This window comes from Notamacropus eugenii, chromosome 5, assembly GCF_028372415.1.
Source record: "Notamacropus eugenii isolate mMacEug1 chromosome 5, mMacEug1.pri_v2, whole genome shotgun sequence".
In the NCBI taxonomy this organism is placed as follows: domain Eukaryota; kingdom Metazoa; phylum Chordata; class Mammalia; order Diprotodontia; family Macropodidae; genus Notamacropus; species Notamacropus eugenii.
In genome coordinates, this window is record NC_092876.1 from 80955037 (window position 1) to 81089038 (window position 134002).

Below are 134002 nucleotides of genomic sequence, written 5' to 3' on the forward strand. Positions count from 1 at the left end.
TTTCAGAATGACTGGACCAATTCACAGCTCCATCAACAATTTCTATTAGAGTGCCTGTCTTTCTGCAACCCTCCAGATTTGACTATGCTCATCATTTGTGGTCTTTCTCAATTTGCTGGGTGGAAAATGAAAGTTTAGAGTTAATTCAGATTTGCATTTATCTTATGATTACTCCCCAGGTCCTCAGTTAGTTGACACTAAGCTGGAGTCAGGGAGACCTGAGTTCAAATCATGCCTCAGACACTGAAACCCTGGGTCATTTATTTAACCTCCCTCTGCTTCAGTTTCTTCATTTGTATAACAGGGAGAATAATAGCACCTATCTCCCAGGGCTGTTGTGAGGATGGAATGAGATAATATTGGTAGAGAATTTAGCATAATCCCTAGCACATGGGAGGCACTTCGTAAATGTGTGTTTCCTTCTTTTCTTTTTAAATTCAGTTCTCTTCTCATTACCCCATGCTGTTCAAGTATGTGTTAAACTTCTGTTCTGTATTTTGGTTCAGTATTTTCAGTTATTTATGACCCCATTTGGGGTTTTCCTGTCAAAGATACCAGAGTGATTTGTCATTTCCCTCTTCAGATCATTTTACAGATGAGGAAACTAAGGCAAACAGGGTTAAGTGACCTAGGGTCACACAGCTAATAAATGTACAAGGTCAGATTAGAAGTTAGGTCTTCCCAATTCCAGACCCTTTACTCTATCTACTGAGTCACACAGGTGCCCATATGTGTTAAACTAGATGACTTCCAAGATCACTTCCAGTTCCCAGACTCTATGAGGCCTTAACCCTACTATATCTGGGTACTACATTCACATGCTACCATGAGGACACCCTACTGAAATTATATACCCCCAATGGAAAATATACTGTCTTGTCACTAATATCACCAAGATACCCCATTTGATGACAACTTCCTAAGATTCTCTCCCCTTTAGGCCAGGGAAAGGTTCAGGGATCTCCTATGGCTCCTCACCTATCTCGTTCCATTACTAAGAGCTTCCAGGAAAAGCCACCCCAGCTGGATATGGTGGCACATGCCCATCATCCCTGATATTGAAGGAGGTTGAGGCTGGTGGATCTCTTGAGCTCCAGCAATCTGAGATATATTAACACTAAGCCAAATGGGTGTCTGCACAAAGGACAACACCATTATGAGAAGCCTCTGGAAGCTGGGGGTAGGAGACCAGACTGCCTAACGAGGGTCTGCCAGCTCAGAAACTGAAGCAGGTCAAAACTTCTGGGCTAATCAGCAGTGGAATCAGGCCATGAGTGACCACCACACTTTTGATGTGAACAAGATAGGGAGGCCCTGTCTCAAAACCAAAAGGAAGGCTACTCTATTTTCTCAACAAGGTTTCCTAACCAGGAGGCTAGAGCTATCCACATAGCTGTCATTACTGTGAACTCTTCCCTATAGTGAATCTGTAGCAGAAATCTATGAGAAGGGCATTGTATAGGCACAAAGGAGATGCTATCAGAAAGAGAGTGTCCAGGCTGAGGGAGGGGAGTGGGTGTGTGAGGCCTGGGGCTGGGGGTTAAAGGGGAAAACAGGGATAGAGAGAACAGAAAGCAAGAGGGGAGAGAACAGAAAACAAGGGCGTAAAGAAAGTCAAGTCAATGAAAATCCAATTCAGTCAAACAATGGCACAAAGTGGACCAGATACTGCTAGATAACACTGGAAATACACAAACAAAAAGGGAACAGGTCCTGTCCTCAGGGAGCTGTCATTGCCCTCATCTAAATATATACAAAATATTTATGGGGTAAATACAAAGTAATGAGGAGAGGGGCAGCAACTAGGTGGTGCCGTGGATAGAGTGCTGGGTCTGAAAACAGGAAGACTCATCTTCCTGAATTCAAATCTGGTTTCAGACACTTACTAGCTGTGTAACCCTGGATAAGTCACTTCACCCTGTTTGCCTCAGTTTTCTCATCTGTAAAATGAGTTGGAGAAGGAAATGGAAAGCCACTCCAGTATCTTTTACCAAGTAAGCCCCAAATGAAGTTATGAAGAGTCTGACACCACTGAACAACAAAATGATCTTTCCAGGTGGAAATCTACAATCCTGAATCACCCTCTCTGAACTCCCCTTTCCTCATCAGCAAAATGAGGTAAGCAACGTTCATTAAGCAACATCGAGGTGAAAGGCATTAGTGCTAGACCTATGATTCCCAAAGTCTGGTCCAGGGATCCCTGGGGGTCTCTTTTAGGGGATCCATGAAGTCTATACTAGTTTAATAATAATACTAAAACATTTTAAATTTCTAATGTAGTTGGTATCATTAGCTATAACCCACATAAGCAAAGCTCTTTGGTCAGGGGTGGGGGGCAGCCCTTAATAATTTTTAAAAGTGTTAAGGAGTCTTGAGATGAAAAAGTTTGAGAAGCAGAGAGTCATAAAGAAAAGCCCCATAGTCTTGCCCTCAAGTAGCTTATATTCTACTATAATAATACCTGGTGTACTGTGAAGAACAAAAGATCATAGAACCAGAGAGTTAGAAAAGACCTGAGGGGTCAGCATGTTCAACCTCTCTCCACCCCATTTTACACTGGAAGAAACTGAGAAGCAGAGAGGTTGTCCAAGATGACAAGAGAGAACTGGCAGAGGCAGAATTCGAACTCAGGTTCTTTGATTCTCATTCATGTGCTTATTCCCACACACCATACCCCTCTCCCCCACTGAATCATATTTATGATGCAAGAAGTCAAACCTGGGCTGCCTGAGAGAAAACCAGAAATCCTGAGCACTGGACCTACATAAATGTGAGTTATTGTTATTATCCCAGAAAGAATATCGAGAATTCTATGAGGAGCAATACTCAACCATGCTTAGAAGGTACATTTACCAAACAAACATTTGGTCTATGTAAACCTGAGTTATTTCCTGCATTTGTCATGGAGATACAGTGCTGAAAGAACATGGTAAATTTGCACAGATTACGTTTCTCAAACACATAAAGTTGGCACCTGGAAGTTCCTTCCTATTGAGGAAAGGAAAGCTATACATCAAAGCTTCCTGTGCCTTAACAGGTCTTCCTGCCTCCACTTTATCCCACTTTATCCCTCCTCCCATTTGCCAACCATCTCTCTTTTATAGTGTGGCCAGAATAATCTTTCTTAGACATTTAGTCATATCATTCTTCTGCTCTAAAACCTCCTGTGGCTCCCTACTCCCTACTGAAGAAAGATCCAGTTCCTCCTCCCATTATTGGAGGCTCCACAACTTCTGGTATCACCCTACCAGAACCTACCCTTTACATCTATTCCTTTCCTTCTAGCACCTTAGCCTAAAAAAGCCAGGGTCTCCCATTGCATCCTGGGCCATCTTCAGTGACCCTGATAAATATCTGACCACTCAGACTCAGATGGCTCTGGAGGAGAAAGTAAGACTAGTTATCTTGCACAGCCCTCCCTCACTCAAATCCAAGTGAATTGCAAGTCATGTCATCATTTTCCTGATGTCATGGTCCTCTTTGAGAAAGAAGGAGAAATACAATAATTTCTGTTGCCACCGCTCAAGATTAACCCCTTACTATCACCATCTTGGGTTATTGCAACAGTGTCCTAACTCTTCTACCTTTCAGCCTATCTCTTGTTACTTTCCTCCATTTCTTATACTGCAGCCAGTGCAAGACTGATTTCATGCCGTACTACCCTCACTTGTATATTCTCTGTTCCTGCAGTGTCCTTTCTTCCTTCTTTGCCTAGTCAATTTCTAATCACCCTTTAAAGCCCAACTAAAATGCTCTCTTCCAGGGAGATTTCCTCCATTCTCCCTGTCAGTAAAGACTTTCCCCTTCAGACTTCACAAAGTCCTTTATACCTCCTTAATGCACTTAGCATATAAGGCTGTGTAGTGTAGTGGTTTAGGATCCCCACCAGATTAAGAAGGCACTCCCTTGCTGGTTCCCAGTGTTTAGCATTGCTAGATCTTGAGGACTGTTTGGCTCTTCATTTTGCTACCACTGCCAACTGTGGATTGATTTCCTTCCATGATGACCCTTTTGGTCCTTCCCACCTAGATCTTGATTGGATTTTGTACTCTTCCCTTTGCTAAGGTTCACCTGAAGCCAAGGACATATGAACCAGTCATTTAAAATACCACATGTCCTATGAGTCCTGCACTTTGTCAGTGGTCACTCTGCCCATACTAGCAGCTTCAATCTCTTCACCTTTAAAATGAGAATGATATTTACACTGTTCACTTCATCTGTGAGTCATGAAACAGGCAAGGTAGGGAGGACAAGTACTATTATCTTCATTTGATGTTAGAGTTGGATCTGGCATCTAGGTGTTCTGACTCCAAATCAATGTTCTTTTCATTCATCCATCCTTCCCAGTGTACTGGACTTGAGTCTGGACTAGGCTCACCAAGGCTGGAAGAGGCATGCCTCTGCAGCTCTGAGAAGTCAATCTCGCTTCCATCCCTTGGGTATATTTCAAGTGCCCTACTCAAGTTCAATCAGGGGATCCAGGTACTAGGCTGAGAAAGGGGTGTACTGTCTGCATTCCAGAAGCAGCAGGATTTCCTCATGAATCCCTGATGATCTGTCTGTGTAGCTAAGGATGGAAAGTCTTAAGGTCTCACATCCAATACAGATGTAAATTATTTGTAATGGTACAGTGCTTATACAGATCAGCTCCTATGGGAGGTCATTGAGACCTGAACATGCAAGCCACCTGAGCTGGGGAGGAGAGAAAAAGAGAGAGGGAGAGGGAGACACAGAGACAGAGACAAAGAGAGATGGAGGGGAGGGAGAGAAAGGAGGAGGGAAGGAAGAAGGGGTGAATAGAGAAAGATGGATAGATAGATAAATGATTGAGTATAATTTAAAAGATCATAGATTTAGAGCTGGAAGGGACCTTAGAATTCATATAGTCTAACCCCCTCATTCTAGAAGTGAGGAAACTGAGGCTCAGAGAATTTCAGTGATTTGTCCAAAGTCACACCGGTAATGAGTCACAGAGCCAGAATTTGACCCAAGCTCTCTAATTCCAAATCCAGCACATTTCCCACCATACCACACTTGTTCTGACACTGCTTCCAATTTCCTGGCAGCACTTCCTGGACTTTCCTTATCAAAAACTCTGCATCTAGAGCTTCTGCCTTCCCTAGAATGTGTGTCCTTGATATGACCATGACTCCTTCCATCTGGTAAGCAACAAGGATCTAGTCTGGGGACCAGGGGAACATCTCGTTAATGTCCAGCTGACACTGTACCAGGATAGAGGTAAGGTGAGACCTCTCCCTACCTTTCCCTTCCATTCCTTTCTTTCTGTTCTTATTGCTAGTACTCAAGTCTGACTCCTCATTACTACCATCTTAGTATAGCATTAGCCTCTCAACACTTCTACATTCTCTCCCTTGTAATCTTTCTTTCACAAGTTTTAGAATTAGTCTTCCTTATTCAGAAATATGGTCAAGTCTTTCCTCTGCTCAGAAATCATCCTCGGTAGGAGGGAAGGGGAGTCTTTATTGGCTATGGAATAAAATTCTTACTCATTCTGACAGTTGAGGACAGTGGTATGGTACTACCCTATTTTTCTAACTCTATTTTCTTTCTGTATTCTATGTTCTAGCCAAATTGGAACACTCTCTGCCCACCCCTACACACACAACATGCTGTAAATTCACCTATATATGTACCTTTGCTCACACTACCCCTATGCCTAGAATGCCCTCCTCCATTCTCCCACTTGTTAGATTCCTATTCCTCCTCAAAAGCTTAATTTGGTTGATCTCTCTCACTTTGGTCTCTTCTAGTACCTATTAGGACATGGTTAGAGTGTAAAGACGGCTCAGTCTAGGAACATGCCACCCACAACCAATCATGAAAATAGCACAGAAATGGCATCAAGAAACCTAGGTCACAGAGATATGAATCTATGAAAGGGGTTGACTCCAACTTTGAGAAACATGAGCTTTGCCAAGAAACACAAGAAGCAGCTGAAGATGCAGACCAACAATGCCAAAACCATCAAGGCACGAGCAGAGGCCATCAAGGCCCTGAGCACCAAGGCCTACTAGGCCAAGCTCCTCAGTCCCAAGATCCCCAAGGCCAGTGTCCGGCATGGCCACCAAACACCCAGGCCCCAGGATCATGAAGCCTGACTCTTAAGGTTGCCAGAACCACTGACCCCAAGGCTGTAGAGCCCACTGGCTCTGAGGCCACCAAATCTGATGCCAAGGCTACCAAATCTGACTCCAAGGCCACCAAATCTGACACCAAAGTCACCAAGTCCAGTCCCAAAGCAGCTAAGTCTTATTCTGAGGCCACAAAGTCCAGTGATTCCAAGGCTGCTAAAGCTACTGATCCAAAGCCTGAGAAGTTCAAACCCAAAGATGCTAGGGCTAAAACTTCTAGTCTCAAGCCTTCAAAATAAATGCTTCAGGACAGAAGCACTTGTTTAAACACGAAATCACCACTTTTTTCCCAGCCAGGGTATGTTTATTCACTATTTTGTACAAATAAAGTAAATGACAAGTCATAAGAAAAAAAAAACATAATTTAAAGGTGACTTTTCAAAAAAGCCTCCTCTGATCTCTGCCCCCACTCCCAAAGACTGGCTATCTGCACTATAGAATGTTCTAGAAAACAATTTGGACCTATACTAGAAAAATCACAAAGCATCCTTTGATCCAGAGAACCTAGCACTGTGCTTTTGCCTCCAAGAGGGAAATAGAAGGAAAGGTACCACAAATACCAAAATATTCATAGTGGTCCTTTTTGTGATTAAAAAAAACTAATAAAAAAATGAGTGCCCATAGAATGCAATGGAATAGTCTTAATTTTGCCAACCAATTTCATTAATAATAGAATATTTCTACGCTACTAGAAATGGTGAACATGAAGAATTCGGAGAAGCATGGGAAAAGTTATATCAATTGATTCAAAGTAAGCAGAACAAGAAAAGTTACTTACACTCTGGCCACAAAAACGTAAAGGAAAACTATAATAAAAGACAACAGAACCCTGTCTGGTTCAATCATAACTTCAAAGGAGGGCTTTGAAATATACCTCCACCCTTTTGGCAGAGAGGTAGATGACCAAGGTAAGGCTGAGGCACACTGTGCTAGACATGGTCAATATAGTCACTTTCTTTACTTAACTATATATTTTTTTCTTACAAAGGAGGGCTTTATTGAGTAGGGAGGGGGAATATTTGGATCTGACACTTGTTGATGTTTATGAAAGGATCAATGGAACATTTATTTTTAAAAGGTATCCACACTGAAGAAATCTTAAATCTTCAAAGTTCTTCTCCTTCTTGCTTTAGTCATTTTTCAGTCATTTCTGAGTCTTCATGACCTCATTTGGGGTTTTCTTTGAAGAAATACTGGAGTGGTTTGTCATTCCCTTCAATAGAAAAGGAAACTAAGGCAAGCAGGATAAAGTGACTTGCCCAGGGTCACACAGCTAGGAAGTATCTGAGGTCAGATTTGAACTCACAAAGATATATCTTTCTGACTCCAAGCCCAGTGCTCTATCCATTACACCACCTCAAAATAGCTGCCTTCAAAATAGTTAAGGATAAACATAATTTGGAAGAAAGAAAGAATAGTGGAGGAGGTTCCCCCAAGAAATTGTGCTAAGGACCTGAGTTTAATTCCAGCCTTAGACATTTGACTTTTATTAGTTGTATGACCCTGGTCAAGTCACTTAACGAAAAAAAGAAAGAAGGAAGGAAGGAAGGAAGGAAGGAAGGAAGGAAGGAAGGAAGGAAGGAAGGAAGGAAGGAAGGAAGGAAGGAAGGAGGGAGGGAGGGAAGGAAGGAAGGAAGGAAGGAAGGAAGGAAGGAAGGAAGGAAGGAAGGAAGGAAGGAAGGAAGGAAGGAAGGAAGAAATTCTGCTAGGCGATAGTGAGATATATGTACCAGGCATCAGGCTATATGACAAGGCCCAGGATTCCCCTGGACAGGTGGTTTCCAGTGATGTATTTCTTGCATGGAAGTGGCTTCTCACAGTTACCTGGGTCCTTCCCTTTCCCTTCACCCCTAGGTTCCCTCACTCTCTTTAGACCCTCTTGTGATCAAAGGTTCCCTTCAGAATGACAAGACAACCCACTAGGCCTGAGAGTGACAGTGGGCCCCATGAATCCCTCTGTCCGTCTCTCAGTGGGGCCCAGAGCCCAGGACCTTGGCTTCAGCTCCACTAACACCTTTCTTGGCCTTCCCTTTCTACTACCCCTCAGAAATACTTTTAAGGTTATCCATCCCTTACTAATGAATAAGGAGGCTAATATCATCTCCAGAGAGGTTCCAGCATCACTTAGAGTATCATTTAAGCCCTATCCGTTTTGTGTCTGAATATTTACCCAGACAGATGCTGCCTAAGCCTACTGATTTCTTCCTATGATGTCCCACCATGGTGTGCTAGTAACTCGGGCCATGCCATTGGAAGTGAAGCTTCAACAGGTTCAACAGAGATAGAAAGGTTTTGAGTTTAACCAGAGCCATTGGGGAGGGGCAGCCAAGGCTTTACCTGGGTGTCTGCGAACATACTATAATGGATAAAATATTGAATCTGGATCCAATTTGAGTTTTAATCCTGGCTCCTTCAATATGGCTCTGAGCAAGGCCCTTCATATCACTTGGTCTTGGTACCTGTTATGTAAAATGGATTAGATGGGCCATAAAGGACCTTGCAGCTCTCAATCCATGATCCTGTATCATTGGGGGAGGGGAGTGCTCCTGTCTGCAGGAGTCCACAGACTGCTACACTGTGTTCCTTCAGGATTAGAGGGAAAATGACCCCAGAAAAGTGCAAGAGAACAAAGCCTAGGGCTGGTAGAGGACAGAGGAGTATAATATGGGCAGAAGGGAGGGAGTCAGGTACCCCAGAGTTCTCTGTATATGTCTTCATCCCCTACCCCACAGCTGTCAGGTGAAAATAAACCTAGTTACATGGGCTACATGTCTGTTTTCTCTAGAAAGCAACTGTGACATAGAGAAGCTCATCAAATAATTTAGAAAAAGAAGAGCACTTAGAAATGACCCATCCTCTCATTTGACAGAAAAAAGATACCTACCTGGAGCAGTTAGGTTGCTTTCTTCTGATTATATAACTGCTAAGCATCACAGCTGAGATTCGAACTCCAAACCCTCTGACTTGAAAACCAGCACTATCTCCATTACACAACACTGCCTACCACCAAAAAAGCATGGCCACTAGATTTTTGTAGCCACAATTTTTGTAGCCACAGGGACTCATCAAGACTCTCTCCTAAGTCATGGAAGGACTGGGATATGGACCAGTCACGGGAACGTCCCCATAGATCAAATCATAGCCGTCAGGTCCTGGAGAAGATGTTGCCTAATGGCATCCAAGGTCGGCCTTAGGCTGGAGGACTTATTTATCTGTCCTTCATTCTCAAAGAGGACCATGACATCAGGGAAGGGATGCCATGACATGGAAGTGAATTGTATTTAAGTGAGGCAGAGCTATACAAAGTCACTATCCTCACTTTCTTCTCCAGAGTCATCTGGGTCCAGCGGCCAGGTATGGATCAGGACGACTGGAGATGTCCATGAGAAAAAACAGGGAGCAGAGCAATCCCTCACACTTGACTTCACTTTCTTTCTCTGTCTTGCTCTCCTCCCACCCCCTTTCCGTGCATGCCCACCAAGAGGAGAGGGCTAGAGCTGGATTCGGGAAGACATCCCCCTAACTCAATGACTAGTCTGAGGCCAGTTGGTTACCATCAACCAGGTTTAACCCATCTGCTGAGACAATTTTACAGACCTGTGGTCACTTTGTATGCTACAGCTTCTTAGAGTCACAGGTGAAAGCTGGGTGACAGATGGTCACCAGAGGTGGATGAGCAACCCTGAAAAGGGCTCAGCAAGTCTTCATATCAGAGGTGCCAGTCCTCCTAAATACCTATACACCCTCATCTCTATGCACATATCTCCAGATCTATACACTCAGTGCTGGTGTCTTTCCCAACTCCAGTTCCATATTGCAAACTGCCTATTAGATATTTTGAGCTATATGTCTCATAAATATCTCCAACTCTATATGTCCAAAACATAATTCATTATCTTCTTCCCCCAACAAAAAAACCTTACCTCAATTATTGTCAAGACCACCACCATCTTTCTAGTCCCCCAGAATGACACGTTAATATCCTCCTCATCCTCTCACTCTCATACACTCCAAATATCCAATCTGTTGCCACATCTTACTGTTTCAATCTCTATCCAATCTTCTCTCTCCTTGCCCAGCCACCACCTTAGTGCAGGTCCGTTAGGTCCTTTTTACTTCTCAGACTATTGCATGGCATCACCTCCCTGATCTTCTTGGAGAACAAAGGGCAAATGATAATTTCAATAGCCTCCTACCCAGTCTCTCTACCCTGCCTCTCCCCATTCCAGTCCACCTTGCATGCAGCTGCCAAAGTCCTCAGTGCAAGGCAGACCACGTCATCCCTTTGTTCAACAAACATCAGTGGTTGCCAATTACCTCCAAAGATCAAATATTGGGCCCCTTGTGTGGCACATAAAGCTCTTTGCAACCTGGCCCCATCTTATGTTTCTAGCCTGGTTAGATAAGACACCTCTCCATGCACAAACAGCCTGTTAATACACTTCTTCTCATATAACACTGTCTCCTACCTTCCATCTTTATACTCATCCATTCTTGGCCTCCTCCTCTCCCTCTTGGAATTCCTAATTTTGAAGTCTAGCCCCAGTGTCATGATTGGCATGAGGCATTCTTTAGTTTTCTTAGCTGTAAGTGGCTCTCCTGTCTCCACCCCCTCCCAGCCAGAGTCATCTGGGATATATGTGTGCTTTATATATGTACCCATTAGAATGGAGTCTTCTCAAGGGTAGGGATTGCTTTGCTTCTGTCTTTGTATTCCCAACACCTGACACTCAGAAGTTACTCTGTCTATTCTGTATATATCTTTCATGTACTTCATTGTTTGCTTAGTGTCTATCTTATTAGAATGTAAGTTCCTTGTGAGCAGAGAACATTTCTTGGTAACCATAGGGCTCAGCATGGTACCTAGCGTTACAAGCACATACAAGCTTGAGACTTGAGAAATATTTGTTGATTGATTAATTGATTGGCACATAGAAGATAGTAAATGCTTGTTGATTGATTGGCACATAGTTAATAAATGCTTGTTGACTGATGGATTGGCACATAGTAAATAATAAATGCATGTTGATTGATTGATTGCTAAGTGGATGGGGGGATGAGATACTATGGCTCAAAAGCTTTATGGCTGGTGGATAATCCTCTGATGATAATCCTCCCTAACTTAGTGATGCTAGTGCTTGGGCTTCTAAATTTTAAAAAACACACCTTCTTCAGGGTTCAGGACTCCAATGGTCAAGAGACTCTGCTTTCTCACCCATCTAGAAGTTCCTTCTAGTGTTGTGATAGCGATCCCTCTGTGCTTGCTCATTTTGTGTGGTTCTTGTCTGTGTCTTTCCAAATCACCCCAGGGGATATCCTCAACCTAGTGGGGGCCTTTCTCTACTCTTTACATCCACATGTAAACAGATCGTGCTGTCTGTCAGTTCTCTCTGCTCTCATGGCATGTCCAGCCAATATGGAATCTAATAAACTTTTCGACTTTCTGGTTCAAGATCATTAGAACCTCATGGAAGGATCAGGCTAAATGGTCTCAGAAGTTCTTTCCAGCCCCATATCTACAATTCTATGAGGACTTTCCCAGAGTCCCTGTTGCTAGAGTCTGAGGTTACCTTCCATCTACCACATATATATACAGATAGATAGATAGATAGATAGATAGATAGATAGATAGATAGATAGATAGATAGATATAGATATCTTGTATGTACATAGATTTTTGCATCCTGTTGCACCCACAAGAATGTGAGAGCACAGACTCTGTTTTCACCTTTCTTTGTATCCTTGGGGCCTACCATAATTCCTAGAACACAGTAAATACTTAATAAGTGCTTGTTGATTGACTATGAAAGAGATTCCCAAGACACAGCAGGAGAAATAAGTGGAAGCCAAGTCTCTCCCTTGCAAGGAGATGAGTTCACATCCAGTCTTACAAAAACTAGGGGAGAGGACTGGAGGACTTAGAGTAATGGCGCCATCCCAGTAGGGTGGGGTTAATCAAGGGAGAAAGCCTTGGTGATTGATGGCCTTGTGGGGAAGAGGGGCCAGCAAAGAGCAGCAGTGAGGAGTCTGACAGTGATGGGTGGGATGAGAGGGACCCAGATGGGGAGGAGGGGGACCCAGCTACCTCCAGCCACTTGAGGCTGATGCTGCCAGGGAAGCTCAGCCATCCCATCTTCCTCCTCCGTCACTTAGTTCCTTAACACAATTTAACCAGGCCTTTGAGCGGCAAGCTCCCGCCTTCACGGCAGGAGTGGTTCTCTGTGGACAGCTGTTTTAGGGCCAAATTAATTCTGATAATTGGGATTTATGGCCTCCTCCTCTGCAGCAAGGAAGTTGGTGGGGGGGAGACCTGTTTCTGGCTCCCCATCACAGGCCTGGGGGCCAAGTGTAGGAATGGGGTTGAGCCGCTAATTTACACTTGTTTAACTACAGCTGCATGGCGGCCCCTATTTGTTTATTCCCCATTTATTATACTCCTCCAAACTCCAGTTAAGCACTCAGGGGCTTTTTCCCGTCCCACTAATGGAGGAGAATAGATGCATTATATGTGAATAATGCATTACAATGATACAGTTTGGGTCTCTTAGCGCTAACCGAGACCAGGCCCGACTTACATTATTTATAATTTACACACACCTTCCCCAACATTTTTATGTAAATATTTAATACAGAAAGCAAGTTAACCCTTTGGTTTTAAGAGATTTCCAAAGCATCTGAAACAAAAGGAAGCAAGGACAGTAGATCAGTAGATGGGGGCTGGGCCAAGGAGTACAGAAGGACTAGAAAAACCAGGACTGGTTCACTTCTTAGCTCTATGCAACACAGAGTATTCATCACTAGGCTTTGTCTGCTCCAAAGGAAAGGTTGGTGGATTTGCAGAATGGACTCTGTCACTAACTGAATTGGAAATCCACAACCCTAGAAAACATGATTTCTGGTCTTCATGAGGGGTGGTTTATAGTTCACTGTGCATAATAGAGGCAGTCTTCTGGACAGGCTCAAGTTTATCAATGTACTTATGAGAATGTGATACTCAGAACTGAACAATATGGTCCAGATGTGCTCTGATCAGGTCAGAGAACAGCAGGGCACTCACTTCCCTTACTATAGATAAACAGTCTTCAATTGATACAGCCAAAGTTCAAACTGGCTTTTTTAGCAACTGTGTCACAGTGTTAACTTGTACTAATCTTACAATCCACTAAGACCCCCTAGGTCTTTTTCACATAAACTTCAGGCTAACCATGGTTACCTCCAAACTCCTCAATAGTTATTGGGCAAGACCGTCTCTTCACGGATTTCAGTTGTGATCTGGAGAGACAAAGATTTAGCCTAGCAGGGACATCAAGGTAGGACTTTGGACATCCTGGACATGGGTGCATCCTATGGGATTGGAGAGACTAAGTTCATTCATGAGTTCAACCAGAAGTCTTCAGAAAAGAGTCACATCTGGAGATGGAAGGAACCTCAAAGAATTGATCCAGTTCTCCCTTGCCTGAGGCAGGCAAGACTGATGGAATGGGATGACTTTGCAACTTTGGGGTTTGAGTTGTAGAAAATCATCTATATCTATACTGTTCCCCCTGAAACAGGTGTCAATCTGATAAGGGATGAAGCTAATAGAAGGGAGAATGATTGATGATGATGATTGATGAAGATGAAAAAGTCATTCTCATCTTGTTCATTGGAGTTCAGATTGAAATAGTCTGGTACAAACTGTTTCCCCACAATTGTTCTCTCCATTTGATATTCTGCATACTACTGCACCAGGGGGGGGAATGCTTTTTGTATTCAAATAAGAGTATTAGGGTGTAAGTTCATCTTCTGTAGACTCTCTAAAAGTATCCTCGGTACCACACCAGTAGCAGGAAGATAACGCATCCCTCATCCTATTCTCATATAATTTTTATTGTTATTTCTGACTTTACGCTTTGAAAGTTTTTCATTCCAAGCAACTTGGAGATGAAAGGAAGGAAAGCAGGAAGGCAGACTCCATGCTAGGGGATTTACGAACATTGTTTTATCTGATCTTCATAACAACTCTTGGAGGTAGGTGCTATTATTAACTGCATTTTATGGCTGAGGAATCTGAGGCAGACAGAGATTGTAACTTACTCAGGGTCATAGAGTTTGTAAGTAAGTGAGGCTGGATTTGAACTCAGATCTCCCTGACTCCAGTGCTCTATCTACTATGCCACCCAGCTGCCTTGGTGAGGACTGAATTGAATTTTCTCAGCATAATCAGGAAGCAGGACTAAGTAGCAAGGGACATGGTTGGTAATATGGTGATATAGGCATCCACAGGGCAAAAAAGGAAGACATAATCTTGGGCCAGATAACAGTCCAAGAAATTGAAGTTCAGCTAAGTGATACAGTGAATAAAATGGCAAATCTGGAATCAGGAAGATCTAAATTCAAATTTAGCCTCACTAACAAGTTGTGTCACCCTGGGCAAGTCACATAACCTATGTTTGCCTCAGTTTCTCATCTGTAAAATGAGGATAATAATGCCCCTTATCTCCCAGGGTTTTTGTGAGGATTAAATAAGATAGTAATTGTAAAGCACTTAGCCATGTCACATAGCAAACACTATGCAAATGATAGCTATTACTGCTGTTTTTATTACTATTATTATCAAAATAGATTTAAGGTTATACGAAGAGTTTCCTATGCTTTCTATTTGGAAAGTCCAGGCAATAGCCAGGTCAGCATCTTTGTGAACCTTATTATTAGAAGCTAATCCCTTTGAATGTCTTTAGAATGAGTTTCAAGTTGGACAGCTTCTGACTCCGATAGAATCCCAGAATCATATACTTAGAGCTTTAAGGAACTTTAAACATCATCTAATCCAACCCCTTCATTTTAACAGATGAGGAAAATGAGAACCAGGTAGGTTACATCACATATGTGATATCATATCCATAGTAAGTGATAGAGACAGGATTCAAACTCAGATTGTCTGCCTCCAAACTTGGCATTCTTTCAATAGAACCACATAATAATATGCAATATATTTATTCAGCAAGAAACAATGTTAACATTTGCCAGAGTCAAACGTGGGAGAGGATATGAACAAGGTTCCAGGGAGCCAGTGCTCACATTGGAATGTGTGGATTAGGACCTAAGGTCCAAGAGAGGAGAGGGCCTTCCCCTGGCTGACTGGCTGACAATATGTAACAGGTTGGTTTTATTTTTTAAGCCCACAGACCAGAGCACAAGACAGTCAGATCAGCTAAGAGGATGCTAGGAGAAAGAATGATCATGAGAGCCAGGATGCTGCAGGGTTGTAACTACTATGGGGTGACCAGGGTTTTGTCCCAGGGTGCCAACATCTGGGGGGGCACTTCCAATGACCACCACCTTCATGCTTTGCCTTCCTCTACCAGTCCATGACATTACACAGCATAACTGACCCATTACTATCACAACCAGGATTCTGTTGCAGTTGGACCCCACTTCCAAAATTCCCCTGCCCTCCAAACCTCCCTGGAAGCATGAGCCAAATTCTCTATGCAAAAGGCCACCTCTTCTACCCATGGTTGTACCCATGCTTGTCATCCTTTGTTCTGCCCTAACTCTATCCTGTCAGTTTCCCCTAGGGACAAATTTCCTAGTTGTTGCTCTAATGTGCCACACTGACATGGAGTCCTAAGCCTTGCATTGGAGTCTTGGTTCTACCACTCATAGTTTACCTTTCTATGCCTCACTTTCCTCATCTGTCAATGATATATCATGTAAATGACATTAGTATATCTACCTCATAGGGCTGTAGTTAAGAAAGGTTTTTGTGAACTTAAAAGTGACATAGAAAAATATTATCATTTTCATCACATCGTCATCATCATCATCTTTACTGGGATAGTAGTGAAGAGACTTGTAACTGGACTGCCAGATCCCAGTGGGGAGAAAATGGCAAAGATAGGAGAAGATAATTGAAATTAGGTCAAGGGACCAACTAGACTAGGACAGATTTTAGAAGCATCTAAGACATCTGGTCAACCATGCATCGAACTGATTAATATTGGTAATCCTTAGACTCACCAATATTCCCCAGGAAATTGGTCATCCATGGTGAATGGAGCATAGAGAAGCAGTGTGTTGTCAAAAAAATCCCTGGATTTGGAGTCCAAGGACCCATGCTCAAACCCCAGCTCAGCCACTGTGGGATCTGAAGCAAGAGCCTCCCCTCTCTGATGAAACCTCTATTTCCCCAACTGTAAAATGAGATGGTTGGACCATATAGCTTCTAAGATCTCTCTCAGTTCTAAATCCTAGGAATCATCAGCAGAGGCAGTGGAAGAGAAGGTTGGCAAAGGTGGGTGAGCAGCAGCAGTCAGAGTTCTTGGAACTGAAAAGAGGGTGAGAGGTCAAAATGGCCTCCATCTGTAGCTTCCAAGTTCTGTGACCTTCTCCAAGTATCTGGTACAAAGGTTCCCTCTTAGTTCTAGGGGTTGGTCTGATCCAACCACTGTGGCTTCATCCGTAGCCTCAGGGACCTAGACAGGGATGTCTAAACTCCCACAAGATGGGGTCATACACTCCTGTAAAGTTTCCCAAGCCCACTACCTGCCAGAGAGCCTACAGTTGGCACTTGGCACTTAACTTGGCTCTTGGCTCTTGGCTCTTAACTGACTGCCAGCTGGGTGATCTTGGGATGCAAGCAGCCCATCTTTCCTGTTACCACAGATGCCTAATAAGAAAGTCTTCTCAGTGTGTCTCTGGGTAGATCTCAGCATATTTTTCAGACTTTGTTTAATAATTGATAATCTTGTAATCATAAAAATAATTAACACAAGAGCAATGATTTGTACTCTGTAGAGCTTCCAGATGAAACCCAAACAGCAGCAGACAGGGGATAGCCAAGCCAGGGATCAATAAAGGGTAGGAGGAGAGCTCTCCGAGAGGTGGGGAGATGAGCCTGGAGAAACAGGGTCCAGGTCTCATTGTTCAGGAATCTGCTCTAAAATAGGAATAAGGAACACCCCCAACTCCCCCCAACCCCACACCACCGCACCCTACATACACACATACACACACACACACACACACACACACACACACACACACACATACCATCTCAGCCTCTGGTCTAAAGTCTCTAAAAGACTCCTTCTATTTTACAACTACATGCTAGGGAGGGCCAGCACAGCAAGGCATGAGTGTCCCAGCTTTGCTACTTGCTACCTCTGTGACTCCAGGCAAGTCACTTAAACCATCCCAGTCTCAGTTTCCCCACTTATAAAAAATTAGGAGTCAAACTCAATGGTCTCCTAATGTCCTTCCCGGCACTGTCTATGATCACTCAACAAAAAACAGGGCCATGTGCTAATGAGCCAAGTGACATTAAATTTGGGTTAGTTTAGCTTAGGGGAGGAGATAATGAGAGGGGAGGGGCAGAAGGGTAAGAAGGTCAGGAGCCTGAAGCCCTGAGGTATAAGCAAAGCAAGGGAGGGAACATGCTAAGAAGCAGAAATTATAAGAGCCCTCAAACACCAGAAGAGGCAAAAGAAAAGAAAGGACAGGCTTTTGCCTACTTTGTTTTTTACAATAAGGTTATTAGTAATAATAACTAGCATTTATTTTTAAAAATTGTACTTTATACATATCGTTAGATCTTTACAACATCTCTAGAAGGTAGGTGCTATTATTATCCTCATTTTACAGAGGAGGAAACTGAGGCAGAGAGGGGTTAAATGATTTGCCCAGGGTCACACAGTTAGAAAGTAATTGAGACTAGATTTGAACTCAGGTCTTCTTACCTCCACTTCTAGCACCCTATCCATTGCACCATCTAACTGCCTCAAAAAAAAAAAGCTTGTCTCTCCACCACCTTGGGAGGTAATGTAAGCATGATCATTCTCATTTTACAGTTAAGGAAATAGGGCTCCAAGAAAAGAAATTATTTGCTCAAAGTTACACAGCTAATAAGGGGCAGAGCCTCCAATGGAAATCATTTCCTCTAGACTCCGAGTCCAGTGGTCCTTTCTGTAACACAGTGATGCTACTAATGCTACCCAGAGCCTGCCTGGCCTGTCCATTCAATTCTATGAGATTCCGAAACAAAAGCAAGTTCAGGGGCTCCCGATGACCTCTTAAAATGAAGTGTAAACTCTTGCTTGGAATTTAAAGCCCTTCAAAATCTCTCTGGTCAATCTTTCTAATTTTCTCCCCACCCACCTCTCCAGTCTAGACAAAAGGACTTCCTTAATGTACCTCATACATATCATTCCATTTCCCCCTGCCCTGCCTTTGCATGAACTGTGTCCTGCGTGAAATGCCCTCCCTCCTCACTTCCACCTCTTAGAATGCCAGGCTCCCTTCAGCTCAAGCATCACCTCACATGTGAAGTCTTTCTTGATCCCTTCCCAGCTGCTAGTCTCCTTCCCTTGACCCTTCCCCCCATTCCTTTGTCTATTTTGTATCTATTTCCTATTGATTTGCCTTTATAAAGAGTGTTTCCCCTAGTAGAGGGGAAGCCATGAGAATGCATACTTTGCTTGGTTTTGTCTTTATATTATCAGCCTAGCTCAATGACTGACCCTGAGTAAATGATGTTCACAAAATTCAATTAAATTGAATTGAGCAAGGTTCTGCCATCTGAGCATGGTTACTGTCCAGAAGATGGCTTGATACCTTGGGCTCAGAAATGTGCAATTTTTTTCCATCAGAGACAAGGTCTTTATGAAGCAAACCATGAGAAAATAGGACTCTCACAGGCTTCTGCCCTGGACCCAATCCTGCCAAACCTAGCCCAGAGAGAGCTCCACCCTCTCTGCACCAACCCCAACTGCGAATGACACAAAGCAGGTACCTTTGGGTTTCTGAAACTGAAGCCCAGGGATCAGAAGCTCCTGTTCCCCATTCTGCTCTTGAAGCATCTAGGTGCTATAATGGACAGAGTGCCAGGTCTGGAGTCAGGAAGTCCTCAGTTCAAATCTGGCCTCAGACACTAACTAGCTGGGAGACCCTGGGCAAGGCACTGATTTTCTATTTTTCTCTGTTTCCTCATCTATAAAATGGGGACAATAATATCACCTACCTTGCAGGGTTATTGTGAGGATCAAATGAGATAATTCTAAAGTGCTTGGCCCATAGTGTTATATAAATGTTAACTATTATTATGAAAATGGTTCTTAGAAGATTGTTCCTATTTGTGGTGGTACATGGAAAGCACCTTCTTCATCTTTCCCTCTTGGTTTCCCTAAAATGCCACCTTCTACAGTAGCCATGTCAAACTCACATGGAAACTAGAGAGCCATGAAATGGTCCATAAGGATCCCTGCCAGTCACATACTGACTTAGAAACCAAACATTATCAGTATCTATTTCCTATTCTATTTTTATTTATTTGGTCAAATATTTCCCAATTACATTTTAATCTGGCTCAGGTTGGCCTGAGGGTATCTCAGACAGCCAGGAAGCCTTTCCCAATTCCTGTTAATGCTAGAGCTTTCCCTCTATTCATTATCTCCAGTTTCTCCTGCCTGTGTATTATTTGTCCACAGCTGTTGGCATGTTGCGTCCCCCATCTGAGAGTGAGCTTCATGAAAGCAGGGATCTGTCCTTTGCCTTTCTTCGTGTCCCCAGAGCTTAGCACAGGGCCTGGCACACAGGAGGCACTGAATAAAGGTTTATTGACTGACTGAATATAGAAATAATCTAATTCAACTTCCTTTGGGGAAGAAATAGAAGCAGCCCAGAGGAGGTTACACAGCTAAGGGACAGCAGAACCCTCCTCATCTCTTCTCACCTAGACTATTATAACAGCTAGGCATCTTGTCTTCCTGCCTCTGGTCCAGCCCCTCAGCAGTGGCAATCCATCCTCCACCACACCGCCTGAGTAATTTTCTAATGCATTGCTATAATCACGTCAATCCTCTAACTCGGAAACTTTTAGCAGCTGCCCATTGACTACCAAATAACCTATAAACTCCTGACCCTAACATTCAAGGCCCTTTACAATCTGGCTTCAACCTGCTGAGATAGCTTTAACCCATACCAGTCCCTTCCACAGGCTGCTACATTCCAGACCAATGGGACCACTGTCTGTCTCTCCTCCTCAACCTCCCCTGTCTCTGTGTTTGTGTTCACAAGGTACTCCAGTACCTGGAATGGTGTTACTCCCCACACCTCCTTCAAAGCCCTTTCCTCCTGACCTAGCCCCTCCTCTGACCCCTTCTCATCCACAGATGAAAGTGGTTCCCTTAGATTTCCCTCCTCTTCTTGGTCTTTATCACTGTCATATCATAGTTTTTTGACTATGTAGTACCAATCTATAACCTTATGGAGAACAGGGACTGAGTTGTGGGATTTGGGGGGGGGGGGGGCGGGACTAACATGGTAAAGTAGAAAGAGTGCTAGATTGGGAGTCAAAGGACCTGTGTTCAAATTCTGTCTCTGCTATTTACTACCTGTATGACCTTGGGTAAGTCATTTTATCTCTCTGGCCCTCAATTTCCTTATCTGTAAAATAAGGGAATGGACTAGATGACCTCAAAGTTCCTTTTTAACTCAATATAGCCCTATGATTTTTCATTTGTATCTCTCCAGTCCCACCCCAGTGCTTGGGCATAGGCAGCATCTAGCAGATATTTTGAACTGAATTGAATTGAGGTGGGACTAGAACCCCATCTCCTAAATCCAAGTTCTCCAGCACTAGATTGCTTCCTTGTATCACCTCATCTCACAAATGCATGCTCTCTCACCTCCTTAGAGTGAGTGGTATGACTGTGGAATCCAAGATGTGCCCAGTATCACATAATGGATGGAGTAGCCTGGACTTAGACAGCTGCCTGTGTTTTAAAAACCTCTTTGGACTTGCTCCAGCCTCTCTGGCAGCCCTTGCCTCCCTTGGGTCCTGTTCCTAAACACTCCATTTATCTTTAAGCCTCCCTCCCCCATCTCTTCCTTCCAAAGTCTTTTCATTATGTCAATGAGTCTTCTCATGGCCCTACCACATCATGACTTCCACATTCCAAATCATCGTACCCAGCACCCTTCTTTCTGGCCTAAGGACCTTCCTGTCAGGGCCCCACAGTCCCTACTTGTCTGATTCCATATGGGAATCTCTAAGTTCTGTGACACAGTATTGTCCTTTTAACTTCCAAGGGAAACCTTGTTCAGCTGGAAATGTACTCAGTTTAAGATTAGCCAGGAACACAAGAGGTTTCTCTCTATTCCATCACCTGTTCACCTCACCCCTAAGCCTCTTGGACCTTACCAGGATTCCCACAATTCCCATATCCTGGCCACAGATGGAAGTATGCTGGCAAACAAAGAAAGCTGGACAATTTTATTCCAAGTGAAGAGTTCTGTGCCTCTTGTTCATTTCTCCAGGGTATCCAAGCATCTAGCTGAAAATTCTTCTCATTGACTGTCTACTGAGTATCTAGACACCAAGCATCTAGATATTTGGACACACAGCTGGAGAATGAGATAGATTTTTTTCAGTCTTCAATTTCCAAAGCTCTAAAACTCTTCGAAGGTAGCTTTTTCTTCTGTCCTCCAACCAAAATATACTGTATAAGAGACTGGAGATACTAATTGCATTTATAAGCACCTCACTTTTCTATAGCCCTTTATAATTTACCAAACACTCTCACACCTCATGTCCCATTTGACCCTCATTGTAACCTGGAGAGGGAGGCAGAATTCATCATCTCTATTTTACAGAGGGAGAAAATAACATGCAGAAAAAGGGAACTGACCAAGGTCACACAGACATTAGGTGGAAAAACCATGACTCCAAATTCAATGCTTTTCCTACTATGCCTTGCTCCCCTACCGGAGCAGAACGAGGATCTGAGCACAGGTTCTAACTGATTCCATTTCTCTATCCACCACATCTCAGTGTCTATGGTAGATGGGGATCCATACCTTAGTAAGACAAAGACCCACTTCATCTAGCTCAAGGAAGGCAGGCTTTGAAGGACATAAGGGAGACACTAGGGTGTTCTTGGATGGGGATTCAGAACTAAGTTTTCAGTGTCCTGAAAATCATCTGGTCCTTGCACATGAAGAGAAAGGAGAAGCTGAAATAGGCAGAAGGCTGTAGATGAAAACACTCTGGCCCATTAGTCGGGAGACCTGGGCTCAAGTTCCAACCTGATCATTGATTCACTAGGAGATCCAGGACTCCTTCTCTCTGGGCCTCAGTTTTCCATCTATAAAATGATGGAGCTAAACTTGCATACTTTTGAGGTGGCATCCAGCCCTATAACTCTCTTAAGAAGAGAGAAACAGATACAGAAGACTAATGAGAAGGAGGAGTAAAAGAGAAAGCACAGAGAAAAAGAAAGGAGAGGGAGAGGAAGAGGGGGAGAGAGAGAGAGAGAGAGAGAAAGAGAGAGAGCGAGCATTTATAAATATTGGAGCAAATCTTGCAAAAAGGCCGTGGCATCTTGAGCCAATCTATCAGAATAAAAGGGACCTCAAATTCTAGGCCTGCCTGCCTGCCCGCCTGCCCGAAGCCCCCCAGACCTAAAAGGTGGATGAGGCAAATGCTGTCCATCATAAAAAAATCAATGGTCCTTTTGCTAAGTGGTCAATATTTATTTGGCATCAGCATTGTTTAATTCAATGCATCAATTAAAGATAGTGTAATGCCTGATTTGGTCCCTAGCCGCTGTTTCTATTTGTCGTTACCTCATCTGTTTGATATCACTCATGCCTTTAAGCCCCTGCTCCCTCGTCCCCTTGCATAACTCAAGGACAGGAGTAATTGACGTGGAACTTTAAAAAATTAATTTCACCGCATACGCCACTGAGGGAGAGTGCAAGTCTTTAGAATCATTTATAACTTCACGGTGATTGGCCCTGACAAAACAATACCTTAAAAACTCACGAAAGTAAATTATGGTCCAAGGAAATGGCTGCTTGGCGGCGGCGCACCCCTCCCCTCCAGCTTGGAGCTCGGCCAGGCACAAACACAGTAATGTGCTTTTGATATTAATAACAGAGATGATATTGATCTGCAAGCCAGTGTCACTTCTACACTCGGGTCCAGGAGATTGCTTGAGGCATTCAGGCCACTGAAAACCACTTTCCAGGCAGGCCATTTAATTTCGGGAGTCTTTAATTATGTGAAATGGAGCCTAGTTAAAGGGCCAGGCCCCGATTCTGCCCAGCTGAGACGCGGGCTGTGATTCAGGAAGCTGTCAAAAGCGAATATAACTCAATTCCTAGATCTCCAAATGCAGTTGTCTTTTTAAATGTTTATTTCATCTCCGATCTTGCCTGGCCGGGTGCCATCACACATCGGACAGACACGAACTCAAATTACAGGATCGTATTTTTCAGGGGACCTGAAGCTAATGCTCCGATTTTTTATATAATAAAAGTCATAACTTAAAGTGGACAGCCGGCCACCTTCTCTTCTCTCCCGGAAAGAGTGGAGACAGGTTGTGGAAAATTGGGTTCCTTTAAATCGTCTTCTCTTCTGAAATGAAAGCCTTGTCAAATTGGATCAAAGGCCCCAGATAAGTAGATTATTTTGTCTCAGGCACTGGAAATGCCAGGCCCTGATCCCCCCCTACCATCGCTACCACCCACAGTCACAGAGCGCAATATGTCTGAGCCAGGAGGGACACAGAGTGTTAGAGCTAGAAAGAACCTCACTCAACAGAGGCAGATCTAGAAGGGGCTTTAGAACATAGAATATCAGATCTGAAAGAGCCCTAAGAACAGGGAACGTAGAATGTTGGAACTGGGTTTGACCACAGAACTTGGAATTTCAGAGAGGAAAGGGACTTTAGAACTTAGAATTTCAGAGCTAGAAGAGACTTTGGAAGTTGAAGGGACCTTGGAACTTAGAACACCAAAGCTAGAAAAGACTTTAGAATATGGAACATAGGCATGTCAGAGCTGGAAGTAACTTAGAGACCATCTACTCCAGTACCCTCCTTTTACCTTGACTTAGCCTATGATTATTAATGCCCACCTATGACTGCTAACCCATCTGGGACAACCTTCTCCTTACTTTTCTTAGAACTCTTAAAAGTGAAATACAGGAGCTTCCCACTAAGGACACTTTCTGTGGATATTAGGTCTGTCCTGGATCCTGTCTTGGGGGGATTAACTATTGGGACCCTTAAGGTCCCAATAAAATACTGTCTGACCAATAGTGCCATTTTGGAGCCTGGAGCCCCCAGGTAGTGCCATAATGAAGGGCTGATGTGCCACACTGCACCTTACCCATCCCAAATATGACTGATAGCCAGAAATGAAGCAAACAAGGCCATTGAAGAGCCGAAATAAGCATCCTAAACTCCTGGCCCTGATGCTTATATACTCCAATTGGAAGGAATCCCCTCAGGCCTTCACAGGAGCCTGGTTACTCTTACTCTACACACAATTCTAATGATTGAGATAGATTAGATGTTGGGAGGGGCTACTAGAGGCTGACAAATTGACAGCAATAAAAAGAGGAAAAAACGAGACAGAAAGACTATAAAAAGCAGTCATTAGAACTGAGGAAACCCAGGAAACTGGGACCTTTCAACAAAGGCCTTTCTGAGCTCTTTGGATGCCCAGAGGCCCTGACACCTCAGTAGTTTCTGCAAGCTTCCATTGTATGACTCAGGGAAAATCACTGATGTTCAGATGACCCTGAGTCAGTAAGTAAACGTTAAATGTTGTTCAGTGGCCTCAATTTAAGAAAGCAGTGAAAGTGAAGTAAGCCGTAGGAACATTTCTAACCCATACCAAAATGGCAGAATTTCCTTGGTATGAATCCTCTCTAATGCATTTCATTCTTCACAACCTAAATGTACCCATCAATCAATCAACAAGCATTTATTAAAGCTGTTATGGGTCAGGCATCAGAGAAACAAAAACAAAAATGAAATAGTCTCCTCTTTCAAAGAGTTTTATATTGGGGGAAGAGTATATGGAAAATAAATATAAAGCCATTTTGGGAGGGAGTTCACTAGAATCTAAGGAAAACAACTGTTAAGGGTCACTGAGTAAACTCTTCTCCTGCTTCTTCCTTTGTCCCCCTGTAGCCATTCAAATCAAGACTTCTTAGGGTCTCTGTATTCCTCATGTTCACCATATTGTTTCTATCAGAGCAATAACATCCTACTGCATGATCTGTATAATGACACTCTTTTCCCTTCTCTCTGCCTTTGCACTAGCTGCCCTTCATACCTCAAGGCACTCTCTCTCTACTTTCATCTTTCAGAATCTTTTTTTGTCTTCAAGATTCATCTCAAGGGCCTACTACATGATCCCCCCAATCTATATGATTTTTTTTTGCCAGGGTCTAGTGCCTTCCCTCCCAAAATTACTTTGTATCTACTTTACCTCTATTTTATGTATATTTATATAAGTACATGTTGTCTCCAATGACTTGATTATAAGTCCCTTACAGGCAGGACAGCTTCCACTTTTCTTTGTATCCCCAGTATATGGTAGATACTTAACCAACGCTTATTGATTGAGTTACTGATTGATTTGTCACCCTAGCAGCCTACTGACACCAGCTAAACATTCTCCCCCTCACCCAGCACTTTGATTCTTCTAAAATGGTGGGGCTCTGTGATTCACAGTCCAACAGTGTGCACAGGAGAATGCTGGTATTGGAAGGGATGGGCTTTTGCAACTGCAGGCAGCTCTAACCACTGAAAGCAAGGCACAATTTCTCAGATGTCACCCAGCCCAATACCTCCCCTCTACTCAATCCTGGGCCCAGGTTGCTCATTCACTCTCTGCCGAGCTTGTCCAAGTTCTATGTACCAATGGATCAAGTCAATGAGCTGCCCACTGAAAGGCACATTGGTGTCTGGGCAACATGCCTTCATCATAGAATGCAATACTTTGGGGTTATCTGAGTTAATGTCTGATCCTCCTAGTACTGAGTCCTGGGACAGCAAGGAATACATCTAAACTACACTTTGTCTCCCCAGTTTCACTCTCCTGTCAGCAGCCAGCACAGTGCCCTGCAAACAGTAGGGGTTTAACAAATGTTTGAATGTTAAATGAATGAGTACTCTCTCCTTCCTTATTAACTGTAGCCCCTGCACGCTTCAGGGAACAGCTTTATGAATTGTTTATAGCCAATGTGCCTGGAATGTGCCCCCTCTTTAGCTCTGTTTCGGAACATCTCTATCCTCTTTTGAGGTACAGTTCATTCACTACCCTTCCTGATGCTCCACAATTGCTTATGTCCTCCTTCCCAAGCCACCTTGGATTTAACTATTTTGTGTACATGTGTATATGTATTTATTCACTTTATATTTGTACTATAAATATTTTTATAGGTACTTATTGGCTCCCTGGTCAGAAGGCAAGTTCCTTGGGAATAGGAATTGTTTCATTCTTAGTCATTCTTAGTACTTATATCTTGCAGTGTCAAGTACAGTGTCTGACACACAGTAGGTACTTACTACTGATTGATTGTGGGTGAGCTCTCCTATACTTAGCTAGGCTGGCCTTCAGAGGAGAGGCATACAGTCTATCACCATACTTAAAACCTTTATAGCTCAGTAGAACATGCCAAAACTTGAGGTCCATTGGCATGGTTTTCTAGAACCAGGAAGCCTCTTCCACAGCACTGCCAGAAGATACTAGTGAAGAATTACCATCCAAACAGCTAAAAAAATTATGAATAAATACAAAAATGAATAAACAAATAAGCAAACAAATGAACAGATAAGCAAGCAAATAGTTGAATAAAGAAATAAGCAGATAGACAGACAGATAGATAGATAGATAGACAGATAGATAGACCGATAGAATGACCGGATGGATGGATGGATGGATGGATGGATGGATGGATGGATGGATGGTTGGATGGTTGGATAGATAAAGATCTTGGTACCGAATGGGATAAGCCCTAGTTATTCATAAGCACTTGGGGAGTATAGTGTGTAGAGTACTAGACTTGGCAGAGAGCACTGGACCTAGAGTCAGACAGACCTAAGTTCAAATCTAGCTCAGACAAACTATATAACCCTAGGCAAGCCATTTTTCATTTCCTTTGGCCTCAGTTTCCTCATCTGAGTGGGAAATAATAGTACCCACCTCCCAGGCTTGTTGTGAGAATCAAAAAAGATAACATGTAAAAAGCATGCAAACCTCAAAGTGCTTTATAGATGCTAGCTATTATTATCCCCAACATAGACCCAATCTGGAAAGATTGGAGAATAATAGGGGAAAGAGTTGTGGAGCTCTTATTTGTGAGAAAATTACCTGGATGCCCTGAGAGATTATCTGAGATTCCATAAGGAAACACTCAAAGCCCAGTAGGGCAAGAGCTAAACTTCTCTTTCAACTGCAATAATTCTCAGGGTATGTTGGCCCTTGGCCCAACCTCACCCCCTTCAGTCCTGAATGAAGCTTTGGACCATGACCTAGTGCCCTCCTACCACCTGCTTCACTTGACCAAATTCTTAGGACATATATCTTGGAGTCTCATAGCTAGAAGGGATGTTAGGACATCATATGTAACAATGACACTGTAAATGTAAAGTAAAGCAACCTTGAAAGACAGTAGAATTTTCACACAACAACCTATTTTGACTCCAGAGGGCTGATGGTGAAACATATCACTCTCCTTTTGGCAAAGGGAGTAGCCTAGAGGTGTGGTATCTTGTCAAAAGGTGGAAGGTTTGTTTCATCGTTAGACTTTTGACATCACAATTTGCATGTTGAAATTTTTGCATTTATTGGTGATTAAGTTCACCATTTAAAAAAAGCTTAAAAAAAAGAGAGACACAGGGTCAAACATTTTCATTGGGTTACCCAGGCTTTTTTGGCCATATTTTCTCCATACAAGGAAGAATTTTTAAATGTTATGGGAGAGGGTGTCCCTGAGTAGTCATCATACTACAATTTTTTAAGAAAATGTTAATGACATTACTTTTAAAAGAAAAAGTATAGAGTATAAAAGTTTGAAAGACCTAAAGAATTATTAGATCCACCACCACCACCCATTTTACAGAGGCAAAAAAAATGAGGCCCAAAATAAGAAGGTGACTTTCCCTAGGTCATACAGTGACCAGTATCAGAGCCAGGTCTTGACCCCACATCTTTCATCTCCAAGTCCAGCGTAGCTAGAGATGATCTGCTCGAGAAATCACTAAGAAAGAATGCATAATTTCCCTGACAGGAGACACATAAAAGAGTACAGAGGGTTAGGAGTTGGAAAATCTATATTGAGAGACGGTGTGGTATAGTGGATAGCACACTGAGGTTGGAGTCAGAAAAATTTGGGTTCTAAACCCTCCTCAGACACGTGAGCTCCTGGTGGGCAAGGCAATGTCCTTATCTTAAAACGGGGATAATAATAGCACCTACTAAAGATCAAATGAGATAAAATGTAAAGTATTTTGTAAACCTTAAAGTACTGTATAAATGTTATTATAATTATTATCTGTAAAATGAAGGAATTATACTCAATGATCTCTAAAGTCCCTTTTAGCTCTAAATATGATTTTATAGTTATTAATTATTAATAATTATTAGTATTATAACAGTATATTAATATATAATATAATAATGTTATTAATCATGTAATCACATAATCCTGTGATAAATCCTAGCTCTGCCAAATACTACCCTTGTGGTGTGAGACAAGCCATTTTGTCTTTTATGCGCCTCGGTTTCCTCATCTGTAAAGAGAAGAGATTAATTGATCTGAATGATCTCTAAGATCCCTTCTGGCTCTAATCAAATGAAATTAGGAAACTGTATGATATAGATAGCAATGACTCACTCAGTGCCATTGAAGTACCTTTGTCTAGTTTTGCTGCCAAAGGGGATTATTCATGAGCTGGCGAGACATGCCTCTCCAGATATCACCTCCTTCTGGCCAGGTCCTGCTCAGTCTGCTGCTGGTGGTGGGCCCTGGCTGCTGCCAGAGGCTCCTACCGGTCCCCAAAGCCCCCAGGCTGGGCAGTGAGACCCTCTAGCAGGAAGAGGAGCAGTCAGCTCTGCAGACATTCACTCGATGGTCCCCATCTGGGGAATGTGCCTTCTGCCTGGCAGGAAGTGAGCAGTGGCCGGCGTCTGAGCTCAGCTCAGCTCAGCTCCACTCCATCAGCCACCCTAGCACAGGAAGGCTGTGAGGGAGAGATGCGAGTGACAACATTCTGGAGAAAGGCTCCGGAGGGAGGGAGCAAAGACAGACTAGAGCCCATTTGGTTTGCACAGCTCCCATAGCCATCGGGCGCTGTGCTTTCTCTCCCCCTCATCAGACAGATGGACCCTGGGAAAATCCTCTCTGCCTGGGCAGGAGGTTGCAAAAATGTGAAATGACAACTCTCTAGTAGGAAGAAAAGAGCCAGAAAGCTATTTGAGGCTCCAGGGATAGGTTAACTCAATGGTAAGTGCACAGTACTAAGGAGTTAGACCTGGTGGGTAGGAGCTAGTTAGGTCCATTTGCCTCATGGCCAACGGTTGACCCATTAGGCCCAGCTATGGCCCAGATATATACCCTTGGGTCCAAAGGGAGACATGTGAATAGTCTTCTAGCTTAATATAGTCCATACTCAAGGCCATGAACACAGTTCAGAGAGCAAAGGCCTTGAAAGTAGGGATTATTTTTGTTTCCGTACTTGTAATCAAAGGCTTAGCACAGTGCTTGGTGTACGGTACATGCTTTAAAAATATTTATTGATTAGTCGGTTGATTGTGGATGCTGGATCTTTTTAAATGGAGACATGTTTATTTGTCATGTATTCCAAGAGCAGGGAGATAAAAGAAGATGCCCATGACCCAGCTACAGCTGATGGGATTATTTCCATTAGGAAAAGAATTGCTGAAAGAGCCTCAGATGGGGAGGACCAGTGTGTGAATCCTAGAAGTCATTTGCTACCTATGTGATATAATGCAAGTCACTTAAGCCTCTCAGTTTCCTCCTCTAGAAAATGAATAGTTTGAACTAGAGCATTTCCAAGCTTCTTTCTAAATGTAAATCTACCATCCTGTGATCCTACCAAAGGAGAGAAGGACCCAGATCCTATAAAGCTACCAGGGGTGATTGGGCTAGGATTTTGTCAATCGGTTTAAGCTGTAGAAGAAAATGTTCGTTCCTGCTTCTGGCCCAGAGCTGGGAGCACAGCTTCCCAGCAGACTGAGCTTGGCCTTCAGATTTCAGTCAAACTGAATAATTTGGACTAATTATGGAGAGACCAATATGCATTCACTGCCAGGCTGATTCTTTTGAAATTCAGTTTTATTAGTTCAGAGAGGCAACATGGTGTAGTGGAGAGAAAGTTGGCATCAAAATCAGTAAGACTTGGGTCCAAGTCCCACAGCTGACATATACTGTTTATTTGACCCTGGGCAAGTCATTTAACCCTTCAATGCTCTATATAACCCCAAATGTTCACATGGACTATTTGTGCCCAAAGTGTGGTAGATCATTCCAAGCTCGTATTGGTCTGATCAGCCACAATGGGACACATTGAAACTTGACTGTAGAATAGTGATGTCATTTTGGTCCTCTTCGAGAAGGAACGACAGCCACCATAGCATACGCTAACTCTAAAACTATAAATTGCAGATAATTTGCTCACCTGAATTGATGGAGGGAGTTTCCTCATCTGGGAGTTCATAAGCCCAGTCTATATTATTCTTGAGGGAAGAAACAGGATTTAAACTCAGGTTTTCTGATCTCCTATAACAAAACTACATAAATGAAAATGAGGCTACCTGTATGGACAAAGGGAACTCAGATTGCCTACCTTAGCCAGCTACTTCCTAGTTTGTTATGGAGACACAAGAGGAAGGAGGAGTCCTTTGAGGTCCTCCTTTGAGGTCAAGGTCCTTTGAGTACTTGCCTGAGCACTTTCACCTTACATGTGTCAACTCATTTGGGCCCTACAACAACTCTATGTAGGTAGGTAATACAGGGACTCTTCCCCTCTAGAAAGATGAGAAAACAAGTTCAGGGAAGAAAAGGGATTTACCATAGTAACACAGCTGGTAAATGACAGAGCTGGAAGTGACACCAGAGGAAAGAGATGAGAATAAAAAGAAGTCTGGAAACCCAGGTAATGGAAAGGATAGGAGTGTCTATGATCATTGTCATATTCATGTCCAACGACTGTCCTTTGTCTTACCTGGTCCTATATAAGACATGCGCACACATGTATTTAAGTATATATACATATATATGTATTTAAGTGTATATACATATATATTAATTTAAGTATATATATATGTACTTAAATATATATATCTCCCTACATAGTATCGCACCAAAAACAAAAACTAAAAATTATCCTTTGTCATCCTTACCAACCTCAGCTCATTTTAAGCATTAAGAGGGAAACAAACATTTATTAAGTGCCTACTAAGTGCTGGGTGCTTTACTAAATTCTTTATCATTTTATTTTATTTGATCCTCATAACAGCATTGGGAGATAGATGTTACCATTAATAGTATTATTATATGTTAATAATATTACTAACAAGAGGTAACATTGATATAGTACTTCTGGATTTGTGACACATTTTCTATATGTTATCTTATTTGATCCTTACAACAATCCTGCAGGAGTTAGGTACTATTATTATCCCCATTTCTCAGATGAGAAAACTGAGGCAGGCAGCAGTTAAGTAACTTGTCCAGGGTTGTACACAAAGCTAATAAGTGTCTGAGGATCTCCTAGTTCAGATCTCCTAACTCCAGGCCCAGTGCTCTACACAACAGATCACCTAGCTGCCAACATTCCTGATATTATTCTAACAAGATGTTTTGTACGTTACCTGTCCTTGCTCTCATCTTCTGTACGTCTTTTCCGAATCTAAGTTGGTCAATGAGTTCACTGTACCTTTCCACACTGATTTCTTTAAGCAATGTCCCCTTTTCCTCCTCATCAAAATTATCTCTTTTTGTCTCCAGAATTTTAGGTTTGACCACTTCCCATCTGATGTCCCCAATAAAATTTTATTCCTTTTCTACCTAACCTTCTTATTAATTTCTTCTTTCTATTCAGGTATCTGTAGACTATTTTGATGACTATATCACTTCTGCTTTTACCTATGTTGGTTTTCATCCAAATGCTCTTTCTTCACCATGTTTCCTTTTGGTTCTTGGATTTCCTGACATGAGTGGATCTCCTTAATATAAAATGCTAGATCACCACCCCTCCCCCATTACCTATTATGTTCCTCTTAAATAATGAGTATCCTTCCAGATCCATATTCTGGTCAGAGATTTTATCCATGGAATCTCAAAGTTTTTAGAATTGAAAGGGACCTCAGAGGCCATCTATTGCAAACCACGCCCAAAAAGAATTCCTACCATAACATCTTCTTAAAATGTCCATCAAGCCTCTGCTTGAAGATTTCCAATGAGGAGGAACCCACCCCTTCCCAAGGCAGTCCATTCTTTGATGACTCTAATTATTAGGAAGAGTTCTCTTATAGCAAGTCTAAATCTCCATCTTTGTAACTTTCACCTATTACTCCTAGTTCTGCCCTCTCTGACTGAGGAGAACAAGTTTGTGAATATTTGAAGACAGTTATCTTGTCTCCCCTTTCTCTTTCTCTTCTCTTCTCCAGTATAATCATCACTAGTTCTTTCAATCCATCTTCATATGACATGATCTCCATGCTTTTCACTATCCTAACTGTGTTCCCATAGACACTTTCTGGATTATCATTATCCTATCTAAACTGTATTTATTCATGGTGGCATACTCCCATAAGTCCTGCTACTAGGAGAAACTGAGATTAGTGGACTTCTTGAGCTCAGGAGTTCTGAGCTGCAGCAGGGCTAAAACCAATTGAATATCCACGTTAAATCTTCACCTCTATGGTGAGCCCCCAAATCAGGAGAGCCACTAGTCTGCCTAATGAGGAGCAAACTGACCCAGATCAGAACTTAATCAAGTCAAAACTTCCATGGTGATCTTTAGTAGGTTTAGGCCAATAAGTGGTCATTGCACTTTCAGCCTTGGAAAGGGGAGACCCAATCTAAAAACAAAAAAGCCCTGAACTTACCACAGTCTTCCAGATTGTGACCCAGAGAAGAATATGGGAAAGATCATTTCCCTATTTCTAGAAGGTATGATTCTCTTAACATAGCCCAAAAACACATTAGCTTTCTGAGCTGCCACATCACACCTATAATTCTTATTGACCTGATAATCTATTTAAACCTCTAGGTCTTTTTCGGAAAACCTTCTGTGTAATCATGCTTCCCAAATTCTGTGCTTATGAAATTGATTTTTTGAACCCAAGTGTTTTTACATTTGTCCCTACTTAATTTTATCTTATTAACTTCAGCCCAATGCTCTAGCCTGTCTTCCTAGATCCTGGCTCTGTCATCTATTATATTAGCTAAATCTCCCTCTCAGCTTTGTTTCACCTACCAAATCAATGATGACACCTACGGTTTGGATAACCAAGTTACTGATAAAAAATGTTAAACAGTACAAAGCCAAACAAAGATCCCTAGCGTTCTCCACTGGGGATCTCTAGAGTTGACTTTGAACCAATGGCTACTCTTTGAGTCCAGTCATTCAACCAGTTGAGAATCCATCCAATTGTATTATCTTCTGTTCCACATCTTTCCATCTTCTCCACAATAATAGTATGAAATATGTTATCAAATACTTTTCTAAAGTCTAGGTAAAGTATATCCATGGGATGACCCTGATGTATTTGTTTAGTAACTTGTCCAAAACAAGGGACATGTTTGGTATGGCATGTTCTTGATGAAACAATGCAGTCAGTAGTCAAATTAACAAGCATTTATTAAGTGCTTGCTTTGTGCCAGGCACTTTGCTGAACACTAGAAATATGAGCAAAGAAGAAAACAGTCCTTGTCCTCAATTAATTTATATTCTAATAGGGGAAGATAACACATAAAACAAAGCTGGAAAGGTGAATAGGGATGTGTGAAGAAGGTACCTAACATGGAGCAGAATCAGCACCAGGTGCTTTGACACATGAAAGGAACCTAATGGCCCTCAAAACCTCTTCTTCAGTTGGAAGTTCAACTAAGGAAGGATTGACTTCAACCTGACATAAGTGGTCAATGGCCTCAGCATTGATTGATGATGGTCTATTGAGAACACTGTGGAAGTGTTCAGCCCATCTCTCTAGGTTCATATCCTTATCACTAATCAATGTGACTCCATCAGCACTGAGTAGTTGTGATGCACCATAGGTTTTTGGTCCATAAATAGCTTTCAAGGAATCATAAAATCTCTTCTTATTGGTACTCATCTGCCTTCTTACTGAGCCAGAAATCCTGTATCTGTAAGCTTTGCTTGTACTTTACTCTTGATAGAATTAAATGCTGCCTTCTTAGAGGCAGATGAACTATCCTGCTGGTCAATCATGTGGAGTTCTCATTTTTCATTTAGCAGCTCCTGAATTTCCCCTTCATTTTCATCAAACCAGTCTTGGTGTTTGCGAGTGTTCTGACCCACATGAGCAAATGCAGTGCTGCATACCAAATCTCTGAAAGCTGCCCACTCCTTTTCTGCTCCACTGTTGTCAACTGTATGTTGGCTCAACTTTCCCTCCAAGTTAGCAACAAACTGTTCATGCTCAGAGAAGAGCTCTAATTTGTTGACAATTCTTCTGGTAGTCATTTTGCCTTTAAGGTGTCCCTTTTGATGAATGTGAATATTTAGCTTGGAAAGGATAAGTCTATGATCAGTCCAGCACTCTGCACCACACATTGCCTTTGTCACTCTCACATCTTGTCTGTCTCTTCTCCCTTCAATCACATAGTCTATTAGATGCCAATGTTTGCTGTGAGGGTGCATCCATAAAGTTTTATTGCATTTAGGTAAATGGAAAACAGTGTTGGTGATGAGAAGGTCATGTGATACACAAGTCTTCAGCAGTAAATGACCATTGCTGTTGCTGTTTCCAACTCCATTCCTCCCTAGGACTCCCTGCCAAGTCTGGTAGTCTGAGCCTACTCTAACATTAAAGTCACCCAGAATGATAAGCTTATCATCTTTTGGCACATTGATGATAAAGGTCTCTAGGTCTTCATAAAATTTTTCTTTGACCTCATCAGGGTTCATCATGGTGGGAGCATAGGCACTGATGATGGTGGCATGACATTTTCCTGCAAGTGGCAATTGCATTGTCCTGAGCCTGTCATTCACTCCTTTTGTCAAGCATACCAGCTCGCTAACTAGATTAGTTTTAATTGCAAAACCAATGCCAGCTTCACGGTGCTTCCCTTCATTGAGGCCACTCCAGAAAAATGTGTATCCAGCTCCAACTTCAGACTCCAGTAAGCTGACCTTCATTTGCCAGCCTTGTTTCACTCAGGACTGCTATTTGGATGCAATGCCTGTTGAGTTCTCTTGCAACAAGAGCAGTTGTCTTTCAGGTCTACTGGATTTTGCGTTGTCTATAAATGTGCACATGTTCAATGTGTCGATGGTGAGTGAAATCATCTTTGCAGATGTTTTTGTACATTTTGTACATTTTTCTATGTTTTGACCACAGAGTGGGACTCCCTGTCTGCTGTGGTAATCAGGCCAGGGTTGGGTAAGCAGACAATTTTAAGGCACCTTTTCTAGTCCCCTTCCTCACACCAGGAAGTGAACAGTGAGATTCTTAAAAGGTTTCTCAGACACCCAAGGGGGCTGCTGAATCCCACTGCTGCTTCCAGTGAGAAACCATCCTATAGCCTGGGCTGCCTGTGTGTAGGGTGTAGGGGGTGTCAGGGGTGTTCAGGGAGGACCAGTACCTTTGGTGTGATGGCTTCTGAGACCTTTTCAGGGCTGCTTTCCATCTTTGGTGTCCACCTGTTCCACCCAACTCTCACCTGTGGCTCCAAGAAACTGCAGCATGCATAAACCATTTCATCAGACAGGCCAAACCAGGTTGAGGGTAACCAAGGGGTGTCAAACTCATTGGTGAGTTCGAGGGGTTATCTAGACCAAGCTTATGAAGACTTGCCCTGGTGGAAAGGGTGGATTAGAACAATTTGTTCCAAAGGCTATGAAGGCAGCTGAAGACAACACTGTGGAGCGTTGAGAGCTTGGTTAGTCAATGAAGATGCCAAGATCATCCACTCCATCCTGAGCCATCACCAGTCTTCTTGATTCTGTCCTGCTACTGGAGTATGACGACTCTGGAGGAGAGAGTGAGGCTAACAACTTCAGACAACTCTTCCTTACTTAAATCCAATTTACGCACAAATCAAAAGACATCACCCATACTATTTTACTATTATACCTCAAAGTCCTGTGGCAACAGGCAAGTGATGAAGCAGCAGGTGCAGATATACTGGGAGCTTTAGTCACAACCTAACACGGTACCATGGTAAATAAATTCAGTTCACCTGGTAAGAAATGAAGACACAGCTGGCCTGGGTGCTCTCCTTAAATAGAGATTGTGGATGGGAAGGGCCACAGGGACTGCGGCCATGAATTCCAAAGTATGAATTCCAGGGCTATTGTGAGCTTCCAGGATAAAAGGGTTTCTGAAGTGTGGTAGAGAAGTATATCTTGCTAAGAAATGGCATAGCTCCTTCTTTAAATGGAGCCATGCAGACTCTTTATAATCGTAGTTTCCCTATCTAGATGTTCTCTAACCATCTTTTAAATGATCAGACCTAGAATTTTCTTAGGAATCAAAATTAAGTTCACCAGCCAGCAGTTTTCAAGTTCTCTTCTTTTCCTCCTTTTTGAAAATTGGGAATTTGTCTTTCTTTGCAGTTCCTGGACATATAAAAAATATGATGCCTTCATTCTGACCCTTTCCCTCCTCCCACCAGAACTTGAACTCTGTCTCTGGGACTCTAGGATCTCTTAAAAGAGGTTTTACCTTTATCTTGACCAGAACCAGGCCACCACAATCATTTCCCAGTCATTTCCAAACCATGCCATTTACATATTGTCACTCTTCCCACTGGAACTCAGACTTTGCCTCTAAGACCCTGGGATCTATCAGGCAGACTTTCACCTTATCTTAACCAGAACCAAGCCACTGTATTACTTCTATCATTTCCAAGCCATGCCACATGTTCCCTGGCCTCCTTCCACCATCACTTTCCTACTCTAGCTACTCTTCATGCATTGTCTTCCCCTATAAGAATGTAAGTTTTTTGAGGTCAGGAACTGTCCTACTTGTTTTTGTATTCCCAGTCATTAGGAAAGTGCATGGAATACATTAAATGCCTAATAAATGCTAGTACCTTCATTCATTCCCCAATTCTAAGTTATCTCTCCTGTTCTCCATATCCTTTCAAATATTACCAGCAGTAGCTCCACAATTATTTATCCATCATTCATGGATATTTAGGACCAGAAACTTGAATTCTTCCAAAGTTCTCTTACTGTCTCCTTTCTTGAGGATCATCTCCCTATTAGACAAAAATGTTCTGTTATTTCCAGTGAAAAGGGCATTCCTCCTTGAGAGAAAAATAAAAACAGAAAAATCTCTGCTTTCTCTCTTCTCAGTTACCATCATTTCATCTACTCCCAAGCAGGTTCTATCCCTTCTTGGAATCTCCTCTTTTCCCCAATAGTGCTTAAAAAAAAACTCTTTAAGTTGTTCTCATTTTCTCTCATCAACCTCAGGTGATTCTGAGGTTTAGAATTCCAATACATACATACTTATATATGTATATATATACATATATGTATATGTATATGTACGTGTGTGTGTGTGTGTGTGTGTGTGTGTATAACTGTTCCACATTCAGACTATGTTATCTGGTCATGCTTTCATTTCCTATACACAACTTTTTTTTATCTAAGTTCACTGAGGAATTTCCTATGCATCCATATCAGTCTCTTCAGATAACTCATTTTTTCTTCCTCATTGAAGTTGATATCCTTTGTGTCTTTAGATTTTTCACATCTTTCCTGATGTGACTGGATCACCAGGTCTCCATAATACCTACGAGGCAAACTAAATCACTCAACTCTTATTTTACTTCTATTTTCTCTTTCAAGAAGAAGGAACTTTGACCTGGGAAGAGCAGAACAAAAAAAAAATAGATAATACATAGTCACTAACCAAGATAAGTAGAAAGATATTTGTATTAGGATCTCTAATTTACCTTGCTTGCTCAAGCTAGATCCCATGGAGAATAGATGCAAAGTAAGGGGAAATAATAATAATAATAGAGAAGCCAAGAAATTCATAGGAGACAAAATTCAAGAAAGAAGATTACAATAAAATTCATTACAATAAAATGCATTTGTGTAACTATTCTCTATAAGATATACAAGGGACATGGAAGGTTTTCTCCTCCCCACCTCCTTTCCTTTTAAGATTAAAGCTCTGTTGATTAGATTTTCAAGACTCCAGGAAAATACAACATTCTTGCTAGCTATACTCTATCCCTGGTCAGGAACCTATTATTCTTATATTTTGAGTTGTGGTCCAGAAATCCAAATCCCATTCTCAGCCACCATCTTCTTCATCAATTATTCATTTCTTTAGATCAGAATCAATAATAACAAAACATCTTGCCCCCTAGCAGTTTTTTGCCCAAGACTTCAGAACTTTTAAGAATGCTTTCTATATTCCTTCTGGTCATATCATTTGTGCCATATGAATCACCAGAAAAAGATAGTAATCATAGAGTATAAGTATTGGAAAGTTCTCTGTGATATCTTAGATATACATCCCAGGAATACAGAACTCTCTCTTTTTATTACTGGGTCAACAAATACCCTCAGTACTTCTCAGTAGGGAGCTGTCAATCACTTCCATGTATTTCTGCTTCCCACAATCTTCACTAAATGCCCACTCCTCTGAAAACACCTATGGATCCATATTATTATTCTTTAGAAGATAAGCAACTACTTCATCCTCAGAAGGTCAAGCTCCCCACTCTTTGCAAAGAGCCTTATATCTTTTATTCTGCCCCCAAAAATTCAGTGATCTTTCCTTTTCCTGGGTGTCAAAATCATCTACCATACAACCACAACATAGTTCAGGACTCTTCTCTTACTCCTCAGATCCTTTTTCATCTCTTTTGACATTGAAAATCCTTCTGTTGGGGAGAAGGGGTGTTAACAAACCTTTTTTATTTTCCTACGTACATATATAATGTATATATTATATACAATATATACACACATACATTCTATATACACTGATATGAAGAACAATCTAGAAAAGCATATGTGTGTGTTTAAGTATGAATATAGTACTGAGAGAGAGAAAGTAAGATAATGACATAATGAGTCCCTTAACAGGACCTTCTGAAGACATGGAGCTTTAGCCCAAGGGAGCAGGCATTTCACACATTATGATCAGCCTATAGCAAAGAATTATTTGGGCATAATTTATAGAGAGACAAAGTCCATTACTGCGATCTGAATAGAGTTGGTCCAAGGAACAGTAGACTGAGACTATTTCCATCAGAAAAAGAAATACATTGGGATGAGGACATTAGCATTTCAGAGATTCATAGCCAAGACACACAAGCAACAAGAAGGTAAACTATACATTTTCTGTAGGCCCTGCTAAGTCTCAAAAAAACTCCAAAAAGAAAAACTATGCCCCAGATGTAAAATCAACTATATTAGAAACCACAAGACAAAAAGGTCCTCAAGGTTACAGCCATGTGAATTAACAGTGGAGAATACTAATCCATAATACCATCACTCAACACCTCTTCTTCACCAACTTCAGTGATCTGACAAGAGCATACAATCCAACCCATGGACTTGTGGTTGAGCAACCACTCAGGGATTTCCCTTCTGCTATAGATGCTGTGTGTGCATCCCATTCCATCCCATCTGAAAGCATCACCAAGATGAAAAAATGCAGTTTAAAACCTAGAGCATGCACAGATGGATCACCAGCGAAGCTACTAAAATCAGAAGAGGTGAGTTCCAAAACAGCAAAAAAAATTATAAACATCTCTAAATAAACATTGCAAAATGAAGAAAATTGAACTAATGCCTGATGAGAACCCTGAAGATTTCCAAAAGAGCATGGGACTGAGGCAGAATGTCCCAGAATGGTTCAAGAGAGAAATCAGAATCTTGAAGGAAATTAGAAGGGAACAGATAGCTGCACTTTGGGCCTCCACAATAGAAATAACAGAATAGAAGAACTTGAATCTACAATTCTAAGTTTCTCCAAGGAAGCAAAAGAGAATGATAGACTGGATGTACAAAAATACACTGATGTGAAGGACAATCTGAAATAAGAAAAACAAAAGGTTATAATGTTAAAAAGCACATATTTTCTAAAAAAGAAAAAGCTATTGGTCCAAAAAGTAAGGTACAAAATTTAAGGATCATGAGCTCCCCAAAAACATGACGAGTCAAAAGAATCTGGACACCATAACATATGAATTTTTTTAAATTCCCAGAACTTCTAAATCGAGAAAACAAGGCATCAACTGAAAGAATCCACAAATCACCTCGAGGGCAAAACCCTCTGCTTCAAACACCAAGACACAGCTTGGTTAAAATTAACAATTGCAACAACAAAAATTCTGCAATCAGTAAGGAGAAAGACACTCCACTTATGCACTAGTGTTCCTCGTGTCTGGAATGCATGCTTTCCTCACCTTTGCCTAATAGAATGCTTAGTTTCTTTGAAAGCACAAATCAGTGTCATTACATCAGACTTTTTGTGATTTCCCCAGTAATTAGTACTCTCTCCTTCTTGAAAAGGTGTTGTTTTGTTACATGAATTCATTCAACTAAATATCAGAAACAGCCCTCTCTAGACTCAGAAGACCTTGATTTGAATTCTGCTTCTGATGTTTACCTCTTGTGTAACCTTTTATAAATCATTTCATTTCCCTGGGCCTCTATTTCCTCATCTGTAAAATGATGGGGTTAAAATAGAAGGGCTTCTAAGGTCCTTTCCAACTTTATATCTAGGATGCTATGAATTGAGTTAGCATAAGTAAAGCTTTAACCTAGGTCTCCACAGAATGCATGCTTTATCCTTTCCGTTGTAAGAGAGTGACCGTTGAGAGTGACCGTTCCCTTATACCACCCCCATGGAGTCACTCCATGACCATCCTTGCTCAAGGTGACTATATACTTCTTGAAGTCCCAGAGGAAATTTAAAGGAGACCAATTTAGATTAGAAAGTTGAGAAATCATTCATTTCAAGCAGCCAGTTATAATTAGAAATCTGAGCTTAAAAACCCTGGCTCTGCCCTCTGCAGCTGTCCATAAATTGATAGTCCTCTGGTTTCCTGAACCATGGATATGTGTTTGTAGATATTACATTATGTAATTGGAATGAGTACTAGACCCAGAGTCAAAGAATCATAGAATCTTAGATTTAAAATGGAAGGGATCTTAAAAGTCATCAAGCCCAACACCTTCATTTTACAGATGAGGAAACTGAGACTAATAAAGGTGAGGTGGTTGGCCAGTGGTCATGTAGCTAACAAGCAGCAGTCTTGAGATTTGAACCTATGTCTTCTGACTATATTAATAACAGTAGCTACGACTTATATAGCATTTTAAGGTTTTCGATGTGCTTCGTAAATATCATCTCATTCGATCCCTATATTAGCCCTGGAAGAGAGGTGCTCTTCTTGTCCCCATTTTACAGATGAAGAAATTGAAACCAAGAAAGGTAAAAATGACTTAACCAGGGTCACACAGGTAGCAAGTGTTTAAGTCCAGATTTGAGCCCAGATCTTCCTGACTCCAGGCCCAGAACTCTATCCCTTAGGACATGTAGCTACTAAAGCTCATGGCCTCTCAATGATGACAAAGCAGAGGATGATTTCAATCCACTGGCCCCTGGGATTATGGGCCCAGAGTGTTTCCTCTGTGTCAGAGACATGACTGGTTCTGATTCTCATTCTATTAGTTTGAGAGCATACGCAAGTGATTTACCTTCTAAGCATATTTTCTTCCTTTTTAAAGATAGATGGGCAGCAGCATGGATGTAGTGGATAGAGGATCAGCTTCTGGTCAAGAAAACCTGGGTTCAAGTCCTGTCTCTGATACAAACCTCTTGTATAATATTGGACAAGTCTCCAGACTCCTCAACACTCAGGCAAGTCTCTAAGAATATAAGTTACAGGTGATTTGCAGGTGAATCAGGTACAAGGAGTTTCTGTACTGAGAGTTCCCTACAGTGATGAAATCACAGGTCCAGACAAAAACAAATGGAATAATGGGGTTTTTTGCAAACTGTAAAATGCCATAAAAGTTTGAGCTCTCTTTATTGTTATCCTACAGTAACCACAGAAGCATTTTTTTATTTTGAGAGGGAAGAAGCCTTAAAGCTAACCATATCCAATCGCTGCCTCTCACAGAAGAAGTTAAATGATTTGCCCAGGGTCACACAACTAGGAAATATCTGAGGTGGGTTTCAACACCCATCTTCCTGACTCCAAGTTCAGTTCTCTATCTACTCCACCAAGGGGCCACAGAAGAAATGTAGGTTTGAACCCAGGGGAAGTCAGAAGTAAAAGACTGAAAAAGTAGGAAGATGACAGAGAGAGAGACAGATGACGGATAGACAGATGATAGAGATAGAAAGACAGACATATAAATAGATGATAAATAAATATAGATAGATGATAGATAAAGATGATAAATAAATACAAATAAATAGATGAGAGAGAGAGAGAGAGATGAAGGTAGAGAGAGGATAGACAGATGATAGATAGACAGACAGATAGGTAGACAGATAGACCAAGAGATAGACAGACAGATAGACAGACAGACAGAGATAGACAGATAGATAGATAGTAGAGCCTTTATTAAATTTTACAATATGCTAAGCACTAGGGATACAAATACAAGCGAAAGAATACAGTCCCCCCTCTCAAAGACTTCCCAACTAATAGGGAAGACAGACAGCACATAAAGGGAACTAGAAAGCAAGGGAGAGGGAGGAGGGACCAGGGGTAAAGCTGGTGGTGAGGAGGCAGAAAAGTCCAGAAAGTCAGGTGTGAAACTGAAGGAGAAAGTATCATGGCTAGTGTGGGCACCTCCTGAAGTGGTCATCCCAGCTAGGGACTCAGTAAGCAGAGGAGAAAGTCACAGGGGCAGAGACATCTCCAGGGTGAGAGAGCTACTATCAAGTAGATACAAGAGTTCAGAATCAGGTCTTTAAAAGCCAAACAAATGATTTTACACATTTATCCTAGAGATAATAGGGAGCCACTAGAGTTTATTGAGGGCAGCTAGGTGGCCCAGTGGACAGAGTCAGGAAGACTCAACTTCTGAATTCAAATCAAGCCTCAGACACTTACTAACTCTGTGACCCTGGGGAAATCACTTAACCCTGTTTGCCTCAGTTTCCTCATCTGTCAGATAAGATGGAGAAGGAAAGGGCAAACCCCTCCAGTGTCTTTGCCAAGAAAACCCCAGAGGGAGTCACAAAGAGTCAGACACAGTCTGTTGAGTAGGTTGGCTGACAGGGTCATATTCATGCTTTAGGAAAATCAGTTTAGCAGCAGAGGAAGGGAACAATTGGATGGGAAGACCAGTTAAAACACTGTTGCAATAGTCCATGTGTGAGGTGATGCAAGCCTGCACTAGTGTGATGGTTATGTGAGAAGAGAAAAAGGGACCAGATAGGAAGGATGACACAACTGTCTATGAATGAGGAAGATACTGTGCAGCCAGATCTAGAAGGATGGCATGCATCATAGGATCATAGATTTAGGTCCAGAAGATACCTTAGAGGCATTCAAGTCCACCTCCTTCATTTTACAAATGAAGAAACTGAGGCCCATGAGAGCCTTGGATCACAAAGCTAGCAGATATCAGAGGTGGAATTCAAAGCCAGGCCTTTTCCTGCCTCCAAGTCCAATGCCCTTTCCACTGTACCCCCGTGCCTACCCCAGCAGCTACACACAGCGAACATTTAATAAATGCTTGTTGATTGCTTGACCATTTGATTGCCACGGGAGAGGAAGGTGATGTTTCAAATTCTTCCCAGCTCTCCAAGTCCATATTCCTAAGCAGACTGTCGGCCTCCTGTCTGCCCGCCTGCCTGCCTGGGTGGTTTCCATACTATGGAAGGCCCCCTGCTCCAAACAGGGCAATTTAAAAACATGTAAAAGACATAAACGCCGGTGCAGCTGTGCACATCTGCAGCGAAATGTGGGATCGTTGCATCACTACGGACTCTAAATGACAATAAACCTTCCACCCCTTATAAATTAAGCTGACTTTCAAAAAAACCATCTCTTCTCGGGCAACTTTTTATGGCTGTTTGGTAACTTTAATCATTTTGCAAAATGCAATTCCTGGTCATAAATTCTCTCCTCAGTACAGATTTAGGGAGATCTAGAGGACTGCGGCGGGTTGATAGGTAAGTTTTAATCTGACAAGGCCAAAAAGTCTATTAGATTTATACGGAGGGAGCAGATATCCTGTAATTACGGCCAGGCCGGTGGAGCTGAGCGGGGATGGGGGATAGCAGGCTCTGAGGGTGGGAGGTGGCGGGGGAGGGGGGAGAAGGAGGAGGGAAGGATGTGGTCCTGGTTAAGGGTCTGAGAGCAAACCTACAACTTCCTCCATTTGTTAAATTCCCTGGAATGGGGTTGAAATGCCTCCCTGTGGCTGAAGCAGCCTCTTTGTCACAGGCCCAGCCATGACCGCCTAGGACAGTTCCTGGTTTCCAAATCACTGAAGCCCATGATCAATGCCCATATGGGCAGAGTTGGTCTGGCAGCTTTAGCTCTCACCGGATGGTATGACAAATGCAGGGTTTTTCTGAAAAGAAGTCGCGTGTTACTGGGCAGGACAAGGCTGGGGGGGTGGGGGCGGGGGGTGGGGAGGGAGATCCCTGGCCCCCCTGGAAATCAAGGGCAAGCTGGAACATTTCTAAAGAAGGGTGACCAGGATAATAAGGCTGTCTATAAACCATGCTGTTAAGGATTGGTTAAAGGAACCACAAGCATTTACCTGGAGAAAAGAAGACTTTGAGGGAACATGACCACTTTTTAAGGGCTGTCATTTGAAAGATGAATTAGACTTGTTCTGCTTGGCCTTAGAGGGTAGGACTCAAAACACTGGGTGGAGCCTGCTGAGAGGCAGATTTAGGCTTAACATAAGGAAGAACCTTGTTAATTACAGCAACTGGCCAAAAATAGGATGGGCTACCTACGGAGATGGTCATTGAACATCTCCCAGCAGAGGTTCAATGTCTCCTTATCAAATGAATTCAATTAAATTCAAAAATATTTTTAATTTAAATTTTTATTATTGACCTTTTTACATCACCTAAATGTTCCAATGTATGCCATCTCTTGTAACAAAGAATTGTTTTAAAAAAGAGGGAAAAACCCAACACATTCAAAAAGTCCAGAATTACCCATAGCCATACCCATTGTTCTCCACAAATGGAGGAGAGTACCTTCTCATATCTCTTCTTTGGGGCCAAACTCACTTATGATAACTTCATAGCATTCAGTTTCACTTTCAGCAAGCGTTTATTAAATGTCTTCTATGTGTTGGGCACTATGTTAGGCATTAGGGATATAAGAACAAAAATGAAACCATTCCTCTCCTCATGAGTGTACATTCTACTGTACGTAGGTAAGTAAATGCAAATTAGATATAGGTGATACCTTGGATCTACCCTTCTCCTCCTGCCACCATCATTAAGAAGAAGGGAACGAAGAGGGAATTGACTAGGTTTTGGTTGCCAGAGAGGACACCAAAATATCAGAAAGGCAGGGAAGAAAATTGTATAAATGCACACAGAAGAGTTTTTCAAGTATGGAAGAGATTCAAAGGGAAAACATAAAATCGTACAATCATAGATTCAGGGCTGAAAGATAGATGGATTTCAAGAACTTAGGAGTCATTGAGTCCAGCTCCTTCATGTTTTAGATGAGGAAAGTGAGGTCCAGAAAGATTAATTGACTTGCTCAAAATCAAACAAATGTCTGAAGCAGGATCAGAAGCCAGGTCTTCCTTCCTCTATACAATGGCCATCGGGATGGAGAAAGTCTGCAGCCACTTTCCCCTGATAAGGCTAAAGAGTCAAGATTGCCCCTGAGAAGGAGGCTGTTCATGAGACAAGTGAAGAAACAGGAGAATCCAAAAGAATGGACAAAACACCCATTAGTGAAGGAAAGCAATCAGAGGAGGAATCCTGTCTAATCTTAGATTTCTGGTCCCTACTCTTTCAAGAGAGTTAGAAATCACACTAAGTCACTCTACTTCCCAAGATGACCAGCCGACTTGACTATGACCCTTTTGGGAGGCTATAAATGAAAAAGTTGATATAGAAAAGTTAGTGAAGACACTTGACAAACCCAGTACTTGGAGAAGAGAAAACACAAAGGGCACATGATTTCTTTATAAAAGGTACTTATATGTCAGCTCCCAGTAAGAGCAGATGAAATTAGGCATCTGAACCATGGTTGAGAATGCCTAGGTTTGTAGCATTTCTATAGGGAGGTTGCAAGGGGTCTGCATCTCAGACAGCTTCAGGAAAGTAGCCCCATGAGAACAGGTTTTTTTTAATTTTTATTGTATCCCTTTCGCTTTACTTCTTTATAAATAAAGATTGTATACAATAAGATGTTTGTAGTCAACTAATTATGCCACTTTCATATAATTAGAGTACACTGAAATACAGCCAACCAGAGAAGAGGGCAGAGTTTCCCAGACAAGATTCTAGTTGCATATATCTATGCTGACCAGTCAGTCCTACAGTAAAGATGTAAGCAGCTGCCACCCACCAAAGTGTCAGACTGTAGGATAGACATAGCAATTCTCTGAAAACCATGAGACTAGTGTTCTCCTAGGCACCCACCAGTGCCAAGTGGAGTGAACAACTTGCAGAATAAGCATCTTCTGTAGAGAAAGGGAGATTAAGTTAGATGCTTATGACATTCCTGACTTACCTTTACAGATTGATTCACACTATTTCCTCTCATTCACTTTATATTATAGTCAAACTGACTTATTTGCTTCTTTCTGAATAGAGAGATTTCATTTCCCATCTCTATGCCTTTGTAAGGGCTTCCCTCATGCCTGGAATAATCTCTTACCTTTTCTCCATCTCTTGGAATCCCAAGTTCCCCTCAAGTCTTGACTTGGGTTCCACTTCCTACAGAAAGTTTTTTTCTGATCCTCCAAATGTTAGTACTGTTTCTCTGCTGAAATTACTTTTTATCTTGAAGTACTAGGGAGGTCTCTGCTAGATTGATTGGCCCTTCTCAGTGATGAAGGTCCAGGTGCTGGCCTAGTATGCTTATTCTACAAGTTGTCCCAGCCCTGCCAGGGGAATAATCTTCAACAGGTCATTTTACTCTCTGATCCTCAGTTTCCTCATCTGTCAGATAAGAAAAATAAATCCTACATACAGCCTCTTTTTACTAAGCTTTTGTGAAAGAGCTTTGGACCCTTCCATTGTTCAGTCATTTCAGTCATTTGGGACCCTTAAGTACCATACAAATATAAACAGTTGTCATAATTATTTGTACATTCAAAAGGAACTTACAAGCACTCAGTCCAAAAGCCAAGAACTGTGCTATTTTGACCAATGATCCACTTAAGTCAGTCTGTACTGTTCCCTGAAAAACATTGGGTACATTCCTACCTTCACTCCACTATTTCTGCTGCCCAAACTCCTCTCTCCTCCTCTTCCCCTATCCTTCCTCCCAGGCCCTTCTCTTCCAAGGCAGCTTCCTGCACTGCCCCCAGTCTTCCATAATCTCATCATCTGAGCTCCTTTCTTTGTCTGTGGCCCTCATTTAATATTACAGACATGAGCTGTCGAGAAGCAAACAGCCTTGGGACTGAAAGAGAGCTTACAAACTGTCTAGCTCACGCCTCCCTTTATGAGATCACAGCCTCTCAGAGCAGAAAGGGCATCTGCTCAGCTGATTCCTGAGCAAGAATCTTTTCTACATCCCCAGCAAGTGACCATTCAACTTCCCCTAAAAAGACCTTGGTGTCAGAGTAATCGCATCTTCCTGAGTCAGGTTTTAGATAGGATCTAATATTAAGAAACTTTCTCTTTTACTTAAACTCAAATTTTCCTATCTATAATTTTATTACAGAGTTGGAGCAGGAAGGAAACTTAGATGTTACCTAAGCCAAATCCCTCATTTTTACAGATTAGGAAACTGAGGCCCAGAGATATGAAATGACTTGCCCAAGGTCACATAGTGATAGAGATGGAACTTGAACCCAGATCTAACTGCAAATCCAGTCCTTTTTCCACTATATCATTCTCTCTAGCCTCAGGCACTTACTAGCTGTGTGACCTTGGGCAAGTTAACCTCTATCTACCTCAGTTTCCTCAACTATAAAATGGGGAAACTAATACCACTGACCTCCCTGTGCTATTGTGAGGAATAAATGAGATAAAATTTGTTAAACTCCTGGCACATAGTAGGAGCTTAATAAATTTCTCCTGTCTGCCCATCTTCTCTTTACCTCCTGATTTTAAAGATGAGGAAATTGAGGCCTAGAGAGTTGAAGTCAGCTGGCATTTATGAAGCTCCTACCATGTTCTAGGCACTGTGCTAAGAGCTAAATGACTTGTCTACACAAGTAATAAATCCTCTGACTTCAAATCCAATCTTTAGCTCCCTTGAATTGCCTGAAACTCTTTCCTTGGTGAGCTAACGGTACAAATCTAATTCTTCCTTCCATGACCAACCTTTAGATCCTTGAGCATAGCTTTCATATATCATCCCCCCCACCCCAAACCTTATTCTCCCAAGAAGGAAACTAAGGCCTAGAGAAGATGAGTAATTTTCCCAAAGTCACACAGTGAATAAACAGCAGAAATTGAATTCGAATCCAGAGCTCTTGGTTCCAAATCCTCTTTGCTTTCTACTCTTTTGTTTTCTTCTTTTTCCTGTGCTTTTTCCTCCTTATTCTCCTCCATGAGCTCCACACTCCAACTATACTGGCTTATTGACTGTTCCTCACACACAATACTTCATCTCTCATCTCTGTACCTTTGCACTAGCTGTGTTAACAAAGAAAAGATTTTTTTTAGAGTTGTAAAGGTATAAAATATAGATAAGCATTAGTCAAATGAGACTAATGCCTCCAATATTGTTTCAAGCTCACTCATACTTGTTGGCCGCCAGTGATATTGCCATTCATCAAGCAGGAATATTACAGTTGTATATTAGACAACTGTCTGGTGGCCATCCTAGCATCTCATCTCCAGGGCACACCCGGGCAAGGCAATGTCTGTCCCTCAGATAAAGTCAACCTTGATGGAGAAACTCGCCAGTTTCATAAATAGCTTGTCCCATTGTGGCTGGTGAAAAGCCTTGCCCCCAACAACATATGAATATTTAAATGACTCTTAATTATTTAGATCATCATTTTATTAGCATCTACTGCTCTACAGACCCATAAAAATGCAGAAATCCAGGTATGCCCTGATCTCTCCTTCAGGAACCTTTAAAGTCCCAATCTGACCCCCAAATCTTCTCTCATTCAAGGTGCCTCCCTCCCTTATTCCTTACCCACCTAATCCTGCCATCTGTCACCACTCCACCTCTCAGACCTCACTGAGCAATTAACTTGTACCTCTCATGTATCTTTGCGTATGGTAGTCATATAGGTATATTATGAAGAAGTATCAACAGCATAGTTGTTAGAAAATTGGCCTCAGAGACAAAAAGTTCTGAGTTCAAACTCTGCCTCTGAAGCACACTGGCTGTGTGACCCTGGGCAAATCACTGACCTCTCAGCCCTCTAGACAACTAAGACCATGAGTAGCAGAGAAGGCACAACCAGAATTGGTAGAGGGGTATCTCTCATCTGAAAATTCCCTACGACGATGGAATCACAGATTCACTCTCTAGCTTTATGTGTATTATATATTGGTGGCTTAACCTTCTACTCTACCATGAGCCCCAGGAGAGAAATGACCATTTTTAGCCAAGTTTTGCATCTCCCCCAGGACTCAGCATAGGACCTGTACCCACAGCAGGTAATTAATGGCTGCTTTTGGTTGAATTTAATTTAATTAAGAGCAGAGGGGTGTTTTGCACTTTTCCTAGTTTCTTGAGTTGTGGTAGTCCCCCCACTATGGTGAAGCATCTCTTCCTACCTGGCTAGGCTGGTCCACAGGAAGGAGGCATAGTCTCTCTGGGGCCATACTCAAACACTTTCTTCAGTAGAATGAGCCAAAATTCAACTGGCATTGCCTTCATGAGTCCAGGGACATCTCGGAGTCATGATGAGGCATCAGAGTAGCAGTGGACATGAGTCAGCTTCATTATATGGCTAACAAAGAAGTGCACAACAGACACAGTGGCAAAGAAAGTGGTCTAATCACACCGTGTGGTGGTAAGGAGATTTGAAGATCTTCCCTGCCTCTTAATAGATCCATGTGATCTGCTTTGAATTTTGGCCCAGCCCACAGCTTGAGACACATGAAGCCCATGGTGGGAGGAGCTTGCTGAATGGGTGGAGCAGGAAGAGTACAGCAAGAAAGAGAGTGAGATGGAGCTGGGAGAGAGAGGAGGCAGAGCAGAACAGCTAGCTTGAGTGAGAGAGGGAATGATTTTGGCTAAGGGAGCTTGTTTGTGGAAAGGCCTTATTAGAAGGAAGGCTTGGGGATGGCTGTGCTCCCTGCATTGATGTGTATAGATTTCTTTGTTACTATGTTGGATTTGACTTTCTGGTGTTTGAATAAATGTCTTGGTTTTGTCTTTGAGGAAGATAGTTTATATTTTGCAAACTTACCTTGGAAGTACGCGTGTAGATCCATGCATGTGTCTGGCGTGGGTACTGCATTGGTGCTATACATGGCAAGAGAAAAGGGGAGTAGATGGACCGCCCTTTGGGTCCAATGGTACTCACAGTGAGTGAAGATTGCTAGAGAATGGCCCCTAAAATGTTGGGTGGACTGGACTGCTTGTGGACACTGGATTTACTAGAGCATATGGGCAAGAATTTCACAGAATGAGAAAGTCTGCATGGTTTGTGATCTACAGTATTGGAGAGAGTAACAATTTTGAATAGATCGCAGATCCACCAAGATCTCAAAGAATAGCACAGGTTTTGAAGTCAGAAGAGCTAGCTAGATTCAATCCCCAGCTTTGCCATTTAACAACTTGTATGTTCTTAGACAAGTTCCTTTCTCTCTCTGGGGCTCAGTTTCCTCAGCTGTAAAATGATGGTTTTGAAATGGATAATTGTTCAGGTCCTTTCCAACTAAAAAAAAAAAACCTGTGATAGGAATTAAATTAAATCAATCCACAACTCTTTATTAAGCTGGGGCAGCTAAGTGGTTCAGTGGATAGAGCACCAGTGCAGGAGTCAGGAGGACCTGAGTTCAAATCTCACATCAGACACTCACTAACTGTGTGACCTTGGGCAAGTCACTTAACCCCAATTGCCTCATCCTGGGTCATCTCCAGTCATCCTGTTGAATATCTGGTCACTGGATTCAGATGGCTCTGGAAGAGAAGTGAGACTGGTGACCTGCTCAGCTCTCCCTCACTCAAACAAAGTCAAGTGCAAGTCACGTCATCATTTCTCTGATGGTATGGTCTTCTTTAGCAACGAAGGATGAACATGCACACTAGTGCTGGGCACTATATTAAGTACTGAGGACACAACAAATGTGAAATAGTCATTGCCCTCAAGAATTAAATTCAATCAACCATTTCTGCCCTTAGAGTCCATACCCTGCATGAGAAAACAAAGAGAAATATTTTGTTTCAAGGAGGTCCCTTGTGGACCTAAACACATGGGCTTGTTTGGTATGTAACTTCTTCACATAATAACTCAATGACTCACTTTCCTTTTTTAAAATTTATTTATTTATTTTTAGTTTTCAACATTCACTTTTACAAAATTTTTAGTTTTAAATTTTTCTTCTCCCTCCCCTGCCTCCTCCGCAAGACAGCGTGTAGTCTGATACAGCCTATACATGTACAATTATATTAAACAGCTGACTCGCTTTCATATAACCCTTTAAGATTTGCAAGGACCTTCCTTTTTGTGGTAACAAAGACCTGAAAACAAAGTTATTATCCATAGCTTGGAGTCCATGAACATGGTGGAATGTTACTGTGCTGTAAGAGAATAATAAGCAAGATGAGTACAGAAAAGTTTGGGAAGATTTACATGAACTGATGCAGTGGGAAGTAAGCAGAATCAAGAAAACAAAAGAAAAGCAAGAAAACAAAAATGACTACAACAATGCGAATGGAGAGAACAACCAGAAAATGGTCAAAATCAGATGCTAGTAAATTGTAAGACATAAGATTGATGCCAAAGAAGAAATAGGAAAAGACAGCGCTCCCCAGGACTTTTGTCTTTTCACAGCATCCTCGTTAAGTTCCTCTTAGGGGTTGCCCTCTACTAGGCTCCAAAAGTTGGTGCCTTCTAGCCTTCTTGCCTTTCCTCAGTCCATCTGGTTTGTCTTTGGTGTTTCATCTCCTCACAATGATGCTCTTGTGCTCATTGCTGTTCTGGGAATGCTGATGGTCATGCCAGTGGGAAGTCTGGATGTGCTGACCTTTTGAAGTTCACAAGCTGAAAGGGAAGAAAAAGAGAGAGACAGAGAGAAGAAGAAGAGGAATAGATAGCTGTAGAGAGAGAACCCTCTCTTTTCCTCCCTTACCAAAAGGCAAAGGACTCAGAATTCTTTCACCAATGGATTCAATCACTCAACTGACTATTCATCTTGTATATAGCCTGTTTGCACACACTTGTTTGCATGCTGTCTCCATCATTAGACTGTGAGTTCCTTGAGGGCAGGGACTACCTTTTGCTTTTCCTAGTACATAGTAGGTGCTCAATAAATATTGACTGATTGGCTCTTTGTTTTTATGCTTTGCCCAATAGGACATGATAGATTCTTTTCAATTGTAATAGTTTTCCTGGGCTCCCATCCTGGCTCTGCTTTCTTAATATCTATATGACCTTTGCTCTTGTTCAGTCATTTCAGTTATGTCTGACTCTTCATGACCCCATTTGGGGTTTTCATGGCAAAGATACTGGAGTGGTCTGCCATTTCCTTATCCAGCTTATTTTATAGATGGGGAAACTGAGGCAAACAAGGCTAAGGGACTTTCCCAAGGCCACACAGCTAGTAAATGTCTGAGGCCAGATTCAAACTCATGAAGGTGAGTCTTCCTGATCCTGAGCCCAGTGCTCTATCCATTGAACCCCCTAGCTTCCCCATGTGACCTGAAGTAAGTCACCTCTCTTCTCCTAAGTCTCAGTTTCCTCATCTGTAAAATGAGGGCATTGACCTAGATGACTTGTAAAGTTCTTTCTGGCTTTGAATCTATAGGACTATGGCATATACATGAGGGAGCTAATTTAGATGACCTCTGAGGTTTTTTCTAGTTCTAAATGCTAGCAGCCAATAATGTACCAGTCACTAAGACTCCTGTCCATTTTGGTCACTTTAGTCACCAGTTTGTCAGGACAAAAGGGCTTTTGTCTAATCAGAACTTCAGCCTTTAGTACTCCCTGAAATATTTCCCAATCTGCTGCCCCTCCCCTGTTCTTCTTTCATTTCTATTGAATAATATTCTACCGGGGGATGCACAGGGGCTGGACCTGGGCCTGGTTTACCCTCCACTACACCCCAACTCATGCCCAAGAACTTGCTTCCACTGTGACCTTTGCAGTAGCCCCATCACAGAGAGGGACATCCTGTCCAGGCAAATAGCCAGGAAGAGGGTGACAGAGACTAAAGAGTGGAAGGAAAGAAGCAGTCAAGAGACTTATGGGGCATTGGAGGGAGGGGGGAGGCAGAGCCTCCTCTGTGGGGTAAAGAGGGAGAAGTCATGTAGACTCTTGAGAGTAAAGTCAGACAATGCAATGGCAGTTTAGGAGATTCAGAGCTCTACTCCATTGATAGTTATGCAAGAGAGGAAAGGAGGCAGGATGGAAACCTGTGATCTGTGGGATTCCAAGCCCTGAGGAAGAATATTCAGAAATCGTCTAAGTCTTCCACGCACATATCAGAGATCTTCCCAGCTGGCAATCACCACGATTGATGAAGCAAAAAAATGAGACAAATCAGGGCAGCTAAGTGGAGCAGTGAATGGAGCACCGGCCCTGGAGTCAAGACCTGAGCTCAAATCCAGCCTCAAACACTTGAACCTTACCAGCTGTGTGACCTTGGGCAAGTCAGTTAACCTGGATTGCCTTACTGCACCCCAAACAAATGAGGCAACTCAGAAAGTTGCTACTAATTCACCAATCAGAACAGCGGTCCATTTCACTACCTTGTCCATAAGGATTTTGTAAGAAGTCATGTCACATACTTCACTCCAATCACATACCCTATGTCTAGCAATATGCTGAAAGTAGTTCTAATTGGTTCAGAGAGCCAGTTCAATTTTCAGTTGTGAGTATGTATTTCTCAGAAATCAACAAATATCCCAAATCAGGGCTTAATTTAGTGTTTTGTTGATTGTTTAGACCAAGAGTGGGGAAACTTCTGGGTCCTTGAGTGAGTCCAAGTTTTACAGAACAAATCCATTTATTAAGGGAATTTGTTCTGTGAAGTTTGGATTCAAAGGGCCACATGTGGCCTTGAGGCCACAGGTTCCCCATCCCTGGTCGAGACTAAGAAAGTAGTGAAGAAATTGTTAATAATGAAGAGTAACCTCAAAGTGAGGCATATATACATTGTTTTTCCAGAAAGTCAGTTAAACTGTTAAACGTTTAACAGTACATCCCTGTGTATATATTCATACTGTTTCCCTAATCTACTTACCTGGGATTCAGACTGTGGGGAGGAGCAGCTAGGTGGTGCAGTGGATAGAGCACCAGTGCAGGAGTCAGGAGGACCTGAGTTCAAATCTCACCTCAGACATTTGACACTCACTAGCTGTGTGACCTTGGGCAAGTCACTTAACCCCAACTGCCTCATCCTGGGTCATCTCCAGTCATCCTGATGAATATCTGGTCACTGGATTCAGATGGCTCTGGAAGAGAAGTGAGGCTGGTGACCTGCACAGCCCTTCCTCATTCAAAACAAAGTCAAGTGCAAGTCATGTCATCATTTCTCTGATGGCATGGTCTTCGGCAATGAAGAAAGATACACACACACTCTGGTTTTACAGATGAGGAAACTAAGGTCCAGGGAGGTGAAGGGACTTGACTAGCAAATGGCTGAGCCAGGGTTTAAATCCAGGCCCCTGACTCTAAATCCAGAATTCTTTCTACTGCCATGAAAGAAATGTTATAATGTAGAGAATCCACGTTGGCTCCCACAATCACCACATTCTTTTCTAAATGCTCACAGATTATGTCTTCTTATCCTTTTGAGTTTAAAGACAAGACTAGATTCACAAATGCCAGAAAGTGGATTAAGGAGGCTATCCAACATAGCAGGTAGAAATTGGGGACCCAGGTGTCCACAAACATTTTCAACAGGAAAAGATTATAGCCTTCTAGGCAGCATCCACTCAGAGTCCTGCCCCCACTCCCATGTCAATGATGAAAGGCTTGACCTTATCTTCCCAGCTTAGCACTAGAATGAAAGGGCCATGCATGGAAAGAAAGAGTGGAAGGAAAGAAGCAGTCATCTGCTACTCCCCATCTCCTGAAGTCACATGAAGCCCCAGGAGACAAGCTTGACCTGTAGGGAGGCCATGACCTTTATGTTATATATTTGTGGGCACATGTGTGTCTATTCATGCCTGTATGTCTACACACACATTGTATATTTACATATATGGGTATGTTTCTCATTATCTCTTCTGTGTGAGCATGTCTTGTGTGTCAATGTGTTCTTGCATGCATGATCACATGTGCAGGTCCCTGTGTGTCTGCATGTAGTCATGTTTGGATTGCTTGTGCATGTATGTGTGTGCATGTGGGGGGAGGGAAGGTTGGGAGTGGGCGTTGCCTCCTTGTTTCCCTGGGTTGGCAGTTTTGAGGCTCAGTACCATTGGGAGTTGGGGACTCTGCAGCGCCTGGTGTTACTTATAGCAGTTTTGCCTGCAGCGGTCATAGCGTTGGAAATCCAGCTCCATGAGGCTGCCAAGAGACCCCTGAGCCGGCAGACAAGGAGGACGCATGGGCCATTTTGCAATTCCTGCTCATTAGACATGTTTGGGGCCGTACGCGTGTGCTGTGAGGATAAATAAGTATAAATATTATATTTGCCTCCAGGTGATCTTTAAAAATGTATTTCTCTTCCTCCACCTGCCCCCCCCATACCCCAATTGTCAGCACCTCCTGAAAGTGCCTGCTTCAACAAGATGGCATCTTAGGGGCTCCTTAGGGGCCCTTGAGGAGAAAACCCCCCCTCTCAGCATTCAGGGGCAACTGTAGGGTGGGAAGCACCCATGACAGCTTGTAGCAGCCAGAGGGGTCAAGGTCTATGCCAGCTGCCTCCAGGGAGGCCTTCCAGGGCAGCAGAGAAAAGCTCTGGCATGATGATGTTAGGGGGAGGGGCACCTGCCTCATCCACAACAAAGTCTGACTGTCTCCATATTTTGGTGATGATTTGGGACAGTCAAGGGAGGAGCCCATCATAGAGTCAACAGTCGTGAGGCAGTGTATTATAATGGATGGAGATCTGGACTTGGAATCAGAAAGACTGGAGTTCGAATTCTGCCTTTGATATTTCCTAACTATGTGACCCTAGGCGCAGCCTCAGTTTCCTCATTTGTAAAATGGGGATTATAATAATGCTTCCTCCCGGGGTTGTGATAATCAAATAAGAATAACATTCATAGAACTCTTTGTAAACTTTATAACACATGTAAATACAATACATATAATGTTAGCGATTGTCATTGCAGTCTAGTTTCTGTCCCTTCCTAGCTGCATGGCCTTGAGTAAGTCACTTAATCTTACCCACCCTCACTTTTCTCATCTACAAAATAGGAGTCATAGTAGTGCCTCAAATGGGTCATTTAGAGGCTCAAAGGAAATATGTGTGAAATGGTTTGTGAGACTGAAAGTGTTATATAAATATCAACTCTTATTATTGACCAACAGAACATCAAGGCTGGAAAGTCTCAAGGATCATGTAATACAGCCCACCCTATCCCCATTTTACAGAGGGAAGAACTTAGAACCAGAAGGGAGATGTCCAAGGTCACACAGAGTATTAATAGCAGAGCTGTAACTCAAACCCAAATGGGATTCCTGATCCCAGTGCAGGCTTTCTACTACCCATTACAGCCTCTTTCACAAATCCTCGCCTTGCAGTAGGCCTCAGCCTGGAGTGGGGTACCAGCTCGGCAGCCCTGTAGATGGTGACTTAATGAAGTTTATATATGTCTCCCACTTTGACCTCTGTAGGCTTTAACACTGGAAGATGGCAGTTATGGCACCCTCAACCAGTGTCTCAAAGAAGTCTGTTAAGCTCCCACCTTAGAGAGGGAAGCAAGGCACCAAAAGAGTTAGGAGCCCCTGTTCTAAATCCTCTTAACTTCTGCCCCTCATAATCATCCCTTTCCCAGAAGACCTCCATTCTTCAGTGATCTTGGGACACCTTCCATCTCACCTTCAACCACCTTCCATACCCCCTCCCATCTCATCTTGTCCACAAATTTCATCCCTTCTTTTTCTCCAGACCCTCTCCCTTCCCTGCCATTTTCTGCTCACCTCCCTTCCCACCATCCCTTCTCCCAGGCCCTCTCCCCAATTCCCTGGGATCCTATGGATTAGAAGAAGACCTAGGAGGGGGGAGGTTCTTAGAATTGTGCACAAAGAACCTGAGTTCTCTTCTCAGTTCACCAGAAATTCTATCTCACTTCTGCTGGCCCTGAGTTTCTGCCTCTCTTTCTTCTCATCTGAAGCTAATAGAAGGAATATTAGATTTAGGGTCAGAGGATCTGGGTTCAAGTCCTTGTTCTGCCACTTTTCACAACTGCATGAACTTGAGTAAATCATTTAACCTCGGTGTATGTCCTCAGTTTCCTCCTCTGTAAAATGAGAAGACGTCACCAAATCACACTTGGAATCTGCTATCCCTAAAGCAAAATTCTGTTATGAAAACTCCAAATGAAGTCTTTTCTTTAAAAGCTTTCCATGAGACACCAATTCAGCCAAGTGGGGAAAAACCAAGGAGAAGTAAATCATTATTATAATCCATTTACCATCATGGCCATTGCCGCTTGAGACCCTAACCATGTAAGTCCTCCCTCCCAGAGCCACTTTGGAGCAGAGCAATCCCCTGGGTTTCCCAGTCCCACGCTCCCCTTTGTACCTCCACAACTAGATCTTGCAGACCGATTTAAATGTGTGAGTTTCAGCCTGGGTCTCATTATCCTTTTCTGCTGTGGCAGACAGCTAGAACGTCGTCCCTGTTCATTAACAGTGACAATTGGGTTACATGCGAGAGATGCGTGGCCTCCCTTCCCAGAGAAACCTCAGGAGAAGGAATGGGGGAGAAGGGGCTTTAAACCCCCAAACTGTATAGATCCTCAATGATCTTTGTCAAAGGAATGAGATAGATCCCTCATCATCACTGTTGGTGGGGGAAAGGATATGCATTGAGCTGCATTATGCTAGGAGTCCGTATGCAAACTCAGGGGCTGCATCTATAAATAAGATATCATAGTTAAAGCAATATCGATTATTAGGAGTTACTGTTATATTTAAAGCCATAAAACTGAAACCAAAAAAAAAAATATTACAGTTAAAGGGCTCTAAATCTCTCCAGTGAACTCCAGCAGCTTGGGCAGAGACATCAGGGTGGTGAGACCCCGCTCCACCTCCCTGTAAATGCTTTATACAACCTTAATGCTGGAAGGGTCCTTGGAGATGATGCAGTCCAACCCCCTTTGATCCTTATTTTCTGGAAGAGGAAAGTAAGTTCCAGAGGGAGGGAAGGACTTGCTGAGGTTCTACAAAGAGCCAGAGGCCGAATCAAGACTAGAACCCAGGCCTCCAGACTCCCATAATGGGTTTTTCAATGGAGCACAACGTGTCAGGATTTTTTAAACCAGAAAGCAGGGAGGGGAAGTGTCATTGCTTTTTATTTCCTCCAGAAAAAAGACACTGGGACTTTGAAGGGAAGTGAAAATGGATTGTAAAATATGTTTTTTCTTAAGGTTCATTAAGGATCTAAAAATGTTTTGGAAGTGCCTGGATAATTTCAATTGCTCATCAGTAAGGGTTGGTATATTCAAAGGAAAACTTGATTTCTCTTCTCCCCCTCTTCTCTCCCCATTCTCCTGTTCCTAAATCCTTTCTTCTCCTCTCCCTTCCCAACCTCTCCTTCCTTCCTTTCCTATCTCCTCTATCTTCACTTGACACTTTTCCTTTCCATTGAAACTTCTAACTCCTCTTTCCCTTTTTCTTCTTCCTCTCCCCACTCCCCCAGGTCCTCTCCTGCTGATTTCCTCTTCCCTCCTTTCCCCTCCTGTTTCCTCCTTTAGATCATGTTCCCTTTCCTCTCACCTTCTCTACAAAATCCCTCCCCTCTTCCTCTCCAGACCCTGTCTCTTCCCCATCCCCCTTGTGCTCCTCTCCCTTCCTACCATCCCTTCTTCCAGGCCCTCTCCCCAATTCTCTAGAATCCTATGGATAAGAAAAGTAGTGGGAGGTTTTTCTTAGCTTTTCCCACAAAGAACTAGTTGTCTCCTTGGACGGAGTAAAGCCTCTTCTTAATTCAACTTTGCCACAAACTCTCCCTCACTTTTGCTGTCCCTGAGTGTTTTTTTCTCTCTTTTCATCTGAAAGCAACAGAAGGAATATTGAATTTAGGATAAGAGGACCTGGGTTCAAGTTCCCTCATTTTTCACCTTGTGACCTTGAGTCAATCATTTAACCTTCATGTCACCAGTTCTCTCCTCTGTAAAATGAGAAGACTGGACAAGAAGACGTCTAAGATCCCTTCCAATTCTAAATCAATGATTCACTGTTCCTGAGTCTTTCATCTCCAGATACCGAAAATGGCAGAAGCCCCTTTGACCCATGGCTAACCCTGACACTTGCAGCAGGAAGAGCTTCATCCCCTATCCTGCCCTGCCCCACCACTCTCAAGAACACTTCTGGTTCCTAGAACTTGGACCTAGTGATCTCTCAGTTACCTACAGTTCTAAAATCCTACAGTCCTCTGACACTTATAACTGTCCCTTTCCCAGGAAGTCCCTATTCCTTGGTGACCCATGAGCACCTTCTGATTACATTTAGAAACTGCTGTCTCTGAAATGAAATTACATTTTGAAACCTGAATTTTTTAAAAAACTTCTCCATAGATTTCTGTATATTCTTTGGATTGATACCTGTGTCCACACATGTCTTACAGAAAGTACATTTTTTAAAATAGTATTTTATTTTTTTCCAATTATATGTAAGGACAATTTTAACATTCATTTTTTTAATTTTTGAGTTACAAATTTTTCTCTCTCCTTCCCTCCTCACTCCCTCTATAAAATGGTAAGCAATTTGATATAGGTTATATATGTGCAACCATGTAAAACATATTTCTATATTAGTCATATTGTTAAAGAAGAAACAGACCAAAAGGAAAAAAAAACACAAAAAAATAAAGTAAAAATAGTATACTTTGATCTGCATTCAGACTCCATCAGTTCTTTCTTTGGAGGTGGATAGCATCTTTTATCATGAGTCCTTTGGAATTTTCTTGGATCATTGTATTGCTGAGAAGAGCTAAGTCATTATTCGTAATTGATCATCACACAATATTGTTGTTGCTCTGTCCAATATTCTCCTGGTTCTGCTCATTTTATTCGCATCAGTTCATGTAGGTCTTTGCAGGTCTTTTCTGAAATTTGCCTGCTCATCATTTCTTATGTTATAATAGTACATCATAGAATGTACAATGTGTGTGTGTGTTTTGCTTTGTGTGTCCTATGATCCACATGTGATATATGTCTATGTATTTGAGATTTCATTGTGTATGATATGTGTGATTAAGTGCTACATATATATTTGAGTACTGTATTTATGCAAATATATTTCTGTTTTATGAGGCACTATGCAGAATGGTTTCTGGGGATTCGCATAGAAATCAGAAGTCCTGGATTCATGCCCTTGCTATGCACATCACTGTGTGACCTTAGGAAAATCATTAGCTCTCTCTGAACCTTTGCATACTCATCTGTAACATGGTGTTAATTATCCTTTGCCTGCTTTTCTCAGAGTGTCGCTGCAAGGAAGTTGCTCTGGCATCTGTAAAGTGAAATAGAAATGTACACATGATCATATGAATGATACATGTACACACATGATATTCTCTTCCGTGGATCATATGTGTTATGTGTGTTCTATTACACATTCATGTATAGTCACAGTCTGATAAAAAGCTCTGTAACCTGAGGCTAATATGAACAGAAGAACTTGCTAAACCAATCAAGAAATGTAATCATCAGAAAATGTATGTGTTCCCATCATCAGTGAGCACTCTATAGAGTTTTGGTTTCCATTGGACATTAGCCAACTCCTCTGGCTGATGTTAGTCAGACATCACAGCTAATGTTAAACATTAATCAAATCCTCAGCCTATCATGGTATAATTGGTAGGTCTTCTAAATAACAATGGACATTACCCATATCTTCAGGTTAGCATTGGACATGAACTATCTTATATATCTTCCATAAGAGAGGAAGGAGAAACTAGAAAAAAAATTCTAATGGGAAGGAAAAATACAGGACCCTAGGCAGGGTTCTTATATGAAAAAGTCTCCAGAAATAGTCCCAGGCACATAAAAATAGAAGTCACTGAGGGGAGGGAAGAGATAACATCAGGGAAAACATGAGATTTCCAATCAGAGGATCTAAACTTAAATCCTGACTCTCCTATCCTGTGTGATCTTGGGAATGCCTCTTTTCTTTGGAACTCATTTTCTCATCTGTAAAGTGATGGGGTAGGACCTGGTTTTCCCTTACAGGTCTCAATCTTTTTATCATATTTTTTATCAGATCATATCTTTTATCATATGTGCAGTTTTATAACTGGAACCCAGTCTTCCTCAAACTCCCTTGTGAGTTCATTCTCCCATTTGTGACAAATATCCAGGAATGTCAAGATCTGAAATGCTGATTTAGAAGAACTGAAGAACATTCCCTAGTTAATGCACAAGCAGGATCAAGAGTACTTTGACTAGGCTTGGGGCTATGAAAACTGCCCACCTTTTCTTTGGCCTCTGCTGAATCTCTGCCTCTGGTCACTAAGCCTAGGAGCTGATGCTCTCAGTCACCAAGTCGCAGACTGGTAAGGTGGTGATGTGGAAAGAGTTCTGAACCTGGAGCCACATTGAAATCCTGTCTATCTTGAAATTATGCTGACTGGTTCCACTACAAATTTATGTTACATAATCTCCACTGGGTTCTTGCTATAGCAAGGCAATCTTTTTATGCTTCTTTAATTGATTCACTATCCTACTCCCCACAGCATCTCTTCCAAAACTTTTAATCCCTCCTCAAGCCTCCCATTGCTTCTCTTTACCCGTCATCCCAGCTGTAGACCTTGCTGGGGAGAAATTTAAAGCCATTCACCAATAGCTTTCATCCTCCTCTCACATCACTCAAATATCTTCTGCCACTATCTTTCCTTTGCCCCAATTTCAACCTGAGGAGCTGGCCCTTCTTGCAAAGGCAAAGCCCTCTCCATGCACAAGTGGCCTCTTTCCATCCCATCTCTTCTAGCAGATTGCTCCCCATCACCCCTACTTTCTCTCTAATCTTCAATCTCTTCCTCTCTGTTTGTTTCTCTGCTGCCTATAAATATGCCAATGTCTCCATGCATCCTTAAAAATAACCCTCACTTGATCCAACTCTCCCTGAATAGCTCTATCTCTGCTCTGTGTGGCTAAAATCCTTGAAAAAACTATCTACAATTGGCGCCTCCTCTTCTTCTATAACTCTCTTCTAAACATTTCCTACTTCATCATTCAACTGAAACTACTCTTTCCAAAGTGACTAATGATCTTTGAATCCAAAGTGACCAATGATCTTTGAATCACCAAATCTAATGGCCATTTCTTGATCCTCCTCCTCCTTGATCTTTCTAGATCCTTTGACACCATCGATCACCCTTCTGGTCCCTTCTTGATCCTCTCTCCTTTCTAGGGGTTTGTGATGTTATTTTGTCCTGATTCTCCTCATACCTATCTAACTACTTTTTCCTCAATCTACTTCACTGGATCTTCTTCCAGGTCACACTCACTCCCCCAAGAATCTGTCCTGGGCCCTATTCTCTTCTCCATCTGACATTTATAGAGGAGAGCATTAAACATAGTATTGCATCACCCTCACTGGGCTATTTTGAGACTCAAGTGCAATAATGTATATAAAACATTTGTCAATATTGTATTTAATGTTCTCCTCTATAAAGCTATAAATGTCAATTATTGTGTAGCTTTGTTGCCTAAAGCTGCTTTGGGTGGGGGTAGAATATGGCATTTTCAAGGGAATTTGGGAGTGAGCAAAATCCAGACATCGATTGACAGGGTAGAGGGAAAGGGTGTGGAATGAAATAAGCATAAAATAAATCATTGTCCCCTCCCAAGATGAGTATCAGTATGTTCCTGTATCTGCCACCATATTTTACTAAGATTCTTAAGAGTATTCAGATTCTCTGCATCTTATTCCCCCTACTATATTCAAACATGTGGACAGGAACCCCTTCTCCAAATTTTGCATCTCCTTAGTGCCTAAAGCAGGATTCTACACTTAATAAATTCTTGTTGGATGGATGGACAGGTGAATGGACAGATGGATGCCATCCCATGACCCTTCTCTTCACCCAAACATTAACAGTATATCATATAACCAGGACAGAAGAATCTCTTAGAAAGACTCCATGACTCTCTGGCCAGACAAACCTCTGGTCAAAGAACCATTAGGGATTTCCATCAATAGTCAACTCTTCCCCCACCCCAACTTCCACCCCTGCTAAGCATTTACCTATAGAAGAAAGGTAATTTATCACAATTCACACTGTCTTCACCTTGGTCTTATTTATGTGGGAGGCAGTGGAGTCTGGTGGAAAGAGTGATCTGTTGCGGGGAAGGAAGACCCAGGTTTGAATCCATCCTCTGGCAATTATTAGCAATGTAACATGACTTCCCAGAGCTTCGGTTTTCTTATCTATAAAATGGGGATAATAATATCTGTAGTGTGTGCCTCCTGGTCCTAAATGTGTGAGGCTTAAATGAGATCATGGATATAAATGCCTGCTATTATTAATTTATTCAACAGATGTTTTTAAAGTGCCTGCTTCCCAGTTCAGTGAGCTGGGCAAGGAGCAAGGGAAAATAAAGTTACAATAAAGCACAATCCAATTCCAGATAAACTATGAGACTCAGATCTAGTCCCTTCTTCAACATAAAGCCTTTTCCGATTGCCCTAGTTGTCGAATCTCCCTCACCCCAGAATTCCTTTTTATAATAGCTTGCATTTACTAATCTGCAACCATGTGGAGTTCAGGAATTGTTTCATTTTACTCTTTGTACTTTCAGCACCTAGCCCAGTGGGTGGAACATAGTAGGTAGTTAATAAATGCCTGTCAATGGAATTACAATCCATTGTCAGACTGGTCAGGTTGCTGAGGGAGGCCTAGCAAAGGAACTTCTGGAACCTGCCCAGAGTACAACCCAGAGGCAGAGTGCCGAGGGAAACTGCTGGGAGACCCAACAGCAGGAGAGAGAGTCCCAAGGCTGCCAAGGCTCTGGCTCCGTGAAGACCCGAGGGAGGAGAAGCTGGCCCCCTCCCCTTGACTTCCCAGGTTGGGATGCGGATGGGTTAGAGGGAGAGGAAAGAGCCTTGCTGGGCATGACACAGGCTTCTGCCAATATACTGCTGTTTTTCCCCATTTTTTGTACTTGAGCCTGGAAGCTGTCAGGAGGCACATGTTTTTAGAAGAAGACAAATACTACAAACTCCTGTCAGCAGAAGGTTGGATTCCCTTCCCTCCCTCTGTCCCCTTGTCCAGGCCTTCCAAGTGGTACTCACCCCCCCACAGAGGCAGCAGATTCCAAGTGACCAACCATCTACAGCCCCACCTGTCAAATAGATGCTAGACCTCCAGGAACCTGGCCCCTCATTCATTAGAGAGCAAAGACTTCCACTACCCACAATGAGACAAAAACAGAAGAGAGCTCTAACAGCTCAGGCACCATGCCTCAGGTCTACATCCAACAAGATGCAGCATAAACATAGAACCGTCTCCCAAGATCCCCTTGCCAAAATCAGGTGGTCTCCACGTCTAAAATCAAAGATTGAAATAGCAGAGGTGTCAAACTCACTGGCCACAATCTCCTGAGTGTGGCTTAAACCAGACCGCAATGTATTTGAAAAATAACAAAATAAATGAAAATACAATTCAACATAAATAATATTAATTCATGCTTTTTTAAGTCAACATGCTGCCCACAGAAATCTGTTTCTATTTGAGTTTGATACCACTGGACTAGGTGATCTCAGAGGGCCCTTCCAGCTCCAGGGCACCATTCTGGGAAGGCACAAGCAGCCAGTTCTATAAAAAAATGAACTTCCTTCCTTTCTTCTCTCCTTCCTTCTTTCCTTCCTTTCTTCTCTCCTTCCTTCTTTCCTTCCTTCCTTTCTTCTTTCCCTCCTTCCTTCTTTCTTTCCTTCTTTCTCTCCTTCTTTCCTTTCTTCCTTCTCTCTTTCCTTCTTTCCCTCCTTCCTTCTTTCTTTCCTTCTTTCTCTCCTTCTTTCCTTCCTTCTTTCTCTCCTTCCTTCCTTCTCTCCCTCCCTTTATTCCTTCTCTCCTCCTCTCCCTTCCTTCTTTTCTTTATTCCACAAGTACTTACAAGGCATCTGTTTCTACAGAGCATAATACTAAAGCCTGAGGAGATACAACATTGAGAAAAGCCTTGATGTCTTTCCCCATGGAATGTATAGTTTAATAGGCACAGACACAGATAACTACAATGTATAATACCACAAGAGAAATGCATTATGGATGTGGAAACAAATTGCTGTCTGAGATCCAAGTGAAGGGTTTGTTTTCAAAAATGGAGTGAGGAGCATGGTAAATAAGGAAAGCTTCCTGAAAGAGGTGGTATTTAAGATGCACGTTAGAGATATTCCCAGGTAAAGTTGAGCAAGGAGGACATTCTAGGCATAAGGAACAACACAGGAATAGCAGACGTAGGAAAGTACATGACATTTTTCAGGAAAATAAAAATGTCTTTGGGTTTTCCTGGGCAGGCTTCTCCCAGCCAGGGTGCACTAGCTACTCTAAGAAGAGGAGAGTGGCCAGGGATAGAAGGGGATAAGACGCTGGGTTTTTTTTATCAGTGTCATCTGAAAACACTCTCCTTGTGACGTTTCCCCCTGTGCCTGGTGCTGGGTTTGGATATATTTCTGTGAGAAAACCACTGCATGTCTCTGTCGAAAAATTTCTCTGTTTTGTGCAAATGTGCTGGGAATTGTAGGATCTGGAAGAGGAAAAAAGGACAGCTTCTTTTAGAAGCATATTTGGAAGGAACTGGGAGCCTGCTGGGGTAGTTAAAAGATAATCTTTACTGTTCTATGCAAATGAACTTTTACACAACGTAGAGCTTCAAAGATATCAAGATAGGCCTGCCAGAAGCTACTGCTTTGCCTCTGCCCACACACCCTCCTCCCTAGTCGGGGTGATCTCAATTACCAGTTCAGCCTGAACTGGCTGCACTGGGCCTTCCCATGACAAATGTCAAAATCCCTCCCCAAGTCTGGAATTTGATGGTTCTTGTCCCAATTTTTAAAAAGGGAAAAATACATTCCTCAGTCTCTAGACTAGCAAGCATAGTATTTCTCAACAGCCAAATTTAAGCATGGATTATTAAAGGGTTGGTTTGTGAGCCCTTAAACCACAATCATAAGGAGCCAGCATGGGCTGTATAAACTATCTTAGGTCTGCACCCCCATTTTTGATAGTTACGAGCAGTATTCTTCACTCAATAGGCACTTAATAAATCTTTGTTGTGTTGTATTGCACAAAGTTTTTGGAGGCAGAAAGACCTGAGTTCAAATCTCACTTCTGACATTTGCTAGCTGTGTGATACTGTCATTTCTGTTCAGTCATTTCAGTCTTGTCTGATTCTTCATGACCTATTTTAGGGTTCTCTAGGCAGATATACTGGAATGCTTTGCCATTCCTTCTCTAGCTCATTTTACAGATGAGGAAACTGAGGCAAACTGGGTTAAGTGACTTGCTCAGAGTCACACAGCTAGTTAGTGTGATTTGAACTCAGGTCTTCCTGACTCCAGGCCTGGCACTCTATCTACTGTGCCACCCAGCTGCAGAGGTAGCTAAATGGCACAGCAAGCACTGGACTTAGGAACCAGGAAAACCAAGATTTGAATCCTGCCTCAGACTCTTAGTAGTTATGTGACCTTGGATAACTCTTTTCATCTCTTATTAAAGCCTTAGTTTCCTCATCTGTATAATGGGGAAAATAAGAGCACTTACCTCACCAGGTTGGTATGAGGATCAACTTGAAAAACATAAGATATGTAAAGTGCTTTGAAAACCTTAATGTGCTAAATAGATAAGTGCTAGTTGGTATTATTAATATTATGTTGATTATTTATTATTACTTCTAGTGTTATTTGTATTGTATGTTATATGTTATATTTATATTATTATTGTTATGGGTAAGAAATGTAATCTCTATATACCTCAAACGATTCCCTAGAACTCATCTACCAAGTCACAGACAGGTTGCAATTTGTATGAGAAGGGAATCCTCATATAGGGAGTTCCCCATGCAGACAAAAATCACAGATCTTTCAAATATTTGCACATTATTTTGGGAATTCCATAGATATAACTATCTATATTACAGCAAAGCATTTGAAAAGCTTTTCATGATATCCCTGTGTAGGAGGTGTAAAAAATGTAGGATAGATGATTAGATGGGTTTAGAACTGGTTTAATGACTACCTAAAAGTAGTGCTTTATGGTCCATGGCAACATGGAAGCAGGTCTTTAGTGTCTACTTCAAGTTTCTGCCCCCCACACTATTCTGTTCAATGCTTTTACCATGGTCATGAGCAAAGCTTATCAAAATGGAGAATGGTGCAAAACTGGGATGTGGAAATGGGAACAGACTATACATTCATCCATTGGATGACAAAATACAGATCCAAAAATCTCTCAGTAAGAAAGGATGGTAAACCGAATCTAAGAAGAAAAATTTGTAAGTCCTATACTCAATTTTTAAAAAATCAGCTTTGCAATGAGAAGATGTAAGAAATATGGCTAGAGAGCAATGAAAAAATCTGGGGGTTTTGGTAGACCACAAGATCATTTTGAGTCTAGAGTCTCATAAGAAACCAACAAAGATGATGCTATCTTAGGCTGCCAGACTCTGGTGTCCAGAGTGAAATTAATGCCCTGCTGAATTTCAACCTGGTCAGATCAGATCTTTAGTATTATGTGTATTTCTGAGCCCCGTCATTTAGGAAGGACAATAGACAAATTGGAGCTCCTCCAGAAGAGAAGCAATCAGGAAGAGAAGGAGATTTGAAACCATGGTACATAGAGCTCAACTGAAGGACATGAAGATATTTAACCAGAATAGTAGAAGATCAATGGGAGCACTTGATCACTGTATTCAAAAACTGAAAGTCTGTTGTGTGGAAAAGGGATTGGCCTTCACCTGTTTGACCCCAAAGGATAAAACTAGAAACAATTAGAGGCAGATTCTAGCTCATTGTTGAGGATAATTTTCTAATCGTAAGAGCTGTCCAGCAATGGAATGAGCCACCAGTGCTACCACTCTGCCTCCATCCTCCCTTGGAAAACCATACGCTCCCAATTCTAGGTTCACACAACCATCTAACAGGAGGACTAGAAAAGGGAACTTTTGTAATCAGCATGGATTTTTTAGAAGATGATTTCTGAGACATTTGATTCTAGGAGGCTGGGTAATCCCTTTATCTCAAGAATTAAGGGCATTATCACTATCAAGGCTAGAGCTGGTATTCTATAGCAATTACCAATCCTGACTGCCTTAGTCCTTAGGACCAGACCCTCTACTCCCCAGGTTGGCTTCCCAGATTCCAGATCCACCATTTTTTGCCTGTTGCATCCTTCAAACCTTACCTCCTTGGTCCTTACTCAAACTTGGTACTGTCCTTCCATAGCTACCTGTACATACCACCACTTTGGATTGCTAACCTAGTGTTCCAGACCCCCTGCCTTCACTTTGTCCACTGACTCAAAATAATTTCCCAGCCTGTGCTCCCAGCCCTGTCTCCACCTTTCAGGTCCCAGGACCTTATCCTCCCTCTGCTAGCTCCATCTGGCTATAGTACTAGAGTGATCAAAAGACCAGAGAAGGGCAAGAACAGAGTGAATCAGACTATCAACATTTCAAATTTCCCACTATGTGCCAGACAAAGTGCTAAGCACTGGGGATGCAGAAAAAATGGAAGAAGACAGTCCCCACCCTCAAGAACCTTGCAATCCAATGAAGACAACGCTCAAAAGGAAACTGAAAAGTGAGGGATGGTAACCAGTTGGGGGACATGATGGTAAAGTCCATAGGAGGGCAGTCAGGTAGGATTCAAATCCTATCTCACATATAGGATTATATCTGATATAACATTACATCAAGAGTCAAGTAGAAAGAACAATCTTCTCCTGACTGGAAAAAGGCCAAAGGGAAATCCCATGCAGTGGACATGTGTAGTATGCCTATAGGAGTTCTCTTCTTTCTGTTGAAATGAGCCACATGGAACAGGAAAAAAATGGAAATAAACCAGGTGAATAAGGTAAAAGGGCATAAGATGAAAGGGCACACTCTTCATGAAGGTGATTTTGAGTCAGCAGCAGAGAGAAGCAATCACCTTGGAAGCCTTATGCAAGCCTGGAGCCTGGGCCGGTTGCCCAGAACAGCCTTCTAACAGGTCCTCCCGCTTCCATTCTCTCTCTTCTCCACTCAATATATTCATACTTAACCTCAAGCTGCCTCAGTTTCCTCATCTGTAAATTGGAAATAATAACAGCATTTATAGGAGGTATTACTGTGAGGATAAAGCGAAACGTCTGTAAGTGCTTCACAAACCATAAAGCGCCATATAAATGCTAGGCATCATTATTTCACCATATGAATAAACTTTATTTCGCATAAATGCTCTCCTGTCACTCCTGAGCTCAAAAAACTGCAGTGGCCTCCTATAGCCAACCCAGTCAAGCCCAGGGCCCTCTGCCTGGCATTACAGGCACTCCACACTTTGACACATGCTATGTAATTACTTTCTTTTGTGTGGTCTACATTGCAGTCAAACAGGACATGCCCCGGTGCATGTTAGAGATGCCTTGTTCTCTCCCTACCTTTGTCGTGCTCTTCCCTATGCCTTTCTTATTAAGTTCCTACACATTCTTTAAAGCTGTCAGCAGGAATGTCACATCTTTTCAGCACCTCCCCCACGCACACTGTTGTTATTGACCATCGTCCGCCGATGTCACATAGCACTTTCTTGGCACCTCTCAAATGAACTTTCCTTGTATCATGGGTCTGTGTCAGTCAAGTTCTTCTGCTAGACTTTGGGATTGCTAAGAATACCAATTATGTTTCCTGTATGTTGGAGTGCTGATCACAGAGATCTACACTCAGTAGGTACAAATATTTGGTGAATAATTGTATGACCCCATTTTAAAATGAAAGGCTCCTCCTCAAACAGGGAAGGGAATACGTTGGCACTCCAGCTGCAGTTGGGTAGAACAGCCCAGCTTTCAGACCCTGCTCTCAGGGTTCTGACCCAGTGGGCAAGGAACCACAGACAAAGAGGGGGGAGTAGAACTTACAGGACCTGCACCAAACCAGTGTTACCAGATGGTCCTCACCCAGTCTCTGCCCTCTACCAACTGCAAACTCCCAAGGAGGAGAGCAAGAGAATCGCCCAACTCTCTCTCAACTTACAGGACAAGCAAATAATAAACGCATCCTGAAAATAATTAAAATTGAAAATTGATTGTCTGGGCTATGGCAGATTTATGCAAAAGGGCCACTGCTCCTTAGGGACTAGAGGGAGAGTTTCCAAGGCCTGTGTTGAACAAGCTAAGCATTTTTTTAGATTATTCCCAGCATAATATGCCAAAGGGACTCAGCTCCATTTATTATTTCCCTAAAAAAATCAATGGACTGAAACATTCCCTCTAGACCTATAATATTTATTTCAATGTTCTGTCAATAAATATAACAAGGTTAGCTTTCTATCAGTTTAGCTGGAAGAATCATTTGAGGGAAGTTCTATTTGTTAAGCTCGATTACAGAAAGCAATCAATAGGGGAAAATTCCCCGGTCACTCTAGCCAAGAAGCATGGAGCTCAGAGGAGCCATCCTTAGGGGGAGGAAGCATGCTGCAGGCCAACAATCCCTCATTCTCTTTCACCCAAAGCTGGTAGGGGAGGAAAATTCAATGGGGCAAGTCACTTTCTCACTCTTACCTCAGTTTCTTCATGTGTAAAATGAGTGGTTCAGAAGAGCAGCATGGTATAGTGGATAGGGAATTGGAGTTAGAAGCAGGAAGATAGAGATTCAAATCCCATCTCAGACACTGATTAGCTGTGCAACCCTGGGCAAATTCTTTAACCTCTCTGGGTCTCAGTTTCCTTGTATGTAAAATGAGGGAATTGGACTTATTGACTTCAACAGTTCTTTCCAGCTCCAAATCTAAGATCCTATGATCATTCTTATCTCTGCATCTGTTTCTTCATCTATGGGAGGAAGGAAGGAAGGAAGGAAGGAAGGAAGGAAGGAAGGAAGGAAGGAAGGAAGGAAGGAAGGAAGGAAGGAAGGAAGGAAGGAAGGAAGGATAACAACTGCAGGTGACCCAAATAATAATGGGGAGCTGTATGTAGGGATAAGTAGGCTACAATGAATGGCTGACAAATTTATATTCCGTTTTAAGGCTTGCACAGCACTTCACATACTCTATCTCTTATAATCTTCCTAACAACCCTGTGGAAGTATATGCTATTGTTTATTATAACCATTTCATAGATGAGAAAACTGAGGCTCAGGGAAATTAACTGTAGCATATCCAGAGTATGTCCCTGACGTGCAATCCATACTCTGATCTTCTGCTCCCCCTCCTCACATTGCCTCTGTTTATTTGCACAAGAAAAGCGGAGGAAAAGGCATAATCAAGGAAAGGTATGACGGACTAGAAAAAAAAAGAGTGAATAGGAAAAGGGTCCCACATAGATCAAAGTATCCGTAACAAGGCTTTTAATTCTAGCAAAGAACTGCAAAATAAGCAAAGTGTCCGATGAATGGCAAATGACTAGACCAAATATAATAGAACATTCTTGAACAATAAGAAATTATGCTCATAAAAAATTCAGAGAAAAATGGGAAGATATATATGACCTAAAGCCATGTCAAATGAGTAGATTTTTTAATTGGATAAATATCAACAAAAATTATGATTAAAAAGAAATCAGACATTTTATATTATAATTATATATGTGTTTGTGTGTATATAATCTATATATGTAATTATAATTACAGCTTGGCCCCAGAAAAAGTACGAGAAAATGCACCTCCTGGCTTTCCTTGGTGATGTAGAGGACTGTGGATGGGAAATATTACCTATGCTGTCAGACACAATTGATGTTCAGCTTGGCTGAGCTATTTTCTTTTTGAAGTATCTTTGTTACATTGGAAGGCTCATTAGGTTAGGAAGAGTGGGAGAGATCTATTCAGAAATAATAATTATAGCTAACATTTATGTATAGAGTATCACATATGATCCTCTCAGTAACCCTGGGGAATAGATGTTATGATTATCCTCATTTAATGGATGAGGAAACCGAGACAAAGAGGTTAGGTGACTTGCCCAGTCACACAGCTATCAAGGCAGGATTCAAACTCATTTCTTCGAACCCACAACCAGCACTCCAACCATGATACTATCTGCCCCTATTATGATATACAAAGAAAATCAATAAGCTTTTTTTTTAAAAAAGCACCCTTTCATAAAACAATCGCTACTTTAACTCCCAATGACCTGCTTATACCAGCCAAAATGTTTCTGTGGATAGCTGAATGCTTTCACTGGCAGATAACTATTGGGTAGATGGAACCTTCCATGTCTGACTCATTGGTTCGCCTTCCCTAGGTTCTGAGTCTCCTTTGAGTTATCATTTGAACCAAACTGACCTCTAACCTATGGGTGGCAAAAGTAAAACAAAGTGCTCAAGAGGCAAGAAAGTCAGGAATCCAACAGCAGTTTAATTTCAAAGTAAGGGAAAGAGCTTATAAGCAAAGAGGCAGATTAGACAGACACATGTCAGGTCCCCATCCCTAGTGAGGGGACCCAAGGCATCATGGAGAGATGTCAATATTTATACCAATGGCTTCACAATGAGCTGTAGCCCTGAAAATGAGGGGTAATAGCAATAATGAGGCAAGTTTGATTCACAGCAGGGTTTCATGACCAGAACGTGAGTACTTATCCAAACTTGTCCAGTGCTTGTCTGAATTCAGAGAACACCTGGTGCTGGTCAAAGCAACACAACAGCTATATGAAATGATTCTGGGCTTTTGCTGTGGTAAGATCATTCAGAGGAGAAGCACAAAGGATTGTTGTTATGCCAAGTTCAGGGCACAGTTTGCTTGCTAGATCTTAGTTATGGAAAACAGGGTGCCTCCTAATATCTTGACAAAGGGTTAATATCTGTTACCCCTCTGGGTACTACAGTGATACCTATGAACTGTGGAAAGTGCAAGAGATAACCTCAAACTCAATAGGAGGTTGTCTCTTTTGAAGAATTGAGGAGAAACCATAGAAACGATAGATGAGAAGGCATGCAGGAGTTGGGGCATGAACCAAAGAAGCAAGCACCCCATTGATGAGATCAAAGGCTTGCTGATTGTTTTCTCAACCTGAGCCATCACTATCATCATTATTATTGTCATCTCTAGTCTGCCCTCCCCCGCCAAATCATCCTTTTCCAAACCTGGGTATTGTCAGTCTATCCTCTGACTCATCCAAGGAGATCTTTACCATTGACTTCTCCTCCTTTGGGAGAGGCTCAAGGGAACTAGGTGGTAGTTTCCCAAATCAGGGTGCCACCCTGCACCTGCTGGTCCACAGTTCAAATTATCAGCCATATGATATGGTGTCTGCCAAGAAAGTTTATCAATCTCTCCCTGTCCCCACCCCTGGCTGCTGGAATTCTTCTGAGTTCATAATAGGTAGACCATGATTCATAACTAGAGAGAAACACATTTCATGGGATCACAAATTTAGAGCCAGAGGGAGCCTTCACAAACATTCTGTCTAATATCTTACCTTTCCAGATGAGAAAACTAGGACCCAGATGGTGGAAGCTGAACCTGATATGGACTTTACCACCTGCCCTGGAGGGAAGAAAGGAGTTGTCATGGTCTTGAGACTTCTGGTTTTCCCAGATTATCTAAGTAATAACCATCATCCTGGGGTGTGGGCTTGGTGATTTAGACTGCACAGTCCCAAAAGGAAAGGAGGGTTATCAAAGGTAGATGACAGCTTCAGAAGGGGTCTGTCTCCCTTGAATAAGAGCCTGGAGAAGTCCTAGAAATTCAACTTTATTGACCTTGCCCCTGGGTCTACCATGGGCACACTAGGAGGCTGCCTACCAGGTAATAAAGTCCATCAACTAAAAATGATTCCCTAGTGGCTGCCTGAAACTGTCACCATTTTGATGGGGTGATGGGACCTGAACCCCTAAATGGAAAAGACCATGTCTTTGAAAGCAACCCAATCCCTGAATTTTATCATACATTTCAACAGCCCAGATCGCTAGTGTCTCACCCAAGACATCTAGCCCACCACAGTCCACCTAGATACTTGACAATCCTTTCTCAGTGCTCTTGGCCCACCCCAGACTACTTTATTCCTTTCACTATTGCACCTGCACCACCCCAGGCTATTTACCACTCCTTAATCCCATACAGATGTTTTCACTGTCCCTTTTTTGTATATAAGAATCAGTCTCACTCTCATTAAGTTGCAGATTCATTAGGAATCTACCCTGTACTATTGGTTTACAATAAACCTTGCCATTTTGACTGGAAGACAGATTGAGTGTGTGAATTCTTTCCAGGCAATCGCTACCCCATACACTGACATTTCAGGGTTCCCAGAAACCCCAAACCACATCAATTTGAGTTATTTCTTTGCATTAAATCACCAATGGAGTTATAAACTGAGAGGGAGAGTGACACTTCACTAGTGAATCACATCTTCTCTGAGCCTCAGATTCCTGCTCTGCAAAATGGGGATAATCATCTTTGTACCACCAATCTCATGAGCTCTATTTGTTGTTGTTGCCCAGTGATTTTTTCAGCGATGTCTGACTCTTCAAGAGTCCATCTTGGGTTTTCTTGGCAGAGATACTGGAGTGGGTTGCCATTTCCCTCTCCAGCTTGTTTTACAGATGAGAAAACAGAGGCAAACAGGGTTAAGTGACTTGCCCAAAGTCACACAGCTAATAAGTGTCCAAAGCTGGATTTTAACTCAGCTCTTCCTGACTTCAGATCTAGTGCTCTATTTACTCCATCACCTAGCTAAAAAGGAAAAGTGTAATTTTTTAGCAGAGGGGAGGAGAAGTGGACAGATGCAATCTGAACCAGTTATTAGATCCCTATAGAGAATTCCCAAAGTGGGAATTAACTCCACTGTGGCAAATTGGTAACACTCTTCTAACTTAAAGTCTTAGGAAGTTGCCTGAGGGCTCTTACTTAGATTTTTAAGTGACTAGCCTCTGATCACATAGCCAGTCTGTGTCAGAGACAAGATCTGAACCCAGGTCTTCCTGCCTCCAAGGACAGCCCTCTACTACAGCACAGGATCCCCCTCAGAGCTGTGATTATTATTGTGTTATCAACACCAGCCCACACACCGTTTGTCTTCTTTTTCTTTTTTGTAGTAATAACAGATATCCACAAAGTGCTTTAAGGATTGCAGAGCGCTTTGTATTTGTTGTCATATTTAATCTGTACAACAAGCCTATGAGATGGATGGTATTCTTTCTCCCATTTTACAGATGAGGATAGCTGCATGTCCCATGGTCTTGAAGCTAACAAGTACCTGACACTGAAGAACTAGAAATAAAGGAAGTACCCATTGATTGCAGAATGGTTAAACAAATTGTGATGCATGAATGAACTGGAATATTATGGTGCCATAAGAAACAATGTATATGATAAATTCAAATAAGGAAGGGAAAACTTAAGTAAATGGATACAGAACGCAGTAAGCAGAACCAGGAACTATGGAATCAGCTAGATGACATGTTGAATAGAATACCATACTTGGACTCAAGAATTTCTATGTCCACGTACTGCTTCACATACATAACTGTTTGATCCCCTAGGTCTCAGTTTCCTTATCTGTAAAATGGGCTTCCTGAGGATCTCTAGTCATCCTGATCTATATCTGCCCGCTGGACCCAGATGTCTCCTGAGGAGAAAGTGAGGCTGGTGACTTTGCACAGCCTCCCTCATTTAAATCCAATTCACTTGCATGCCTTGGCATCATCTTCCTTATGTCACGATCTTCTTCCAGAATGAAGAACAAATAGTATCTATTTCACAGGGTTCTTGTGAGGATCAGCTGAGATAATATATGTAAAGCACTTTGTACACCTTAAAGAACTTTATATCAACATCATTATTTTACTCTGTATACATATTAATTGCAATAATATACATGGAAGGAACAAGAAATGAAATCAAATATAATATTGTAATAACCAATATTAGTTCCGAAGCAGAAACGAAAAAATGCACCTCCCTCCTTTCTTTGAAGACATGGGGGATTCTGGGTCTTGAATGATGTGAGACTTGGTTAAGGGGTAGATCTTTTTTTTTTTTTACCAAATTGTTTTCTCTCTTTTTCATTTGTAAATCTCTGTTACAAGGGATGACTTGCTGGTTAGGAGAGGGATGGAATATATTTGAAAATTTTGAAAGACTTCAATGCTAATTTTTTAATGGTATCTAAAGTTAGATTCCTGCACAAGTCTTCCTGACTCCAGGCCTAGTTCTGTATCTGTTACCACACTTATTCAATAGTGGAAGGTTAGCCCATCTGATGTGAACATATACAAGAAGAATTCAGAAAGGCGTTGAGTCTGGGAGAAAGCCATCCTCCTCCCCTTTCCTTTTTTGGTGTTGCTGGAACATTTCCATGATCTATACCCAAGACTGAAATCTTCATAAGGAGACATTTATATCTGAAAATAAGTGCATTTATTGCAAACATAAATACCCAGGGATGGCCCAGTGGCACTCTGCTGTGGTAACTGAACTGCGGAGCATCTTCAAACAGAGACAAGATGCACATTTTTCATTTTGCCTAGATGACCTCTAGAAATGAAGGGATCTACTGGTGAACGTGACCCCTACAAGCAAACTGGTAAGGGAGCCCTGCAAAAAGCAACTCTTTAAGAAGGCTGATGTGGTGGGGAAAGCACTGAATTGGAAAGGTTAGAAGCAGACCTGTTCATCTATGGCTACTAACACAAGACAAGACAGAGCTAGGCAATCAGTCAGAATCATAATCACTTGACCTGGGGTAGGAAATGGTTGTGTTTGTCCTGCATCCTTGAAGAGGACCATGACATCAAGATGATGACATGACTTGCAGTTGACTTGTATTTGAGTGAGGGAGGGCTGTGCAAGGTCACCAACCTCACTTACTTCTCCTGAGCCATCTGGGTCCACTAGCCAGATATTCATCAGGGTGACTGGAGATGACCCAGGATGCAATGGGAGACCCTGGCTCTCTTTCAGGCTAAGGTCTTTTCAGGTTCTTACTTTGAGTGATGTGACGCTCTTTCAGTGAACAGGCCTCTTTAAGAGGTGAGTCAAGAGATGGTCCCTTTAATTTAGGGGTAGGAAATAGAACACTGTAGGAGGCCAGAGGAGGATTCTTTTGGAAGGAAGGGGTTTGGTGGAAGAGTTCACCATAGCTTCATACCTGATCTCTTCCTTTTTTAATTAGTTGTTCTTGCTAACTAGGTATGAAGCTGGCTTTTCTATGCTTCTGAAGGATTGATTATAAACTCTGACTTCTAATTTGGGGCCCTGGGGAAAAGCCCCTGTCACTCTACCCTAGTTAGGACTCTGTTGGAAGATCTGGGTTTGAATTCTAACTCTGCTAGGTGTGTCACCTAGGGCAAGTCGCTTATCCTCTCTAGGAGGGTGTTTGACCAGATAATCTCCCAGGGTCCCTCCCACTATACATCCCATGATCCTATCTTCAGGGCTTGGGTCATTGCAATAAACCACTCCTCTCATTTTTTAATTGTTTGTGGCTGGGATAGTCTCCTACCTGAACACCGCCCCATCCCAGTCACACCCCTTCCCTGGCATGGAGACCTTCCAATCTCTCTGATTGCTTTCCATGTCCCAAAGGTGACATTCAACATGTGAGCCTCAGAAAGTAATAGCCATCCTCAACCTCTGCCTGTAAAATGGGGATGATAACATTGGCAATAATACTCCTCATGAGGTTGTCAGAAAGTGCTTTGTAAATCTTAAAGCATCTATTAAAAATGGAAGCTTTGCAAACTATTCTCACTTTCTCTGTGATGGGGAAAGTTCTTTTATGAGGTCATAAATCAATGAAGTGGAAAAGAGTCCATAGAGATCATCTGAACCAGGGTTCTTCACTTTTTTTTTATCTTAGACCCTTTTGAAATCTCTAGAACCCTTCTCAAAAGAATGAGGTTTTTTTTTATTATAGTTGAAGGAAATATTAATTTCCGTTAGAGACTGGTAAAAAATTTTTAAAAACATATTAAGATATTATTTTTCCCCTAGTCTCACAGATACCACTCCCCCTCCCCATATCTACTCACAAAACTACTGATTTAAACCAATTGTAATTTTCCAGATAAGAGGTCTAGAAGTGACTTGACCAAGGTCATGCAGTGATTCAGTAGTGAAATTAAATTCAAACATAGGTCTCCTGGCCAGGAGTTCTTTGTCCTATTGCCTCAAGACTCTCCCCATTCCAAATCATCCTTCACTCAGCTGCCAAAGTGATTTTCCTAGAGTGCAGGTTTGATTACACACACACACACACACACACACACACACACACACACACACACACACACACACACACACACACACACACACCCCACCACCACCACCACCACACCCCTACTTAATAATCTTCAGGGACTCCCTATTATCTCCAAGACCAAATCTAAAATGTTCAGTTTGACTTTTAAAGCTCTTTACAATGTCTTCTTCCTACCTTTATAGTCTTCTTGTACTTTCCTTCCCTCCATGCATTTATACAATTCAGCTACACAGTCTTATTTATTGCTTCTTGAACTCAAGACCCCATCTCCTGGTTCAATGCCTTTTCCCTGGCTGTCTCCCATGCCTGAAACGCTCTCCTTCATCATCTCTGCCTCTTGGCCTCTTTCAAGACCAGCTCAAATCCCACCTTCTGCAAGAGACTGAAAAGCCAGGCTCTTTCTCTCCCCTTCCCCTCTCTGAGGGCACCTTCATCTTGCACTGTCTGCATCTTGTATGTCCATAGTTATCTGTACATTGTCTCCTCTGTTAGAATGTCCACTCCTTGAGGACAGAGACTGGGTTTTTGCCTTTCTTTCCAACTGCAGAACCTAGCACCATGCCCAGCACATAGTAAATGCTTAATAAAGGGATATTTACTAACTTCTGCTTCGTGAATGCTCCTCAGAACTGATGCTCTGGATTTCATATTAGTGAAATATGAAAGAAGCAAGACCCATAGAGTTGCTACTAATGTCTCCATCGTTGTTTCTTCCTCATCCCTCATCCCCAAGGAGGTTTCCTCTGGAACACTGGGCCTGGCTGTGGGTACCACACTTAGAAAGGCTATTGATTAGCTGGCAAGCATCCAGAAGAGGACAGCTAAGATGGGGAAGGGCCTTAAATTCATACCATATAAGGATCTGTTAAAGAAAATGGCCATGTCTAACCTAGAAATAAGATCTTGTAAAATGGGCCTCATAATACTTTCACAAGGTTGCTATGAAGCTAAGCATTTTATAATTGCAAAACACTATAGAAATAGGAGTGATTACTGCTGTGGCTACTATTACTTTCTGATTCTAGTGTTCATATTGTTGTTTTTCTATGATATACGTATGAACAGAAATGAAAAAGTGTGAACTTCAAGGCTGGGGGCTGTGAGACCAGGGTGTGGCAAGGGAGGCACAAGTTGGGGGAATCATGCAGGTGTGTATGTATGTATGTGTGTATGTGTGTGTGCCTATGGGGGGTCGATGTGAGAGCAAGGGTGTGGCAAAGGAGATGGAGGAGCTGTGCAGCTGTGTTGCGTGTGTGAGAGGAGTGCTGAAGAGATCTCCAGGATAGCAAGGAAACGTCCCGGCATGCACCAGTGTGCATCCACAAAACCAGCCCCAGGGCAGTGCATGCCTGAGTGTGTGCATGACAAGACACAGATTGTCAATTCTGGGGGAAACCAAAGCATTTCTAAGTTGAGGTTCCAGGAAGAGCTCTTGCTACACACTTACTGCTTCACTCCTGGCAGCCACCTCTTCAGAGCTGGCACCCACCAGCATTTTCGTGAGGGTGCTTAGTACTCAAGGCTCCCCTGGCACAGAGTGCTCAGGTCCCCTCAGGGCTGACAGAGACACCTGGACTTGGCCATCTCTATGGTATCTCTTTCCTTCCCTCTTTCTCTCCTTTCTTTTCACCCTTCATCTCTCTCTTTCACCCATTAACCAATGCTCTGGTCACCAACTGCCTTATTTAAGGAAAACTGTGAAGACACCTGAAGAGAGGGCTGGTTAACTTTTAGTTTGCCAGTGTTGCTGAGGAAAGTAAGAAAGAAATTAGCAGTGAATCCAGCTGTTCTGGCAAATGTGACACTCCGCCCCCTTCCCAATAGTAGCAAGGTCAATATGAGTCAAGAGAGTGCTATGGCAGCCATAAAAGCTAATAGTCTAGACTACATTAAGAGAAGCAGAGCTTCCAGGAATGCAGAGGGGATTGTCCTTCTGTACTCTCTGCCCCAATTAGACTAGATCTGGGGCATGTACTTAGTTTTGGGTACCACATTTTAGGGATGATATTAATTAGCTGGAGAGCATCTAAAAAAGGACAACTAAGATGATGAAGGGCCTTAAGTTCATGCCATATGGTAACCCAGAAAGGAGAAAATCCAAGGGGCCATGAGCTGGCTGCAAACATTTGAAGGGCTCTCATGAAGGGGAGGGATTATGTCTGTTCTGCTCTGCCTGAGAGGGTAGAACAAAGAGTCAAATTTTGCCTCCATGTCAAGAAAAAAATTTCTAAAGAATCAGAGCTGCCCCAAAGTGGGATGGAGACAGGGGAATCCCCTCCTTGAAGGTCTTCAAGTAAAGACTGAATGACTCCTTAATGTATCCACTGTGGAAGGAGTCCTCTGAAACAGGTTAGACTTAATGACTATTGACACTCCTTCTGATTCTGGAATTCTGTGATTCTTTGAGTAACAGAAAGAGGACTGGAACCAGTCAAGAGAAGAGGCCTGGCTTCAAATCCCAAGCCTGACACTGATGGGCAATTCATTTAACCTCTTTGACTTCAGGTTTCTCACCTGTAAAACTGCGATCAAAGTATTTACCTTACCTACCTCAAAGGGTTTTTGAAAGATTCAAAGGACATAATGAATGTAAAGCCCTTTGAAAATCGGAAAGTGTTAGGTCTAAGTCAGTTAAAGTCATTGTCAATAGGTATGGGGCTGACCCTGTGATTTCTTCTGTGTATGGAGCTGCCAGGTGGAATTCCCTTTACCAAAGCATATAACTCAGCCCAGTGCCTGGTACAAAATAAATGCTTGTTCTTTTCCCACTGCCCTATATCCCTCTCTCAAATGTATATAGGCTTCGAGGTTTCCCTGAAGCACAGAGAAATTAAAAGACATGTCCAGGGCCACACGGACAATGTATGTCAAAGATGAAATTTCAATCCACAGCACTCTGACTCATTATTATTGAAACACCTAAAACCCTCCTCAATGAAACAAAACTGGAAATTATTGATGAACTAGTGCTTCTCCACTGACATTCTTCTCAGATGGCCTTGCACAACATAGATCAGGGGCCTTCAAATGTTCTTCCAGCTGAACTCAAACACTGGACATGTCCTGACTGTCAGAGCTGAATGAGACCTCAGAGACTAGTTAACCCAACTCCCTCATTTTACACATGAGAAGAAGGATACCCAAGGAAGGGAAGGGATTTACCCAAGGTTATAGTTAGCAAATATCAGGTTTTCTGATTCCTGGTTTTTCTGAACCCAGGTTTTCTGATTCCAAGCCAGGAAATTATATAGAGGGAAATACAGTCAGTAATCCTAACTTTGAATGGGAATGGGATGAATTTACCTATAAAATGGAAGTAGATAGCAAAATGGATTAGAAACTAGAATCCAATAACATGCTTTTTAGTAGAGGCAGAGAAAGACTTGAAACAGAAAGACACACACCTAAAATAAAGGGCTGCAGCAGAATCTAATATGCTTCAGCTGAACTAAAAAAAAAGGCAGGGGTAGCAATCATGAGCTCAAACAAAGCAAAAGCAAAAATAGATCTAATTAAAAGGGATAATCAGAGAAACTACATTTTGCAAAAAGGTGCCTTTAACAATGAAATAACATTAATATTAATATCAACATACATGCATCAAATGGCATAGCATCCAAATTCTTAAAGGAAAAGTTATGAGATCAAATCAGCCAATAATTAAAGAAATTAATTCTGACTATTCACCAGAAGATCAAATATAAAAGTTGAAGCTGAGATATGTTGACCACATAATAAGACAACAAGACTCATTGGAAAAGAATTTGATGTCAGGAAAGATTGAAAGCCAGAAGAAATGAGAATGGCAGAGGATGAGATGGATAAATAGTGTCATGGAAACAGTGAACATGAATTTGAACAGGCTTTAGAAGGGTCTGGCGGGTTATACTGCATGGGGTTATATAAAGTCAGATGAGGCTGAACAATTGAGTAACAACAAAATATACATTATAGGAGGAGATAGTAAAACTGTATTAGTGGGGAACCTCAGCCTTTCCCTCTCAGAACTAGATAAATCTAATCATAAAATAAATAAGAAAAAAGTTAAGGAAATAAATAGAATTCTAGAAAAGTTAGATTTGATAAGCCTCTAGAGAAAATTGAATGGAAATAGAAAGTAGTAAAGCTTTTTCTCAGCTAAATATGGCATGTTCATAAAAACTGGTCAAGTATTAGGGCATAAAAAACTCACAAATAAATGCAGAAAAACAGAAATATCAAATTCATCCTTTTAAGACCATAAATAAATTAGACAATAAAAATTACACTTAGTAAAAGTCCAGGGAAAATAAATAAAAAATTAATTGGAAACTAAATAATCGAAGTCAAAGAACAAATCATAGAAACAACAAATAATTTCATGAAAGGAAATGACGAGAATGAGACATACCAAAATTTATGGGATTAAAAATGCAATTAAAAAATTTAAAGGGACAAATTAAAAATCCCCAATAAAACACCAAATTGGAAATCCTGAAAATCAAAGGAGAAACTAATAAAATTGAAAGAAAAAATTTAACTAACAAATAAAATGAGGAACTGGTTTTATGGGGAAATAAAATAGATAAGCCATTGGTTGATTTGATTTAAAAAAAAAAGAAAGAAAGAAAACCAAGTTACCAATATCAAAAATTTAAAGAATGAATGAAATTCAATGAAAATGAAATTAGAAGTCATTATTAGGAGCTATTTTACTGAATTTTATGCCAATAAATCTGACAATCTAAGTGAAATGGATGGATATTTATAAAAAATATAAGTTGCCCAGTTTAAAAAAAGAGGAAATAGAATACCTAAATAACTCTATCTTAGATAAATTGAACAAGCTATAAATGAGCTCCCTAAAAATAGTCCCCAGGACCAGAAGGATTCACAATGAATTCTATCAAACATTTCTAGAACAATAATTTCAATACTATATAAACTACTTGAAAAATAGGCAAAAGAGGAAGGAGTCCTATCTAATTTATTTTATAATACAAATATGCAACTGATACCTAAACCAAGGAAAGCAAAAACAGAGAAAGAAAACAATAGGCCAATTTCCCTAATGAATGTTGTTGGGGGGAAAATACAAGCAAAGAGAATACAATATTATGACCTGGTGGAATTTACAACAGGAACACAGGGTTGTTTCAATATTAGGAAAACTATCAGTATAATTGACCATATAAATAAGAAAAATAATAAAAATTATACAATTATCTCAATAGATGTAGAAAAAGTTTTTATCAAAATAAAACACTTATTCCTATTAAAGAAAACACTAGAATGCAAGGGAATAAATGGATCTTTCCTTAAAATGATAAGTAGTATCTATTTAAAACCATCAGCAAGCATTATTGGTCATGGAGACAAACTAGAAGCCTTCCCAATAAAATCAGGAGTGAGCATTACCACCACTATTATTCAATATTGTCTAGAAATGCTAAGTATAGCAATAAGAGAAGAAAAAAGAAATTGAAGGAATTAGAATAGGCAATGAGGAAACAAAAGTATCACTCTTTGAAGATGATATGATAATATACTTAGAGAATCAACTAAAATACTCGTTGAAACAATTAACAACTTCAGCAGAGTTGGATGACATAAAATAAACCCACGCAAATCATCAGCATTTCTATATATTACCAACAAAGAACAGCAGGAAGAGATAGAAAGAGAAATTTCATTTAAATAACTACAGACAATGTAAAATATTTTCTAATCTGCCTGCCAAGACAAACTGAGGAACTATAGGAACAAAATTACAAAACACTTTTTACACAAATAAAGATCGATCTCAACAATTAGAGAAATACTAATTGTTCATGGGTAGGCTGAGCCAATATAATAAATAATGACAATTGTACCTAAATTAATTTACTTATTCAGTGCCATACCAATCAAACTACAAAAAAAAATTATAGAGTTAGAAAAATATAACAAAATTCATCTAGAAGAACAAAAGGTCAAGAATATCAAGTAAATCAATGAAAAAAAGTGAAGTAAGGTGGCCTAGCAGTTCCAGATCTACAAGTTTATTACAAAATAGTAATCATAAAAAACAATCTAGTACTGGCTAAGCAACAGAGTGATGGATCAGTAAAATAGGTTAGGTAAACAATACACAATAGTAATGACCATAGTAATTTAGTATTTGATAAACCCAAAGATCCAAGTTTTGGGGACAAGAATTCACCATTTGACAAAAATTGCTGGAAAAACTGGAAAGCAATTTGGAAGAAACTAGACATAGACCAACATCTCACACCATATAACAAGATAAGGTAAAAATGGGTGTATGATTTAGACACAAAGGGTGATATCGTAAGCAAATTAGGGGAACATGGAAAATTTTGTCTGTCAGATCTAAGGGGAAGGGAAGAATTTATGACCAAACAGGAGACAGAGAGTATCACAGGACATAAAATGGATAATTTTGATTATATTAAATTAAAGGTTTTCCACAAACATAACCACTGAAGCTAAGATTAGAAGGAAAACTGGAAACAGGGGGTTGGAGAGAGAGAGAATTACAATAAGTTTCTCTGATAAAGGTCTCATTTCTCAAATTTATAGAGAATTGAATCAAATCTATAAGAATATAAGTCATTTCAAAGGATACAAACAGGCAGCTTTCAGAAAAAGAAATCAAAGCTATATGTCATATATCAGTCATGAAAAAATGCTCTAAACCACTATTGATTAGAAAAATGCAAATTAAAACAACACTGAGGTGCCACCTCATACCTATCAGATTGGTTAATATGATAGAAAAGGAAGATGATAAAAGTTGGTGAAGATGTGGGAAAATTGGGATGCTAATGCTTTGTTGGTGGAGTTGTGAACTGATCCAACCATTTTGGAAAATGATTTAGAACTATTCCCAAAGAGCTATAAAACTGTGCAAACCCTTTGACCCAGCAATACCACTACTAGGTCTGTATCCCAAAGAGATCAAAGAAAAGAGGAAAGTATTTATTTGTACAAAAATGTTTATTAGCAGCTCTCTTTTTGGTGGCAAAGAGTGAGAAATTGAGGGAATGCCCATCAATTAAGTAATGGCTAAATAAGTTGTAGCATATGATTGTGATGGAATACTATTGTGCTATAAGAAATGACAAGCCAAATGGTTTCAGAAAAACCTGGGAAGATTCGTATGAACTGATACAAAGTGAAATGAGCAGAATCAGGAGAACATCGTACATGGTAACAGCAATAATGTATAATGATCAACTGTGAATGACTTAGCTATTCTGATCAATACAGTGATCCAAGACAATTCCAAAAGCCACATGATGAAAAATGCTATCTACCTCCAGAGAAAGAATTGATGGAGTGTGAATGCAGATTGAAGAATAATTTTTTCACTTTTTTTCTTGGTGATCTTTTTTGCAATATGGCTAATATGGAAACACATTTTGCACGATTTCACATCTATAATTTACGTTGCATTTCTTGCCTTCCCACTGCATGGGGAAGAGTTTGGAGTGAAGGGGAAAAATTGAAAATTCAAAAAGTCTTGCTTTTTTTATGAATGTTAAAATAAACAACTTTTTTTTAAAAAGACAAAAAAAAAAGTTACCATTTTTTTTTAAGTTTGCAAACTCCCTGTTAAAATTTCTGGTCTACACAGGTGCAAAGGGCTATCATTTGTGATAGAGGAAGGAAGATGCACCCTAATGAAATTGTGGACTTTTTAGACATTGAAGTAAGAACAAATGCTTCAAGTCTGTATACAACTTTTAACTTTGGGCCTTCTAGAGGATAGGTGGTGTACTGGACTTGGATTTTGATCTGAGACCTGAGTTCAGACCCTACCTCTAATCCTTATTAGTAGTATGATCATGGGCAATTAGCTTCACTTTTTAAAAATCTCAATTTCCTCATCTCTAAAATGAGGAGAGTGATACCTGGAATACTTAATTCACAAGGTTGTTGTAAGGATCAACTGAGACAATCTTTGTAAAAAATTTTTCAAACCTTAAAGTGCTATAGAAATGCCAAATATTATTATTATTAATGGCAGTGAATGACAGGAACTACAGAGAAAGGTAAAAATACAGAAACTTCACCAAGATCCTGTCTTTCCAGGCCCTTCATGTAGTCTAATGGATTGGGAGGCAGGTAACCCAACTCTGTGTCCTAGCTCTGCCACTAAATTTCTGTATGATCTTGAGAAAGCTCCTTCCCTATTTAGGGCCTTATAGGACCATAGATTTAGAGTTGGAAGGGACCTAAAAACCCAACCCCCTCATTTTACAGATGAAACTGAGGCTCATAGAGGAAAAATATCTTGCTCACGTTTGCACAGATAGTGAGCAGAAGAGCCAAGTTTCAAATATTGGGTCCCCTGACTCCAGATCTAGCTCTCTATCTGTTGTAACACATGACCTTTATCCAATTCCTTCATTTTACAAATGAGTAAACTGAGGCCTAGTAAAGCAACTTGTCCAATGCCATATAGCTAGTAAGTGGTAGAGCTGGACTAGATGTCTTTTTCTGTAAAAAGAAGGCAATAAATAGATTTCCATTAATTGGGAAGTGGCTAAACAAATTAAGGTACAGGAAAGTAATAGAGTATTACTGTATTAAAAGAGATGATGAGCATGATGAATCCAGAGAAGCACAGAAGAAGCTCCATGATGCCATGAAGTAAGCAGGGCCAAGAAAACCATATGAACAACATAAATGAAGGAAAATTCTTAAAAATCCAACATTTAATCTTGCAAAACTGATAAGAAAAAAAACATGGTTCCAAAGAAGATACATATATCCCACTCCCTTTGCAGAGGTAGAAGGTCCACGAGTGTAATAAATCACACATATTTTCAGACTTTTGTAATGTAATTATTGGTTTTTGTTGTCTGTTTTCCCTCTTTTTTTGGTCTTTAAAAATATATTATTTGTTATATGGGGTAGCTCTCTGGAAAAAGGATGGATATTGGAGAAAGTAAAGCAAAGTAAAAAAAGACATTGATAAAAAAATTATTTTTTTAAAAGTTTGAAAAAGATGGTTTCTAAGATTTCTTCTACCTTGAAAGTAGTCTGACTTTATCACTGTCCACTGATTCAAAGCTTGTGATACTCAGAAAAAGCAGGGGCTAGTCCCAATCCTAGACAGTACTAGGGAGTATTCCCTATTCCTGCCTAGCAGCCAAGAGGGGAGGTGTAAAGACACCCCAGAGGATCCCCTCTTTCATTGGTGTGATGTATTTTACTAAATCTTGCAAAACTTGTGGAGAACCAGATTAACTAGTTCCCAAGCAAACCCATTCCACACTCCCATTCCTTTGCCCCAGTCACCTATGGCCAATTGCCTTCTTGCCACATCTATTTTCCACATGGGGATACTGAGGCAAAGTGCTTTTTCCTAAATGTTCTGAAAGACACCAGAATTCCAGCCCAGTTATCTTGACTCCAGGTCTACTGGGACTGCCATTGGACAAAAGAACAAGAACAAGAAGGAGGAGGAGAAGACAGCCTGGGAAGGATGGAGAAAACCTGTCAAGTCCCATTTCTAACACTAGCTATGTGACTTTGGATAAGTCATTTCAGTTCCCCGAGTCTCAGTTTCATCATCTGCAAAATGGGAACACTCTGGTCCTTTTCAGCAGTTTGGGAACTTACAGGATGTTTTTATGAAAGATTAAGGGAAGTCGATAAAGTGTAAAGCAAAAGGAATTCATTATGGCACTTACAAGCTTCTAGGGCCCAAAGTCTTCAGGGAAAGCATGATAAAGAGACAAACAGGAGACCCAAGAACAAAATGGAAAAGATATAACTAAGTAGGACCCCAGGCCTCATGTAAAATAGCCTTCAGACTAGGGCAGGAGGAAAAAGGGGAAACAAAATGGTCCTGAAAAAAGGTTTGTCCACCTGGAAGAACATAAGGTCCAGAACAGCAAGGGAACTAATGAAAAGAAATGTTAGCAAAGGTGGCCTAGCTCTACCAAATCTCAAATTGTGTTATGAAGCAGCAATTATCAAAACCACTTGGTACTGACTAAGAAACAGAAAGGTAGCCAAGTGCAATACTCTAGGTATTGCAATAGACTAGGTGTCTAGTCGACACAATAGGCAATGAATATAGCAATCTACTGTTTGATAAACCCAAGGACCCCAGCTTCTGGGATAAGAACTCACTGTTTGATGAAAACTGTTGGGAAAACTGGATAATAGTGTGGTGGAAACTAGACATAGACCAATGCCTGAGACCATACACAGGAATAAAGTCCAAATGGGTACATGATCTAGGTATAAAGACTGATACTTATAAACAAATTAGTGGAGCAAGGACTAGTGTATTTATCAGATTTATGGAGAAGGGAAGAATTTTTGACTAAAGAAGAGATAGAAAGCATTATAAAGAGCAAAACAGATAATTCTGATTACATTAAACTGAAAAGTTTTTGCACAACCAAATCCAATGCAACCAAGATTTAGGAGGGAAGCAGAAAACTGGGAAAGAATTTTTGCAACTAGTGTCTGTGATAAAGGCCACATTTCTAAAATATATAGAGAACTGAGTCAAATGTGCAAGAATACAAGTCATTTTCCAATTGATAAATGGTCAAAGGATATGAACAGGCAGTTTAGAGGAAGAAATTAAAGATATCTATAATCATATGAAAAAATGCTCTAACTCACTATTGATTAGAGAGATGCAAATCAAAACTCTGAGATATCACATCACACCTATCAGATTGGCTAACATGACAGATCAGGTAGATGATAAATTTTGGAGAAGATGTGGGAGAGTTGGAACACTAATTCGTTGTTGGTGGAGCTGTGAGCTAATCCAATCATTCTGGAGAACAATTTGTTACTATGCTCCAAAAGGCTTAAAAAATGTGCATACCCAGTAATATCGCTTCTAGGACTGTGTCCCAAAGAGATCATAAAAACGGGAAAGGGTCCCACATGTACAAAAAAATCTATAGCAGTTCTTTGCAGTGGCCAAAAACTGGAAATCAAGGAGATGCCCATCAACTGGGGAAGGGCTGAATAAATTATAGTATATGAATGTAATGGAACACTATTGTGCTATAATGATGAACAGGAAGCCTTCAGAGAGGCCTGGAAAGACTTATATGATCTAATGCCAAGCGAAAGGAGCAGAACCAGGAGAACTTTGTACACAGCAACGACCACAGTGTGTGAAAGTTTTTTTTTTCTGGTAGACTTGGAATTGCATTGAAATGCAAGGACTTAAAATAATTCCCAATGGCCTTTTAAGGCAAAATGCCTTCCATACCCAGAGAAAGAACTTTGGAATTCAACTGCAGAATGTAGCAGATTATTTTCTTTTGTTTTACATTTTGGTTTGTTATATGATTTCTGCCATTCATTTTAATTCTTCTACGTAACATGACTATAGTGAAAATGTATTCAATAGGAATGTATGTATAGAACCTATATAAAATTGTATGCCATCTCAGTGACGGAGGGGGGAGAGGGGAGAGAGAGGGGAAAAAATAATCTAAGTTATATGGTAGTGATTGTAGAACACTGAAAAAAATAAAATTAATATAAAAAAAGAAAAGAAAAAAAGCTTGTCACACTGGGCAGACCCAGCTGCAGGAACTCTTCACCATCCCTTATAGTGTGTGAGATGGAGGGGTCCCACCTTCTCTCTATTAGGAAGCTCACTGACAAAGGAAGAAAAACAGTTGGGTGTGGTGGTATATACAGATAATCTCAGTTCCTGGGGAGTAAGAGGATGGCAGATCTCTTGAGCTCAGGAGCTTTGAACAGCAGTGGGCTAAGTCATTTTAGGTGTCTGAACTAGGTGTGGCTCCAATGTGATGGGGAGGAGAGGGTTGTCTAAGGAGGGGTGAACTGGTCCAGGTCAGAAACGGAACAGGTCAAAGTGTCAGTGCAAATCAGCAGAAGAATCTGACCAACTAGCGGGTGCTACATTTCCAGAATGAGAGAGATAGCAAGACCAGTCTTGAAAGACAAAGAGATGAAGTTGCCTGCGTGTGTGTTTGTCCTTCGTTGCCGAGGGAGACCATGCCATCAGAGAAATGATGACATGACTTGCACTTGACTGTGTTTTGAGTGAGGGAGAGCTGTGCAGGTCACCATCCTCACTTCTCCTCCAGAACCACCTGAATTCAATGACCAGATACTCATCAGGATGACTGGAGATGACCCAGGATGAGGCAATTGGGGTTAAATGACTTGCCCAAGGTCACACAGCTAGTGAGTGTCAAGTGTCTGAGGTGAGATTTGAACTCAGGTTCTCCTGACTCCTGCACTGGTGCTCTATCCACTGCACCACCTAGCTGCCCCAGAGAGACAAAGGAAAGAAGGAAGGAAGGAAGGATGGAAGGAATGAAGGAAGGAAGGAAGGAAGGAAGGAAGGAAGGAAGGAAGGAAGGAAGGAAGGAAGGAAGGAAGGAAGGGAAAGGAAGGAAGAAAGAAAGAAAGAAAGAAAGAAAGAAAGAAAGAAAGAAAGAAAGAAAGAAAGAAAGAAAGAAAGAAAGAAAGAAAGAAAGAAAGAAAGAAAGAAAGAAAGAAAGAAAGAAAGGAAAGGAAAGGAAAGGAAAGGAAAGGAAAGGAAAGGAAAGGAAAGGAAAGGAAAGGAAAGGAAAGGAAAGGAAAGGAAAGGAAAGGAAAGGAAAGGAAAGGAAAAAGGCATATTTGTGCTCATCTAGCTGATGTATCATATCTAGCATCACAGATGAGGAGGCAGGAAGGATATGCCCAGAGCAACATGGCAATATGATGTAGCAATAAATAGGGAGTGATATAGAGACTTTGTTCTAGACTAAGTGAAGAAAGCTATCACCCATTAAACTGGGAGATCCTGCTGACAGGAGAGAGAGGAGGAGGATGGCAGTATTACAGGTGGTATGGTTTGGGGATGACTAGGAAGTAATACAGAGGCTTCATCCTGGGCAAATAAAATTTAAAAACCAATAAGTAGAAGTTTACCTATACACTATATCCAAGGCAGGAGCTCACAGAGACCCCCAAACCCAGAAAAAGTCTTTGGTCTATCACAGAGAATAAGTAATCCTGGCATTATCAACCTCACAGGAATATTATGTGCATCAAATGAGATAACAAGCATGAAAATGCTTCAGAAATGTGAAGAGTAACATGTAAATTATTATTACTTTATATATTTAGAATGCTTGGTGTATTGTTTAAAAAACATCAGTAACAACTTGGGAATCGAGAGACCTGAATGCTAGTCCTGGATCAGCTGTGACTCATTGTGCGACCTCAGGTAAGCTACTTCCCATGTCTGAACCTCAGTTTCCTATCTACAAAGTATATCTGATGTGTTTCTATCAACTTTCCAAATTAGGAGGAGGAAAGCATTTTGTAAACCTCAAGAACCTTTGGAATCTAAGGTGGTTTCATTTTTGTATTTATATTCTCCAGTACCTAGCACAGTACCTGGCACAAGTTAGGTATTTAACATTACATGCTTGTATATATTTACAATATTAAGCTGATGGATGGATGGATAAACGGATGGATGAATGGATGGATAGATGGATGGATGGATGGATGGATAGATGGATGGATGAATGGATGGATAGATGGATGGATATGTGAATGGATATATGAATGGATGAATGGATGAAAAAATGGATGGAAATGTGAGCTCTAAGTCTAGGTGTCTGTGTTCCCTAAGGTCATTTGCCAACTATTTTCTGTATTAGCCATAGTTCTCACACACACACACACACACACACACACACACACACACACACACACACACACACACACACACACACACACTCTACCCCACCAAGAAATGTTGGTTTAGGCCTGCAAACTATAAACACTAACAAAACAATAGAGTAATATCTGGAGGCCTTTGCCCTACCTTTCTTAGCTAAGAAAAACCTGAGTGTGTCTATATCTCCCTAAAAATCCCACCTCCTTCACCCCAGGAATAGAACATCTTTGCAACAGCTATGGGGTTTCCTGGCCTCCAAGTCCAAGGCTACCGGGCCAGCCTGAGTTCTGAAGGATGAGATCCATCACTCTGGACCTTGCTTGGGAGTCCTCCACTAAATCACCAACAGAAGAACATTTTCTCCAAGTAGCCCTTTGCCTGGGAAAAGGCCTGCTTCAGAGCTAAGCAGAATCCCAGCCAGTCCTGCAGTCCGCAATTCCTTGTGTGCGTGTAGGAGCCCAGCGTTTTTAAAGAATGTCGCTGGGTCTGCACAGGGCCCTGTGAAGCTGACTGTTATTTATAGCTCGCTTCTGTCTGGTTCATTTCCTCTCACTTCCCTGCAGAATGATGTGAATGAAAATGACAGTATTGACTATCTTGCTAACCATAAAAGACCTTATAGAAATAAGATTTTTACAGTTAGTGGATTGGGAAAACCAAGGGATTCAGAGTTATGGACTTAGCAAATGGGTGAGAATCAGTCTAGAGCAGTTGGTGAGGGCCCCATGGTGGGGAGTCTGGCCAGTGGTTTTGTTTAAAAAAAAACTACGTATAAATTAAGTGTTTGTCTTAGAAGAGTTGTATGAACTGCTAGAACCTGTATCTCCGCCAACAGCAGTTATGTCACTATAGCTATCTTGCAAGTCTCAGGAGAACAAGAAAGCATGCCACCTGCCTGAAAATGAAGCACCTGCCTGGTTTAACAGAGAGGCCGAAGGGACAGCAAGTTGACAGCCTCTGACAGAGGGGATCACCCAGAGACATGAGCACTGACTCTGGAGAAGACATGGGTTCTAATTCTACCTCTGTCACTCACCACCTATGAGACAAGTCACATCCTCTCTCAGAGCCTCAGTGTCCCTATTTATAAAATAAGGGGGTTGGATTAGATTGACTCTAATGTCCCTTTGCCTTTCAATTTATGATCCTATGATACAACAAATTTAGCTGAAACTGTAGCAGAAGCAAATTTAGTTAATCAGGAAAGAGGTAGTACAGAAAAAAGCCTTGGGGGAGAAGGGGCAAGCATGATGCCACAGAAGCAACCAACCCAGTGGGGTGGCCACAGCATGGCCAAGGATCTCACGAGGGAATGGGGCACAGAAGTGAATGAGCCAAGGGGAGGTGCATTCTGGGGAGAGGGGAGGGCGTGGCTCATGCTGCAGAGACTCTCAAGGTGACAGAAAGACCACAGCGTGAGGTGTGAAGGTGGTGGCAAACACAAGGATGAAGTATGACATGGAAGTAAGCTCCCTGGAGAGTTAGTGTGCCACCCAGAAAAAAAGTGTGCCCAGAAGCTGATGCCCTGGGTCAGCTTTTATGAGTTACAACTCTGGGGTTCACCACCACTAAAGATGAAACCTTCCCTCCTCACTTTCATCATACACACACACACACACACACGCATACACACACACACATACATACACACACACAGAGATACACACACATACATACACACACACACATACATACACAGAGACACACACATACAGACACACACATACATACACACACAGAGACACACATGCATACACACACACATACATACACATACAGACACACAGACACACATACATACACACATACATACACACACAGACACACACACAGATTATAAACCTACAAGCCCCTCCTAGCCCAGAGCAAGCGCACCAAGCCAGGTCTTGAAGGCAACTTGTCCATCCTTTGCTAGTAACATTTTAGAGAAATAGTGGATTGGAGTGAGTAGAATGAGCACTAGCATCTAGGGTCGGAGGCATCTGGACTTGTCCAAGGTCACACATTCTCACTGACAAAGCCAGGAACACAGTGAAATTTACTGACTCATATGATACTCTATGTGTTGGAAATCAATCTTATATTCAATTCAACAAGTATTTATGTGCTTACTGAGGCAGCTAAAAGGCATGTTAGAGCTCTAGACCTGGAGTCAGGAAGAATGAGTTCAAATTCCCCTGAGCAAGTCACATGGATCAGTTTGTTCCTCCAACTGTAAAATGGGGAAAATAATGGCATCTGCCTTGCAAGGTTGCTGGGAAATTCAAATGAGCTAATACAGGTAAATCTTAAATCTCTATAAATCGTCACTGTCATCATCATGATGATTATTTACAAGATGCTGTAGGAAGTGCTGGACATCCAAAGACAAGAACAGACCCTGCCCTCAGGGAGCTTCCTTTCTACTGAGCTGTTACTCTCCAAATTAGGTGAAGTCTGCCTTACAAAGTTGCCTCCACCGGTGTGGAACCTGGAAACAACCCAATGCCCCATTACTTAGGAAAGATGACACAGAGGCAAATCAAACTAAATCTTCCTTCAGAAAAACGTTGCCCTCCAGACCTAGCCTGTAGCAAAAAGCACTGGACTTGCAGTCAGGAAGGTCTGAGTTCAAACTCCACTTCATTCTCTTACTAGCTGTGTGTCCCCGAGGAAGTCACTTAACTTCTCTCAACACATTTCCTCACCTGTAAAATGGGGATGAGGATCAAATGAGCATTTTGCATACATGAAAGCACTATGAGAAATGTGAGCTGTTGCTATTAATATTCCAAAGACATCAAGTGATGCCCAGAGAATCTCTTTTCGAGCCATTCTGAAACCTCTCAAGAGAATCCAATGTGGAGCCAAGACTGACTAGCGCCCTGCCATAGGAAGATGGGGAGAGGCTTGTGGCCTTTCATCTGCAGTCATAAAACACCAGATCTGGAAAGCTCCTTAGAGATCATCTAGCCTTTCATAGAGCTAAAAATTGAGTTCACAAGAGAAAGTGACTTGCCCAAGGTCACAAAATGATTTAGTGGCAAAGCTGAGTCTATAACCTAGGTTTTCTGACCACCAGTATGGGGTTTTTACCCTGACACTCACCCTTCCTCCAGGACCTAAACAGGAACTTCTCATCCCCATTGTGATCTAAAAATACAGGAGCTGCCAAAATTGAGAGGGGTGGGATAAAGAATAGGGAAAGAGGAGGAGAAGTGGAATCCTGTCCTAGCTCACACTTGGCTTTTCCCCTGGGAATTTTAGAGTATTAAGACAATGCCCTGGACACTAAGTTGATCTCCCAAATTTATTTCCTAGAGTTTTAGGCAGGGTGGCATAAATATAAGTAGGCATTATGTAAGCAGGATGGAGGCTTTAAGGAAATTTTGAATGCTTCACTTGGAAACACAGCTCAGCAGGGCAAGCTGACCACGCCTGTCGGCCTCTGCCCTACGCGTGTCTGAATTTAGCTGATCGGGTCTGTGCTGGGAGCTTGGCTTGTTCGTGCTGCCGGCAGCCGGGAGTTTGTGGGCCTTGATTACACCCAGCAGGGAGTCCTTCTTAGTGATGAGAGAGAAAATGTTCAACAACCTGTCTTTGCAATGTGCTGATCTCTGAGAGAGAGAGAGAGAGAGAGAGAGAGAGAGAGAGAGAGAGAGAGAGAGAGAGAGAGAGAGAGAGAGAGAGAGAGAGAGAGAGAGAGAGAGAATAAGACAGAATGAGAGAGAAGAAGAAAGAAAATGAAAAAGAATGAGACAGAACAACACAGAGAGGAAAAAAAACAGATAATATAGAAAACAAGAAACCAACAGAAAACAAGATAGGGAGAATGAGAGAAAACAAGAAAGAAAAGAAGAAAACTGAGAGGAGGAAGACAGAAAGACAAAGACAGACACAGAGTGCTTTCTGTGGGGTTTCTTGATTTTTCAGGGTTTCTGAGATCATCCTTGCCATTTCCCATTCACACTTTTTATTTTCGACTTGGTGTAACTTTGGGCCAAAATAACACTCCTCCTATACTCCCATCCAAGTCACAGAAGCATGGAATGTCAGAGCTGAAAGAGACCTTAGAAACTGCAATGTTATGGTATAGACCATAAAACAACGGAGCTGGAAGGAAACCATAGAAAGGAGAGCATAGAATGTTAGATCTGAAAGGATCCTTAGAGCGTAGAACATAGAATGTCAGAGACAGAAACAGAATGTGGCGTCCATTGTCAGAAGCAGCCTGATTGTGGGTCATTTTGGCTTAACCTTTTTTCTCTATTACAAAGGAGTGGTCAATGCATATGGAGGGGCTAGATATCAAAAAAACGATTGTGGTGTCAAAATCATCAATAATTTTTTTGAATTAAAAAATGATTAAAGATATTAAATCTTCAATAACATTGCTGAGAGTGACCTTAAAACACAGAATAAAAAATATCAGAGCTGGAAGGGATATCAGAATATAGAACAAAGACTGTCAGAACTGGAAGAGACCTGAGGGACTATCAGAGCTGGGAAGGACCTTAAAACATAGAATACAGAGTATCATCTCTAGAAGGGATCTCGTACACAGAATATTAGAGCTGGAGGGTCCTTAGAACAGAGAATGTCAAAGCTGGGAGGGACCTTGGAACATGGTATTTTAGAACATTAGAACATAGAGAAAGGGATCATTTAAGCCCCTCGTTTGACAGAGGCCAAGAGAGTATGCCCAAGATCCCTACATGATTTTTGGAGGAAAATTTCGAAGATCCCAGGCCTTGGATGTGGAAGAAGACCCTGGGAGATGGTGGATTTCAGCCAATGCCTGTGCATCATTTCAGGGTGTGCTCATGTATAACTAGATGCCTATATCTGACCTGCTCTCTCCTTCTGCAGCATATTGTGTTTTTAAATGAGCTATCAAAGTCCCCCTTTCTCCCTCAAATAAAACTCTTCAGATACTGAGTGGGAACCTTCTCTTCAACAATAGGTTTTAAATTTTTTCCTCAACCATTTAAGCATGTCAGACTTTAAACGATTGAGTTTGGAATATTCCCTATGGAGGGTCCAGGATTCTAAAGTTGGGGTAGAGGGGGTGTTGCTCAGGTTTAGAGATCAAGTGCTGTTCATATCCTCCCAGAATTCTCCAAACAAACATTCCTTCCAGCTGGTCGGTCCCTTGGAGCCTGTGGCTTAGGACTCTCACAGCCATGATGAGAGAACTGTTTCCTCCTTTGTCCTCCTGCTGGAAAAAGAAAGAGAAGGCCACAGATAATTCTTAAAGCATCAGGAAGTCTGTCCATTCCTATGAGCTTCTGACCCATCCTGATCCTCCTGTGTGGTCACCAGGGTCCCAAGAAGATCCCTCTCCAAAGGGCACTTACAGCGTCTGACTTGGATCAGCAACTCCATTTAGCCATTCCTTCATGTACTCCTTCCACAAGGGTTTACAGGGTCCCTCCTATGGACAGTGCCTGGACTTTCAAGGATGCAAAGGTGGAAAAGATGAGGTCTCTGCATCTAGAGAGCTTACAGTCTAGTGGGAAGAATACCACAACCATCTAAGTAACTACAAAGCAAGGTGGGATGAGACATAGGCTTCATACTGGAATGTAAGGATGAAAGTCAGGTGTCCAGTCTTGGCTCTGTCACATACATCCTATGTGACTTGGGGCAAGTGACTTTCTCTCTCTGGGCTTCCGTTTCTTCATTAGTAAAATAGGGGAATGACAGAAGGGGGGGGGGGAGGGTGTTAGACTCAGTGCTGTCTGAGTTCCCTTATCTCTAAATGGATGATCCCATGACTCCAGTCTCAACTCAGCCAATGACTTGCTGTGGGGCTTGAGTCTCAGTTCCTTCTTCTGTAAAGTTGGGATTTTTAAAGGTCCTTCTATGGTTCTACTATGATAAGTTCTTAAGGAATGCCCTCTGACCATCCCACCTCCCCAAGACTGAACTTCTCCTTCATTATGAGCCAGCCCCCAGGAGCAGTATACTAACCCAGTAGATTCTCAGAAGTTAGACAAGTGAGTAGAACAGGAGGGTGGAAGGCTTATTCTTTGAAACAAATAGGCCCTGTTTCTCAAAACTCTTATCAATACAATGACCAATTATGACTCAAAGGACTGCCTCCTACCTTTCAACAGAGAGGTGGTGGACTACAGGTAAAGAACAAGGCATAGATACATTTTCCTATATGGCCAAAGTGTTTAAATGCTTTGTTTCTTTGCTGAACAGTCTCTTAACTAGGGAAGTCACTGGGAAAGGACAGCAACATGAAAAGAATTAATAAAACATATTTTTAAACAAACGGATCCTATCTAGGAATGGGTATCCACCCATTGGTTCTGATGTGAGCTATGGACCCAAGTTCCCCGAGCTTTCTCCAGGCTCACCCATTTCTGCCCGATAGCTGCAGAGAGGACAATGACGGGTCTTCCTTGGCCTGGTCCTTAAAAAGTTGTCCCCATCATCATCAAAGCAAAGGAATGAATAGACTCTGCCTTGATGATCCCCAAGCCCTGAAACTTCCCAGGGAAAAGTTCCTCCAACTTCATGTGGACAAAAATAAGCAAAATGCCGAATCTCCCTGTAACGGTTGGTTGGGAGGCCAGACTGCTCCTCGGATGTCTCTGCATCTCCTGCCTATGTCTGAATTTAACACCAATAAATGAGCCTGTGCTGGAGCTCGGAGTTCGTTCACGCTGCCGGCAGCCCGCGAGTTTGTGGGCCTTGATTACACCCAGCAGGGAATCCTTTTTAGTGATGAGAGAAAAAATATTCAACAACCTGTCTTTTCAGTGGGGTTTGTTGGACACACTCCCCGGCTTCGGGATGAGACATATGCAAGTTGTGGGAGTAGAGCTCCTGTCACTGGGCCAGAAACACTCAGAAGCATTCCCCACCGGTTGGGGGCTGGGGGAGGGGTGGCAGCTCAAGTGTGGGACAGATCATAAGGCCCCAGCTCCCAATGGACAGGATGGGAAAGTCATCTGGCCAATGGTCCAGTCTATGGTGCTTTGTAACATTTTCTAACTCCCTCCCCCCCAAATTCACACTAGCCAGCTCTGGTTCCTGCTCCCCGTGGCCCTACCGTAGTCCCAGGGCACTGGCAGACAGCTCAGCAGCCTGAGCAGGCCTCAGGCAGGCGAGGGGCCCAGGATGCTGCCAGGGATCTCTGGGGAATATTGTATTAGGCACTCGGGAGCTGCGTTCCTGTTCCGGGGATCTGCGTTTCACAGAACAGACGGGGTGAGAGTGTTTGTGCTATATCCAGATAGGCTTAAAATACTGTCGCTTGGGTAGCTTCTGAAACCGCGGAAACACAGCAAAGTCATCCAAGCCTTTGCCAGGAAACTCTCCCGAGTCAGGTAGTTGGGGGCCCCTCCAATGAAGGTCAGGGGTCCCCTGGGGTTTCTGAGGGCAGGAGGATCTATTTCAAGCCATCATCCTTTTCCAGCCAGACCCAAGGGGATAGAGGAAGAGAAGAGTTGGAAAACACTGGACAGAGAATCAAACTAGTTCCTGGCCCCTGTTTGCTGTATGACCCTGGGGAAATCCTTGCCCCTCTCTGGGCCTCAGATTGCCCATTCTGTAGAATGGAGGGAGGGGCAGGTAGATTAGATGCTATCTAAGACCCCTTCCAACTCCAGCATTCAGGGTTGGGAGAGGGGGAAGGTTGCTGAGTTGAGGGTGTAACCAAAGCCCACAAACACATAAAAAGGATCCTTAGACAGTCTGTAAACTCCAGGCCACACAGAGGCAGGGGTGCTCACGGTTACAGAGGCCAAGCACCATCTCATGCTTTAGACAATACTAGGCTGAACTAGTAGCAAAGTGGGCAGGAGGGGCTTTCATTCAGGTCACTCTTGCTAAAGATGCTCATTTATTTGGTTTCTATAGAAACAGAAGAAGATGCTGGACAGTTGCTGCCTCCTTCTCTAAAAGCAAGGAACTATCCTCCCCAAGAGGACTTGTCCCTTGAAATTTTCACCTGCCCAAACTGAGTCAGGTAAGAAAGCAGGAGTATGCTGGGAAAAGTAGACATCCTCAGTCTGAACCCAGCTGGGAAAACCCCTGGGACTAGGATTGCCATGTACCTATTCCAAACTGGAAATATCCCTGTACCCAGACTAGGAGTGTCCTCATGCTCGTGATGGGGAAGATCATGTCTGAGCAGGGGGAGTCCCCATGTCAAGACAGGGCTAGGAAGCCGCTGAGCCTAAGCTAAGGGTGCCCCAGACCGAGTTCTGCACTCGGAGGTATGAGGGCCCCAGCCGTATCACATGACTACCAGCTTAACTCACTCTCTGACTCATCCCCCCTCCCAGCTCCCCTTCATGTGCTGTCCTCCCCAATTAACATGTAAGTTCCTTGAGGGTAAGGACAGTCCTGTTCACTTGTATTTGTAACCCTGGCACCTGGCCTGGTGCACAGTAATTATTTAATAAGTATTTTATTTGTCATTCTATCTATGTAGACTGCCTCTCAGACCTTGGCAGTGCAGTGTAGGGCACAGACAACCAAACTTGGAGTCAAGATTGCATCTATGAAAGAAAGCAGTGGGACTCAACTATCTCTACAATCCTATTTCTAAATCTATGATCCCATAGAATTGCCTGAACCTCAGTTTTCTTATGTATAAAAGGAAGGTTGGGCCGGGGCAGGGGGAGGGGGTGGAGGGGGGGGAGAGAGGTAGACAAGGCAACAGCTAAAGTCCCTTCTATTTGTAAATCCATAATCCCATGATCATTTCTCCAGGTAACGGGGGGGGGGGGGGGGGGGGAGGAGGGGTGTAGTCCTTGTGTCTGGTCATGAATGGAAAAGGCTCCCTGTCTCAGTGAGAGCACCCTCATATCCTAGCTGGGACTATCCTCATATCTGGGTCAGGGTTGGCTTGTCCTGCTCTCCAGCCTGAGATAGCATCCATATCCTAGTGGGTCTAGAGAAGTCTCTGTGTATGGGAGCCCTCAAATCAGGACAACCAAAGCCTCATTTGTGGGCAAACTTTGGGGAGTCACTCTGCCTGGTCTGAGAAGGAGGGCTGGACCTACACTATACAGTGAGCACTCATCTTGTGCAGGTTGTCAAATAAGACAGGAAATGTAACGCATTTTTGCAAGCCTGAAAGTGTCCTATAAATGTTAGCTGTTAATATTAGCATGGTAACAATTGCAATAACATTTTATCTCATGGATATAGAGTGCTTTAAAGTTTACTTCAAAGGTTTACAACACACTTCACGTCCTGGGTGTCCCAAAAGTCTTAGTGAACTTTTAAACTATTAAAGCTTATTGAGCTATTAAAGTTTTAATAGCTTTAAGTTGAACTAAGGTTTTGGGGATACCTATATTATTACCTCACTTGATTCTCACAATAGTCCTGTGAGGAAGGTGCTATTTTTTTCACTTTATCCAGGTGCTATGATTATCATCACCAGTTTACAAGTGATTAAACTGATGTTCAGAGAATGACTTGCCCAGAGTCACACAGGTATGAAGTGTCTGAGGCAGGATTCAAACATGGGTCTTCCTGACTCTAAGTCCAGCACCTATGCCACAGTGTCTCTCGGCTTGACCAAGAGATGACCAGGGATCACAGCAGTGGTTTGGAAACTGGCGCTAAAGACAACAGGAAAATGTTGCTGCTTAGTCTTCTCTCAATCATGCCCAACTCTTCATGACCCTATTTGGTGTTTTCTTGTCAAAGATACTGCCTGGAGTGAGCTGCCATTTCCTTCTCCAGCTCATTTTACAGATGATGAAACTGAGGCAAACAAGGTGAGTTGACTTGTTCAAGGTCATACCACTAGTGAGAGTCTGAAGCCAGATTTGAACTCAAGAAGCTGAGTCTTCCTAAGACCAGAATTCTCTCCACTGTGCCACCTAACTGCCCCAGAAAGATAGGGAGGAGCATAGTCAAGGCCTGAGCTTCCAGAGAGCCTGGCTATGGGCACAAACCAGCCTCCTGGGATCTTGCTCTGCTCAGCCTCCTTCTGCAACCAAATACATTCGTGGAGATCTGTAAAGAGTCTAGGGCAGAGCTGTTTTGCCTCGGGCTAACAGGAATGCAGCCAACCCTCTCTTCAACCAAATTTCTCAAGAGAGGGTGATTAATGCCAGTCCTACTTCTGTCTCCACTGGCAAAAATCTAGTGTCCGGATCATTGTTGAAATTCTCTTTTCTTTTGCATTTTGGAGTTGACAAAACACGTTGCTCACAGCCATAGGTGGTGTGTTATCCCCATTTTATAGATGAACAAACTGAGGTTTAGAGGTGCTGAGAAACTCCCTCAAAGTCATCTAGCTAGTAAGCCTCAGGGTCAAGGTCATGAGAAGCCACAGTCTTGCTGGGACTGATAAGTACTGGCCCTAATCTGACCTGCCTTTGGTATATTAATCCAGTTCTAAGCACTGTATTTTAGGAAAGACAGTTTAACAAACTGTTATCCAGAGAAGGAAGACCTTGATGGCAGGAATGTGCAAAGCCCTCAAACCTTGTCCCAGAAGCATCCAAGTCATGGAACCTTAAGAAGCCACTGAAATACTCCGTCTCAGTCTCAGTTCTGTTATCTGTAAAATGGGGAGAAGGGAGCAAAGGAATACCTCCCACAAAGGATTATCCAGAGGAGCAGATGAAATACTGCGTAACCTTTAAAGAAATATATAAATGTTCATTTTGTTCACTACATATTTTATTATTATTTGTATTATGTATTAGTGTTTATATATTAACATGTTTACATGTTTAGTATATATCATATAATAGTACATATGATAATTAGTGGTTTATACATACATGTCTACATTATATACCTATATACCTATATAATATCATTTTGGTCCACTTCAAGCACAAAAGACAACAACCAACCAAATGTGTGCATATGTGTGTGCATGTACATATATGTTTATATGTGCATGTGTGTACCCATCTACATGCATGTATGTGCAAATATATGTGTATACACCTCCCCTTCCACACACATAGGGTGCAGGGAATTGACCACTAAGAGCCCAGTTATAGGATCATACATAAAAGGCTGTACTTAGTGCCAACTCATATGAATGATGGGAGAATCTGCTTACGTAGAGGCATACATTATGAAGGGCCCTGCTTTCTACTTATGAGCATGTACAGGTATGGCATGACGGTTCCTGTTCACCTACTGGGTCATGATGAAAAGCCCTTCAAAAGCCCTTGGTAGCCCTGAGCTACCAAGTCAGAACTCAGTGTACATAGAAGTCTCCAAGGGAGGAAATCATCTCTCTTTTCTGATGATAATCAAGTCAAGGACTTCCATTAGCCTCTATGTTACTCATAGAATACAAGATATAATACCAGTGGCCAACATAAAGATGTGAGCATATGTTGTGGTTATTTTTCTGTCTCTATTGTGTCTCCTTCTTTCCCAGTCTTAGGTGAACAAGGGTTGGAGATAGAACATACTGGGCTACAACTTTATGAGCCTCAAGGCCAGATGACCCACCAGAAGTCCAGGAACTGGAGGTCATACCAGAGTTTGCTGGCAGCCAAGCCCAGTGAGGAGCACAACCCTGAGGCCCAACCTGGAGGATTCAGCCCAGCAGGAGATTGACCAAACAGCCAAGACTCTTGATTTGTCCATCAGTCATGACATGCCCAGAAGTGAACTCTATGATGGAAATGATGGTAGCAACCACTTTAAGATTGAACCCACTCTCCCCAGAGATCAAGGTGGTCAAGGGGACAGTATGTCTCAGGTTGGAGGGACCTGTTTATTTTTCTGTTCTTGTTACATCTTCTCAGTAAATATTCCTTTATAAAAGCTAAGTGACATTAATCGCTTATCAGTAATATTGAAGGGACAACAAATCGCTACTATCAATGATAATGAAGTGATAGTAAGAGGCAATGACAAATTATATTGGGAAGAAAATATCACAGTTGGGGACTCAAGTCAATAGCGTTAGAGAAAACCTTATAAACCCTTAGGGCTACACCTAGAGTCCTGAGGGGAACATGTAGTCAGTTGTATTCCTTAGACCTGACTTGCTAGTGTCTATGTGGTTGGAAGAAGAAGTTCAGAGCATATAAAGGTTATGTATATATATATGGGCATGCCTCAGAAATGTTGTGGGTTCAGTTCCAGAACCACTATTACAAAGCAAATTTCACAACAAAGCAAATCACACAAATGTTTTGGTTTCCTAATCCATATAACACTTATGTTTACACTGTACTGTAGTCTAAGTGTGAAACAGTATTATGTCTTTTAAAAATACACATACCTTAGTTTAAAGCACACTTTATGGCTAAGAAATGTTAATCATCATCTGAGCCTTCAACAAGTTATAACCTTTTTGCTGGCAAAGGGTCATGCCTTGATGTTGAGGACTGAAGGCTCAGGTAGCTGTGGCAACTTCTTAAAATAAGACAACAAAAAAGTTTGTCACATTAGTGAACTCTTCCTTTCACAAAAGATGTCTCTGTAGCAGGCAGGCCATCCCCAGTCATCCTGACCTATGTGTTGCCACTGGACTCTGATGACTCTGGAGGAGAGAATCGGACTGATGACTTTGTACACCTCTCCGTCACTTCAATTCAATTCACTTGCAAGTCAAGACATCATGGTGCTGGTGTCCTTAGTCCTGTTTAAGGACAAAGGACAAACAACAAACAATTTCTGTAGCATGAGATGCTGTTTTATAGCATTTTACCCACAGCATGACTTCTTTCAAAATTGGATTCAAATCCTGCCATTGCTTTATCAATTAAGATTACATAATATTCTTCAATATTGTTGTATCTCAGGGAATAGGAAGGCCTGAGGACAGGGAGAGAGATGGGGGAATGGCCATTTGGTGGACCAGTCAGAGCACATGCAACACTTATATAGGTGTGGTTCATGGTGCACCAAAACAATTACAACAGTAACGTCAAAGATCACTGACCACAGATCACCCTAACAGATATAATAATAATGAGAAATTTTGAAATATCTTGAGAATTACTAAAATGTGGCACAGAGATATGATGTGAGCACATACTGTTGGAAAAATGATGCCAATGGATGCAGGGTTGCCACAAACCTTCAACTTGTAATATATATAAATGCATATGCATGTATATGTATGTATGTATGTATATCCAAATTGCAATAAAGTGAAACATAATGAAATGAGGTATGCTTGTGTGTATGAGGATCAGTTCAAGAAACAAGAATCAGCAAGTATTTAATAAGCATTTACTATGTTCCAGAAACTATACTAAGTGCTGGGGAAATGAATACAAGCTCTATTCCCACAAAAAAAACCAGACAATCCCTGCCTTAAAGGAACTTATATTCCAGTGGGAGAAGACAAGACATAAAAGAGAGATGGAACATTGTGGGGAAGAGGGGGCATGATGGAAAATCCATTATGGATGGATTCAGGAGCAGAGCTGAGAGAGGAGTGAATGGGTGAGTATAGCTGGCCTAAGTAAGCCCTTCCTCAAAATGGAAGCACTGAGAGAAGCTCACCAGTGAGAAGAGAAAAGCATAGAAGTGGAGAGATATTCCAAGATGAGAAGGTCGCAGGTAAGGAGGCATCTTCCAAAGTGAGAAGGCAGTTGAGAAATGTTGCAGGAGTCCAGAGAATCACACGAGAAGTCAGGAAACAATACAGAAGTCTAGCCTGGAGAAGAGAGGATTTGGGGGGACATCACAGTTTCTTCAAGTATTTAAAGGATTTTAATGGGAAGAATTAGGCTTTCTTTAGATCTGCAGAGGGGGCTAAGCCATTAGCTAGAGGGCAGAGCTAGAATTGATGGGGAGAAGTTTCAAGGAGGCAGATTTCAGTTCAATGTGTGGAAGAAATTCCTAAGGATGAGACACCAAAAGTAAGATGAGCTGCTTGGGGAGTTAACTAGTTACTAGAACTCTCCAAGCAAAGGATGGATAACCACTTGTGGGAGAAACAACTGGCTACATATCTTGGATTGGACTCTACCATCATCATGCCCCCCCCCCCAAGCTCAATACTTTTTTTTCCCTTACCCCCCCCTCCACTTTTCAACTTTCTTTTGTACTTTGTCTTCCCCTGTTATTTAATAGGAAAAAGAAAGATAATCTCAAAGAGTCCCTCAAAGGGCAGGATTATCTTTCTTTTTTGGATCCTTGGTGCCTAGTATAGCGCCTGGCACAGAAGAGGCACTTAATTAATATTTATTTATTTGAATTGATTTGAAAAAATTGTAGGGGTGCTTACTGATGAGTTGCAAGGAACTGTCAATGCAGCTCTGAGATCTTATGATTCTTTGATCCTAGGATCCTTCATCTGTCCTCTCCCCCTGCCTGGAAGCCCTTGTACACTCTTGCCTGGGGACACACCAGCCTAGCCCTGACTCACAGGGTATGATAAAAAAAGAATAGATGACATTTATGGAATGCTTGCAAAGTCCTCCATATGGATTATCTCATTGGAACCTTAAAGAACCCTGTGAGATTAGGTACGATAGTCATTAGCATCTGAGGAAGCTAAGAACGAAATGCAATAACTTGCTTGTGGCCAAATTAGTGTTGGAGAGAAGATGTGGACCCAGGTTTTCCCTACTCAAAGTCCAGCACTTTATAAAGCACACAATGAAACGTTATCAACACAACCATCTTGTAACCATGGAGAAATTTTTAGTTGTGTTTTGCTAAAAGCCATATTGGGGAAAAATGAAAACTCATGGGGTGCTTATGGCTTAACCCCCTCTGCAGATCTAAAGACATTTTTGTTTGGTTAGGGCATAAAAACCTATTATATATAATTTGGTTTGCTCATAAAATTCTCGTGTTTGGGTCCATTTAGAGATGTAAAAGCCCAGGGAGAAGAAATAGAAAAAATGGGGAAGGGGAACTATTCCTTTTATTTTTTTTTTCAGGAGGGAAGGAGTCCAAGGGTGGGGCAGAAATAGAATTTTCTTTTTCAAGAATTGTATGGTTTTCCCTCAGGGCTTCGTATCTCTCACATCTATCTCTTGTCTTATCCTAGAACCATCATTCAATTCAACTTAGCTCAGCAATGTCTACATGTTAGGCACTATCCTAGGCACTGGGATTACAGAGACAAAAACCAAATCATGCCTGGCCTCAGGAAACTTGCATTCTGGTTGTCATGTACATAGATAAGTAAACACAAAATATATATAAAGTCATTTCAGGAGGTAGGAGAGCTGTTACCAGGAGGATTAGCCTTCTGGAAGAAGTGACCTTTGATATGAGAGGTAAAGGAAGTCAGGAATTCTAAGCAGAGGTGAGAAGGAAGAGCATGCCAGGCATCGAAGGAAAGCCTGGGCAACAGCTCATACTCTCATGATGATGTACAATAAGGCATGACAACCTGCCAGTCTTTCAAAAAGAGGTGCCAAGGTGAGGTTGGGGCAAATGAAGGAGGGGCTGGGTAGACCTTGACTCTCTTATAGGTCCTTTCAGGGCCATGGAAACATTGGCCAGTCCATGATGAGCCCTTGAAAATCAGCCTCTATTTTTTATCAGACATGTATGCCATAAGGGTGCTAAACCTGGACTATAATCTCTCCCTCCAAGGAATTATTGTAATCATATCAATCACGTTTTTGTTGTACCTTAAGGCATACAAATTCCAATCAATCCAACAAGCACTTATGAAGTGCTACTATTTATCAGACACTGTGCTAGGCACAGGGAATAGAACGACAAGTGAACAAAACAGCCCCTGCCCTCACAGAACCTACATTCCAAGGTGGGGAAGTTGGGAGGGATGACTGTTGGCAGTAAACCCATTTATTTCAGAGGGAGAATTAACAGCTAGGGGAGAGGAAGGGAGAAAAGGAGAGGTGGCTGGTGAACTGAGATTTGAAGCTACAAAGGGGAGGGAGAAAAATGAATTCTAGGCATGGGAGGAGATGGGAAACCAAACTAGGAAAACCAAAAGCTGGCAAAATCAACTTATTATATATGTGTGTGTGCTTATGTATACATAACATATATATATTGGAATATAGAAAATTTATGTATATAATATATGTGAATATAATCAATTTATAAAACATACAAAATAGTTATATATAAAATCAAAATATAAAACAAAACTGGAAAGGCAGGCTAGAATAAGACTGTAAAATGCCAGACTGGGGCATATAAGCATCAAACAGCAGTTTGTACTTTATTCGGGAAGCCAAAGGGAAGTCATTGAAGTGTCTTGAGCAGGGCAGTAACTCTCCATCACCAGCCTCTGTTGGGTAAGTAGAATGTGTCATCAGCTCAATTTTAGAGATTGGGAAACTGAACCCCAGAAAGAATTATATGATTTAGAAATGAAAGAGATCTGAAAGGTCATCTGGTGCAACCTAATCATTTTACAACTGAGGAAACTGAGGTTCTCAAAACAGAGAGGCAGTAAATACCCAAGCCAGAACTTGAACCCAGGTCCCCTGACTTCAATCACTCTATTCAGAGAAACCATGTGCTCTTAGGGACAGTCTCAACATTTAATAACTAATCTGAAGGAGCAAGGAGACAGAGGTACTGATACAAAATAAACCAAGAAAAATAAGAAGATTAATACCATAAATATATAAATATTTTATATTTACATTTCTATTATACAAATAAATAGATCAATATATTGCATGTGTTATATAGATATGTATATTTATACATACATATATAATAATATATAATTTATTAATATAATAAATAAATAGCATAAAATAACGTAATAAACCTGGTGCGTCAAATGGAGTACCTCTCTTTCTTTCTCTCTGCTCCAAAGCCTACTAAGACCCATACCAAGTCCCACCACCTCTGAGAGGCCCTCCCTGGATGAGTCCAGCCCACAAGGAATCTTCTTCATCCCTCAACTCCTGCAGTCCAACTTAGTCTCCTAGGATCATCGACCTGGGGTTCAAGGAACATTAGCAGCCATCTGGACCAAGGGATCCTAACCTGGAGTCCCTGAACTTATTGTTTTTTCATGCTTTGGCAACTAGATTTCAATATAATTGGATTACTTTGTAATCCCATTTTGAAAAAATATTATCATATTGTATTTTAGAGAAAGCTAGGTAATACAGTGGATAGAATGTTGGAGTTGGAATCAGGAAGACCTGAGTTCAAATACTGCCTCAGACACTTACTAGGATTCCAGTTTATCTAGCACATATAATTTGTGAAAGAGAAAATAATATTAAATAAATCAGGAAATATATCATTTTAGATTCCAATTGAAGATGGATTCCCTAAACTCTGCCTTTCATTCAGGGGAAACTTTAGTTCACTATCTATTTAAAATCAAACCTTGTGAGACTTAACCAATGGTTGCTTGTTTGTTTGTTCTTAGAGACTAAGTATGGGGCAGACACTTTTTTAAAAAGACATTAAATCAAATAGTTTAACAAAATGAATGACAAAGAAAAGCTTCCTGTACACAAGGGTGTGTATGGGGCAAGTCAATTAAAATCTCTCATCCTCAGTTTACTCGTCTGGAAAATGAGGATAATAATAGAACCTCCCAGGGTTAAAAGTATGAAAGCAGATAATATTTGTGAAGTGCTTTGCAAATCTTAAAACCCTACTGTTATCACTAGCTGTGTGACCCTGAGCAAGTCACTTCACTGCTGTCCACCTCATCTTCCTCATCCCTAAAAAAGAGGATAATAATAGTATCTACCTCTCAGGGTTGTGAGTGTCAAAGAAACTATATTTGTAGAACACTTTGCAAACCTCTAAGCATTATAGAAATGTTAACTTTTTTTATTTTATGTATTTCAAAACATTCTGAGGAAGGATTCATAGGCTTCACCAAACTGTCAATAGTTTCCATAACATACACAAAAAATTAATACCCCCTTCATCGGATCCATTCTGGTCACTTTACAGACATTGAAATTGAGACCCAGAGAGGTTACATGACTTTCAAAAGATCACACAGGTAGGAAGGGGCAGAGGTGGGATTTTAACTAAGTTCTGCTATTCCAAGTTCAGCACTCTTTACCGTTCCATGGCATCTCAAGAAATCCTTATTGTGTGTCAAACCTTTATCCCATTCCCCTATCCTTTCCTATTATCTAATTCAGGACTTTATCCCTTCAAACCAGAAACTGGGAATCTGAAATATGTTCACAGATGTCAAGGTCAGCTCCCTTTCCAGAGAATGAACTCCCTAGGGGCAAACACTGTGCTTTCCCAATCCCCTGACTCCCTCACAAGAAAATCAACAGCAGCTCTCAGCCCACAAGACCCAAGAGAATATTTGATTGAAACATCAGTGGGAGTGGACAGAAGCCTGAACAACTGGGGACTGGCTCAGTGAGACTAGGGAAAGGGTGAGAGGATAACTCTTGGGGCTACTAGCCTCCTGTAGCCAGAGCTGGAGAAACAACTAAAATCTCACCTGGAAGCTACCTGTCCCAGCCCAGAACAAAGGATCAACAGTAGCAGTAGCAGCCAAACCTCCCCCTGAAAGCTGGGAGGATGGGGAAAGATAAAAAGCCCCACTCTGAGTTGATGCTTCCTGACCTACCTGGCAAGTTATCATATACTGAAGCTAACTTCCCTATTAAATGATCCATTCACTTGGGAGATTACTCCTAAAGAGGCTCCCTAAGAAGATGGCAGTTTTGGGGGGGATGTGTGCATTAGCAGTTAGTATTCCTGGGTTCAAGACTCAAAAGACACTGCAGCTCACCAACTTTGTAATCTTGGGCAAAGCTTCCTCTGAGCAATAGAGGAGCTAGAATAGATAAAATCTAAGCTCTCTCCCCAATCTGACAGTCTATGTTTCATGACCTCGAAGGTCAGTTCTCTGTAACTTTTTCAAATATAGCTGTATCTTCTAAGAAGGATACTGCTCCCATATGTGGACCCCCAGGAAAGTTTTTCCAGGCTCAAGACATTCTCATAGTTCATGAACCTTTACCTATGGTTTTACCTATACCAGCCAACCAGAGGATTAGTTCAAACAAAAAATGTGTAAACAGCACAGCAAAGTGATCCTATTTTTCCCATGCATATACTGTATTTCACCACATAGTCATTGTCTTTTTTTTTTTTTTGCAAAAAAGTGGGTTGTGACTGTTATGTGAAGTATTTCTTTTAATCATGCTGGTGTTACTTAAAAATCACTTATTACTAAGCTGTCTTTGGTACAAGATTAGGGTGTATGGAATACTCATGAATAAACGTTAAAATTGAATAGTGACAATGCCCTAAGAATTCTAGGCTTGCAGAGAGAAATGCATGAGAGATAAATGTATATCCATATACCACTGATGAATACCTTGCTGCTCTGTTTATCTTTTAAATGGTGTGATGAGCAGAATTATACCATGTGACGATTATGCAACGAAGGGTCATAAACCAATTTTTGGACTGAAAAAGCAGGGTGCGACAATGAGGTGGTGGTGATGATCATGCACTAAAAGACTTTACAGGTCACATCAGAGAACATCTGTACTGTGAACAGGAAATACCCAAAGAGAACATATATGTGAATCACATGTGGCCAAAGCAATTCACATATACCTCTAAAAGCCACTCACTCTTGAATATCATGTCTGCTCCTTGCTGGCTATAATACCACTGCTAGGAATGTTATCTCCACTGGGCATCACTACTGTTCTCAGGGCTACCATGCTTCTTTCTTCAGGGCCATCTACTAAGCTATTGGCTCCCCTCTGCCATGGTATAATGACTATAAAACCTCTCCCTGACAAGAACAGACTAACAGTTCTTAAGTCCACAAAGTCCTGGCTATTAGCAACTATACCCAGCTAAGGACAGCCAGATCATAACTACGTCAATGCTTTTGACTATTATGTCTGGTACTACTTTTAAATCTGTGGTCCCCGACAACTGTCTAATTAAGGGTTTGCTATTCCTTGAAACGTCTACTTAACCCTTGATGGAGTTCCTAAGACTCCCCAAAATAACTCATTTCAGAGACTCTACCAAAAAAAGAAAAAAAATACCTATAAGCACTTGTGTGCTTCCACTGTGTGTGGAAACTAGAACTACAAAGGCTCACTTTCAATATCTTTTCCATGCAAATGAAGTTGAGCAAGAGAAAAAGTTCATCAAAAAAGGCAAGGTCATTTCACTACACCCTCCTTGCCTACATTCCGGAATACTATGCGTGTGTGTATGCATGTACATGCACATATACCTACACATATGTACATGTACATGTATATGTCTTTTATATATAATACATTATAATATATGATTATGCGATACTTTGCATATTTATTTTATGGATGAATATATTTTATAATATATTGCATATTGTAAATTATTATACGTATGTGTGAATGCATGTGTGTAGCGGTATACGTACCCCCACACACATACACAAATACCAACCAGAATCCCTTTTTCCCTTCGGCTCTTGTAGAAAATTAACGACCTCCTCTTTGACCCCCTCCCTCCAAGTGGTCTCTTCATAGAAGCGTTAGGCCATTGAAACAGAGTCATTCAAGATGGACCAACAAGGGCCTTGTTCCTTGCCCCCTTTCTATGGTCTTAGAGCTTAGGTGCAAAGCCCGGGGCCCAAAGGGGAGATCAGAACTCTTTTGAAGCAGTCTTTGTCAGTTCTTTATGCCTCGTGCTCCCTGCACCTGGAGAGAAGTCGAGTCTTTTCACCAGTATTATAGGAGTTCTATTTTAATTAAGGATCTCAATAGAGAATTCTTTCTTGTGTGTGTTGTGGGTTTTTTTTTTCCAGAATAAATTAAGGAAGTAACTTTGATGCGGTATCATTTTCATCTAATCAGTACCATTCTCAAATTACCATATTGTTTTCCAAAACACCCTCAGCCCCCAAATTGGATAACGGTGTGAGACTTTCCAAGCAAGATGCCTCAGTCCCCAGATTTGGTCAGGAAAAGGCAGGTGGTATACCACAAGTTGCTGGGCAAAGTCAAGGATTCACCAAAAGAACCCCCTTGGCCACAAGCATCTTTGTGCCCTCACCCTAGGGGACTGGCAAAGGGGAAGGATTCACCGAGGGCCTTCTCTGAGAATGCAGCCTCCTTGGGACTGGAAGGACGCCTGTAGAGCTGGTTGGGCAAGATTGGAACCAGCCTGAGGTGCTCCTTCCTGGCACAGGGCATGGGAGGAAAGAGAGGTCAGATTAATTTTCCTGTGCCCTCCACCACCACCACACCACAGTGTAGTTTCACAGAGAAGGCGTACAAAAGTGCCAGTAAATACAAGATATAGAAGAGACCCCCATTAGTAGCTTGGGTGGGTGTGTAGAAGGTAAATCACACCAGGTGGGGGCCCTGAGGGCTGGTGGGAGTTTGTGAAATTTTCTCCAAATCTAATTTCTCATCTATGACATGAATTACACAAGAGCTCAAAAGGCTTGTCTCAAGAACAGCCAAATCAGAGAAAACGAGGAAGGAATCCGAAGTGTAGGCTGCCAGTGTGAGAGAAGGGGAGAGGGGGAAAATTCCAGAATCATAGCTTTTGTTTATTTGTTTCTTTCTTTGTTGTGTTCTTTTAAGGTACTGAAGAGCTTAAAGATTAGAAAGTGTCATGTGGCAGCAAGCTGGTGTATTGGAGGGAGCCCTAGATTTGGAGTCAAGAGGAAATGAGTTCAAATCCAACCTCAGATATCTACTAGCTGTATGGCCCTGGACATGTCTCTTAAACTATGTCAGCCTCCTTCTCTTCATCTGCACGATGGAAATAATAGCAATAATATCCACTTTACAAGGTGTGGCAAGGACCAAGTGGGATGATACATGAAAAAATGTTTTGCAAACTTTAAGATGCTTTATATGTGTTAGCTATTATTACCATGTTCATGACTCTGGATCCATTTTACAGATGGGGAATATTGAGATCCACAAGAAGGGGAGTAATTTACCCAAAGCTGTACAGCAATTAAATATCAAAGCCAGGACTAAAATGTGTCTCTTGATTCCAAGTTCAATGTTCTTTCCATGTAGTTACATGTGTGAACATGTACATATATGCCATATGTCTTCTCTGTTGGAACACGTGGATGCCAGATCATGTTATAATTTCCCAGGGCAGAAAGAGGATTCTTAAGAAGTTAATAGAGTACAGGGTCGTGGTTCAAAAAGTGGCCAAAGCATCCCTGATGGACGGATGAATGCACGAATGAATGGATGGATGGATGGATGGATGGGTGGATGGATGGATGGATGGATGGCTATCTTGGTATAGCAAGGACTGAGTAACAAGGTCAGGACCCCAGCAGCTGTGAGCCACACTGGAATGTAGACAGCACAGGACAGAGCAGACTGGAAGAGGATAAGCAGGGAGGGGAAGGGAAGGGTCTGGTAGATTTCAGAGTTCAGACCAAACAAGGGGCTTGCCTATGAGTTCACTTCACCACAGAGAGAGAATATGTCCAAGTAAGAAACCAGGATCCAGAGACCTGGGAGCAGCAAAGACAATGATGAGCAGGAATAATAAAGATAAGGAGAAGAATAAGGCCTGTTTTGGTAGGGCATGACCTTGGATGAGTTCTCTCACCTCTCCAGGGCTCATATTCTTCATCTATAAGAGAGAAGCAATATTGCAATGCATGGCTCACAGGGCTTTTGAAGGGAACGTATTCTGTAAACCTTGGTGTGCTATATCAATGGAAGCTATTACCATTATCATCATATTATTATTTTCACCATTATCATCAATATCGTTATTACACATGAGAAAATGGAAGCCCAACGTACCACAGGGGTAGTTGTAAGAGTTACGATAATAAGTGGTGATGATTATAATGAAGATAATAATTGGCATTGTATAGTCATTTAATGTCTAAAGCATAGTCTAAGGTGTTCCTAAAGTCTTGGTATAGCTTTAAGCTATTAAAGCTTACTGTACTAAGTCTTTTGGGATGCCCCCTATATGGAACCTTGACTCCCCCAAGCACAGTGTACCTTTCACAGCATCCCATCAAAGGCCCTTACCAGTCCTGGCAGATAAAGTTCAGAGTCCAGAGTTGATCGATCAATAAGTATTTATTAAGCACTCACTATGTGCAGGGCACCATGCTAAGGGACAGTGGATCCAAAGAAAGGCAAAAACCAAGACCCTGCCCTCAAGGAGATTATATTCTAAGTCCAAGAGATAAGGAACCAAGAGGAAGCTGAATGAATTAAGATTGGGGTCTCTAGTTAGAGAGAAGAGACTTTCTTCGCTAAAAAGGAAAAGTTCCCAGACAGAAAGAGGACCAGCCCTCGTGGACCTGCCATTCCTCCCCTATTCTATCTCTACTAGCTACTTCTCCCAAGCTGCTGCTGGTAGAGGGGACCGTCTCCCAGCTATTCTGGCCTCAGCATGAACGTGATCTTCCTTTGCCTTAATCTGAGACAGTGGTTATATTTCTCAAAGGATCTCTGCCAAGAAAAGGGAGGGATGATGTGGTGTAATGGGAAGGGCCCTGGACTGGAAAACAGAAGGTTCAGGTTCAGCCTACCTCTGCCACCAACTCACTGCTTGAATCTAGGCAAGCCACTACCCTCGTTTCTCCATGTCCTCTGTGAAGCTAGGCAGTTTTCTTCACACCTCTGGGCTTAGGTTTCTTCATATATAAAATGAGGAAATTGGAATTAATGACTCTATTACAGCCCTAAAAATAATTCCTAAAACCTATGGGGTATAGTGTGTTTTTTTCAAGAACTTTATAATCTTTAAAGAGTCTTAGAAATTTGAGCTGCTATTAATTACTCAACTCATTTTGTTTAAAGGTTGGAGGGAGTTAAGGCTGAAAAGTACTGAGCAGTGAACTTGACTTCTATTTCTGGAAATATTCTAGAATACATTGTTAAAGGGATGGTTTGTGAACTTTTAGAAAGGGAAGTGATAATCACTAAAAGCCAGCATGACTTCATCAGAAACAAGTCATACCAGATTATCCTTATGGATTTTTTTCTGACAGGGTAACTGCCAAAGAACAAATTTTGACCCATTTTTTTTAAAAGGGAAGACAATGGAGTCTAGAAACTATAAACCAGTGAATCTGACTCTATCAAACTTCTAGAATGCATCATTAAGGATTTGGTTAGTGAAAGTCTAGACAAGAAAGCACCAAAATTCAGTGTGACTTCATCAAGAACAGGGCATGCTAGACAAAATCCGTTTCCTTTTTTGACAGGGTTCCTAGGCAGGTAGGTCAGGGAAATGCTGTTGGTATGGTTTACCTAGATTTTAGGGAAGCTTTTAGCAAAGTCACTCCAGATATTCTTGTAGAAAAGGTACAGGCATAAAGACCAGTGACAGTGCAGAAGGGTGAATTCAGACTGGTTGAATGGACAAACCCCAAAGGTGGACAGTAATGGTTCAATGTCCACTTGAAAGGAGGTTCTTAATGTAGTGCCCCAGGGATCTGTCCTGAGTGCTGTGGTATTTAAGTTTTAGAGGGACTTAGATAAAAGTTTTGATGAAACACTTACAATATTTTCAGATGACATAAAGCTAGGAGAGAGAACTAATATGTTGAATGACAGAATCAGGATCCCCAAAGATCATGGCAGACTAGAAACCTGAGGAAAATCTAATGAAATGCTTATTAATCCAGATTTGTGATTTAATAAGCATAGGGAACTTATAGTTTTCACTGATGCACATGAGCTACTAATGTGTCAGTTATCATCTTGGAGAACTGTCTGGAGCACAAAAATATAAAGTGATTTGCCCATTGTCAGTGATATAACTAAGACATGGTAGAGGCAGGACATGAACCCAGGGTCTTTCTGACTCCAAGGTCAGTCCTTTATCCACTGTGCTGAACTGCATTGAGAAAATAAAATTTAATAGGAATAAGCATTAAGTCTTACATTTGACTTCAAAAAAATCACCTTCATAAATCCAAGATAAAGTTCTAGGGAGAGTCAGACATCAACTCATATGACAAAGATCCAGTGAACAGGAGTTAACAGTGTTCGTTGGATTGAAGAATTTGGAGCTAACGGCTTCTTGCGCCTTCCCCTCCAAGACTGCCTTGTGTATGATTTGAATATGTAAGCAGTGATTTGAATATCACTACATTAATGCTGGGGCCTTCTTTCTCTTGATTACCCCTAATTTATCCTGTATATAGTCTGCTGTAGTTTGCATGTTGTCTCCCCATTAGACCATGAGCTCCTTGAAGGTCCGGAGATTGTCTTTTGGCTTTTTTTTTTTTTTGTATCCTCAGTGTTTAGGCAGGTAGGCAGGCAGGAAGGAAGGACAGATGAAGGGAGAGAGGGAGAGGGAAGAAAAGAAGGAAGGGGAGGAGAGAAAGAAGGAAAGAGGGAGGGAGGAAAGGGGCAAGTAAGGAAGGAGGGAAGGAAGGAAGGGAGGGAGAAAGAGAAGGAGGGAGGGAGGGAAGAATACATTTAGATTTCAATAAAACATTTGACAAACTCAAATGCTATATGTGTAGATAAAGTGAAGAGAGGCAGTTCAAATGAAGGAAGAGTTTGATCTCATTTGGGGGTTTTCTTGGCAAAGTGGTTTGCCATTTCCTTCTCCAGCTCATTTTACACATGAGGATCTGAGCAAACAGTGTTAAGTGATTTGCCCAGGGTCACACAAGTAGTGCATGAGGCTCGATTTGAACTGATGAATAAGAGTCTTCCTAATTCGAAACCCAGTGTTTGGCTGAATAAACAAGTCCCTGAATAGTCAGGGATAGGTCAATGTCAACTTGGAAAAGAGGTCTCTAGTGGAGTGCCCCAAGGATCTCTTCTTAGCTCTGTGCTGTCCAAAATTTTTACTGATGACTTGGATAAAAACATAGCTAGCACACTTATCATAATTGCTGATAACACAAATCAAAAAGTGGTAACAAATACAGAGGATGATAGGGTCAGGATCCAAAACTATCCCAACAGTCCAGAACAACTGGCCAAATCTAATAAGATGAAATTTGTTTTCTAACTTAAAATTTTCTTTATAAAAAATGACAGATCTGCACCTGAGGAAAACCACATTGGCAGCAGCGTTGAGGATGGACTAAAATGGTGAGACTTAAGGCAGAGAGATCAAGTCATTTCTTCTCTCAGAGCCTGTTTCCTCATCTGTAAAATAAGGAGATTGGGCACAGTGACCTCTAAAAGTTCTTTCTAATTCTAAAACTAGGATCTTTTGAGCCTACGCTCATCACCTCACACCACTCCCTTGCCCATTTTCTGTGCTCAGCCAAACTGAACAATTCTCTTTGCCCCACTCTGGTTCTGTCTTCTCTCACATAGATGAATTCATGCAAAGGATCCCTCATGACTAGAACTGACTCCCTCCTCATCTACCCCATTCAGTGCCTTCTCCTGCTTCAAGGTCCTGCTCAGGCATCACTTCCTCCATGAAGTGTTTCCTGATCTCTCTCCTCTCTTCTCCCCCAATATTCTTGGGCGTATTGATTTGATTCTCTCTTTTGGCCCTTCTCCCATCACAGAATAGAGAAAGAGCTACTAACCTGTTTGTTGCTTTTGCGTCCAGGTCCGATGAGTTAGATCATGTTCTACCTTGTAGTGTATTCATAATAATATTGATGTATGTATATATCATTTTGAAGGATTTTTATTTGCATTGCATTTTATTGTTTTATTTATTTGTATTGTATGCGATTTTTATTAACAATCCTACAGGGTATGTACCACTAATGCTGTAACTAACCATCTTTACTCTGGAGGAATTACTGTCCATGCTAAGGACAAGCATGTTCTCAAGCTGGAACACCAGATCCCAAGAGTGATGAACTTGGGACTACTGGGAGGGAGAGGCTTCACTGATGGGAATGAGGGAAAGAGCTCACCTAGGCTAGGGTCACTGGCATGAAGAAGCAGATCATTCGGTCATTTCCTATTTTAACTAATTATTCTTAACAACTTGTTGCTGAGCCATGCTGTTTCTTTTGCTTTCAACACTCTCTAAATTCAAAGCCCTGGGACAAAGCCCCATTTCCCTGTCTAGGTTATTCTACTATTACTATCCCTATTTAGTATACTTAATTACTTTTTCACCCTACCTTCAAACTCACCCTTCTTCAAACTTCTCTGTTTCTTTTGAAATACATCCTCTTAGCCAAGCACAGGATCTAGAACCTATAGAAGACACAGACTTAGTGTTTGTAGAACTGAATCGAATTGATGCACTTAGATGAGACTAGACCCGACAGGTTCTGTCCCCCGGCCATACTCAGAGTCTTCTCAGCATGGTACAACCTGCTAGAGCTTGCCCTTCACTGTCTCCAACAGCTCAGGGTCATCTCCAATGCCACCATGGAGCCATTGGAAGAAGATGTTACTAAAGGGGAAATTTCTACATACCACACGCACACAAAGAATCGCTGACATACGGTGCTATACCTCTATTACTACAATATTTTTTGTCCATCATCTCATTTGAATGCCACTCCAGTTCTTTGAGATTGGAGTCCACATATTATTGGGGACACAGGAAGAAACATGAGGCTCAAAGAGGTCTTACAGTGAGTTACAGAATCAGGACTCAGTTTGATACTGGGGGCAAGAGTATATCTTAGCTGCATCCACCTGCGAGACTGCCCCAGCCTGTCTGGACAGAACTCACAACATGTGAAGTGCATACTACATGCAACCCTTCTGTATAGATGGGGAAACTGAGGATCAGAGAAGTTAAGTGAAGTGTCCAAGGTCGCACATTGAGTTAGTTACTGTCAAAACTCAGCAGGGATAAGAATATATCTTAGCTGTGTCCACCTTTGGTGTTGTCCCAGCATATCTGAGCACAGCTCAGAACCTGTGAGGAGCATACTACACATATCTCTTCTGCACAGTTGGGAAAACAGAGCCTCAGAGAGGTTAACTTACCTATGATCACACAGCTAGCAAGTATTAGAGGTGGACTGAACCCAAATCTCTCTTGACTCCAGGTCCAGCACTCTTTGCACTAAGTCTTGATGCCTCTGGCATGAGGGGGTGGTTCCTGGAGGAAGAGGCAGGACTTTTGTCCCCAGGCCTCTTCTGTGTCCCAATGGGGGCACACAACAGTCCCAGCTTGGGGTCTGATCCACGCTGTGGGTGCAAAGAGGGCCAGCCGGGGGGAGCTTGAAAGTTGTTCCTAGCAGGGCAGAGAGTTGAAAAAAGTGGAGCTCCTCCTCATCTTCCCCTCACCCCACCCCACCCGGGTGAGCTCATACCTGCCTCACACCTCTGGTATTCAGCCTGATGCTATCTCCCCAGCCCTGCGGTTACTCCCTAGAGATGGGAGGCAGATGAGCCTGCAGATGGAGCCGATTACCCCAAGCAGCAGCGAGCTACGCTGCCGCTGCCAGGCCCCAGCCTGTCCCTTGCCCCCACCCCCGCCTCCGTCTGCTGTCTTCCTCCTAGGCCCAATGATCAGGACTGTCAGAGCCCAGGAGAAACAGCTGCCATGGGATGGTGATTCCTGTCCATCCTCTACTCTGCAAATGGGGACTAGGTACCAACAGTTCTGCCACTTAGACTAAAACAGGATCATGTAAAAATGTCTAGGGAGGCAGTGTGGTCCAGTGAGAAGAGAGCCGCACTAAGACTCTAGAGAGTAGAGTTCTAGCGCTCAAGCTCCTGGCCATGTAACCTCAGGCAATTCACTTCTCTTCCTGCTCTTTGTTCTGCATTCCGTCCAAGTGCATGCCCTTTCCCTGGTCCTCCATGTTCATTATGTTGGCAACAGTTCCTTGGTCTAAAACTGGAAAGACAATGTAGGACCCTGGAGACCACGGTACCAGTTCCAGAGCTATGGCTTCCTGGTTATCAAGTACAAACTTCTTGCTTTACAGATGAGGAAACTAAGGCCCAAAGAGGTTAGGTGACTTGCCCAAGGTCACACAGGCAGTAAATGACAAGAGTAAGGATTCAAACTCAGATCTGGTTACTCCAAGATCTTCACTCTGGGCTTGACTAGGCATATTTGTTACAAAGATTTTCGTTTTCTTTTCTTTCTTTCTTCTTCCAGTGGGGGCAGGGAAGAGATGGGAAAAAGAAAAAACCAATGATCATGAAGTGAAAAATAAAATAATAAGTATAAATAAATAAAATAAAATTTAAAAAAAGATTAGCCCTCTACACTCTTCCTTCTTTCCACAACACCACAATACTGCCCTCCCCTAGCCTATGGGTTATCAAGTCTTGCCAATCTCACCTCTTCTTTATCTTCTGGAGGAGCAATAGAACACATTGGAAAGAATGGTGGACCAGGCTTCAGGGGACCTGCAGATTCTGGATTCAACCCTTACTATTCATGTAGCTTGGGCAAGTCACTTTACCACTCTGGTCCTCAGTTTCCTTCCCTGTAAAATGAGGGAGGTAGACCGGAGGAACTCTGAGGCCCTTATCACTCTAAATCTAGGACCTTATGACTTTGCATCCAGCCCTTTCCCTCTGCTCCCACTGTCATTACCACTATATAGGCCCTTGAGACCACCTGCCTCAGGGTCCTCCACCTTGGTCAGATCTTAATTAGAGAACTGTCTTTGGTGCCCATTTTAGAAGCACCAACATTGATTAACCATGGCATGTCCAGAAGAGGATGAACCAGGACTGTCATACAAAGATTAACTGAAAGAACTTGGGATGTTTAGCTTGAATAATAGAAGACTTGGGGGAAATTTGGTAACTGTATTCAAGTATTTGAAGGACCAACGTATGAAAGAGGGTTCAGACTTGTTCTGTTTGGTCTCAGAGAAAAGAAAGAGAGGCAATGGCTGGGGGGAGGGGAGAGAAGTTCCACAGAGGCAGATCTTTGGCCCTACATGTGGAAAAACTTTTTAACAATCAGAGCTGTCCAAATGGGTGGGCTCCAGAGGTGGTGAGTTCCACACCATAGGAAGTCTTCAGACAGAGGTTGCCTAACTAGAAGAGTTGATTCAGAGACAGAGCAACTTTAGAGGTCATCTGGTCTAATGCCCTCATTTTACTGATGAGAAATCTGATGTCAAGTAATGCGCCCAAGGTCCCACAGCTAGTATGTATCAGATCCAGGGCACTTGTACCCAGGTCCTCAGACATCAAGTTCTCTTTTTCCTTTGTCATGCTACTCCTCCCTGTCAGGGATGCTGCAGAGGCAATTTTTGTTTAGGTTGGAATAGGACTAGACCACTCTGAGGTCCTTTCCAACTTGGACATGCTGCAATTACCTCTGCATAAATGTCTCTGCCTCCAGACTCTTCCGACGCCAATTTGTTCTTCACATGTTCCTGAACTCAGCTTCCCATAAGCTCGGATCTGGTCATATTGTTTCTATGATTCTAGAAGAAGACATAACACTTTGTCTCAAAGAGTTTACAATCTAGTTGCAGAGCCATGATCTGCAAAAGAGAGAGGTCCCCATACATCACTAAACTGAGGTCCAACCTATAAAGACTCTGCCCAAGACACTCAGGACCAAATTCCTTCATTTCAGGCCATGATCCAGATCGAGACATCTTGGTTAAGTGACCACTGTGTGTAGAGCTCAGTGCTGAGCCCTGGGATGGGGAAAGAGGGTGCTGAAGGGGTGAGCTAGGGCATGGTGTGCCCCTAAAAGACCTCACAGTCTAGAAGTGGGACAAAACATAAAAAAATGCATAAGATTCTGTGGAAAAAAAAATACATTGGAGAAGTGAAAATCCCAAAATTGTGTGGAATGTCTTTATGGACCAGAGGGTATCAAGGAAGTAGGAAGTAATAGCTGAATTGAGCTTTAAAAATTCTTTAGTAAGTCAACAGTGGGAGGGGAAAGAAAGGCATTCCAGGAACAAGGTATATAGCATGAACAAAAGTGGAGATGCTAGAAAGAAGGAAGATGCTCAAAATTTGTTAAGTAACTTGATTTGGCCCACAGAGTATTCGAAGGGAGTGAGAAAATCTAGAAAGATAAGAATCAAAATGCAGAGTGTCAGAGTCAGGAATTCAAATGTTTACTCTGTAGACAAAAGCAGTCCTCCACCCCAAGGCATGGTCCTTTTCCTCCCCCAGTCTAGGTCTTCATTTCCTCACACCCTCTCTCCAGTCTTTCTTCTTACCAACTGTGTAAATATACACACGTGTATATATGTATAAATACATATGTGTATATACATGTATGTGTGTATATATGTGCATGTATGTGTGTATGTAGTTGCTGTTTAGTCACTTTTCACTCCTGTCCAAATCTTTGTGACCCTATTTGGGTTTTTCTTGGCAGAAATACTGGAGTGGTTTGCCATTTCCTTCTCCCGATATATATAGATATAGAGAGACACACACATACATACGTATATATATATATATATATATATATATATATATATATATATATATATATATATATATATATATATATATACACACATATATATACATATATATTGCCAGATATAGATATAGATACAGATACAGATATAGATATTCGTGTCCTCTTGTTTTATGGATTTGGGAAACTGTGGCCCTAGAATCATAAAAATCTCAAGACCCAGAGACCATCTTGTTGTCGTTGAGTTATGTCCAACTCTTTGAGACTTCATAGACCATACTGTCCATGGGGTTTTCTTGGCAAAGATACTAGAATGGTTTTCCTTTCCTTCTCCAGTAGATTAAGGTAAACAGAGGCTAATGACTTGCCCAGGGTTACATACCTAGTCAGTGTCTGAGGTCTGATTTGAATTCAGATCAGTGCTCTATCCACTGAGCTGCGTAGTTGCCTCTAGGGGGTCTTCTAGTCTCATCCATACTTTAACCCTCTTCTGAGAAGTTGCCATCCAGCCTGAAGATCTCTGGTGATAAGGAGCCATATTTCACTTTTGGACAACTCTAATTGTTATAAGGTTTTTTCCCCTCCCGAGAGTCAAAATTCTGCCTCTTAGTAATACCAACCTCCTGCTTCTCTTCTAACCCCTCTTTCTCATGATAGCCATTCTGATATTGGAAGGCAGCCAGAACATTTGTCTTAAATCTTCTCTTCTCTAGGCTAAACATCTCTAGTTCCTGTGACTCATTCTTATATAGCCTAATCTCTACTTCTTTCACCATGCTGGGCATCCTCCTCTGGATTTTCTCCTGCTGACTAGTGTCCTAAAATGTGCAGCCCAGAACTGAAAACAATCCTCCAGAGGATCAAACTAGGGCATAGTACATTGGGACCGTCACCTCCCTCATCCTGGAAACTATCCTTGTCTTAATGCAGCCCAAGACCATATCAGATGTTTTGACTGCCAAAAAGCATTATTTAAATTCAAGCCGTTGTAGAGTAGGGGTTAGCAAGGCGGCCTTGGAACCTGGGCTCAAGCCTTGTCTCTTACTCATACTGGTTGTATGACCCTGAGCAAGTCATTTTACTCCTTTGGGGCCCATACAATTCTGAGACTTTAAGTTGTAGAGAAGGTGCCAACCTACACCTGTAGAAGATGTTTACTCACCTGGGAGTTCCCTGTCCAATGAGATCACAAACCTAGGCAGCATCCTCATGACTAGAGAACTGTTGATACAAGCTCAGCTTGAGAACAATTAGCATGATGACCTCAATAATGTGAAAAAAAAACAACTTTGAAAGGTTTCAGAACTCTGAACACCTCAGTGACCAACAATGGACAGAGGACTGCTGGTGAAGCCCAGATCTCCCCACTTCTTGGCAAAAGAGAGGATGCACAAAAACATTTTCAAACTTGGGGCGGGGAGAGGGTTGGGAGTCTGTGGGAAGGAACAGTGATATAAAAAAGAAAAGTAGAGTGTGTCAATAAAACAAATTTAATGACGTAGGGGGGAAATTGAGCTTGGAGTCCACTGAAAATCCCTAGTCTCTTTCACATGAACTGCTGTCTAGAAAGTTGCCTAGTTGCATTTCAATAGGATCCTCTTGGAGACAGAATGTCTTAACCAAAAAGATAAGTGGAAAATTCCAGAAATTCAGGCAGTCGGTGGGGACAGGCAGATAGGATGAGAGAACCCAAACAGATTGCCTCTTCCTCATATATGGTGAGGGTAACCTTGGGTTCCAGAGGAACCCAGGAGCAGAAGAGTCAGCAGAAGAAAGGTGCCTGGATTAGGAATCAAGAGTCAAGATTTCAAATTCAGATTTTGAGTCTAACTGTGAGAACATGGGAAAATCACTCTGTCTTCTGGGTCATAGTTCCTTAAATCCATAAAGCAAGAGCATATGGATAAATGAGCTCTGAAGTTCCTTCTCTATGTTCTGGGTGAATGGTTAGAATGCTTAGAATGACTTGGAGTCAGGAAGACCTGAATTTAAACCCTGCCTCAAACCTTCACTAGCTGTGTGACAAGCTGGGCAAGTCTCTGTCTGCTTCAGTTTCTTCATCTGTAAAATGGGGATTGTTATAGTGCCTACCTCCCAGGATTTTTGTAATGATCAAATGAGATGATATTTGTAAAAGGTTTTGCAAATCTTAAAGTGTTATATAAATGCTAGCTATTATTGTTATAACATTTTATTTCCTACAGTTCCATCTGCTTCCATATCTAAGGTCCATTCTAGCTCTGACATTCCATGTTCCAAGGCCCCTCCCAGCTCTGACATTCTATGTTCTAAGATCCCTTCTATCTCTGACATTTTATGTTCTAGGGTCCCTCTCAACTCTGACATTCCATGTTCTAAGGTCCTTCCTACCTCTAACATTCTCTGTTCTAATGTGTCTCTCATCTCCAACATTCTGTGTTTTAAAGTCCCTCCCCAGTTCTGACATCCTGTGTTCTAAGGGCCCTCCTAGCTCTGACACTCTGGGTTCTAAGGTCCTTTCCTGGGCTTTAAAAAATAAAAATTAAAAAAAAAAGCATTTGTCCTTGCTGCCAGCTCTCACCAGGCCTTCTCCACAGTGGCAGTTGCGAGTGGCTGCTGTCACAAGGCAGGGGCCAGGGAGGGGGGACGAGGGGGCGGGGGAGTGGAAGAGATTTCCCTCTGGTGTTCTGAACCTTTCAGGTGGTGATTGACACATTCTCCCTGACATTTGCTGGGCTGTTCGTCTTCCCTCTGTCTGAGGAGTTGGCGCGGGGGCCTGCTCATAAACTCCGGGCACAGCACAGCGTCGGGTGGGCTGGGACCCCCAGTGGGGAGGCCAGCCCGAGGGCTGATTGATGACCTGTGGATGCTTCCTGATGCCACCAGCGTGTTTTATGATGTCATTAGGAGACTTCAGCCGCATTAAGGAATCCCTCATGACATCATAAAGGACTTGATATTTCGCTAATGTTATTTCGGTGGAGAGGCACAGGGACATTTTATCGTCCCCAACACTCCCCCAAGAATTAGGAGTTGTCTAACAGCATCCAGGAAGAAATGCAAAACTAGTCAAATTCACACTCCCCGGGCGATGGCGGGAGAATGCTAATAGGCCTGCGTTCCTTGGGGCCCAGAGTGGTTTTAGGTGGGAAGCATGATGTGTTTATCAAAGCATGCCCAAAAAGTCATTCTTCCTAGGCCCTACCCTTCCTGAAACTGGGTACCATTTGCTTTGGAGTAGCAATGAACAGTCAGACTAGAAACCAGAAAGCCTGTGGTCTAGTCCTAATTCTGATGTTAACCCATTTTGTGACATTGGTCAAGACATTTCATGGCTCTAGGACTCTCTGCAAAGTTTGTGCAAAGCAGTGTCTCTTGGCATGTCAGGATGAAGAGTTCAGGCAGGACCTGCCTCCACAAAAAGTTCTGCTCTTCAAATGATCAATGACCTGGGCTCGATCTCAACCCTGGCCTCACGTGGGAGTGCATTTCATAGGATCGTGGAGTACAGAACCGGAAGAAACCTCAGAAGCAGTCCAGCCCAAAGGTTCTTCTTAACCTTTTACTGTTCCATGATGCCCTCCAGCAGCTTGGTAATACAGATGAACTTCTCCTCAGAAGAATACTTACAATTACAAAGGAAACCAATTATATTGAAATAGTTACTCCAATATTTCCAAAAAATCACAGATCAAAGATTAAACACCCAGATCTAATCTACCACTCTTATTTTACAGTTGAAAAAACTGAGACTCATATTTGTCAAAAGGTCATGTAAGTAGTAAACAAAAGAGCCAAGATGTAAAGGTGATATTCTTTCCACTCAACTCTTGGACTCAGGTTTTCAGGTTCTGGATCCAGACAGAGCTGGGGGTGGGTGAGAGGGGAGGGAGGGAAGATTTATGTTTGGGTGTTGTCCACTGTAGCTGCTCGGGTAGCCTGAGTCAGTGACCTCTGATGGGAAACAGCTCCCAGAATATTCTGGCAGGGCTCATTTCTGAAAATATAATTCCAAGGTCTCCTCCAATGCCCAGGTAGTTGTCTAATAAGGAAGATTAACTAGAAAGGAACAATGAATACCCTTGTAATAGATATGGCTAAGTTGGGGGGCTGGGGATGGCAAGGGAGGAGCCTATGATTATTAATTCCTTCCCCTCTGATAGGACTTTCCCTAACAAATTAATGCTTGCTGAATTGAATTTTAGTCTATTAAGAAGGTTGAGGGTCCCATCCAGCACCTCAAAAGTCTCCATTTGTCCAATCATATGGGCCCTGGGTTCCAGTCCCATCTGAGTTCATATTGTCTAGGTCAATGGTGTCAAATTCAAATAGAAATGGGGGCCGCAAAATTGTACACAAGGATCCTTGCTGGTATATATTTACAGAAAACCACATCAGTGTTATCTGTGTTTCATTGTATTTTTATTGGTTTTGTTAAACATTTCCCAAACCACACTGTCATCTCCTTCAGCCACACTCAGGCTAGCTCATGTAGCTGTGGGCTACATGTTTGACAGCCCTGGTCTAGGTAACCTTTACTACAGTCATTTCCTATCTCTGGGCCTCAGTTTCTCCATCTGTGAGACAGGAACAATAATCCTGGTTCTACCCTTCCTCACAGGACTAGTGTAAGGACCAGATCTTAGTATGGATGAGAAACCCCTTTGAAAAACTGAAAAATGTTGTAAAAACACAAAGCTTATTGTGATTAAGAATGTTGACTTCAGGGCTATCCATAAGGAAACAGAAAAAAATTAGGCTGATAGATTCAGAGAGGGCCAATGGAGCCCCAGTGGAGAAAAGGGGGAAGCCTGCCAGGCAGGGGCAAAGGGTGGAAGAGAGATGGATGGAGGAACTCTACTACTGACTCATTGGATGACCACAGTTAAGTTATTTCCCCTCCAAGTCTCAGTTTCCTCACTTGTAAAATAAGCAGTTTCAATTAGCTGAGCTAGAAGTTCGCTGTTCCTAGAGTCCCCTTGCTGTGTCATCTTCCATATCCTATCCCCCACACAGTTCCATCCTGGACTCCCTTCTCTTCTTTCCCCACCTGGCTGTATTTCTGCTGTCTGACATCAAAGTATCTAGAACATAGTAGAAGAATAACAAATGTTCCTTCAACAGCTGATTGATTGATGGATCCAAATCTATAAGTCTACATGTGGGTGCCCAAAGGCTCTCTCCAGAGTTAGCTGAAGCTGTCTTAGGCTGACAACAGCCATCCAAGGCCACACTCAATTATTTTCTCCTATCTGAAGTCTTTCCTGATCATCCCAACAGTTAACATTACCTTGCCCCTGCCCCCTCCCCAAAATAATTACCTTATATTTATCCCATGTCAATTTTGTGTTTACTTAGTCAAGTACACATTATTTGCACATGGTAGAATTTAATTTCTTGAAGACCTCATACAATGCTGGGCTCACAGTAGTAAATATATGTTGGGTTGAATTGAACTGAATTAGTATCATAGAACTTAGAGCTAGAAGGGACCTTAGAGAAAAAAAGTACTGCGCCTGGAGTCAGGGAGACCTGAATTCAAATTTGGCCCTGACACTGTGTGACCCTGGGCAAGTCATTTCATCTCTGGTTGCCACAGTATCTTCATCTATAAAATGGGCATAATAATAGCGCCTACCTCACAGGCTTGTTGTGAGAATTAAATGAGATAACAATAATAAAGTTCCTGGTACATCATAAAGCCTACGTAAATATTAGCTATTATTCCTATTGTTATCCTCATGAGGCAGCTGAACGCTGTGCCTGGTATCAGGATAACCCATCTTGTTGAGTTCAAATCTGACCTCAAACACTTCCTAGCTGTGTGATCTGGGGCAAGTCATTTCACCCTGTTTGCCTCAGTTTCCTCATCTGTCAAATGAAATGGAAAAGGAAATAACAAACCACTCCAGTATCTCTGCCAAGAAAATCCCAAATGGAGTCAGGGAGAGTCAGGTATGACTGAAAAACTCCCGAATAACAAGAATGTATCATTATTATTACCTAATCCAAGTTTAATAGAATCATATACTCCAAGCTGGAAGGTCATCTAGTGTAATTCCCTAATTTTATAGAAACAGAGGCCCACGGAAATCAAACAAATTAACTAAGGTCCCCCAGGGAAGGAGCGGCAGAAGTAGGTTTCAAACCCAGGTCTTCTATATCCCAACCCATTACTCTTTCTCTTTCGCTTTTCTTTCCAAACGTGCTTCACAAGAAAGGAAAGGAGAAGAGTGTGCAGTAAACTGGAAAACGAAAGACCAAGAGGAAGGGAGCGAGGGAGGGAAGGAGGGAGACCAGGAAGAGGAAAAAAGAGCAGGGAATAGCGAGAAGAGACATTAAAAAGCAGAGAATTATCAGCTGTCACTCAGCTCATGGCAGCCAGCCAGGGAAGCACTCAGAGCCTCACTGGCCAGCGCAGCTCTACACGGCTGCCTCCCAAGTCTCAGAAAGTGCAAGATTTGTCTTGAAACAGCATAATTCGCCATCCAGAAAATTAAGTGCTATTAGAAGCATTAGAGAGGGATCCATTTTTAGATCTGAAAATGTCTGAGGGGAAGAACTACCCATTCTGTGACCTTCAGCCTTTCCTGAAGTTTCCTTGGTCCAGGTGGAGGGTACCAGTCCTTCCTTTTAGCCCACAGAATACAACTACTTTGCACTGCCCTGATCACTGGAAATAATTGTATTTAGACTTTCAGGGCTTTGCTCCTTCGGAGACCCCATTAAGCAGGGCCCTGGAAAAATGAGAAGATGAAGAGAACTTGGGGAGGCAGCCTGAAGGAACAGATAGAGTATTTGATTAGGAATCGGAAGTAAAGGCTTGAAATCCTGGGTCTGCCACTTACTAAGTGACCTTGGTCAAGTCATTTTCCTTTCGAGACTTCAGTTTCTTCATCAGTAAAATGAGGTTTCTTCTAGCTTTAAATCTGTGATCCTATGATTTGCTCCATGCTCCAACACACAGTCTCCCATTCTTAGTAGTTGTTTCTGGTCATTTCAGTCGTGTCTGACTCTATATGACCCCATTTGGGGTTTTCTTGGCAAAGATACCAGAGTGTTTGCCATTTCCTTCTCCAGCTCATTTGACAGATGAGGAAACTGAGGCAAACAGGGAGAAGTGACTTGCCCAGGGTCACACAGTTTGTAAGTGTCTGAGGCAGGATTTGAACTCACCATAATGAGTTTTCCTAACTCCAGACCCCGCCCTTTGGGCACTATGGCATCACCTAGCTTCCTGATAGTACTTTGGATCTATCTAAATCCTTCATGTTGTATTTCTTCTTAGAATGTTAGAATGTTAGCAATGACATTCCATCACTTTCTAGTTGTACAAGTCATTTCCACTTTCTTAACCTCCGTTTCCTCCTCCATAAAAATGAGGATTTGGAATCAGAAGACTTGAGTTTGAATTGTGGTTCCTCTTATATGTTTGTTTTGATCCGGGGCAGGGCCCGGGAGAGTTTCTGTCTTGCCAGAGGAGAAAAAAAACAACTCCAAGAGAAACTAGAAAGAAGGCCCAAGACTGAGATACTACAGGGAGATGGAAGGAAGGAGAAGAGAAAAGAGAGAAGAGAGGAATTGAGGGGAAAGGGGACAGAAGAGAGGGAGAAAGGGGAGAAAAGAATACTTCAATGAGGAATTCTTATACTATATAGATATGGCAAATTCTGTTGATGGCAAAGCTAGGGAAGAGGGGGCCAGTGGTTAAAGGTGGAGAAAGAGGACAGTCCACCCTGATGCATTTGTACTGGGAGAGGAGGCAGCTCAGCTCCCAGAGAGTGGGCCCCCTTTAACTCCCCAGGATCAAACTCCCCTACCCAAATCCTGGTTGCAGACAAAATGAAGGGAAAAAGGAATATCAAGGGAGGTAGTACCCTAAGAACAGTGGCTGAGTTAAGATGAGGGGATGATGGGCTACACATTGGACAACCATATGGGAAAGAATCATGCCCCGCTTGGATGTGGACACCCTGGGGTAAAACCCCAAATACCCCCACATTAACTACAGAAGCAGAAGAAGAGAGAGTAAGAAGAGGGGAGAGAAAAGGGAGTAGAAAATATGAAGGAGAAACTTCCTCTGCTCCCAAAGAGCCTTATTTCAGGGGGGATAAGATGCTAAGGTGAGAAAGAACAAGGCAAGCAATTGGATATCCCCTCTAACTCAGATGAGTCAGGGTCTGTTTATGGCTGTCTTGTGCCTGGTACTGGGTTCAAAGATTCTACCTGGGTAAGAGCAGTGGAATAGATTTTCTCAGAAATGGGGGCCTTTAGAATCTACACTTCCCATTAGAATGTGAGCTCCTTGAGGGCAAAGGACTAGATTTTTTTTTTTTTGTCTTTCTATGTATCTGCAACACTTAGCACAATGCCTGACATTGAGCTCTTAACAAATCCTTGCTGGCCAACAATGAAAAACGTCATGGCTCTCAGTTTGTGGGTTGTCTCTATGTCAAAATGAGAAGGAAAAATCAGTCAGTATGAAGATTTCTTGAAGGAGATGTTTCATTTGTAAAAGAAAATCACATTTTTCCTTACACTTGTAAATTCATGACTTTTCTAAAATGTCTTTCTTCCTGCACTACAATTCTGAAAGATAGATATTTGAAGCATGATTATTTAGCCCAATTTGCAAAAGAAGTAATTGAAAACTCTAAGAGGTGAAGTCACTTGGACATAGGCACATATTTTATAAATGCAGTGTTGGGAAGTAAACCTACAGACGCCAAATCTATCACCTCTAAGTCTTCTGCCTGACATTTAAAGTCTGTCCCTTAAGGTCCTGCCTTCCCCATCCTCCTACACCTGACAAACCCTAAAGAGTCCAGCCACACCAGCCTTCTTGCTTCATCTCTTGACCGCTTTGTTGGGTGCTGTTCTCCACACCTAGAATGTTCTGTCTTCTCATCTGACTTCCCAGGCTTCCTTTAAGGCTCAGCTCAAATCCCACCATCTACAGGAGGCTTTTCCCAGGCCCCCCAGTTGCTAGTACCTCACCCTTTCTTCATCTTTGCTGTATATATCTGTATGTGCCCAGTCATCATCTCCCTTCCCTTTAGAATGTAAGTTCCCTCAAGGCAAGGATTTTTTTTTTTCACTTTAAATATAGCCCCAGCACTTCACATAAAGACTGGCACATAGTAGGACCTTAATAAGTGCTTAGGAAGACCCAAATTCAAATTTTACCTTGACACTCACTAGCTAGGTGACCCTAGGCAAGTCATATAATGTGCCTCAGTTTCCCAAACTATAAAATGAAAGTAAGATAGCTCCTACCTCCCAAGATTCTTGTGAGGATCAAATGAGACACTACTTGTAAAGCCCTTAGCAACGTGCCTGGAACATAGTAGGTACTTATGTTTGCTCCTTTCCCTTCCCAAAACAAAACTAAGATTTATGGGAAGGAAGAGAGGACACATGATAACTGCCTTCACACATCTGACCTGCTAGGGGAATCTGTGGTAGGAGAAGGGAGTGTGGCCTCATGGAAAGTGGGCTAGGCTTGGAAATCTAAATCAGTCTAGGTTTGTCTTGGGACCTTTCCAAGCTCTGTGGTTTGGGACAAGTCACTTCTCTGATCACCAATTTCCCCATCTGTAAAATGGGGATACAAATATTCTCCATCACTACCTCCATAGGGCTGTTTCAGGAAAAGTGCTTTGTCAACATTGAAGTCCTAGAGAAATGTGATTGCCCTCTTAGCTCTATCGAATGGAGAATGGGGAATGTGAAGGGCAAAGGGAGGCAGGCCTTAATTCTATAGAAGGAAGAGTCACATTAAGGGGTCTTTAAGCAGAGCCTTGGGTGATCATTTGTCAGGTAAGGGATAGGGGTGACTAGCATATGGCTTAAGCTGGATAGCTGCTGAGGGTCCTTTCTGACTCTTGAATTCTGTGATTTTAAGCGTTAACACTCTGAGCTATCCAGCAGTAAAATAAGCTACCCCTCATGAGGTAGTGAACTCCTCATCCCTGAAGATATTCAAGTAAAGGTTGGATGATTCCTTTACCTCCTTCCCACTCTGTTCTTTTTCACCTTATCCTTTCTTCCTTGTCTACTCTTTTCTAAGAAGTCCTTTAGGGAGGATACCAGCGTGGAGTCTAAAGATGGCCCCCAGCAGGGTCTCCCAGTTCCAAGATTCCTTGGTTCGGGCCCCGGAAGAGCAAAGCATCTCCCCAGGGTTCCCGTGCCCTCCTCACCTCTTTCAGTGCTGGCTTCTCACCCCCGCTGAGGAGGAGACAGCTCAGGCGCCCTATTTACCATTG

At 41.9% G+C, this 134002-nt stretch overlaps 1 long non-coding RNA gene across 1 annotated transcript; it reads right to left on the reverse strand.

The window, feature by feature from the left end:
- Positions 1–60227: 60227 nt before the first annotated feature.
- On the reverse strand, positions 60228–120628 carry LOC140504693 (uncharacterized). The gene is made up of 4 exons (XR_011967200.1): positions 120377–120628; positions 74165–74232; positions 69710–69845; positions 60228–61075 (listed from the first exon to the last, which is right to left on the reverse strand). It is a non-coding gene; the product is annotated as an uncharacterized lncRNA (long non-coding RNA).
- Between the last annotated feature and the right edge of the window lie 13374 nt (positions 120629–134002).